This window comes from Ixodes scapularis, unplaced genomic scaffold (genome assembly GCF_016920785.2).
Source record: "Ixodes scapularis isolate PalLabHiFi unplaced genomic scaffold, ASM1692078v2 PGA_scaffold9__187_contigs__length_104089568, whole genome shotgun sequence".
Lineage (NCBI taxonomy): Eukaryota > Metazoa > Arthropoda > Arachnida > Ixodida > Ixodidae > Ixodes > Ixodes scapularis.
In genome coordinates, this window is record NW_024609884.1 from 79,638,119 (window position 1) to 79,782,297 (window position 144,179).

General features: G+C 48.8%; 1 protein-coding gene across 1 annotated transcript; it reads right to left on the reverse strand.

Annotated features, from left to right (window-relative positions):
- Positions 1-6,098: 6,098 nt before the first annotated feature.
- Positions 6,099-112,741, reverse strand: LOC8043609 (protein tincar). The gene is made up of 4 exons (XM_040223686.2): positions 112,652-112,741; positions 73,515-74,072; positions 8,682-9,973; positions 6,099-8,576 (listed from the first exon to the last, which is right to left on the reverse strand). The coding sequence occupies exons 2-4, from the start codon at positions 74,023-74,025 to the stop codon at positions 8,064-8,066; spliced, it is 2,316 nt and encodes a 771-aa protein (XP_040079620.1). The 5' UTR covers positions 74,026-74,072; positions 112,652-112,741; the 3' UTR covers positions 6,099-8,063.
- Positions 112,742-144,179: the final 31,438 nt, after the last annotated feature.

Consider the following 144,179-nt stretch of genomic DNA (forward strand, 5'->3'; position numbering starts at 1 on the left):
CGAGCACGGAGTGCAGCAATGTACACTCCCGCATGAGCAGTGTCTCTGAACCGCCCCGCTGCACACTGCCCATTCGCTGAATAACACCATTTAGCTGTGTAGTTTGCGTCCCTTGACGGCGCCTGCGAGTAGAAACCAGTAGGGACTTGCCGAGTGTTTTCAAGCCGTCCCATTGGGTGGCTTCGAAGGTCTGCAACAGACTTGAACGTCATCGGATACAAGTAACGAAATTACTTGTGATCCCTTACATTGATCAGTAATTTTGTAAGGGAATAATTACATATTTCAGAAAATAATTGTAAAGTAATTTCGTTACTTTTTTAACATAAGGGAATGGTTGTAATCCGTTACATTTTTGTTTTTATTTGCGGAGGGAAAAAATTGCGGCGGCTTAGCTCGGCTATGCCAGGATATACGTAGCTTGGTCTTATGCGCACATATTAGAATGTCACGAAACATTAGAAGTATTAGAATATTAGAATGTTACCAAACATCAAAAGAGCAATATTATTTGGATATTTGTAGATTTGTTTCTTAAAATAAACGATTTCTAATCAGGTTCTCTTTTTTTGGTTTGTGTTTTATGCACTCTGATGCTTAAGGAAGAGAAGGCGTTTCAAACCATAAAACTCTCAAAAAAGGCCCGATAAAAAAAAAAGGAAGATTGCGGTTGTTGGCATTAATTCATTAGAGGAAAACGCATAAAATGCTGCACCGAGTAAGACACACCTTTTAATAATAATAATAATAATAATAATAATAATAATAATAATAATAATAATAATAATAATAATAATAATAATAATAATAATATTTATTCACGAGAGAAGAATTACCAAGTTCAGCTTCGGACCTGGTCAAAGCCGGCAAGGGCTTGTGGGACCAGATCCACCAAGAGAAGAATCAAACGGCGAGCTCGCATATTGTCACACACTATGTAAAAATAAAAGAAGAGAAGAAAATTACACAAAAAATTGTCATTGTTCCCGCAGGACGAACGCAGTTAGCCGCTGGGCCAGCAGATCAGTCGGAGCACTAAATAAAAAAACGGCACTCATCGGCGCGCACACACACACACACAAGGCGAAGCAGAACGTCGGGACGAACAGACCAAGACTGTAGTTACAAATAGTGTAGGGCACTAAAACAAAAAAAGAGCACCAACGAAAAAAAAAAATCACTGGGCAAACTCGCAGAGGTCTTAGGGCCTCACGATGATGCAGATAAAACAACAATCTACTTCAGGACAAAATTGGGAAATGAAAAGGAAAATAATATCGCAAACAGAATAATCAACGTTTCACCGATATCATATGAAGCTCACAGTCACTGTCGCGATACGTCAGAATATGTTGTTTTTAGAGTTTTCTTTAATTTCTTGTTTGAGGTAATGGAAAATATTGAGTCTGGTAAATCATTGAACACTTTCGGCACATAAAAAGCGCGCGTACTTTCACCATATCGCGTTCTCACTCGTGGTATATCAAAACGAGAGGTAGTCCTTAGTTCCCGCGGCGAATCTGATGTGACCTTAAATTCGCTCTCCCAGAAGTGGCGCCAGATCACCGTTTGAAGAAAGAGGGAGTGGAATGAGGGCAGTTCAAGCGAACCAAACAAGTTAGCGTTTGACGAAAATGGTGTGTTATACGTGACGTTCTTGAGGATTGCGTTTAGAATTCGGTCAATTCTGGAATGCCAGAAGAGTGGACAATTAAAAAAAATTGTGATCCCGTACCTTAGTATACCGTAGGCCAGAGCGTGCACAACCCTTTTCCTGATGGAGAAAGGTAGGAATCTTTTTATGTTGTATAGCATACAAGACACTGACCTTAGCCGTTGACAAAGATGCGTCATATGAGTAGTCCAAGAAAGATCGCAATCAAAGTAAATGCCTAGGTATTTGATCGAACTCACATATTCTATAGGATCACACTGAGTACACAAGCAACCGGAGTTGTGGAGAAATAGCGGATAGGTCAACCTTATATTCTTTAAGGGATTGCAGAAACATATAAGCTTTGTTTTAGAGGCATTTACTCGAAGCTTGTTTACCGAAAACCAGTCCATGACGCTAATTACATCCAGTTGGAGCATGTCCACTGCACGCTGGTACACTAGATGGCGAGAAAGCAAAACAGTGTCATCAGCGTACTGAAACATTATTGAATTGGTAATGGATGATGAAATGTCGTTCACAAATATGTTAAATAACAGTGGTGACAAAATCGAACCCTGAGGGACTCCAGATCTTAGGAGGGCCTTTGCACTATGGACATTGCCTACCGCTACAACCTGTGTGCGATTTGTAAGAAAACATTTGAGCAGTGCGTGAAATGGGCCACGAAATCCCAATCTATACAGCTTGTCTAGGAGGATGTCATGGTCTACTGTATCAAACGCTTTAGCAACATCGATAAAGAGTGCACACACATACATGTTGTGTTCGAAAGAAGAGTGAAGGAAGTCTGAAAAGGTTTCTAGAAGATTGGTGGTACCACGACCAGCGACAAAACCGTATTGGTTTGGCGATATTACTGCGTGTTTCTCAAGAAAACTTGACATAACGACAAAAAGATGTTTCTCCAGAATCTGTGAAATACAAGACAGTATAGAGATAGGCCTATACGAGGAAATCTCGTTTCGTACACCACCCTTAAAAAGCGGAACTACCAGAGCTTGCTTTAATTCGTTGCAGACAATGCCAGAATCCAGAATGTTATTTATCAGAACGAGAAGTACGTCCTTTAACGAGTCATAATTCCGGCATAGGTCACCTACTGCAATGCCATCCACACCGGCCGACCGGAAACGTTTAAACCCAAAAAGATAAGAACGCAAGTCTGGCTCCGTTAAAGAAGGAAGAAATGCAGATTCCGTGATTGACGAGGCTGCGGGCAATCGATCCCCAGCACAGTGAGATGCGACAACGCCTGCGCCTGCGAAGGAGCGATTGAACTTGTTCACAGTAAGAGTGAGATCAGTGCCGAAATGTTTAATTAGACTATCGGCTACGTTCGTTTTCAGGCAGCCACGAAATTCATTGATAATGCATAATAATCGTTATTGGCTCAGAAGAGCCGTGGCGCCGCGGAAAGGTGACTGCCCGTACCATGGAGGCCCGCGGTGCCACGTCTAGGCATGATGATTATGAGATGATATGTACAAGGGGAGGGAGACAACGTGATCATTCCAAGAGTATATTTCGCAACTTTGAACAATGCGGTCCTAAAAAAGATAAAAAGCAAAATAAATCACGATACTAAATACACTTAAGCTTTCGATGAAACACGGATTAAAAAAAACTGTACTAATTCCTTTACTTACGGCTTCGTCCCCAATCGCTCACATACTAAGGGCTCAACAGGCACAATCGCTTTCGCTATTTGGCTGTTGAACGCTCTAAGCTTCATCTAAAGTCAGCGCCGAGATAAGCACCGAGTAAGCGGAAGATGGCCGTCTCAGCCGGAAATAATAATAATAATAAAAAAAAGTGTTTTAAATGTTACACATGCGCATCATACCTGCTAACTCGGCTTTCCGCTGTTAGCGCTGGATGCTTCCGGAGCCACGCGCTAGCTTGACCTTTTTCGCATTTCCCCCGACTGTACGTACACGCGTTGCATGTGCTGGCGTGTGCTGCAGCGACTAAATTAAAACCAGAATTTAAAATAAATTACAATTTGCACGTGCTTTCCCCATCGCCTTATTTTAGTCGTTTACTTGGAACTTTTCTTACAGATAGGGCGAGCATCACGGACAATGTGAACTACAAGAGTCCTCTCCCTTGTTTGGCGTTCTTGCCGGTTTCTTAAAAAAATACCTTTGACTCAAACTGCTTGATGAAACGCGAAGCTTAGATCCCATTGTTTTAACTCTATGAAAAATCCAGATATCAAAAAGGTGTGGGGATTGCAGACACAGAAAACGGCCGGATTAGGTGGTGGGGCTTGTGATGTCAACGGGGGTACATATATAAACGCAGCATGCTGCGTTTGTATATGTTCAGATGTTTTAGAGAAAAGAATATTAGGAAAGGAGCTTTTCATGGAACACAATTATTTAGTTCGTCGCCGATATCGACTGATACAACAATCGCAGGGGCTGGTGCAGACTTGTACACGTTACTGAAAAATAGTAAGGAATTACATTTACAATTACTCAAGGCTAAATTGTAATTTTTTACAATTACAATTACCCTCCCATAAAAGTAAGTGACCGTTACCCCCAAAAGTAATCCGTTACTTTCGTAGCGTTACTTTCAACATTATTGTACTCAATTAAGAAACAAGAGGAAGAGGGTTATTCAAGTTCTTATTGTTGGTACCTGTTCCATTTATTGGCCTTGAGTATTTCGAGCAACAGCTGGCTCTCGAAAGTCTCGTCAGACATTTTGCGTCATTTCTTACTGAAGATGTCGACTGCTACGCTCAACACACTTTGAACCGAGGCAGTGGATGGGAGTTCCATATTGTGCCTCACGAATATTTAATGCTCTGCATTGAGCTTTTTCAGCGAAGCAATGGAAGTACTATTTAGCTGGAAGATAGAGCAAGGCTTCATCTTTGCCTTATATTCGAGAGTTTTAGTAGAGTTGGTAAGAGTAACTTGATAATTAAATAATAAGTAAGGTTTGGCTCGGTATTCTTCTTTCTTTAATTATGAACAGGTCGAGCGTCGGTTGAGACGTTGGTGAATAAGAGTTTCCAATGTATTAATATAAGTAATCGAGAAAAAAAAAAACACCAGGACACTCATAACAACAACTAGTTAGAACGTCGGTTAAAACAAAGAAATGTAAACGCACGTTTGCTGTATGTACCTTTCTTGGAGCCGTTCAAAAACGCACGGAGCACGGGCCGACTGCAGTTTACTCCGGTGTTCTCCAGATAGACGTCCGCTGATGCCAAGGGCAGTGAAAGGTAGAATACTAAGTTAGACAAACTATGGACCCACTCACGAGTTTCACTCGCTCCTCCAGCCCAGAATATCAAGTCTACGTCAGCCACCATTATGTTTTATTCGTAAAAAATATCTGCTCGAGATAAGATGCGTCCTGCTGGGGTAAAGACAGGAAGAAGAAAAAAGGACGATTATTACCACTTTCGAAGTGCTCGCGAAAAGTTGACTCACAAAAAGGGTGACTGAGATGTAGATAACCTGGCTGGAGTTCACAAATAAAGTGGGCCAACCCTGGAAGTTGGACTAAGAAAAAGTAAGTAGCTCAGTTTAAAAGAGAAGCAAAGAAGGTGAAAGAAGCAGAAAAGAATAAATCATGTTAAAAGAAGATAAGTGTGCAGCAACGAACGAGGATGGTTGTGACAGTAACACCTTCACATATTATCATATCTCTTTTAGTGAATTTTAAGGTAGACGGAGCGTTGTCTCGTGTTGTGACATTATGAAAATGGTTGTAGTCACTATAACCGAGAAGGACATTGTTAAATCTTGTCTGTGCACTTCCCGTCTCGAGCTTCTCGGAGAGGCACACAATCAGTAGGTGTCCTCCTGTTCCCATCTTCAAATGCAAAAAAAAAAAACAAAAAAAAAAACAGACACTAAAAAAAGCGGATATACCTTGCCCCCCCCCCCCCCTTTTTTTTTTAGAAATGTTTATTTGAATTGTTTGACATTGTTGTTAGGGTGTAAAAAAAATAGATTCAGGGACCTGGTGTTGCAAAAAAAGACTTGGCGAAATTGGAGTGCCAAGCCTCCCTTTGCGCTGGTCAATTCGTATGACAGTTTCACTGCGCTCAAATTTATCAAAATAAAAACGATATTTTCTTTAGAAAAGGGGGGGGGGGGCTGGTCCTGAAAAAAATGTAACGGATTACAAGGAATCTGTTACGTAAGAAATGTAAGGGAATTACTTTAAAATTACTCTAGAAAATATGTAATTATTCCGTTACTAAATTCCCGATAAATGTAAGGGATTACAAGTAATTTCGTTACTTGTAACGGATGACGTAGAAGTCTGGGCTGGTGGTTGCCGAGAAGGTCACCTGATCATCTCGGTAACCACCAGCCCCTGCTATGACCACGCGCACTTGTCACTGACTACGGAACTTGAAAATAAGCGAAGACTCGAGTCCGTTCTTGGGGAGAGAGGTATCTTTATTGACGTAGTGTTTATTGTCATTATTCAGGGATCGACACAAAAATGACCACTCTGGAGCAAACTCCGGGGGGTGCAGGGTTCGTGCGATCCACGAGATCAACCGCTTGGAACACCCGGGACACGAAGACGTCGTCCCCGAGTGCGGGGCCGTCAGCGCCGGCGCAGAGGCCACCGCAAAAGTTCAGACACACGTAACAACAACAACGAACAAAGCAACAAACGAATAACCAAACCAACACAACAACAAAAAAGATATGACTCCTCTTCTGGGTTTCTCCTGTTTTGTTTCTCCAAACTTGAAACCGGGCGGCGCATTCCGCCAGCAATTTATGAACTCCAAGACCGCTCGTCTGGCGGATGCCATTTTTCGCGGTCCCACGTTTTCTTTCTTTCTTTTTTTGTTTTGTTTTTAGAGCAAGTCTTTGGTTTCAGCGGGAGCTGAAGGAAATGGGAATTTCGAATGGTTCCAGAGGCCCTGAACAGTCTCCAAAAAGCAGGGTTAAAATTTCAGCGTATCCAAGTGGAAGTGCGTACCGGAAGTTGCTACATTTCATCAGTATTGTGGGAAACCGCGGATGCGAGACGAAAACCAAACTTTGAAATTGTTGCATAAGCTTCGGATGGTTCTCTTTTACTCCAAAACAAAATATTGGGTCAGTGTTTGATGGATGGTTGGGTGTAGCAAAATTTAAAAGCGTCAGTGAGCCATTCGGTCGCTAGTGGTGGTGGTGGTTTTTCTCAAGTTACATGCGAAATACGTCTGTACGTGTTCTCGTGCGTCTCTGCAATAGTTGATGGAATCAAGCTTGGTGGATTTGACAACACGTCGCGGGAATGCATTTTAGTAAGGCAGAACATCGTGTTTGCCGACTTGGGATGTACACATTGCACTCTTTTGCATCGAGCTTTTGAGCTCGACGAGAAAACAAATAAATCGTAAATTTCGCGAAGAACAAAAAGGCACAAAAAGAATACTTCAAAGTGACTCCAATTAAAAACACGAGACAAGTTTGATTGCTTCGGTAGTTTAGCGCCCCCTGGCCGCATGGGGCTCTTCCCCAACACAAGGCAGTTCAACGTATGACGCGTTTATACATTCAAAATAAGTTATAATGACTGTACAAAACAAGGCGAACATGGTGCGGTGCGACGACTCCGAAGAGTGATCCCCAACGTAGATTTCAGAAAACATCAGTTCCAAAAGGGTTCTTCCGTCGAACGTATCGGAAACCGCCTTCGGTGATTAAAGAGGAAATGACAAAATACAGGAACGCTGGAGTTCTTGAGCATGCAGTAAGAACCATACTGCATACCAAAGGAGGTCTTTATGGAGGGAGAACGTACTTTTTTGTGGAAACCCGAAGAACGGTTCATAGTCCCTAAATAAATGTTTAGCACCGACGACCTGTTTTTGCCCCTAAGGAACCATTCTGCATATTGTTTGCTTTGCTCTTTGCGACAGACGTCATTCTTCCCAATGTACTCATTGCACAATCTTCTACTGTAATCACCTTAAATGGCACATTGTATTTTTTCTGAACACCATCAACAAATGACAAAAAGAATCCCTTTGTAACCGTCTCTTCCTCTTCCTAAAGTGTAGCTCACCACGTGGGGACGCTCAGGATTCCGGAACAAGTGGAACAGAAGTCCTGGTACTTGCGTGGGTCACGACAAGTATGTACAATCACTCGCGCGAAGGGATCACGATGGTTTACTACGCGTACAAAATGGAGCCACGCTTTGCGAATGCCGGGCTGCGTTCGCCCCGTTCCGATGGTGGAACGAGGGACGAGCCGCTCCCGGTCCCACAGGGACCGGGAGGGGGCGCAGAGCTTGCGGCCCGGCGTTGACTGAGTCCGGTACCAAGAGGAGGGGGGGATCACTGGCACGTCACGTATGGCACAAGGAGTGGTGTTCGAGCTATTCACAATCCCACGGCAACGCGTCAAGAAGCCGCTGCGTCCGAGTCTCCCGATGACGTGAGCGAATAGTTGGCCGAGTCCCTGCGGTGCGCATGCAGGAGCCCGGCGGCCGCCTTGTGGCGCACAAAGTCCGGCTGGTCCGTGAAGGACGTTAACCGAACGTTGGTCTTGCGGCCGAACGGGTCCGCGTCGCGGCGAATGACCAGCTCCGGCGGCGCCATGTTGCGCTGCAGGGAGAGGCTCTTCCAGGGTGTGGAAGAACCTTTGAGCGGTTCAACCAGCTGCTCGAGACTGGAGGCCCGCTTGATACTTTCGCTACACGCCGAGTGCACACCACTCGACTCGCTACTGGCACCTTTCTCCGGGCTCGTGGAGGTGTCGCTCACGCAGTCTGAGCGTGGTGTCAACGTTGTCGAGGGTGAGGTGGGCCCGCCATGGACCGTGGCGCGTACTTGCGTAGTGGCCACATCCACAAGCAGAAGCTCGTAGTCAGCCTCCGGCAGCAATGCGCTCGTGTCTCCCAGAGGGCACAGGCTCTGCGAAGGATGGCCGTTATTAGATGGCTGGTCAGTGTCACGAGGTTCGAAACGCCCATGAATGGGCGTATCTAATATCGAGCTAACTATAGTTTCAAAGCTCACCTTATAAAAGGGCTCCTCGTCGCCCTTCCGGCTCCCGCGTCGAAGTGTAGAAACCTCCCGTAGCGTGGCATAGTCCCCACCATCATCCGAGTGTGGGTCAGAAAGGACGTCTTCAAACTTGACCCCCGATACGTGCTGCTTTCTCAACTTGCTCAAAATCTTGGGAGACTTGCCGGATTTCTTGCTGGGGCTGCATCCCTTCTCCTCGAAGGTCACCTTATGCTTGGGGCCGGATGTCTTGCGCTGACCTCTCAGCCACGTGCTACGCTCACAGGTTCCATTCTGCGACGAGCTCGGTTCCTTGGCAGCAGATGGGAGCCGAGGCTTGAGCCAATATATGTCCTCGTCTTCTGAAGGGTGGGGAAGCTTGGACACCTGTGCGAATTTCGTGGCCAAGCTGATGATGGCCTTCTTAGAGGAGGCCTCTCGAACCTGGTAGGTGTGACCCTGGTCGATGACTAACAGAGGTACCTCCCCCGTGGTCTTGAGCAGAGGAGTATATGCGACGCCCTGAAGTTGCCTGACATCTCCTTGTGGTCCCTCAGGCGAGAAGTCCCAGTCGTGCTTGAGGGTGAGCCCGAGCCAGAGCGCGATCCACAGCAGGAGATGAGCCAGAATTCCCGCGACGACCGCCAGCACGGCACCATCCAGGCTACCGCAGTAGACCTTGGTAAGGTCATAAAGTAGTGGGCCTCCGGAAAGCACAAGCACGCTGAGCACGAAAAAGGCGTACAGGTGCGGTCCATGGCCCCAGAGACCTCTCGGAAAGGCTCCCTTCCAGGTGATATGGTTCTTCATGGCAGCGCGAGCCTTCCACTCTTGAAACTTGAGCAGACCATATGAATAAAGCACGGGGCCCGAGAGTGAAAGGGCCGTGCTGTACAGGGCGTACAAGAAGAGCGTCGAAGGTAGGCCCAGGAACAGCGGACCGAATCCCGGCAGTACCTCACGGACGCCCGCCACCTGGACCTTGTAGAGGACGGCAAGGCCCGTATAAATGAGCAGTCGTTGCGCCATGCACAGGCCCAGGTAAAGCGAGAAGAGCAGCGCGAAGCATTTGTTACTCTTCCAGAAGACGGCGGGGTAACGCAGCGAGTAGACGAGCAGAGCGAGTCCGTAGTTGAGGAACTCGGCCGACGTGGCGGCTTCGTCCAGGTGAGGTAGCGGCCGGGCCACCTCGCTCGCCTCACGGTCCCACAGCTCGGTTTCGTTGATGGTGCTCAGGAAGCTTAAAACCACCAGGCGCTCCCGGTGGGGTAGCAGCAGGTCCAGGTCCGTGCGCCAGGCATCGCCTGTAATAAACGACAAGACGTGGTTAGAGTCTCGCCCCGGTGATTCAATGTGTGCGGATCATGTTGAACGGATAAGCAGTTCTGAAAGCAAATCCGGTCGAAATAAACAATTGTGCAAGTTGCGTAGATCTGTGCGAAGGCTATAATAGCTTGTGCCGAGGAACCCCGTATGCACTTTGCGAAACCATAAAAACAACAGGGAGACAACATAGCCAAGCGACATCCCCGGCGCACCAGAAAAAAGGCAAATGGTAAACAGTAACTTTAGTATTTAATTAAACAGGAATGATCACCCAATAGCGGGCGCGTATCAGGGCTGGGCAGTATCGCGATGCAAATGTATCTCGATAGTATCGAAGGAAATTCTTTCGAGTATCTGTATTTCAATATCGAGGTACATTTGAAATGAGTATTTGTATCTCTGCTGCTCATCACCACAATATCACTGGTTTTGTGCAACACCCTAAAAGGCGTAGGCGCGAAGACCAAACTCGCGAAGTATTTCGTTTGTACGCATACTCGCACAAAGGAAGCAGTTCTGCCGCGCGCTCGCCGCTTCTCGCAAGACTACACATAACGCTCGAGATTGAGTATAGCGCCACTGGACAAACACCGAGCCGCATCTTCAAACAGTGCGCACGCCCACTATGCTACCTGAATTCAGGTGCACGGCTGACAAAAGGTTGTTGTCTCTTAAAGCGGTTCATTGGGACGTTCGGTTCATCTTCCGAGCTTCTAAAAAGCACCGAAAAGGACGATGACGAGACAGGTTGAAAGATATAATTGGATTCGTTTAACCTGTCTTGCCCTTGTCTGCTTTTTTTTTTTCGGCGCTTATTTTAATTTTTTTTTTTTGCCGGCCCATAATTAAGGCTGCATTTACATGAATGCGACAGTGGCACATCGAGTCGAGATATGATAGTTTTAATTGGTAGCAGATGGGTTGAAGAGCAAGAAGTAGGAAGGCAGGCTGCATGCGATTGGTCCCTACCCGATTCGATGGGCTACGATCGCATTCATGTAAACGTAGCCACTTAGCGCTTTCAGTGTATATGAGAGGGTCTCCTGCCAAGAAAAAGTCTTAACTCCCGCGAGCCACCGCTAAACACTTATCCAAAATGCAACCCACCGTAAAAAAAAAGAAAAGAAAAAAAAAAGATTTGACAATGTACGGCAACAGCGAAGCGTTCAAAGGGACGACGCGGGCGCAGGTCCATAGCTATATACCATAGCTATATACCATAGCTATGGTACTACAAACTGAAGTGGGGCACGTCGTACACGAACTAGAGCGCTCCCCGGCGCTGTCAAGCACAGCGGCCGGCCGTGCAGCCGACGAATACGGGTAATCGACAGCGCGCCTTTCCAAGTGAGCACCGCGGCACAAAGGCGTGCGCGGTCCCGCCCCCAACAGCCCCGCAATTCGCAAGGTGCGCTACTCGCGGGGAGCTCCTCGCTCGGCAATCGCCCGAAAGAAAGAGCGCCTGCTGTTGACACGGGGGCACACAGTGCCGCCACACGCACAAGCCTCGCATACACGACCGCTAGCGTTTCTCTCGCCCTTAGCGGAGTGCGCCGTGGAAGCTGAGCACTGCAGCCGGACCAACCACCGGCCTCAGCACGGGAATGCGATTCCCGTGGCCGTGCATCTCGGAAGTGCGCGAGTCGTGCATCTCGAGATTTGCGATTGCGTGGCCCGGACACGTAGCTTCCGTTCCAGTGCCATGGCTTAGTCCCGAACGGGGCCCACCCCGCACCTGAGCCAGGCTCTTTTTTTGGGCTCCCGTTTGGACCCGTGCCTCCGGTTCCATCGGCGAAATCGTCCTTCGCGCCTGCCTTTGTGTCATAACGGCAGGGGTACGCGGCGGCACGCGCGAGCGAGAACCGACGTCTGCGTCGATCGATGGGAGCGCGTGCAGTTCGGGGCCCGCTCTGGTGATGTATTAACCCGGCCTGCCAGAAGCATCACCGGCTGCATTTGCGAGTCGGGAATCGATCTTGGACAGTGACAGGGCCCCCCGCGAACCTCGCTTCTGCGACTGACGCCGCTTTTGTTTTAGGGGCTGCTGACACCCTCCGAAGCAGTGCGTTCTGACGGGTTGCCGATGGGACGACTGACGGCGCGCTGACAGCAGCGAGCTATGCAAGCTCGCACTGATGCAATGCTTGCGCGCCGCCCACCCCTGGAAATCTAAGAAGAACACAGGAAGCTTTGTTTGGAAACAATACTATGATGGGTAGAAAGGGAGGTGCGACGGTCACACGGGAGTGAGGGGTCACGCGATCCCGACCTATAAAGCGCAGCATAATCCGTGTGCGAAAAGCAGCCTCGCTAGTCCTGGGCTAGAAAAAAAGAAAACGCCCCCCCCCCCCCCCCCCCCCACAAAAAAAAAAAAAAGGAGGCAGGTTGAGCATTTTATTACACTCTGTAGGGGTATTAGGTACGTTTAGTACACTGTTACCGTGTTCCGCGTACCGCACTACCCGAGCCTTTGAAGGGCGTTTTTAAGCGCGTGCCCCGCGATCACGGTATCACTCCGGGCGCACGCTTAAAAACATGCATTAAAGGCTCCGGTATGCACGTTTCCATCGTTTACAAAAATCCCATTTCACGCGTGCTAAATCACAGTTCAGCCAGCGTTTGCTCGCAATTGCGGCCAGCCAGAAAGTGCGCGTGCATAACACAAAAACGAACGCGCCCTCATACGCTTTCATGGAAAGGTGTATATACTTTAATGCCACAAGCGTGAGAGCTCGAGGTCGATGCTTTGAAGCGTCCTTCCGCAGAATGAGCACTCGCGCTAAAAACGCTCGTCTCAAAGCCAGGAGCACGGGCTAACTCGCGCTTGTAGCTTTGGCTGCAGTCTCAGCTTAAGGGTGCGGTATGCGGAACACGGTAACGGTTCGCTAAAAGTCCGTATCGTTTAACTGTAAATGGAACCACGACCCTATAACTGCATTTAGCTCTCTTACGAAAAAACTGCTTATGAAACTGCTCGATCGAGACTCAAGTTAAAAATTGTGTTGTATGTATGTTATTTACACAGCCGGAAGTTAGACACTCCCAATGGGATTTTGGTGCCTCAGCTGTAGATAAGCAATTTAGCCAGTGCAGTACAACCACCAGCCTGGGATCTTTAACGTGCACCACGCAGTAGCGATACACGACCGCAGGCCGTTGCGATACTTATCCAGATCGAACGGGCAGGGGTGATAATTGAGCCCAGGATCCTTGAGCCCAGGATCCCTGGGTTCTGCAGTACGAGCTTTCGCTACACGTGCCATCGCTCCCCCTGGGACTCAAGTGAAAGCTACGTTACAACCGCGAGCTTGAATGGACGGATGTTACCAAGTGTTCGGCGCTCGCGCGTGACGCCGCCGTAACTTAAGTTCACAGAAGGCAGATGGCACTTCTCGAGACGCCTCCTGCCAACTCGTGCTCTGCACACGCAGTGCTTCACCGAGGTTTTCCCACGTGCAAAAAAGACTAAAGTTCACTCGATGCATTGCGGAAGCGGCGGCGTAACAAAACTGGCTCGGGATATCGGTCTATTCTGCTGGATTGTCGTTCGTAGATTTTTTTTTTTTTTTCATTCTTTTATTTTGTATTGGCGATTTCCGCCACTTGTTTTTGAACCTACTTTCAAGGTTTCGTCTTTAGACCGCCAGGCGCTGTGAAGATCTGATTCGCTCCAGAAGGCTGGCGAGCGAAACTGCCGCCACATTTTTCTGTTCGAGCCGCTAGGTGCCGTCATTTTCGGTGGAGTCGCCAATACGTATTGGTCTGTAAACCAACATCCAGCGCGCGAATTCTTCTTTTTTTTTTTTTTTTTTTTTTTTTCGAAGAGGAACTAACTTTTTCTGAGGACACTCTGATCAAGCCGTCACGTCGCTTATCTCGCAGAGCACGCAGGGCGCCCGTCATTGCGGCCGACGAAAAGAGCGAATGACGAGGTCCAGAAAACGATCCGGACCCAGAGGGCGTTCCGGGCGTCGGCATGACCAGCACACGTCGTGCTCAGTGTCCCAACGCGGGTCGGGTTTTTCGCCCCAAGCGTTCTCTGCTTCATTCTCTCATTAGGCTGCCTCCAAAGATTGTAATGACCGGACTTCAGCGTGTTGCGCGGGAAAGCGGACGCACGGACTTTCTTCGTCCAGACCGCTTAGACCGTAAAACAAGCAAAAAAAAAAAAAAAAAAAAAAACAACGCAAGAAAAGGAAGAGAAAGGAGAAGGCCTCGAGTGTTGGCGCGTATACGCTACATGGCGCGCACTGGAAAGTGCAGATAATTTCGCCTCGGTGCTTCTCTGCTTCCGGCACCAAGCAATCTGAGCTTATGGAGCGAGCCGCGCAAGTGGAGAAAAGAGCGCGGTGGCGAGCAGCAGCAAGACGGCCCTCGAGGCGGCCACTTGTGGGCCTAATGACCACCGAGGCCGAGGCGCGAGCACAGCGACGACGACGACGGCTCCGCTGATTGATGTAGTCATTTCTCGCGCGCCGGGTTAAATCAAGGGGTCGGCCGGAGCGGACCCCGCTGCGATGCCCGGATGGGCGGAGCTGCGCGTGCTCCGCCGGAGAATCGGACAGCGCTCGGGCGGACCTTCCCTTTGCTGCGCGGTGGCAGGCGTGTTTCGCGCGTCTGTCTGTGTGCGTTGGCGGACCGAACGATAAACATGGGTCTCCCTCCGTTCTTCCAAATTTCGGACCCATCATATCCCTTTTAATTCTATCCAAGCCAGCTGAATCTTTGTTTTTCGAAGGCTCGGAGCAAACTAACGGGAATAAACGTGACAACGGCCGCCAGCTCTCATTTTACAGCGGTAGCTGTTAGTAGAGCTCTGCACGAGGCCGGGCCAACCAGAAAGCCCGGGCCAGGTAGCACGGACCCGGATCAGGCTCGGGCCCGGAAGCACGTTGATGCTGAACGTTTTTATTCCATCGTGACTTCAGTTCATACCAGACTGCGCAGAATCTGTGACTTGTATATGCTCTATAATGCCTCAAATATTTTCTTCATATTTTGAACGAGTGCTATTAAAGAGACACTGACGCACCCCCCTCCCTCCCCCCCCCCTCCCCCCCCCCCCCTCCCCCCCTCCCCCCCCCCTCCCCCCAACATTTTAATTTTTTTTTTTTGCCAGGTATGGTGTCAGAAGACTACCCAATCAATATTTTGCTACAGTCATGCATATATTTTATAAACTAAAAATAAAAAAGAAAGAAAAACGCAACTGCTCGAAACTGAAGAAAAATTTGCACGGAGGCTCGGAGGAGAAATTTGCCGGATGTCACGTGGCTGTCGCTCCCCACCGAGTTTTTTTTCCCGTTCTCCGCTTCTCAGGCGCATGAAACAGACGACGACAACGAGGACGTTGCTTGAACCGTTTGTCGTGCGATTGTTTCGCAGTTATATCCCTTCTCCTCGCTGTTCTATACTTGAAGATTGATTGACCGGTACCACGAACGACAGTTCCGAAGTAGCGGTCCTACATCCGTTGCAACGTTAGCCCGTCGTACGCCGCCATCGCGTCGTCCTGCCCGCGGTACGTCTCCACATTGAGAATGATGGGTGCATCTAATTCCTGTGGTCTGTGCAACAATATTCTTTCGATCAACGTATCTGCGGCTTGTTGGAAGCCACAAAAAAATGGGGTACATAATCTTTTCTTTTTTAATATTGAAAGTGTGCCTTAGATGACCCACGACCTTGAATATATGTAATATGCATCAGTTTGAACGGCACGCGACCGTGGAAAAATGAGTGAGCGCGCCTGAAAACGGCCAATTCTCGACCGGCGGTTTTCGGGCGGCAAAAATACGAATTTCAAACCTCAAATAAATAAAAAAACAAAAAAAAAAAAAGAAAACATTGCGAATTAAATAAAAACATCGGCATGCATAAGTACCCTGCCCTGTCAGTGTCCTTTTAAGATTTCTATGTTGACATTAGCATTTTTATGTCGACACATAACGTCTTGACGGCGTCTTTCATGCCAATTAGGCTAAACTAGGGTTCTCCAAACGTTTTCGCTATGGGGCCGGAATTGGGACCTGTTCCAGTCTCGAGGGCCGGAAATTAGATAAGACAATAGAAACCAAGAAATACCAAATAAAAGAAGCCTAAATAAGCATTTAAATGCGTCAAGTTAAACTAGAGCAAAAAAAAAAAAAAAGAAATGCAAGGCGGACAAACGCATAGACTTTACTTTTAAGTGCAATACTTTTACTTTTACGACATTGCAAAATAATTGTGAACCCGAGAACTCACAAGACATAAATCAAAGCGCATATGAAATATGGAATATTCACGCAGGGCAGAAGACTTATGAAAATTGTAGATCAGATTAGATTACTATGCACGATATACACGAGAACGCAAATGAATTTTTTCATAGTTACGCACACATGAAACAGGGTAGTACAAATAGCAATTCTAGGGATGATAATGCACAATAAATAATATGGCAAGAGAACCGACGTTTTGATGTTGTTTTCTAGACATGTGCGAATGCTGGATTTGGAGTCCGAAGCGAAAAGTGATTTTGGCCGAATATATTTGAATGGAAAATTGAATAGTTCCTCCGAGCTTTTCACTACTGCACCAAGCTTTTCACTACAGTATTATGCCTAAACGAAAACCCATTTGAACTTGTAAAGGTTATTTCCAAGGTTCCACTCGTCCACATCTGAGCTAATTTTAATCTAGCTATATTTATGGACTGTGACCTCAGAAAGTCCGTTAACTGCATGGGAATGGCAAGTAAATGATGCATTGAACAAAAAAAAAAAAAAACTTAAAGCTATAGAGATACTCGGCTGTACCTAATTAAGTCGATTTATAAATCTTCTTGCTATATGCTAATATCCTTTATTAAATCTAGAATTTGAGAAAAGAATTACAATCATGAATGATGAACGTAGGTTGTCAGGACATGCCTGCCTAACATATACTCTTGCAAAATAGTCACAGTTCAATTTTGAAAATTTTACTGTAGTGAAGAGTTCAACATTAAAAAAGGTTGATTCTTTTTACATACACCCCGCGCGCGCGTGCACCATCCCACTTTGAAAGTCGGCTTTCCTCTTAAAGGGGCTGTGCAACGACATTGGGTAGAAATATTTTGTTACTTTACACCAGCTTCCTGGCACTACACTCCGTTTCACCTTATGTTGTACCGCAGGGAATGCTAGAAGCACGAGCTCATAGCGTTGGCAGCTGCCCTTGGTGCACGGGAGCTTGTGCCGCCGAGATGTGCCCTAGAGCAAGGAGCTCGCGCTTGTAGCCTTTCCTGCGGTACAACACAAGGTGAAACAGAGTATAGTGGAACCCAAGAATACTCGAACGAAACACCACTGACCAAGAAGCGTCTTCGTCGCGGTGGAATTCAAAGGATGAAAGCGGAGCTTTTCTTTCAGCCTCTCCTTCCAAAGCCGACTTTCGCTCCTTCGCGAAATTTGATGACGCAGCTGTGGGGACAATGGCAACAGTACGATCCCCGGGAATGCGTCATCGAGCTTTGCGGTGATGATATTCAAATGCTGCTTACACAGTGGACGGAAAGACTGCGTACGCATTCGATCTGGGCTCGTGACAATCGATGCCTCGACATGCATTGGGGTAGTGACCCGTGTCCAATCGCTGCAACGACGACAATAGCCGAGCCATAACAATGTCTGGAACTCAGCGCGTGTCCCGTGCTTTGCCAGCCCCATCGCGTGGCTATGATCAACACTGGCGGCATATAACTGGCTCCAGATCACGTGGCCGCTTGTTGTGGCTGCGAGTTGAGGGGGTGAAGTGTGCTCGTTTTTCTCCAATTTTTTTCTGGGACTTCTATTGCGTGGCATGAAAAACGAACGCGTGTTTTACAAGTCATTAACGTCAGGGGATCCGTTCTAAGCGGTATTTGCGCAAAGTACAAAAATTGTTGCATCGCCCCTTTAAGAGCGTGACCGCCATAATTGTACTTTTCTAAATGTTGATCGCGGCGGGTTAGCCCCGTTGAGCGCACTTCTTACCGATCACCGGTGCACTACAGAGAAGCAACACCCACGAAAGCGAGCTCCGTGGGTGTTGCTTCTTCGCAGTGTGCCGGTGCTCGGTAAGAAGCGCGCTCAACGGGGAGAACCCACAGTGGCCAACACTTCAAAAAAAAAGTGAAAAAAAAAAAAAAAAAACTTATTTTTAGTTAAGTATTTTATAGCGTATTAGTCGAAACTACTATTCGAAAATTTGGATGTTCGCGCAACACCCTGCAGTTGGCTTTCATTCCTTCTGATAACTTCGTTTACGCCTTCGGTGCGTGTCGCGGCGCCGATTTTTTTACGAGCGCTTATTTTTTTGCATTGATAGCAGGGGCCTGCGGGCCGGCCGTCACTGGAAAGATCGCGGCAATCCGCGGAATGGGGTTTGGAGACCCCCGGGCTAAACGAATCAAATGCACCAGCACTTCCCTAGGGCAGCTTTGAATTTAAGAGACGAGGCACGCCATGGCCTCTCACCGGGCCGAGCTTGGGCCGGGCCTGATTATGTAGGCATCCCATCGGGCCGAGTTCGGGGTCGGGTAAGACAAACGATAAGCGGTAGGCCCGTGCAGTGCTCTAGCTGTTAGTGTCCCTTCCTGGCAAAAAATGCTCCTGTATAGGAACGCAAAACCTCATTCTACAGCAGAGGCACTGCTCTCCCTCTCTTCGTCGTTCCTCACACACGGCACGGCTCTCTGTCACTCCCCCCTCCCTTCCCCCCTGTAGGCCGCCGCAGGTCTAACACCTCCTGGATAAGAAAGCCTACGTGCTTTCCTGCTTCACTAACGAAGACCACCGTACGCCAGAGATTGGACACGAAACCGGCGTCAGCGTTTGGAGAGGAATCGTGTTCTCATTGATTGGGATTGGACACGAGATCCAACCGAACGCTGACGCCGTAGTCGAGTCCAAAGGTTGCCGCCGTCGCTCATAGATGGCGGTAGCTGTCCGGAGTTTTGTGTCGACATTTGTTTGCCCGCGGACACAATACTGGGGAAATTAGCCCTTAACAGCTCGATAGGGTGGATGCTTGGGCTGGTTGGTAATTCATGCTTGGATTACAGCTCTGCTGCAAACAAAGACAGTCGCGGCACCCAGCTTTTGATAGCACTGTCCGCAACTATCGCACAGTACAGCATGCAGGCGCCGCCAAAAGAGCAAACAGACAGGCATTGGAACCGAAAACCGCCAAAGGAAACGGGCAAACACACTAGGGCGATCGAAAGTCCCCGCATACGAAACCCAATACCCGTCTCGCGAAGAAGGGGGCTGTTCACTTTTCGAAATACGCGCCCGGGACACCGTATCCGTCCATCGCGAGACCAGTGTGCGCGGTGCAAGATCGATGGCGACGCATCCCACCGTACAGCCCGAGTGCGTCTGCTCGCGATCTGAAAGCGCCGAGTTTCGACGCAGCGTCGCCGCTACGTAAGACGAGACGGCTGCCACGCCGCCTCTATCGCACGCGAGCGAGCGCAAGGCCTCGCCAGAGTTCCTTTCTTTAGGCCCTCCACTTCGGCGTGTCCGATAATGAAACTGAGAAGATTCCCGAGATTGCAACTGCACGCTGCAACGTTTTCCTCCGAATCCAAGGACCATACAAGCTAGCCGATCTGGTTTTTATTTTTCTCTTTTCTTCATTGTCGTTGTTGCCCGGTGTTCAGTTAAAAAGGGGCAAGACCGCGAGAGAAACGAAATTATACTTGGATTTCTATTTTCGAAGGCTGCCCGTCGAAGAGGAATGGGATTCAGGTCTCTCGTGGTGCCCAAACAGTGTTGTACACGTTCCTCCAAAACAGGAATGAAAGCTCGTTCATCGTTCCTTCTCAAGCATGGAACGCGCTCCCGTTCCAAGTTTGAGTGGTGCGAAAGGAACGCGTTCCCGTTACGTTTCTAAGATGAAACGTGTCGTTACATGCGCGTATTTTAGAAAAATAACGTGCTGGACAATTCGTAGATAAAACAAAAGCGAGCAAGTGAAAATGTGCACGTCGAACTACATGTCGAGTCGCCACGATCACGTTTGTTCCAATTATTCGTTTTCGACTATATTCGCACACCTCCTGATTCTATGGAGTCACAAAACTCCGGAGAGCATCTAGAAACCAATCTATAGACGCTTAGCCATTTGATCAGTTAGAATGAGTCAGTATAAACTATGATACCATGCAATAAAAAGCTCATGACGCTTTCACCGATCGCCGCCTTTTCGTCGTTATGTTTGTACTAAGTCTGCTTTGTATAAGATCTTGAACCACGCTTAAACTAATCGCGAGTCCCTTTCGAAAGGTCGCGTTCCGTCGTTCGTCTACCTGAAAATACCGTATCACGATGAAACTGACTCGATTGTACCCAGGGTTTCACCAACACCCGGTGAGCTCGAAAGAATGCCGTTGCGCTGAATATTACGCCAGCCGCTGATGGCCAGAATGGGTCACGGATTAGGCACGAGCATGCCGCGGTGGGACATCGCGTTCTCACCAATTGAACGTGCGTTCCAGCCGAACGTTGACGCAGTACTAGTGTCCAATATTCCAGTATGTGCCCCATGCAGTACCTCAGTATAGGGACGTAGAAGAAGCAGCCTTCCTCTCTGGGTGCTGTTGGATTTGCCCAGGATTTTGAATCTTAGGTAAGAGGGGTGTTAAACTTTATTTCCTTCGGTGTTGGGTCATTATGCGTGTGTCGGTGGCAATCAGTTCATCAAACGACGTCTAATCGACAGATCGTTTCATCGACACGCGATGTTTCATGAACAGTGTTTCATCGACAAACCGTTTTATTGACAGCTTAAGTTAGCTTCTTTTTTTTTTTTTTTTTTTTTTTTTTTTTTTTACTGTAATAAGCTGCATCACACTGTCGCCGCAAAGCGCCATGTACGGGTTGGCCAAATGGGTTAACGTTTTTCTAATGAACCGCCGCAGGCTGTCACCGCGAAGGACACAGGCGTGAGGAGGAGGGGAGGGGGAGGGGGGGGGTTAATTTGCGCACCCCCATGATACGCGCGTGACGAAACGTCCCTACAGCATGCAGTACGCGTAACGAATGTTGATGAAACATTCGTGTCGACGAAACGTGTGTCCATGAAATGTCTCTCCATGAAATTTGTCCACGAAACGTAATTCCACGAAACTAATTGCGACGAAACGATAGGGACCCGTTTTCGCTTCGGTAGTTCGATACCGGTGCACAGTCCGCACGCCGTGCATAGTCCGCACGCTTTGCCTAATCCGAACGTAAAAAATTGTCATACGCAGCACACCTTGACAAATGCCTGTTGCATTAGCTCACAAAGAAGCTTGTATCATACGTAAATCAACATTAATATACTCTGTTATTCATAAAATTCTTCGTGTCTTATCACAATGAACGATCGAGATAAAACGAATCTTTGTAGAACCCCCCCCCCCCCCCCCCCCCCCCTTGTACATAGTCCGCAGCGGGTAAAGTATCAACTTTTAAACATGTATAGCCCGCAGACTTTAGTCCGGAAATTACGATACTTTGCATAAGAAATTCTGGTGGAGGGTTTTCAGACTCAACCTGGGCAAGGGGGAGGTATAGAATATGGAACGCCATAAGACAACTTGAGAAATCGATGAAGGGGATATTGTGCAATGGGGGATTTGCATAATTCACTATTGGGAAGCATATCGATTAAATCATTCTGACTCCAATTGAGCGCCGCTTGAGCATCGATCATGTCGACACAGCTCGGCCTCGGTATCTCGAGGAATTTAATTCGCACACCCCCGAACCGTGACTTCTGAAAATGGTCCAATAGCGCGCTTGCAAGTCCCGCAGTGTTGTTGGTCCACGATTTTATGCGGTTGCAATATATTTACAGATATTTCGTTTACATAGCGAGCAAACTTCCGTCAAAGGTCCTCTCTGTGCGGGTCTAGTCAACTTGTCGAAAACCAACCCGTCGAAGGGCAACTCGTCGAAGGGCAATTCGTCGAATATGCCAATTCGTAATAAGCAGCTTGTCGAAGGGCAGTTTCTCAAAGAGGCCTCTTCGTCGCCACTTTTCTATACATGTGTTTAGCTTTCATATTCTAACACAAACACATATTAGTACTCTGTCATTTTGCGCACAAAGCATCGTTGATTTTTAGTTTTGCGTACGCTGTAAATTGCGGGCTGTGAGCTGCGTTCCGTATCCTTGCCTCAAAATGACGGCAAGAGCTCCCGTATCTGTCTACTAGCAACATAATAATGACAAAAACGCTAGGTTAAAACTCTATGTAATGTTGATTTTGCTAGAATATGTTTTTTTCTATGCAGAACACATAACATTTCGAATTAAAAACACAAAACGCTTACTAAATTTGGTACGTAATGTTTTATGCGATGAATCGAACGCTCTATTATAGCGACAGACTCAATCAGAAAGTACGGCGATGAATGCGTAAGCGTGCCTTCAAATGATCTGGCAAATAAAAAGAGGCAGTTCTTGCGAGCAGCGGCGGGGTACGGGATAGGTTGAGGGGCGCGATAGCGCAGAACATATATTCCCGTGTTTTAACGCGATAGCGTTAAGAAGCTCGTGTCGCAGAAAGGCCGGTGTCGGCGTCGGTGGCGTTTTACCAGGAACATCCTGATTGGCCGATAGGGTCATGACGTCACAACCACATAACCTCGCGAGGGAATTTCAAACTACCCACAACGCTCACGTGAAACGTGTCGTCACGCGTGGAAAGAAAGTGATGAAAAACATGCCATGTAATTCGAATTAAAGGTCGCCGCATGTCTTAAATGATTGAACTTTATAAAATAATTCATTCGCCTTGAAGAGAATTTTGAAGAATTTTAGACGGGATTCGAACTCACGACCCTTCGGTTCGCAGAGACTTCTTTTCTTTATTGGCTAGGCCACGCAGAGACGCTAGCACGGCTTGGGAGCGAGCGGGAGTTGATATGTTTAGGTATTAGCGTCCTCCAATTTTTTTCCGAGGATCAAACAGATGAAGTTAGCGCATTGTATTATCTTGTTCTTCCCTCTTGTCCGTGTCCATAAGCGCGATCATGTTTTCGAAGATTCAGCACCAACTCGCTCAACAGTTAGTATTGATTCTTTTAGCTGAACTACCAAATCGTCCAGAAATCAGCCCACATTTTGATGACAAAAAACGAATATTGGTGAACACTTACGCACCTTGTAAGGTGAAACACAGCGACAGCTGATGTGTGACGTCGGAGCCGTTAAGGTGCCATTTCGGAGCAGATGGACTGAGTAGGGAGTTTTCGTAAACCGCTTTCCTCCGTCTGCTAAGCTATCTACAGCGAAGGTACCGCTACTGCGCCTGCGCGCCGCTAGCCCTGACTGAAGAAACCCGGATCTCGTAGCGGGTTGCGGATTGCGTTGCGGGACGCTAGAAACGATCTACAAAACCTCTCTAATGAACGCTATAAAGGTGCTAGCGCGCACCATAGAGTTCACATAGGCGTTTCGTATTAAACCGAGTGACACACCGGACGAAAATTCCATAGTGTTTTGGAAACATTGAGGGTGTATTAAGTAGAGAGCATTTCGTGAACCCGTTAAACAATTTTATTGGACACAAAACCAGGATTGCCTTCCGGTAAATGGAGAACACTTCGAAAATCGCGTGCCTAAGTTTAAAATCCAGGGAACGACGAAACTATATGTGTAGGCATGAACCGTTCCCTGTCGTTGGTGTGGCTGCCTGAACGTTTTATGCAATGTTATTGGACACAAACTTACACCGCCTTGTGGTCACTGAAGAACACTTCCGAAATCGCGTTCTCTAGTTTCAAGCATGTAGCTCCACGTAATTTCACGCCCGTGGTTTCGCCGGCTTAACGCCCACCTATACCCGTTTTTACCTCAAGAAAAACGCGAGTTTTGCGCATTTTTCATACGCGGCGCGAAGTAGTTCTTCGAGATTTGGTTGTCGGAGGAAAAAGCGATGCTTTGGGCGTTTGTAATGTGTACGCCTCGATAAGATAACATATATCTGATCTAAAATGCACTCACTTATATCTTAATTATCCACATAAAGGGGGAAATCAGTAATCCTCCGCGAGGAGCCGGACTTTCTTTACTACGGTTCTTGAGGTGGAAACAGGTACTTTAGCTTTATTTGTCTTATAGCCCGAGAACCTTCCAGGCATAATTGGCGAAAGCACTTTGTTTTTACCGCTTACATTATCGGCAGTCTCATGTTTATGTTTCTACGTGCCGTCATGGTGTAACATGACGACGTATTGTCACGTGACGTCACGACATCACGCGGCTCACGGTATCACCTGACGTCATTAAGTCGCCTGGCGTCACTGTGCGACGTGACTTGACACGACAATGGCACGTCATGGTGCCAGCTGACGCCAGGTAACAGGTGACGTGATTCGCAGCGTGAGTGGTGTCGAGCGGCGTGACATCAATATGGAATCGTTTGGCGGAGTGTCGAAAATGGCCCGCGTCGATATGGAGCGCGGTCGACGGCGCGAAATCCGCGAAATGTCCCAATAACTAATATCGCAGTGAAAAAAAAAAAAAAATGGCAAAAAAAATTTAAAGCGAAGGACGACAAGGAAACAAACATTTTCCTTCGAACTCTCTTACGTCGATTCGACGAACTGCCATTCGACAGGTTGCCCCCTTGGGCGAGTTTCCCTTTCTGCAAACTGGCATATGGCGAGTTGGCGTATTCGACATTGAAATTCGCCTTTGACGAATAGGCCCTCGACGAATTGACTTTCGACGAGTTGTCCAGATCCCACTCTATGCTCCAGTTTCGAGCTAAATTCCCACTTTCACAAGAAACAGAACGTATCCATTGAGCTGTAACTATTTATAGATTTTTAAATGAGGTAATCGTACGCAGTTTCATGGAGCGTTACAGTAGAGTACTTGAAAACGACATTCAAAATCTTGCTATACAAAGATTGGTGCTAAGAGGTCGAGAGGCTTTCACAAGTTCTGGCGATTAAAGAGAACCATTTTTTTTTTTCCCTGGCTATTCTTGCACGAAGAACCGTTTAGCTCCTGCTAGAATGCCTCCTGCTTTCCTCACGATCTCTCTTTTTCTCTAAAGGACACATAAACCAAAAAACAAAACTGAATGCACCCGTACGCCAGGGTGAGGTCATCGCTATAAGCAAGCGCAATTTCATCTGCACAATTCTAAAAAAAAAAAAAAAAAAAAAAGGAAAGAAAAGAAAATTTATCTGGAAAAATTTGTGCGGTATGGTCGAGCACATCTTTTGTGCAACGCGCCCTTATGCAATGAGATCACCTTTGGGATCAATTAAAACGAGTTCCTCTGATCTCCGTAATGAAGAACGTGGTTAAGTTACTTTCGCCGAGAAAAAAGAAAAAGAAATACAGTAGGATTTTCTCGCACTACCTCCTCCTCGGCTCTAGCTCACTCGGGTGGGAAAAAAAAGAAAAAGAAAGAAAACAAAAATAAGAAAAGTTACCCAATGGAAGGAATATAAAGCGGAGGCAGTTGCTCGTCGTTGACGCTTCTTCCCGTTGTTGCCCTCAACGCCGTTATTGTGCGGCATCTCACCATCCAGATGTGAGGGCGCGTCGAGCTCGAGGAGGCTTCTGTAGGCGGGGTGCTCTCCGCGCCCGTAAATCACCACGAGGCAGCACGGGCTTAAAGGCTTCCTTCGCAGGCACGCGTCGGGCTTTGCATCGCCGCCCGGAATGTCGCGGGGGTGGCGACGATTCGCGGTGTCTTCCTTCCTTCCCTCGACGATGTTCGCGCTGCGCCCGCAAGAAAACAACAGCGCGGCCATAAGGCGAGCAGCGCTCCCTTTTTCTCTTCCGCCGTTGTTCTTCGAGGCAGAAACACGGACGCGACAATAAGAACCTTGTCTCTTGGTTCGTTTATTTGCACGGCATTCTGAACAAAAGAAAACAAGCACAACGCGGGTAAAGGGGAGGAAGTCGCGGCGCTGAACTGGTGCCGTACATATACATACAAGCTCTCTACGTCTACGCGTGCGAACGAATTGCTGTACTAGCGGCGCCAGTTTCGTTTTCAGCGATATTGGCGACTTTTTGGAGAGTTCGAGCCCCGCCACGGTCATTTCGAATCGTGGCCTCTCAGCGAAATGCCATTCGGGAGAGTGGGCAGTTTGCCATCAAGACTCCGAGCGTTTTCTGCACTCGGGATACGCTGCTTCGCGCCTATTCACTGACTCAAAGTTTTCGCATTAAAAAAAAAAAAAAAAAAAAAAAAAAAAAAAAAAAAAAAAAACTGCAGCGGGGTCATTACAATTACGGTCGCCTAACCTCGAGAAGAAACCGAAAAGAAAAAAAAAAGAAAAAGAAATGGACCTTGGCTTCCAAAGAGTGCGCAATATCACCGAAAATGCAGGCTATTGCCGAAAATAAATGAATAAATAAACAAAAGAGATACCGGGCTTCCTGGTCGTTCGCATTGGAATTCATCGGAAAACACCTCTCACCCGCTTTTCTCATTATTGCGATAGTTGTCAAAATAGTAAGAGTGCTCACTTAAAACACACACACACACGCACACACACACACACACAACAGCGATATTTTTTTTTTTCATTCTTGATGGGTTCAGACTCGAGAGCGACAATCCCTAGCGCGTAGAGGATGGGGCTCGGGCGCCGGGTTCTCCGGGAGGGTTCACGACCCGGGGACGACCCTAGCGGGGAGCTTCTTTTCTGGCCGAGTGACGGGACCCCGGGGAATCCTCCGGCGGACCGCGTGCGCAGCCGGAATGCCGTAAATTGCCTCTCGGTGCGCCGGGAGCGGGCCCAGGGCCTGCGGAGTGTGAAAACGCCGCAATACTCCTCCACCAACTCTTGCTTCTTTCTTGCTTTCTTTCTTTCTCACGTGCACGAGCAGCAGGCAGGAGAGCAGCCGACTGGAAAACGTCTTTTCTTCTTCTTCTTCTTTTTTTTTTTGTTGCTCTTTTTATGCCGGAAATACCTTAAGACCTTCAGTGTACACCAGTCGCAGACTGTACCGCCGCTGGCACTTTCATTGCCTCGGAAGCTGAGATGCGTTCGTTAAGGCAAATGCCCAAAAACAATTCCGCCCCCCCCCCCCCCCCCCCCACACACACACACACGCAAAAAAAAAAAAAAAAGAAAGGTTATGTTTACGCTAGATATACGCATTTGAACGGAATGTTTCCTATTTCTGCGCGGTGCAACTTCAGAATGGAAGGGGTCGCGTGACGCACCCAGAAAACGAAAGGAAAGTGAAGGGATCTTAGAATAGCATGAAAAATTGGCCAAGTCCTCCTCTCAGCTTTGTTCCGTATGTAAGAGGCGGAAATAGAAACCCAGCGTGACACCAAACCGGATAGAGCGTGCGCAGATTATTTACCAAGTATAGCGAAACCTTTTCGTGTGATCCCATGATCTTCCGCAAGCAGTTCAGTGGCACAAAATATTAAAATGTAGCTTTGAGCAAACCTGCACTGTCCGAGCATGTAGATAATTTTTGATTAGAGGCACGAGGGATTGATTTCTGCAATTTGTCTCCCACGCTTGAGCATACCACGCGAATGTCCCCAGAGAGTACGACGTACCGCGAAATTACACACCATTTCTATAATTTAAAGAGTAGTTTAACTGCGCAAAAAAATAATAATAATAAACGTGCGCGAGTAGGTTGCCTCTAGAACGCTAGAGGTTGCACAAGGGAAGGCTTCATTGCAGCCTAAATTTCATCCGTTTGCTCTCAATCGCGAATTACAAAAGAAAAAAAAAAATCTGCAAGAGGCGAGTACCGCTATACCCCGTCCATTTCCTATGCTTTGAACAACGTAAGAACCTGCACGTGCATTAGTATTCATCGCCTTCTGTTGTTTATGTCTACTTCCGAAGCTGCTCCTTTCAGCCTCCTATTTCACTTTTCAACAAATGGGTGTAAATAACATAATAAAAGCCTTGCAAAAAAAAAAAAAAAGAAGAGACATTGTTGACGCGAGTGACTTTTTGCCGTTTGCTTCCAGGCGAGCAACGAAAGCAGGCAGCACCGAATCGGCTTGTGTATCTCTCTGCCTACGGCTGCTGCCGAGTATCCGTTAGCCGTGCCTCGCACAAGAAGAAAGAGTCGACCGTGATAAGAAGGACAGCAGGGGATACTATCGACTTCCGGGCCATTCTGATGGGCGTCTACATTGACCGAAAAAAGCCCCTTCCGAAGACCGCGAGGACGATCGCGGACCAGAGCCGTATTTTGGCGCCCTCGTCAGCGAGACCATCCCCACGCCTTTCCGGGGGCATCGATTGGGCAACGACAACAGGAAGACAGACGCTGGCGAAAAAGCCATCGGCCACTAAAAAGAACGAAGAGAGAAACACCCTCCCTCCTCTTACCCCGGCTCATCGTCTGCTCCGTAGACTGGGCACAACACCAAACATCCGGCTGGCGCGCAAACACGTTTGAAAATTACGTTATTTCAGCAATATCAGGCCGCAAAGTCGCTGATATAGATGTGCAAGTTATCGTACATTGTTATATTCGATAAAGATACTAACAAAGCACCATCCTGCACTCACCTGCGTCGCAAGTAAAAAAAGAAAAGTGAATACAACCCTGCAAACAGTGTGGTCGGTCTCTGGTATCCGGCAAAAAGTGAATGAGGTTCGTGCAAGGTAGTGTTCGCACTGATTTATGACTTTAGCAAAACTATTTGTGGGATGTCTAAATTAACAAAAATAAAATAAAACGTACTAATTATAAAACAACAACCGTGTGATGTTTTTCTAAGGAGCAACGAATCCATACAAAATTCATTACCTGGAGGCCTTGGAAATGAACACATTAGAAGGCTTATATTGTTGCAGATATTTGTAGTGGTCCATTTGTTACCAAAATAACTTTTTGTTATGTTTACGCGTAGGTGGTGCTTGGAAAGCGACTAAGGTGTGTGCAATTATTTCAATGCACCATACAAAATTCAATGATGCGGGTGCCGTGGTTTGTGCAAAAGTCGTTTTTCTTATTCATAAGAAATGAAAAAAAAACAAAAAAACAGGTAACTTCGATGTGAAGACGCTAACTCCATCACAATTGACTGGGAGCACGTAAGAAGAACCGCCGGAATAAGAACATTTTGACGTTGGCATGGCGCTTCACAAACACTAAGCGAGTAATTTTTTTTTTTCGAGACTCAGTATTGTACAACCAAGATAATGTTTTCTGCTGACGCATTTGACGCAGCGGTTGAGGGTACTGGTGGACGTAATAGCTATCGAAGCAACCGAACGAAGATACGCAACATCGATGATTTACTGAAATAAATCAACAGAGCAAAGCAGACTTGGAGTATCCATAAACGTTCTAGAAACGCGAACCGCTTCCTAGCGGTAGCAGCGAGCGAGCGTGAGTTGTTCGGTGCAGTCAACGCGCCCATGCCTATGCCCCGAGGAGAGCAAGCGCAAGCAGCCACCTTCTTCCGGACCATTGCCTCGCTGCCACCGCTCAATGTTGGCTCCGGTTGATAGTTGGCCCTCTCTTCAGGCAATCGCGCAGCTTTTTCATCGGGCCCCCAAGTTTCGCGACCGCTTCCCTGCAGTCGCTCCGTCTCCCTTGCCGGGCAAGAGTACGGCGGACACTGCCAACTCCCGCGCAGCCAATCCGTCAACGATAGCGCGTAGTACTAGACGTAAGAAGAGCGGGTACAGCGATACACGGAGCGCATTGTCACGTGGTCTGCTCGCCCAGACGTTCGACTGGCCCCTAGCCCTTGTCGTGGTCCAAGTTGCGCCGCAAAAGGAGCTATGTGGCCGCTCTGGATGTGTCACGCCGGAATCGAATGCTGCTGCTTCGGGAGACGAGGGAGCGAGGCCACGAAGAGAGGACAGTCGCCGGACTCGTCTTGCTGGGGCTTTTAGGAAGGGCCGTCTGTTGCGTCAAGATGCCCTGGAGCTTCATCTGGACGCCCATTCATTTGCCCGGCGTTTCTCAAAGAGAGGCCGGAAACGAAGTGGCGGGCTCCTCCCGGGTCCGTCCTTTCGAGTCCGTTTCTCGGCTCGCTTCGCCAGTTCCCGACGAAGCAGCATTCAGAGACTCTGGGGAGGTCAGATCGTCGGCGCGGGGCCCCGCTCGTTCCCCAAAAGACGGGCTGCCACGCCGAAGCCCCGCCAGGAATGTACGGACTTCCTCCGAGTAATCAAAGTTGTCTCGGCGCGCAGGGAGGGTTATCCGGCGCACTATCCGGAAAGGATGATGAAAATGTGCGCGCGCCTTTCGTGGTTTTCTTTAGCGAATCGGTTTGGCTTTCGCGTAAAATGGCGTACGCGTCTTGTTTTCCGTGATGGAAGCAAAGAGCCAGACTCCGCGATACGTAAGAAGGAAGCACGGAGAATGAACGAGGCGGCTAAGAAAAACGCACGGACCCCCCAAAACACATGCCCGAGCTGGAACACTGAACGTGATCTTCCTTTGCGCAGAAGCAGCCATTTTTTCCACATCGTTATGTGTTTAGGAATTTCATTAAGAGGCTCAGCGTCGCCAACTCCCTTTTCCGGATGAAGCCCGCGTTCTACCAATTTTGGAAGCTCCCTTGTAGCCATCTCCTCTCCGCATTTTTTTATTTATTTTTTTTTTTGGGGGGGGGGGGGGGGGGGGAGGGGAAGGGGGGGGTGATGGGGGAAGAGTTTAGCGAAGCCCGTTGTTCAGAGATCCGCCGCCGAGACGTGCGAAGGCTACCGTCGCCGCCAAGTTGCGAAAGGACGGCATGCTCATTATTTATTCCAGTCTCGCGCCTTCGGGAATCCCGCGAGGTGCTGAAAGCTAACGACTGATCCCGGCGTCCCGTGGCCCGTGCGGACGAATCGAGCAGTGTGGGGCAGCGCGGGAAAATGGGGGGTCCCCTCTTTAAAATGCGGACAGCGTCGCGCTCCGCCGTCAAATCGTTCCTTCGGAATCGGGAACGGCGCGGCGGGGAGACTCGGACTCCGGCGGCGGCAAGTGTTTGGAGCGGCGGTATCGGCCTGCGGTTTCCCGTGCCGCCGCGGCTCTTGACAACTGCTGACGGAAAGCGGTCCCTGGTTCTAGCGTTGCAATGCCTCGCTCGGTGACGGCGGCTTGCACGAAGCCGCGACGGGAGACAGCTGTTCCTGGGCACCACCTCCAGCAAGGGAGGGACCGCAATTCAACTTCCTAGAGTTGAGAGCGAGATCGTGCCCGAGGAGATCTTGAGGTGGTTTCACTCATTGGAGGAGGTCGACTGTCAACTTTCCGCCTCACACGCAAATAAATAATGCTTGCTCAGTTCACTTTTTAGTTGCTGAGCCTCGTTTGAGTCGACTGACAGCTCAAAGCGCGTGTGCCTCCCTGTCGTAAAGCAAGGAAGTCCAAAGACGCTTTTCATGAAAACACGTTCCAGGTGGAAAGTGCTTTGTAGTCGAGTAACTATAGAGTTCATACACGTTTTTATGCAAACGTGGCAATATTTTTCAAAGCGCTCGTTGTATGCAATCGCGAAATACTTTTCGCCACAGAGCGGATGCAATGCTCGTTGGAGTGGTCGCTCTCAAAGTTATAGTTTTGACAGCCGTCCGGCAGATGAGGCTGGGAGAGGCACCGTCATGATATGATAAACCACCACCGAGCCGACGGGAGGGAGCCCCATAAGAGACGTCGTTTTTCCACGCTGTTGCCGGGGCCACGGCCCCGCGCCAGCCCAGCCGTGGCACCGAGACCAGACAAAGTGCACGGACAAGGAGAGGGGGAAGGCTGTTGAATTCGCGGGCGGGGTTCGGGCTGCGGTCGGGGAGCAGGCGTGGCTGCCCGTTAGCCGACCGGGGTCACTTGCCAGCCTGGAGGGTTCGATCCCCGCGCGCAAAGGAAGCACCCCGCGGCTTCAATTTTCTTGCGGGCTCCAGACACAGGAGCAGCCCTCCCCAAGGAACCCCACGCCGGGCCGCCTCGATCGATGCCCTTCCTCCCCCTCAAGAAAAAGAATCACGTGACGGCCATTTCATCCCAGCACGTGGCTAGCTGCGCGGCGCGTGAGTCAGCCGCCTTTATTGTGCTACTTCCTCGTGTACACATAAGTTATACGAGCGCCCGGGAAGAACAAGCGCCGGCCGCGGGAGGAGCGGTGCGGGGGGAAGCAGACCGGGGTTTCAGCCGATGGGCTCGTGCCTTCGACGGCCCCGCGAATCGATAGTCGTATCTTAAGTCGGACTCCTTCCTGCACCGCGGCCTTCTGCACTGCCGCGCCAGGAAATGAAGCGCCAGATGCGCCCGCTGCCTGCGTCGACTAAACTATAGCTGAGAGATGCACTGATCTGCCATCGGGTTCGGCTTCCCAGCGGCACATCGACAACGGCCACTTTGAGCACGCCTGCGCGGCTGCAGCATAGCACCGCAGCTCCACGACTAGCGACTGTGTCGGGGAGGACAACAACTTGTCGGGTCCCAGTGAGAAGTCGTGGGCTTCGAGCGGGACGCGCTATATAGTCATGCTGAGGCATCGACTGTTGACACCAGACTGACAGCTCTTGGCTTCCATGTGTCGCAGTAGTCGTTTCTACACTCAAGACCTTTCTTCGGTTACCACGCCATTAGGTCGGAAGGAATGAAAGCTAAGGTTCTGCCATGATCAAAAACCTCCTTCAAAAGGAATTGTTTACGCATAAAAATCTTCAGAAAACAAGTTTAAAAAATAAAAACTGATTACCAGTCCTTTATAGAGAAAGTCTGATCCTCCAGCAAAACGCTTTTTTATATCATTTCTTGCCGATCAAAGAACACTATTGCCACTGTCATCACTTTTGCACATCGCAGAGCATACGTGCATGCACATGGCACGCAATATGACTTGCTAATATATTTGTCAAACCGTAATATATATATATATATATATATATATATATATATATATATATATATATATATATATATGCTATTGTTTTTGTAGGTAAAACATAAACGATGCACGCTTTTTTTCATCGATTCATTTCAAGGTGCACGACCCTTGCGACATGATAGACCAATGTCGACAAGCCAACGAGTTTTTCGGTAGTGTTGAGCAGAACGGGGACTGTCACCAGATCTTCCAAGTGTGCGTGTCTCAGTGTCGGCTATCAACGCCATCAAATCGTCGGCTCTATCTCATCGCCACGTCTTCCTTACTTCGATCTCCTTTGAACTCCAGCACATGGTAGATTGGATAGCAGAAACGTCCAGGCGAACCTCTCTTTTTCCACTGGCAATCCCCGGTTGGAGGGAGCAGGGCCAAAATGACTTTTAAGAACGTCTTCGTCCGAAAGCGCGTGCGCCACCGACGTCCGCCGGGTTCTTGGCGTGAGTGGAGTGGTGGTTCGAAGCAGGTCGCATCCGGCCGGCGCAAACAAGGAGCCCGTGGCGTGTGCCCCTGGTCACGCGACGGCATCGATTGCCCGCGCTTTGTCCCAGCTTCACAGTCGCCTCGGGACACGGGGAGGAAACACTTTCTCGGGAGGAACGACCGCTCGCGGAACCTCGTTAAAAATGCAGGTCTTCCGGCCTTTCCCCCCCGTGCGCCCGCTTTGTAGTCTCCTGGCCAGCGGTCGGTTCGGTCCCGGGTCCACACTCACCGCGAGCTGAGCCCCGAGACGCGCATCCGCGGCTCGCGGCCACCGGGCCGGAGAGGAAGAACCGGGTAGGGATCGCTGCTTCGGAGCACCGTGCTTCGGAGGTGGCCGTCTCCTTTGTTGTGCGTGCTAATGGGTGCCCGGCGAAACGACGTCGCGAGACCCGGTTCCCTGCTCTTACGTAATCATGGGAATCGCGCGGTTTTATGGGCCCCCGTGTCGGCGTCGTGGGACGACCGGAACGAAAACAAAAGACAAGGAAGTTTAACCTGCGAAGTTCGTCCCGGCTGGTCTCTGCATATAGGATGAAGGGGCGTCTCTCGTCACTCACAGGATGAAAACGGCGTCTTTTTCGAACTCCTCCAGTACGTGCGCGTTGCCTTCCGCCGTGCTAGAGGCGGAGCAACTGCTCCCTGCTATCCTTCCACTGACTATAAGAGACACATCACGTGCGCTTCCGCGGGAAAGATTTGCGACGCAGTGACGGGGCCCTAGAATTAAATAATTAAACTAAATAGACCGATCTCACCAGCAAGTTTCGTTATGTCACCGCTGTCGCCGTGCATAGTAGGGGGAATTGTAGACTTCCTGCACGCGCGACAACGCCGCTGCTGGTCTGCGCGAGCAGAGCACGAGACGGCACGGGCTGCCTTGTGAATGGGCGCCTGCCCACTGGACTAGTCATGACGGCGTCACGCATGCATGGAACGCTTATTGAGAACACTGGACTCCATATCTGAGGTGATTAGAGCGTGCTTATATTACTAGGCTGCTAAAACCGGTCATCTTGAAGGTGCAGAATGCACGTTGCAAAGAACTATGGAAGCCCGCTGTCAGCACGTGATTCAGCAGCTAAGCACACAGCTATGGCCACCAGTGAATCCTCCCTATTAAACGTGCCGATATTTGCTTCGATCAGTTATGAGGCGAAATAGGTGTCTGTTACGGATTGGAAGTTCCGGTCATTCAGCGAACGCAGATTGCCAATATACGATTAGAGTACTTTCGGTTAACACACCACAGTGCTATAGTCCTTCTGGATTAAATAAATGACAGCCAGTGTTTAGTAGAAAAGGCATTTTTCTTTCATTGATATCGCCAAGGTACGTCTCAATGCTAAGGTCTTTATAGATACCGAGTCACAGCTAACTTAGCGAAAACCTCTCACGAACACTGCATAAAGTCGCGCGCAATCTCAGTGACATTTCACATCGCCCCACGGTAAGGCATATGTATACACCCTCGATTACAAGTTTAGAACATAACCGACAGGCGTATCGTATTCCCAACCATAACGATGGGAATACACCTTTGTTTCTATTGTTCAGCGACCTCTTGGCGATGGGTGGATGGATGGATGAATAGATACGGCCGAACCCTTTAAATCGGGCAGCGGCTAGCGCCACCTAGCGGCGCAAGCTGTCGCCCAGCCAAATTGACGGCACCTAGAGGCTAATACAGAAGGCTGTGGCGGCAGGTTCGCTCGCCAGCCTTCTGGAGCGAATCAGATATTCGCAGCCCTTTACGGTCTAACGACAAAGCCGTGAAAGAAGGTTCGAAAACACGTAAGGAAAGTCGCCAATAGCAGCAACGAACTGCCGCGCCCCAACCCTCTCTCCGCGCACCGACGTCGCAAAAACAACAGCGGCAGCAGCAGCAGCAGAAACGGTGTTGGAAGAATCAGTCGGCGCGTGCTGAGGCTCCCGATTGTTCGTCCCTCGAACCGCGACCTTAAGGAAGGGGCGGCACGCGACTCACGCTCGCAGAAGGTGGGCTGAGCTCTCCCTCAAAAGCGGACGCGGAGGAGTCCGTTGCCCTGGCAACACTTCCGCTCCTGAGATGCACGCGGCGCACGCAAGTCAGCATGCAAACGACACGGGACACCACCACCGCACGCGGGGCTCATCCCGATGCAGAAAAGACTTGGCTGCGCGTCCCCCACCGTCAAGCAATCAATACGAGGGAGCTCCTGCGCTCTCCCGTGCGTCGGAGGGCCCAGCCGCCGCCGAGACAATGGGAAGCTCCCCACGAAAGCGGCGTTCCTTTATCGTCGCCCTTAGGAAGCGCTCGGCGAGGGTCCTTGGCGAAGTCAAGGCTCGTTCCCGAGGGCACGCTCGAACAAAGCTCGAGAAGCAAGACATAACGGGGAAAGCGAACAGGTGGCTCTCCAGGGGCGTTGTCGATTTATTATTCCGTCTAACGAGAATACGGTTTGCGGCTTACTTGGGGTCGCTCGACGCGCTGTTTCCTTGCTCTGTATCATTACGTTGAATTTCGGGACCATTGATTTTGTATACTTGAGCGTCGCTCCCACCTCCGGGCTCCATCACAAAAAAAAAAAAAAAAAGTTACGCGGGATTGTAAAAAAAAAAAGTAATCATTTTATTGCGGTGATGTATGGTGCTGTGCGTTTTGAAAGTGGGAAGAACACCAATTGAGGTGGCAAAAATAACGATTAAATTTCAACTCAGTGAGTGTCGGCATGAAAGAAGCAATTCGCGCGTCATTTTACGCCGGTGAAGATCGTGGAAATATTTCTGTTTAGAGACTAGTAACGATTCGCGTCGAGCTTGAAAGAAGACACCTGGCAAGCTGAGCTCTCGACCCTCCAAATAAAGGTCATGTCATTTTCGGGGTCATTTTTGTTACACTCACCGCGTAAATCGTATGAAAGGAGTAAACTAGGGTAGAACTACGGTTTTTAGAACGATTAGGACGCAGCCGCGTGAGCAGAGCTTTAAAGTAGCGGCACAAACGACTGCGTCTCACCGTAACAAAAACGTTCCATGCTGGGATTGAGAAAAAAAAAATCCTTTATCCTTAACGGCTGCTCCTAACCTTTGAAAAGAGGCAATTTACTCAGTGTGATGAGTCACGAATGCAGGGTCGTGGTAGCGTTAAGAAATTCATCACGCGAACCGCAGTGAACCGTTAACAATCCTGCCATTGCTCTTTTTAAAATCTGTCGTTGAGCTCGTCGGAGCGAAGAAGAGGTTCATCAACACTGAAAGGACTTTGAATGTAGCAGCGCACACAAATGCGGCATTTGTGTGCGCTGCGGCAGTTCGCGCTACGCCTTGTCAAATCGAAGGCCGCAATCGGCACGGGGGCCTGCCTGGCTTTCCCGCACAGCAGCTGTGTTGTATAAAAAGCGCACTCAACGAAGCCAAGCAACTTGCTCCTACCGGCTCCGAAGAATGCGAATACGTTCGCGGTTCCGCAGCGGAAACACAAGCACACGGAGCGAAAATTAGGTAGCATAAAATTTATGTTTTAAGATTCGCCTACGTTTATCAAAAGGACGCGGCAATGTCGTTATTAGACTATGTTTTGTGAAAGAGACAAACGAGGTAATTTTCGCCTCGAGTTCGAAGCGCATTGCCAACATCTTGGAAGACTGCATACCGAGGTCCATCCGACACACATAAGAGTAACCATCTCAGAATTTGGTTGACCCTGTTCTACTTCCACCCGTACGAACGTCGCAAGCCTCCAAAAACAGTTTAATAAAAAAAAGACTTTCTTTTTTTCTTTTTTAGTGGACGATTGTGCAGCGTTTAGCGTAATTATATCTTAGTTACCAGTTTTGTTACAAAAAGAGGAAGCAGAACTAAGATGAGCGGTTCAAAAACCTACCGCGAAAAGCTTGGAAAGACACTTAAGACCGATAACCTGTAAGAATGCGAAAGCATTCCTACACGCAGTGCCTTTCTACAAGCAGCGCGCCATCTCTTCCTTTTCCACACGGCGCTCCGGCGGTGACATCAAGCTCCTCCTCCTCCCCTCCCCTCCCTTCCCTCCCCCTCCCCCCTCCCCCCTCCCCCTCCCTCCCTCCCTCCCTCCCTCCCTCCCTCCCTCCCTCCTCCTCCTCCCCCCCCCCCCCCCCCCCCCCCCTGTGAAGGCGCGGCGGGGAGCTCCACGGCTTCCGTGACGATGCATCTGCGTTGCTGTGCTTTTCTTTGTGTTTTATTTCTGAGGCGCGTCCGCTCTGACCTTGAGCGAAGCCGGCTTCCACGACGAAGCATCTGATATGACGCGTCGCAGCCAATGGGAATCTAAGGCTCGTTTTGCTGCTACACTCTAAAAAAAGTGTGTGCGTCTACTTTCACGCACATCACTCGGAGAGCCAATCACCGCAGCTTACGGAGGCAGCTCAGCGAATGAAGATGCCGAAACGTATATTTTTAAACCAAAAAACGCAGTCTGAGTTGTGACATTAAGCAATGCAAGCGTGACGTTTTGGATTGCTTAATGTCACAACTCAGACTGCGTTTTTTGATCTCAATATATGTTTCGGCATCGTCATTCGCTGAGCTGCCTCAGTAAGTCGCGGTGATTGGCTCTCCGAGTGTTGTGCTGGAAAGCAGACGCACGGGCTTTTTTTAGACTGTACAGACGACGCCGGCTTCGCTTGGTGGGACCAGTTAATGCTTTCGCATTAAAAATATTATAACTGCTTCGAAGGGCAACTGAAAAAAAAAAGATAAAGCTGGAAATAATGACGCCAATAATTCGCAGATGGGAATCATGACGTCCCGTGAGCACGAAAAAAAAAATAAGAAAGAAACTACAATTAAGATTTGGAGAAACAATTGAAACAGTACTATCTACATTCACTCAGTAGCTAATGAGTAGGTGGTCCCGCGGAAGCAGCAGAAATGGTCCCTTTATATATATAGTTTCAATTTAACAAAGACAAGAAAATTATCTCGACTTCTGATTTCCATGATTTTCTACTTAAAGACCGACGTACACTTCGCGCTTTCCACTTTTGCCCACCTCCTCCTTTTCTGTAACCTCTCCACTGTTTTACCTTGCCCCAACTTGACTCCCCTTGCAGGTTAGAAGAGGGGGAGCGCTCAAAGGATAATCTCGCTTGCGAGAAACCGAGGTTGCACGTCTGCCTTTAAGGTTGGTTCACACACTTGCGTGGGTCCGACCGGGTCCGACTGCAGCGGCTTGCGACGTGCGGGTTGCTATGACGACTGCTGCATCGCCTCCATCAAAATGGGGTTAAAAACGGGTATGTTCGAGCCGACGCAGCAGTTGCACTAGCAACCCGTACGTCGAGAGCCGCTGCAGTTGCACTCGGTCGAACTCGACGCAAGTGTGTGAATCGCCCTTTACTCACAAGACAGCCGGTTCACCGAAAAAAAGTTTTGTCGCGCGGCCTTCTGAACACATGTGCCAAAGTAAGCCCGCCTTAGCGTCTTGCTTCCCTCAAATTTCCCTGAGATTTGCGATACTTCGGTCGAGCAAGCTACCAATTAGTGCCCGACCCTTCCGGGCTGCGCCGATCTCTCCGGGAGGCTCGCTTTTGGCCCCGTCGGAGGACAGCCTGGATCGTCTTTCTGCGCCGTCACCCCGAGAGGAAGGACGCGGCGAGGCGGCAATTTCGGGCTGCCGTCACACAGCCGAGAGACGAAGCCCGGAGGCCGAGCTCGGCCGGGTATTGATTGCCGCCCCGACCCCCGCGAGCGAGCGCGCGCTCATTGAGTATAGTGGGGCCTTCTTTTTGTCTCCACGAGAGCGCTGGGCATGCCACCGGGGCTCCGGCACGCCAAGCTCCCAATTACGGAGAACCTGGTCGCGTGCCTGATGGCATGAACATCGCGCAGCCTCGCGACGTCTTGCGCTGCGCCCCGACATGCGGCGCTTCGTGTTACCGGCTGAGAAATGGGCGGCGATATTGCGCGGCGCCGTCGGGCCGCCAGCGACGTGATCCCGCGTTTGCTTATTGAATCCCGTCCCTTCATTAATTCCTGGCCTCTCCGCGCGTCCCTCCTCCGGTGCTGAGCGCGCTCGCCCCACACGCTCGCCTCGCATCGCGCACTTGTTCTTAGTCGCGCTGCGCGACTGCAAGCGGCGCGCGGGATCGGACGGGACGGAAGCCGCATCATCGTTTTCCTCGCAGTCGTGTTTGGGTTCCGGCGACCCGCGGGGCCGCGCACTCGTTGTAATTAGAGCGCACGCGCATTAGCGGAGAGCGCGCGCCGCGGGTCCGCAAATATGGGCGCGCGTGAGGGCTCGCCTGATTACCTCGTGGCAAACGTCGCCGGCAGCTTTCCCTCGCCTGCCCACCGCAACTAGGCGGATTTCGTACTCGCGTAATGTCCGCCTCGCTCGCAGTCTTCCTCAGAATTCCTTCCCCAAATTGCCGGCAGTGGCGAGCAATCCAGAAGCACGCGCGAGCGAGAAGTTTTCCCACCGGGCACCCCCAAACTTCCTTTGGTTTCGACTCTGTTTTCATCTTTGGATAGTTATCTATTGCCAGACGGCTCGCAGTGCGAGAAACGCTGGGTCCTCATTCTCCCCGCAGAAACGGGAGCTCACGGTCCGAGGAGTAATCTAGGCTCCCTCCCGGGGAGCCGAAGCCCGAGGGAGGTTCCTTCCTACGCCGAGCACAGCAGCTGTGCTCGGGGCTTCGGTCGAGTGAAGGCTCGCGAGAAAGCGGCTCGCCTGTACAGACCATGCCCGTAGCCGGGGGCCGAGGCGGTACTCCGCGCACTGTTCCGGACAACGCTATCCTCCTGGATTCGGCCGTTTGCTCGCTGTCCCGGGGGCTTCTTGCCGGACCCGACATTCGAGGCCGGCTAACGGTCTCCTCCAGGCGGTCTGAACGACTCCTTGGACACATCGAGCAGCCCCGCTGCACTGCCTGCGCATAAGTCCGTATCCTACCTTCGGCGATCAGGCAGCTCTGGCGGAGGCTCTATAAACGGGTGTGGGTGGGAGAACATCTCGCGTGCGACCTCTACGTATACTCCAACACTCAAACGTGTTTTCTAGTCATGTCGTGAATTTATAACCTCAGAACTTTCGACATTCTCGTTGTGTAAGCATTTCCAACTTCTGCCTACGGAAAATCCTAGAAAGCTAAATTCAGGAACAATGATGATCTGAGGGGCGTCCAGTAAATATCCGGAGTGATTTTATTTCTAGTCAACTAGGACAGCTTAATTAAAATTACCTGTAATTTTTCTCGACTTAGTCCCCTGCTACTGCAATCGGACAAAAAAGTCCGCTCTTGCCACTTTTTGGTCAAACTTCAGTTGTTTTGGCACCCATCGAGTGGAAACTGTACAAAAACTGAAGTGATCTCTGATTATACTGTCCCATAACTTTTACATATGCCAGTAGCGATCGCGACTTTTCGTACACAAACGTGCCGCCCATTCAAAATCACGTGTGCGACACAGTGTATGGCTTCACTTGTATACTATAGCACTTTTCGTCCGGTCTTCACCGAGGTTATCCTCGACAGATTCATGACATCAACAATATAATTAACACCATTTAAACACTAATGAACGTGCAACAGTCGGTTCTCCAAATACACGTTACAGCTGACGATGAATTTTAGCGAGCTTTGAACCTTCCTTCGCAAGAAATTTCATGTCCACACGCTGTTCCCGGAAGGGAGTCAACAGGTTCGACGCCTTCTCGAATAACACAGGGTGGGAAAACAGTTTATCCTCGCAAGTTCCACCACCAAATGGCAGGCATATACAGTTCATTTTGCAATACTTACTAAACCCAATTACGTTTGTTTTGTGTATTTGGGCCTTATCGGGGGAAATGTCGGGTATTTACTTTATATCTACAGGGTGTTTTACAAACGCTAACTAAATCACTCCTCAAAAAAAAAAAAATAAAAAAAGATTGAGCAAGTAGTGGTTACTGCCAAAGGGGTTAGAAGAAAAATTAATTAACCTAATTATACAGAGCGTTATTAATATTCCTAAATCGATGCTTTGGTATAAACCAATAAAACGTCTTGTTTTTTTTTACGGGTGCGTATTTTTTGTTGGTGCGATTTTTCCACCGTTCCGTGAAAAACCCTGTATATCTCAGTATACATAGCAGAAAGTAAATAAAGTTCAGGTCACCATTCCCCCTCCCCCCTCTTATCTCTCTCATTGCCCTCACTCTGTCCCCTCATCTAACGTTAGGTCTTTGCCTAACATTAATTTCAGTCAGCTGTTTTGATATCGCGGGTGTCGGCCCTTGGCTTCCCCTTGAGCGGAGAAATAACCATCAGCTCATCAATGAAGGAATCTTCGCATTCCTCCGAATGGCGGCAGAAGTGAGTCCGCTCCGACGACCGGGTCCGCTGGGATCGAAGCCCGCGTTGGTGGAGCAGCTGCCAATAATTGCGGACTCATTTGGAAGGAGCACTCGAAGCGCCGTTAATCTCCGCCCTGAATATTTTCTTTCTGAGACGTCAAGCGCATCCGCACCCGCAGCCTTCGTCCCATTATCGCCGCTCTACGGCAGAGCACCCGTGGAGAGGAGGACAACTTGAGCGCCCTTACTGTGGGGACGGCTCCAAAGACGCTTCTCACCGACTGGTGAATTTCGGCTCCAACGCATATATATATATATATATATATTGGGCATGGTGGCTTAGGAGCCAAGGGGCCGAAGGCATATATATATAACGAACTCGCGGTACGAAACAACGAAGAGCGGAAGTTTAGCCGTTTCGCCGAGAGACTGTTAAACTTCCGCCGTTTGTTGTCTCTCACCGTGACTTTTTTACTTCGTTATATATATATATATATATAACTTTGAGCAGATCCCGTTATTACGGTTTAAGAAGGGATTTGTAACCTCGTGAAAATAGACAGGTTGCACAACAGAAGAACGATCCGTGGATTGACGTTTCTGTGTAGGATCGTCAATGGTACAATTGATTTACCAGCGCTACTACGTCACGTCTCCTTGCGCGTTCCTCGTAGGGTCTAGCAGACTTTACTTCTTTTGTTTTAACCTTCTGATTTATTTCATTCAGTACCCATGACACGCCTTTAATTGACGTATAACTACAGATTTGTGGGACCGTTAGCCTAGATATTTTGATGAAGAGCGTATGTTGAGAAAATTTGTTGCTACCATTGTTTCATCCTAACTTTCCAATTTGTTTTTATCGTATCCGAAGAATTTGACTACTGTCTGACATTGATAAGTGCAGCACTGAGGATGCGTCAAGCTGTCTGTGGGTCACTCAAAATAAATAAATAAATAAATGAGCTTTATATACGCAAAAAGAAGTATAAATATATGACACCTTTTGTCTTATCCGTGCAGCATGTATAAAGTTGGCCAGATGTTTCGCAATCTTTACGTGGAGCAGGCTCGCTTGAAGCCAGGACGAGTGAAACCCAATTTATCCTGGTTACAAGCGTTTTGCTTTTTAGTCGACGCCGCACAATAGGATATTTGCTCCACGGAGCGAATATGCGGCAAACAACCGACGAACTTCGCTTAGCGGCCTATCATCCGCTTTGCGTGCGACCTGAACAGTCACTGTAGTGGCGCAGAGCGAAGGCTGCCGGTCGGTTCAAATTCGTCGCTTGACCGAAGCATATTCGTTCCACCAAGGCGACTCTAAGATGGCGATTGTTGGGAACACGGAGGACACCGATCGAGCAGATTTCTACGAAAGATGGCTCGCTTTATCGCCGCTTTCTCGCCCATGCCTCCCAGGCTGGGCCCGATCCCGCCGATCTCCGCAGCTTCACGTATCGATGTTTCCTGCGTTCCCTTTCGTTTCGACATGCATGCACGAATCTTGGTTCCAAGCAGCGCATCTTTGGGGCTCTTTTCTTCCGCTTATTTCGTCGGCGCCCGAGGTGAAAAGCAGCCCCCGTCTGCTGATTCGGGACAAAAGAGCGGAAAGGATTCGTATCGGCGTATTTTCCCGGTCCCGGCTCATTTCCTCGGGAAAACGGGCGGAGACCGAATGCACGCATCGACGCATGCATGATGGGCTACTTCCCTGGGACGAATACATATCCAGGAGGAGGAGACTCGTGAGTGCCAAGGATGACACGATGACGGATATCGTCTGGCCCAGACCAAAACAGCGCCGCCGCTCGATCCTGTGTCGGCGCCCGGGAGTGTCAGCCACAACATAAACACGGACAAGGGGGCATGCCGCATCCCGCATGGCAATAGAGCGTTTTTTTCTTCTGCCGTTCCCGGTGGCACTTGTAATCCGCCGCGCGAGTATATATATATATATATATATATATATATATATATATATATAGCGTGTTTCAACAATGACTGAGGATGATTTTTAATAAAAGGGCGCTTTAATACGAACTATTTCTTCCGGGCAGGAAACGCTATCGGCCGCGGCGGTCGTCAGGTCACGAGTGCAACCTGGCGTCCGCTGCGAGTGTCGGTTGGCTCCGAAGCATCCGCTGCGGTCGATTTTTAAGGGGAAACAAGGTATAGCTTTGGCAGTGTGTTTCGGAGACAAGACAATGTTTGCGCAGTCGACACACAAATTATGTGCCCGGTTCATCCGTGCACGACCCCTCGCTCTTTGTTCCCGCACTGCTGGGAACGACCTGCCAAGTGGCTCTTTTTGCCGAGAGAAACGAAAGTTCTCAGGGCGGCCACAGTGAATGGTAGTGAGCCTGCTGGAACTGACAGGCGTCTATGGTAGGTGCTGGCTAAAGAGCGGGAGCGGCGCCAACCCAGAGTAACGCCAAAGCATTGCTCGCGTGCACTGGGCCGCTCCTCCAGCAACGAACTCAGGCAACTCAGCTGCATCACTGTTTCTATATATCCAGTGGCGAGGCGGCAGGCCGTAGCGAAGCGGCAGTGATATAACTCCCGTGATATGTGGAACATCAGCGCGAAGCAACATATATTTTTCCATGTCACTACTAATTTTGCCACGATAATGCGGAAAAAAATATTTTAAAATTAATTTCAGGTTTTTTTATTTGTTATTTTTTTCATTCCCCATTAAAAGTGACGGAGATCCCCTAAAGTGCATGGCAGTTTCGTATGCCAAAGTTCACTCGAAAATTTCCCGAGACAAATAAAATTCGCCGCATGGAGCAGCATTGGACTGAACACAGGCGGCTTCTCTAAGGAGCAGCCCCTAAACGGCGAACTGCTCGAAAGAAGGGGACATGGTGGCGAAAGACAGAGCCCGTGTTTTGTTTAGTCTGGACTCGACGCGCCACGTGAGAAGCGAATACGAGACGCGCTCGCTTCCTGTGTCAACGGTCTGCGCGAGGCCGATTGTTGCCATGGGAACGCCGCCAGGCCCGGACCTCCCAACGAGCGTCTAAGATGTTTGCTCGTACGGGAAGGGACTTGTCCCCGGGTCATGTCCGCCTTGTTTGCCCCGGGATCAAGCCGCCCCCGAGTCAGGTTCGGAGTTTCGACGCTTGGCCGCGACGAAGAGCCCGAGTTCAGGAGTACCGCACTCCCCGAGGGCTGCATACACTCCGCCCCCAAAAAAGATTCCTCTGTTTACGTAGTTCCCTCTCCTCACGCTCAACCTATCCACCGCAACCGCAGCTAACCGCGTCTTCCAGGGATCGCGAACATTAAGCGCGTCATTATACGGACTCGGTCGCTGGGACCCGTCCTTGGGGCTCGTGAGAGCGAGCCCGATCGCACCGAAAAGGCAGCCCGGCTGTCTATTTGGCCTTGACTCTTTGTTAAAACAATGCCCCCCCCCCTCCTCCTTTTTTTAGCATCCACGCACACACACGCACACGCACACACACTCACACACGGGCTTTTTGTCTCAACAAAAGTGAATCTCCGTCTCCGAGAAGCGAGTCAACGAGACGCCTTCGCGAGAAGCGCGCTCCGCCGCGCAACTCGTAAGCAAAGTGGCGAAGCCCTTCCTGAACGTCCGGTGGAGGGGCAGGCAGGAGGACGCGCTTGAACGCGGCGGCCGACGGGGCGGACGACACGCATCGTGGGTTAAGAAGAGTCTCTTAAGGACCTCATTGTGCTTTCCGAAGAAGCCGCAAGTATTGTGTTACGGTCACTATTAAGGGCCTCTTCTGAGAGCGAGCTTTCATGCCTGGCGGGCGCCTGCGCGGCGCCGTTATGCACGCCATGGCAACACTCGCACCCCTCGACGGAGGGGGCGACCTGGGCTCGGGGATTCCCCTCCAACCTGTCTCTCGTGAATGTCGGCCGGCCACTAGCCGAGATAAAAGGAGGCGTCGTCAAGTGGCCGCTCTCTCTTCCGCCGTCTGCCCCGTCTGAACGTAGACCGCCGGCCGGGTTGACGCGAACGAAAGACCGCTCCGTTTTGGGGGAGGCGGCGCTCGTTAGGGCCATCTCCTAGCAGAAGGCAAAGACGACCAAGAAGGCGACCGCGGACTGAATCTCTTCGCGACTTTGTTTCGATGGCGATCGAGGTATTCATACAGAATGCTCTCGAGAGCAGGAAAGGAGTGTGGTCGCTCCGTTCAAAAAAGGCAAAATTACCGTTAACTTTTTTTTATATAAATATATATCTTACAGGTGAAGTGACAGGCTCGCTCCGCGAAAGCTCTCTTTGACGCGCGACACGCGCGTCGGCGCGTACATTTTGGATAGTCTGATGGTGCTTTCTGATTAGATGGAAAATAATCAAGCTCTCTTTGATCCCTTTAAAACCTCTTTAAGGAGGCTATGAACTTAAAGGGGTCATGAAACGATTTTCCTACTTCTTCCTCCTTAGCTTTAATCCTCAACTCAAATGCGAATTGTGAAATCACGTCGTCGTGACATTAGAGAGTTTTAGTAGATCGTGTTTTCAGGCCACGATAATCGTAGCGGGAGCTCGAGCTGCCACTTCGATGCGTGCTCTGAAGCGCGCGCTCGTGGCGGTAGCGGGCCTTTGAAAACGATCTACTAAAACTCCCTATTCCTTCGGCACCGGTGCGATGACTCCTAGCTTCCGCCGTGCTTTTTATGCACACCATAGAACTTGTCATTCCCCAGTGACAATAAGTTCCGTCAGGGCACTCATTGGCCACGAACGCGAATCCAAATATTCGTCGACGGATTGATTGTTCACGAGCGCATACGTCCGAGTGACGCAGTTCTGGTGTCCAATGAGTGAGCTGGGCTCTGCTGACGTCAGTTTGGCGCCGGTGACGCGCTTTTGGAACCGCGGATGTATCATAGTGAAAAGGCGGCGAGCTTTCGAAGAAAAAGAGGTACGAAATAGCCGGCTATATTTTCAAATGTTCTTACCGAAAAGCTGGCTTTTGACTTTCTAGCCTCTTTCCTTTAGCCAACTAAACGATATGCGATTAGTAAAGTCCCAATTTAAAATCATTCATCCCAACCCAAAATTCGTTTCATGGCCCCTTTAATTTAGATTTTGAGGTTGCAAATGAATATTTGTTGGCCGTAGTTTTCTAGAGCTTTGGTGTTGCGTACGCGTCCGAGACGGGATTTACGACATCAGGAACCGAATAACTGAGCCTAATAATTGTTGTACCGGGGGTGACGCCGCCCTTAAATATTTCTAATCGAATGGATGGAAGCTGGCTCGGTGACATCCAGGCTGTGAAAGCGAAGAAAAAAAGAAGCTTGGATAAAATTTGGCCGAGTTCACAGGTACACTACGCGACGCTGTCAGTGCGAACACAACATCTGAAGGGTATTGCGCCGGGCGTCATATGCTAAGGTTAGTGCCCCAACCAAATGAGTGCCTGCCTTCCGCCACGTGAGGAGTTGATTGACAGCCCTTCAATTCCCCGAAAAAAAAAAAAAAAAAAAAAAAAAAAAAAACGAGGGACGCTCGAAGAATTACTTGACAGAGATACAAAAAATGGGATGGCGCAAACGTTTTTTTTCTTTTGCACTTCGGTTCATGGAAGCGTCTGTAACAAAAAAATCGCGACTTTCAAACGTTTCGCTAAAACCTACCTCGTCGACTCTTTTACTACTGTCTCACGTGCATTTCAAATGGCATGAATGCCGAAGTCCGTATTTGGGGGTTCTCGTACCAATAGTTTCGCCCGAGAAACAACAAGAAGTTTTAGAGAAGCGGAATAAAACACTGTCGATAGACCAAGTGACCGGTACCACGAATCGGGAGCTCGGACTGAAAGAAAAACATTTCCCTTCTCAGAGAGAGCTTGAAGTCAAATTTGTGGAACTAACCATATTTTGTGTCGTTCTGCTAGAATGGAAGTGCTAAATGTGACGGCGGCGTCCCCACTGTGACTGAACAGTTCGTCTGCTAAAGGAGCAGACGATTTTCGTGGCAATCATGGCGCCCGAACTTTTTGACGATTAGTTCGAATTGGCTTTGTTCGGCGAGAAAAACTTTGAAAAAGTCCTTTTATTTCGATTGGCTACCCCAAAAAGAAGGAGATTGTTGGCGGCGAGAGTAAGGACGTTCGACTCCACGTCGATGGATGAAGTGGATGTGCTACACCAACTTCGCCGACGTAGCTCATCATCGCTCCGCGTGGCAAATCCCGGACGCCCTAACCACTAACGTCAGATTAATGTCAAATATTTTATTTTTAAAACGTGTTTGTGTGTGTGTGTGTGTGTGCGTGTGGGCGGTACAGCGTTAAGTTTATAATGAGGTGGCACACTGGATGACATAGCACAGAAATAGTAAAAAGAAAGAATATGTTGTCTTGAGCATTTTTGAAATATTATGCCTAAAGGGGAACGCAAACGATTAATTAATCGATTACAGGGTATCGAATACTACTTTTAATCGACGCCCAGCCCTAGCAATAACGGCTATCGGTGTAAGAGCGTTCTATGTACCAAACAGGGTATCTTAATTGGTGCGAAATTTATACTGAGTTGTTGAACAACGACGCTCGGGCGTCGCCCTACCTTCGGGGAAACAGTGCCACCTGGGAAATAAAAATCGCCACTCCTCGATTCTTTCGCGGGCGCTGATTGCCAGGTATACCTGAGTTTCGTGACGCAGCGATTCCTCGTCTTCGGAAAGTTGTGTTCGGACGCAGTCTGGTAGCGCATCGATTGGCGCGCGACTGCTGCCAATCGAACAAGTGGAGCGGCAGCCATAACGGCGCCGGAGGCCCTTTCTTTCGAGCTATTCATTCTGCTTTTCCGGCCCGGATAAATTACCACGGGGAGCAGAGTCGGCTTCTTGGCGAGCGATCGATGAATCGACTCCCGAGGCCTACATCGATTGATTGCTCGGGTTGCCTTTCGAGTCCCGACGCCCCGTGTGAAGCCCGGCTGCTTCAAACACGGACGGATACACCGGGAAGAAAGGCGGCAAACAAAAACCACGCAAAGAGAGAGCGACACGTTTGTACTCCTGGACAGCGGAGAGTAAACGTTACATCGATTAATCTTGATTTTCTTGGCGCCCCCCCCCCTTTTTTTTTCCGATTTCCTTGTATTCTTCCGGCCACTTTTCGTTTTAACAGCGCGCAATTAATTACGAGCGGCGTCATACACTCCGGACACCGTTTCCCTCGCGGGAATAAAAAAAAACAACAACAAAAAAACCTGGAGGATGGGGCAGGTGGCGCTGACTGGAAAGCACGCAGACACACCCAACGCACGTTCGGAGCAGGTTTGCCTTGTACATAACATGTCTTCAGACAGCTATCGGATGACGCATCATACAAGGAAGGCTTCAGACGGTGTGTCTGCAGATAGTCTTTGGCGTTATGCCTTGAGGCCGCGGCTGTAGCATTTGCGGTCGCTGGTCGTCTAGTCTATATCCGACGTGACCAGGAACAAACTACGGGTCAGCCGAGTTGGAGCGTGGCTTGCCTCAAACCGACTCACGTGAAAGAAAGTCGAGTCCGCAGAGCGGGGATAATTCTCTCGCTCGAGGGGGTTCCCAATCGGCCGTCGCACTCGATGCCGCTTCCCGGGCACCTCATTTTTTTTTCTCTCGCCCTCGGGGCCAGCGCTAATGACGGGAATCAATTTCCGCGCGGACGTTTGCGACGTATCCACACTTTATTGGAGCTGCGGGGCGTGCCGTGACGTCACCATGAGAAGGCTCGGGACGTGGTATTGCCCCCGCCAGGAAGAGGTTGCGAACGGTTTTACCCATCGCGCTTCTCGTTTGGTACACGTCCCGCCATTCGAGGCGGACAATTTCCGTCGGACGATGCGCTGTCCAGCGTTCCTGATTTATTTGAATCCGCGCGCCTTGCAGGAGGCGGGGTGCACCGAACGGATTCGGGGGTTCCGAGTTAAAGTACAGGATGCCAGGTGCGTACAAAATTGCGCACGGATTCGCTGAGGGGAGGACGACAAGGACACGCGGATCCACGAAGGAAGATGCGCATGAGCCACGAACTTAACCGGTTGAGGAACCGGTTAAGTTTGTGCCCATGTCTATGCCATTTCGTAGACATGGGTATGAAGACAACGCTACGGAATGCGTTCTAAAGTCACTGGCAACCTAAAAAAAGCGGGCGTGATTAGTTCATCTTGCTGATCGCTCCACAGCCAATGGGGTTGCGGCATTCGCCGATAAGAAGGTCTAAGAACCAATCAGGGAAGAACATAAGAAGCCACGCTCCCTAGTTCTTAAGCTGTCAGTAATGCCGCCCCCCCCCCCCCCCTTCTCTCTATCTCTCTTTGTCTTGTTATGGTGGTGTCCACCTTGATTCGGTGTTTCACCACGTGCTCCCAGAGACAATCTACCTACTCCACGTTGTTTTAATTCTAGCCTTGCCTGAACGTCCAGTTTTATGCACAAAACTGCATTTGCAAAAGTCCGGCCTGGGAACTATAACTCCTTTTCCAGATCTCCCCCACCACCTCATACCAGTTATAATTCCACAGTGCTCTATTTTTTGTTACAGCTGCATTTCTGTTGCCCTTACCAGTTACAAATTTTGCATGTTCATTGAGGTATCCTAAACCCTCGTTAATCCATCCTCCTAGATACTTGTATTTATCGACTCCCTCAACCTCTAATCCTTGAATCTTCAGCTCTGCGATTCCGTCATCACTGAACACCATGACCGCTGATTTGTCACTACTGAATTCTGAGCCTAACATGTGGCCCTCTGCGTCATATACATTCATGAAGGACTGAAGCTCTACGTCCATATCGGCCATTAGCACTATATCATCACCATACATCAGACCTGCTAATGACTGTCTGATCTTTTGACCTTGCCTGTAGTATGAAAGGTCAAACCCAAGATTGCTTTTTTTCAACTTTTCCTCAATCCTTGGCTCTTGGATATGCAACATGAACAACAATGGCGACTAAAGCGCGAAACACGTGCACGACGAAACCGTTCGATCCGACGTCCGACCAGGCAATACGACGGTCGGACGCGGCTTGTTTGGCCTTGTCGCAACGTCGTAAAGGCGTTGCGGCATGCGACCGACTGTCCAGAGGTGGTTGCGGTGGTCGGATGGCCGCAGTCAATGACGACGCGGGTAGCAGGAACGCCATGAGGACGTCACGTTTTGGGGAGCGGGCTATTCAGGAGGCAAGGATCCGGTTGCGAGTCCCTCTTCCTTTTCTTGGTATTTCCGGGGAGAGGAAAGCCCGCGCACAGCTTTATTCAGCGCTCAAAATGGGAGTTGGAACGCGTGCCTGTACCTTCCACTGCATTGCCAAGAAAAGCAGAAGAGCGATCGTAGGAAGTCAGGCAACACGCACTGATCACGGAACTGGGCGGAGCCGATCGCAGCGATCGGACGTCGGATCGGACGTCGGATCGGACGGTTTCGACGTACACGAGTTTCCCGCTTTAAAGCATCCCTATCTACAACCTCGTTTTATCTCTATTGGCTTTGTTCTCTTTCCTTCCCATGTTATTAGTACCATGTTGTCTTTGTAGATATCCCTTAAAAAATTCAATATTCAGTGGCCCACATCTAAGCTCCTCATTATGTTCCACAAATTCCCTTGAATTACATTGTCATAAGCCCCCTTTGTATCTAAGAATGCTAACCAGAGGGGTCTACTTTCCCTTCAAAGTAGACTACTTTGGTTAGCATTCTTAGATATAAAGGGGGCTTATGACAATGTAATTGGAGGTGATTTGTGGAACGTAATGAGGAGCTTGGATGTGGACGCAACCCAATACACCTCTTGCAAAACCAAAGCGATCATAGCGGCGTATCTCCGCGCAATGCATCTTGGGAACTCATTGCCCACTAAGTTTCAGTTTCGACTGGCCAATCTTACTCCACGACATCGTGTCAAGACCAAATACAGTGCTCGCATTTTCAAATATGCGACTTTCCTTAAATTGACAAGCCTGTGTTTTGAATCGCGTATATTTATTGGTAACACAACCCAAGCAAGGGGATTTTCGAGCAGCATTACTCGGCGGATATGCCTCACTATTGAAGCGACCGCCTTTTATTAAACACGGAATCTCAGAATTTTTCGTGGATAACTAACCATCAAGTTTGCGAAAGGTCGGCTTTGAGGAAAGTATGCGGTGCGGCATGGTTGTTTGATCAGAGCACGCCGCATCACTGAAACATGCAGGTAAAGCCAAAATATAGCACACATTTTATTTGCTCCTCCTTGGTCTAGCGGCTCGGTTTGTTTGTATACCCTTGAGTGATTCCTTCCTTTCGCGCGGCGCGTTCTTATTTCCCCACTTCTCTTTTTTTTTTTTTTTCGAACGCGGGCTAAAATAAACGAGACGACACAGGCAAATAGAAAGCCAAACAGGAACCGGGATGGCCTCGGAAATAATCAACTACGGGACTCCTCGAGTTGGCGAAAACAAACGAATAAAGATATATAAATATTCGAGCAAATGGAGACTCTTATATGTTTGGGATATTTGTCTTTATTCGTTATTTTAAACTAAGGAAGAAGAAAAACAAGGCAACGCGGTTTCATTTTATTTTGCGCGCTTCCTGTTTTGTGTTTTGTTTAGAAAAGGAAACAGTTCGCCGCCTGCGCCGGTCGGCGAAGATATTGCGCTCGAGATAGAGCCGCTTTTCACCATTGGCTGCTCGTGTTCTTTTCCTTCTTTTTCTTTCGCGCTCGAGAGCATATTTGCCTTGGCCTTTCTCGAGGCGACTCCTAAAATTGAATTTAGTTCCGAGATGATTATGTAAAGGTGCGCACAACGATAAATTTAATTCACCCGGAACTGTTCCGAACTTCCTCAGAAATGAGAATAGTTCTTGTATAGAAGAAGCGCATGAGGCTGTTCCTCGTTCGCTTGCTCGCTCGCCGGCTGCCTTCATAGCTATCCTTTTCTTCGCCTTCACATGTCGACCTCGTCGCCACACTAGATCCCGCCCATCGTCCAGGAGGCGTACATTTCATATATTTAATTTGTTTTATCTCAATGGCATTTAGTGATGGGAGGAAAGCAAGAACGCGGCCTGTCTCACTCACTTTGGGAGTCGTGACGCCATGAAAGACGTCTCGTGCGCATAACTGTATTAGCAGTCCTGGGAAAGTGCCGTACACAAAAAAAGAAACAAAAAAAAAAAAGAATCTGTCATTAGTTGCGCACTTAAAATTCAATTCAGCGGCAGAGAAGGCAATAAGAGCGAGCTCTTTTCTTTAGAGCGCGCCTTGGCTGCACGGACGAATCGCACAGCGTACGAGTTAGGGATTCCAAATGCGACTAGTTCCAGCAAGCGCTTTGTACGTCGGACCCTGGAGCCACCAGTCGGATAGCAAACGAAGCCTTCTGGGACGCGTGAGCGCGCGCACACACGTGTCTCTTGCGCAAATACAAGGGCATTGTCCTCCCTCCCCTCCTTTCCCCAGTTATACCCACCGGGTCAGATATGGGCGCAAATATCGGCCGTTCATGACACTTTCCCTAATCTACATTTCGACTGGCGTGAGAGCGAAATCCCCGGTTCGCCGGTCACGAGTTCACAGCGGGCGCACGTCGCGCGAGTCACGCATGAAGAGCAACCGACTTTCAACGAACGCGCGGCTTACGAAACGGGCTCGGGACTCGACCGCTTCGGACTGCGTCGGGCAGGGCACGACGCGCTGTTGCTACGCGAAACAGTCTCTACCGTGGCAGAACGAGTGCCGCCTCTACGCTGTAGACAACAGCGTAATTTCGGACGGGAATCCTCACTCTCCGCGCGGATCATTTCACTGAGTCCTCCCCAGATGTTTAGTATCCAAGATTTAACCGCATGCGCGAACCTTCTTCGTCATAATGAGAATCACACTCAACGCCACCGTTCATCGCACGCAAGTACAGATGATAGCCGCACACAGTAGTAACTGTAATACCGCACTGGCCGCACATCGTAAAAAATACACTGTCTGCAGCAGTGATGAGAGAATTCGCTGCGGACACGCGTCAAGCTCTGTTCGAAACATGGTTTCCTCGTACATGATTGAAACATGTCTGTAGACAGTGTTTTGTACGACCAATCGTGTGATTGTCATGCACGGGAGACCCCAGACAGTGTCAGCAGACTGTCTTTCGGATTACGTATGACACGGAGGCTTTAGACTCGCCATCGAACTTTACCGCATACGGATCGCACAGTCGCAAAAAGCGTCCATTTGCGAAACGTTGGAGACGGGATCGAAAGCACTGATCTCTATTGTAGCAGGATGGATCGCGGATCGAGGCTCGTCTTGCTGTGGTGTTGCGGCACCACCGGCAGCCATCGCTTGACACCACCTAATGCATGAGACTCTATAGGAAAAACGGGGAAAACTGCGATTTGTTACCTTAGTAGGCATGACGATGAAACTCTTATCGTGTTTTCCGGGAATGACACTTAATATTCTGGGCGCAAATATGAAAAGCGTTAGAATACCTTTTTTTTTTTTTTAATGAATGTGCGGTTAAGGATCGAGGGTTGCGACTTTGTAGGACGTAAACTGTGATGCGGTTCAATGAGACAAGGGTTGCCGAGAGTCAATGTGGAGTCGTTCGTGATCTCGAAGTCACCGCGGAGCTTAGCAGACGATAAGTTAAAAGGCATTTATTGTGGACATTCGCAACGTTTCGAACGCTTGTACAGAGTACTTCTGGTGCAAGCATTTGCTTTGAACTGGAGCGAGGGCTACTCTGACGAATTAAAACTTGGAGCGTGCCATTCATTTGTTGTATACGTGTCATTTATTTAGCATCTGAAGCAAACTTGCCAGCTCAGCCATGGGTGCTCTGGTACTTTCGAGTTTTTTTTTAGTTAGAGCGATTTACAAATACCCATTCATTTTCAAATAGTTCTTCGCCTTTTTTTTTTTTCTAAAAACGGAACCACGAGTGAGTACTGATTGTACATATATAGCAAGCGTTTAACGAAACCATAGCGGTTTACGTGCAGTAAGAACTCTCGTGTTCCAAAAACAACGGGAGCGAGTTTCGCATGTTCCGAACTTCGCGCGATCTTCGATTGACCCTTTCCACATATGTGATGCAGGCTTCTAGCCTTGACTCAAAGAGGTCTTCGACGGCCACATTTGTACTGAGTGCATCAAATATGAGACCCGGTCTGCAGGACGAGGGCATGTCGGCCTTGGCTCGTGCCTGCGGCACCTGTTTCTTTTTTGAGCGAACTGGGCACGACTTTAGTGTGGTGGCGGAGTTTCTTCAGCCTCAAGTCTGACCCAAGTGGGATACGAGATGCGATATGGACCGGTTTTGACACAGGGAATGTTGTCCTGTGCATAGATGAACATCACAAGAGCATGGCCAAATGTCATTGTTGTATATCTGCATGTACTGCGATAAGTGCTTTTCTTTCTTTACGGGCGTTTTCTTGTCTGTACATCTGTCTCGTTCATAAATGATCAACGCTGGCCTCCAGTCCAAAAGAAGCGCACCTCTCACGCTGCAGATTTTCTGCAGCAGCGCTCCGCTCAGGAAGGAAGGCCTTGACGAGGGCGATACTTGCCCCGATGGTGCTGAGCAACGTCCTATATGAGTCTACCCCGAAGGAACGTAGTCTTGGCCGATTCATCGCTCACCAAGCGCGCGTACGTGAAACCTCAAAGCAAGCGGCAGCCCTTCTCTACGCTCCCAAAGTTCAACGGTGCGAAACTAACAAGAAACGCTCAGCTAAAACCACATCAAAGGAACGAACGCAGTTCTCGGAAAATTTTCTCCGCGTCGCCACGCGCGGAAATTGGCCCGCCGCGTCGGCAAGAAATTTATATTCGTGGATCGAAAATGACAGCCTGTGGGCGGTGACAGAGTCAAGCGGTCCTTATCCTCACAGCAGGGCACGTCTCGGCACCGGTGCTTCGGAGGGCAGCGGAGTTTTGAGAAACATGGACCTATCTCGGCTGACGGCTAGAAAAACTTTGGCGAGCTCTAACATCTTTATGCTTTACCAGAAGCAATGAGCGTCTGAGCGCGAAGGTGCTCGCGGAGGTGTGCAATATTGGCACGGTCGGCGAGCCTCGCAAAAGGGGCGTTGACGGATATGATGGCAGGTTCAACCGTCCGGCCATCTTATTTGGTTACACAAGGATGGACAGCAGCGTGATCGCATATATTCCCAGTTTTTCCGCATATGGTACGCAAGACATCTTCAAATGCACGAGGGTCCCCTGAAGCGGCCGGTGCGTCGTTCATGGACCATTCAGACCGAAAGGAAATTCCGCGGCCAGTCGGTGTTGTTCGCACTGACGCACCAAACAAACCGAGACAGAACAAATATAAGACATGAAGCGGAAATTGTTTGCGGATGAAACAACTCTCTCCGGAAAGGCGCGCGCAACTCCGCGAGAAACGTGATCTATACGCCCGCGGGCAGGCGCGAATCCATTATTTCGAGGAATGGAAACCGTGTTTCTGCGACTCCGTGGGGTATAAACCCTGCGGGAGCGAGGACCGCCGACGACCGCACCAACGAAGCAACCGACCAAACCGCGGCACCGCGGTTTTGCGGTTGCCGAAAAAAAAAGAAAGACAAACCGGCAACGTGGATCTCGAGCCGCGGTTCGTTCGAAACTCGGGTCAAAACGAGGCCAGTTCCTCCTCCCCCTCGAAAGAACCAAACGGATGGCCAGCAAAGCGCGGGGAACAAGAGAACCAGCTGATGGGTTTCTTTAAACTGCGGCCGAGGGTTGAACGCCCTCGGCCACTGCGGGGCAGGCCGTTCAGTGCCGTCCGAGGCCCGCGTGTTGTTCCTATAGAAACGGCACAGGGCCGGTTGCCTGTCGCTCGCGGTGTTTGCTCTGCGGCTTTCGTTGATTGCTCGCGTGACGTGCTGCTTGCCCGCTGTCCGGAGAGCCAACCCGGGCCTGATTGAGGCCTCTGTTATTGGGCTCCGCGAACAGCGGGCTTCGGAAAACGATCGATCAGTGGCCGCTGCAGCCGCTCGGGAAGGCTCGTGAAAGGCGGCTCGCCGAGGTATCTATAATCGGCCGAGAATTAAGGGCTTCCGCTTTGCCTTCGGCAAGACGCGTCCTCCGGCGACTCGCGATCAAAAGCGGTATTCTTCGCAACTATAGATTGTCACCGACAGCTTCAAAAACGCAGGGCGCTGCTTCCTGTTTCCTCATTCGTTATTCGGCGTTCTTCTCGACCGGAGGCTGAACTCCGTGGAGCGAATATGCGGCGAACAAGCGACGAATTTCGGTCGGTGACTCGTTCGCTTTGCGCCACTGTTCTAACGCCAGGCGCAGAGCAAATGCTGCCTGGAGAAATTCGTCGCTTTTCTTTTTTCCCTCCATGGAGCCCTGCTGCCTTGAGCTCCATGGAGCCATGATCCTCCATGGAGCCAGAAAGGTGACGAACTCCGCCCGGCGGCGCTTGCTCTACTCGTGGGGTGAAGACAGTGGCTGCTGCGCCGCGCGGAGAACAAACCCGCCGCCAGGTCTCCATTGGTACACACTATACTCCGTTCACCCTTAAGCTGAGACTAGAAGCTTCGCCTTCAACAGGGGATTCCTGCCCTTGCTAGGATGAGTGTGAACGCGAAGGGACGCGCAGCTAAAGCACTGGGAAGGCAGCAAGTTCGCACTGAAGGCGGAGCCTCTAGTCTCAGTTTAACGGTGTATACACGCGAACCATGGCCTCCGAGATTTTCGCGCGCAGAGCTCTCCTTCGACCGTTACATTTGCCAGAAAAAACTCACATAAAAAAATTAATAAAAAGAAACTTGCGGCGTTTTTGTTGCGTGGTCGCGCAAGGTTCAAAGCCACAGCCGCAAATCATCATCATCATCCTCATTATCTGGGTTGCTTGACTAGCTGCTCAGGTAGTAAAAATGTGTTGATGTTTCTCTTCTCCCCCAGTCCCAGGTTAATTCAACATGGTTAGTAAAAATGTGCTTACTTCTCACCAGAACACGCCTAACTTTTCCAATCAGGTTGAAATCCGACTGTTGCTCTCTTAAAACCGCGAAAAACGTAGATTAACTGATGGAAGCCTGTTTATTTTCAGAGAAACTATGCGCCCAATCATTACTGAGTAGGAGATTTTTGGTCTCGTCATTCGTTTAAAACTTGAAATTACATTTGTTTTTCATCGTTTTCGTTCTGTCCTTTTTCGCGTTTCTCTCAAGTGTCCCTCAAACGTCGTCTCGCCAGGACCTTGCTATCGGCCGGGCTTCGACGGCTTCGGCCCTGCTGCCGCAGTAGAACTTTCCGCGACAACCTCGTCCACTATTTAGCTACTGATGATCAGGGTCTGATTGCCACAGGCCGCATCTTAGCAATCAAAGGCTGGGTGAAACAAAGCACTGCCAGAGCAAGCGCATAAGCTGAGCAGCACTTTAGTCGCGCCTCAAGATCGATTCATACAGTTGCGTGAGTCCGACCGAGTGTGGTTGCAACGGCTTGCGACGTTACTCCTTTTACGGGTTGCTATGGCAACGGGACCGCTTACAACCGCCCCGTAGCCATAGCAACCCGTAAAAGAAGGAACGTCGCAAGCCGTTGCAGCCGCACTCGGTCGGACTCACCCAAGTGTGTGAACCAGCCTTCAGCCTTCGCAGTGCTAACGAAAATACAACCTCCCTACCGGGTGCACACGTGTAACGGGATTTTCCGCTGATATCCGGAAGTTACCAAGTTTTTGAGCTGGTCACGTAGAGGGGGCCTAAATTAGTCAGATGTATTTATTTCATTAAAAGACGCCCCAATTTTCGTTTAATCAATTATGAGCATCAATGCGACACTTCACGCAAAATTTCGCAAGTATACATGGCTGGTCGTGTCGTGATGTCCCATCGGGCCTAGTAACGACACAGTCGCGGACGTTGACTTATTCCCGGTTTTGATCGACGCGGTTGATGGTGCGCACAAAGATCATCGTCGAAGAACAGAGCTTCCTTCAATACCATAAATCTTGTCTTTCTCAGACCGAGGTTGTTTTACTGAGCCAGCGCTCGAGAGCTGTCGTGCTCTCTTTGCATGATGTTACGTCAGAGCTTCCGCTGTTTCCAACGAAAACGCCGTGTGTTTTGCGGGTGCAACTTGAGCAGTTGATCTCTGTTTAAAATTGAATTACTTGTGTGGCGGAGGATTAAAAATTCGGATATTGTGCGGATTATATTCTTAAAAGCAACACGATACAATTCAATTGTTTTCTGAAAGACAAAATTTTACCGGACAATCCCTTTGACCTTTGAGATGCTGATGCCGGCTCTTTCTGCTGGGCAAAGGAGCGTTTGGAAGGGCCGAAGAGCTTTGCGTGCCAAGAATGTCGGAGTCCATGCACGTCGGAACGCGCTTGTGTCTCTCAAAGTTTGAGACTGTACGGTGTTTTCATCGACGTCATTTGGTCCACCATTTTGTTGGCATGAGCAGTCTGGCGCGTGCAGAAGGTGAACATTCGGAAGATTCACATCACACCCTCAAATCGGTAGTGCGCAAGAGTTTGGTGGGGACCGAGGAAGCTGCTGGAATCTTGGTTTATCCAGAACGACAAACGCGGAAGTGATTCATCGCTGGTAAACAAGAACCGTGGCCCCCTGCCGGAGGTGTGCGCAAACTTTATGCCTAAATAGCCGAACTTTTTGTGCGACTCTCACTCGCTCTGTGCTCTACTGAAGATGCCTCCCGCATGGGAGGCGAAACGTTTAATTAAATTGTTATTTTTGTTATGTCAAGCCGTTTTCGTTATTACACTTATGTCTTCGCCCGGCTTCTGGAGTATTTTTGCAAGAGTTTACAAGTTTCATCACGCTGACATCTAAGAACAAACTGGCGGATTGACGCCTCACCATGGACCGCAGGGGCAAGCAGTCGAAACGAATCCAATGTCGTGTGAGTGTCACGGGACCTTAGGCAAGGGCTCAACCACGTGCGTAAGCACGTGCAACGTCCACAGCGCCGGACTGGCAGCTTGTGTATAGACACTTTAAGCGCGAAACACATGTACGACGAAACCGTCCGATCCGACGTGCGGACTGCCGCAATGACCTTGGGGGGAGAGGGTTTTCGTAGCATCGGAGAGCGTTGAAAACCCTCGCCTCCGACCGTCGTATTGCGCGGTCGGACGTCGGATCGGACGGTTTCGTCGTACATCTGTTTCGCGCTTTACAGCAGCTGTGCATGGGCGCCGCCATAACTGACCTTCAGTTTTTGTTCCCTCTTATTCCGTTCGCTTCACTTCATCATTACCACAGCAGGACAGGTTATTGCCATTTCAGATGCTACTGTGTTCTTGTGCCCAGCATAGGCCCTTGTGAAGACCCGTCAACGCCCGCTTCAGTGGCTCGGCATCTCGGTAAGACAAGAGAAGGGCGGCTATGGCGGCTCAATCTGGCGCGTGTGCAAAGCGTCTATACCATTATCATCCGCTGCTATCCATCGTAAGGTGAGACGGAGTATTCACCGCGAGACCCAGATTGTATTTAATAGAAGCACACTCTTGCTTATCCATGGTTCTCCTTGAGGCACGTGGATCGATTCCCCCTGTCCACAATGCGGGTTGAGACAAAGCATCCATGGTACGGGCAAGAGTACAGAGCACGAGCTCTAAGCCGTTGATTGCAGTGCGCAAGCGGCTGCATTGGAGTTTCTCATGGCTTCGGCCTCGCGTGCGTAGCATACGCAGCCCCCGTGATCTGGCCAATCTGATCTGGCCCACCTCCGGGCGCCGCCATCTTAACGTCACGTGATCAATGTGGCAAACAGGCACTATGGCGGCAACCGCGGGGGGGGGGGGGGGGGGGGGGGGGTGCCATTCTTGGCCGCTGGTTTACCGCTTTAAGTTTACTCAAGCTCGTTGGTCCGTACCTGCGTACTCGGCTATCAATAGAAAAAAATAAAAGAAAATCACCCACATGTTTGCTTTCGTACGGACTTGTGCCTATCTCAACTACAGAAAATACTGAATTTAAAATACGTTCGATAATACTTTGGTACCTTGCAAATATATTTGACCGAGAATATTATGTACTGTTTCTTAATTATATTTTCACTAATACAGAATTTTTAACTTTCGAGAAATTCATCGCTAGAGTATTTTACGGGATTCTAAACTTAAAGCGGAAACGACCGAACACAGAACAGGACACAAGCCACGACCAAAGATGCGGTCGCAAAATGTCCCCCCCCCCCTCCCCTAAAAAAAGAAAATGATAATTATATATATATATATATACAGTGGCGGAACGCGGATAATTAGATTATCATCGCGTCCCGCAACTGCTAGCTTTGTGCCTGCTTCACGAGTGGTAACTTTGCTGCGCCCCCGAGTTTCCGACGAGCTTCAAGTCGTTCTAAAAAGGGTTGATTTAGTGGTTTTCGATGACGCTCTCTAAGATTCTAATTGCAACCATATGTCTATTTTCACTAATTAAAACATTAATTAACCAATTTTATATAATTAGCTGACTTATCGCAAAGAATAGCCACCCACATAAGTCTCCCTAGCCGTATAACTCACCTGCACAAACCGCGTATGTGTAACTTTCACGGCTATCTTTAAACAAATCTGTAATGCTTAAAAAAACACACAAGAAAAAATCCGGTATATATAATAAGAAGAAAACACAAGTTTTGCACAATATTTTTATATATATATATATATATATTTGATTCCGTTTACGGATTTACGAATGCGGAAGTATCTTCGAAAGTAATTGAATTTCATTTCTAGGTATATGTACTCATTTTGCGGTGAAAAAAACTTGAATAGTGGTCTAAATACTTTCTGTAGCATGAATTTAGTTCGTTATCTGAATTGTTCCTTGCCGAATGTCTTGTCCGAAACTGCTTTAGCGACTATACGCCCAATTCTACTCGAAACAAATATGGAAATCGCAACTCGAGTTATCGCGCAGTTGTTTTTCTCGAGTCGGCGGGAGAGAAATGAGGCAAATGAAAAGTAGTTTCAGAGGGACGCGGTGCCTTCTCGGATTCGTCCACCGATTTGCCTCATCGCTGGCTCTAACACGCAAGCGGGAGCGCGACGGCAGGTCTCGGGTACCTCCCCACCATCAGCCAGGAGTTGGAACCGGAGAGCGCGGTGGAGGGGGCTACGAGAGCTGTCTGTCTGTTGTTCACATTGAAGTTGAACCACGGAGGAGAAAAACGGGCTAGGTGCACCCGAAGCGAGGTTCGACACCCACCTGACAGAACCCGCTCGTCGGGGTTCTCCGCGGCGCAGCCACTCCCTCTTCGCTCGCATAGACAGCGGGGCTTCGGCCGCACGTCGGGACGGATGACTCAGAGCGACGGAGCCCCCGGGGCTCTAATCCGGGGGCTCCGGGATGGGGGATTACCCACTTCTTTGTAATCTTTTCCCGCCACGCGGAACCCCGCCGGTTTCTCGAGTTGCGACCCGCGAAACGCGGAAGCGGAGCCAAAATTGGCGCACATCACAACAAGTGGTATAGCTGCTCATCGATTCTTGGCAGATTTTTTTTTTCTTTTTATTTTTTGTTCCAGCTCCGCTTCCGCGGTGAGCCCACTCGTAGCTGATTTATATTGAATGAAGGCGCGCTCCGTAGGCTTCCCCGGTTCGCGTTTTCTCCGCGTTGCTCGGCGTCTCCTTTGTTGCGAAGGTAGCGGCAGCAACGTGGCGGTGGTGTCGTCTCCGAACGATTTCGGACCGAGAGGGGAAGACGGGGGAGCTTAATTATTTCGCTGTGCGGCATCTCGGGCCCTTAAATAATTGATGGGCTCGAGGCAGGCCTTACTCCCAGGCCGCGCCGCTCCTTCGGAAGCTTGTTAGGCGTCTGAAGGACCCTGGGAATCCCGTTATCGGATCTCGAAGGGCGGGTTCGCCGGCGCATCGTTCCGCCAGTGTCAGCGGGTCACACACTCACGGCCCACCGGGCAAGCGCCTGGGGGCGGCTGCTTTTCGATTCTCGTGGGTGGGCATGTTTTGACGTGCTTCTAGCCGGCGTCTCTGAAGTTCCTCGAGCAGATTTCGACGAGCGTGTTGACGTACTTATTAAGCGAATGAAAGCAAAACACAAAGAAGGAAGACGACGACGGACATGCATAGAAACCCATTTTTGCGTTTTGCTTTCATTTCCTGAAGTACGAACCCCGAAATTTGGGGGCGGGAGATAAAGGAATCTGCTAGGCTCGTGACACGTGGAACGAAGGGGTCTCTAGGCGTTCATAAATTCATAGCTAGATGAATGAATGGAGAGATAGATATGACTGCGCCCCTTGAATCGAGCGGCGGCTTGCGCCACCTAGAAGTTCATTATTCGCTTTTTGAGCCATCCATCAAAATTCTGAAGCAAACGTCCTAAAAGGTGGCGACATACTTAAGTTTTTCATAATGAGATGGTCTACAAAGTCCGCTGATAAACTTTCTACGAAGTCTCAACGGACAGCGCCAAAACCAAATAAGGTCATTAATAATGACTATTCTGCCATGCCTGCTGGTTTCGATGTGAATGGGATTTGTACCGTGGTGCATTCGTGCAATTACTACTGCATGGTGTACGATTCGCACTGAAGTCAACTCCCCTACACAACAGAGGTATACTTCAGAGGCCGTATTTGAATGCGGAGGACCTTCCCACTGTTTCAGGGTCCTACAACACGGGGGACTTCGGCTCGTTGCCACGAGACGTGAGGGACAAAGCTGCACGGATTATTTAGCCTCCACAGGGAGTGACACAGCAGGGCAGCATATCCGGGACGTTACCCCGGTGGTCACCACCGGCTGTGTTCTCTCGAAACACCGCAGGAGGTCCTTCTTGGCCTTCTGGTGGCACTCTCGGGCTTTTCTTAATCGTCACCAAAGAAACGGCCGAACAGGCCGAACAGGCCGGGGGAAGGGTTCCGACACCGGTCTTGACGATTCTCGCAATTAGGCTCCAGATGGGTCTCATTGTTCACAGCGTTGAAAAGCGGCTCCCAGAAGCGGCGACGGTGGTCGGTCGACGCGGTCCTCTGTCCGCTACGGGAGGTCGTCGTTGCCCCGGACGTTTCTCGGGGGCCGAAGGGCGCACTCCCGGAGAAGGCGTCAGCCGCGAGCCCTTTCTCGAGAGCTCCTGACAGTTTGATTTATGGGGCCTGCTGGCAAACGCCCGAGCGATGTCCGAAGGGGCCTGCCGCTGCTGGAGCGCCAGATGGCATGCAGCGGGCCTGCTTGCCCTTAGATTGGCGCGGCCCACGCGATCGATATTTGCATGTCCCGAAGAATGGCCCGAGATGTCTGTGCACCTCGAGCTCTCGAGCTTCTTTTTCTCTGTGCGTTCTCTTTCTCTCTCTCCACTGATTGCGAGCTGTGTGTATGCCGGCATTCCCCCGCCACTTCCTCTCTTCAACCTCGCAGGGGGCTAGAGCTCGGAATCGGGGTTTCCGGGGTGTTCAAATCCGTCTTTGATACGGCCGCAGCCGGAACCGTTTCAATGCCATCTTCCTTTTATTTCTTTTTAATATTTTTTTGTTGTTACAGGGTTTCTTCATTTTTTTTTCTTTCTTTTGTTTTACTTTTTAGCGTTGCTTGCTAAGCTTGCTCGTTTTCGCGGCTAACGGTATAGCGCTGCTCGCATCAAGAGGTGCGGGAGCGATGATCGTTTCGTCGTCCATTCCGTCGCGGGCTCCCAGAAATGGGCGGACGACGAGCAGCAGTTCACGTGATCTGTTTTGATGAGTGGCGGAAAGAACATCGCCTAGGGCCCACGGTTCAATTTGAAACTAGGCTCACCGAACTGGATACTGTTACTATCTCTTGATTTTTTACTCGGTGATCCTAAATAACCGCAAGTCCTGAATCGGTAGTTCCACAGTTGCATCGGCAGCGGTGTTTTCAAACTATACTGAAGGCAGCCGCTTGAAGATCTCTGCTGAGCAAGATCCCAACAAAGCGAAAAGCAATGCTAGCCTTCAGAAATCACCAGTCAAATATCTGGCCCTTCCGGTCATCAAGTAAGTCATGGAAGGGAGGTGGCAAGTTAATGTCGTTCCGAGAAATAAGACTGGGCCGCGAGAGTAAACCAAGACGCATTGGCGGCGACGTTACCACGAGGACGAGCGCCGGGGACGGCGGCGGTGACGCGATGGCTGGCGGATACTGGCGGTAAACAAAATGTTTGCTGGCAAAAACAAACCGCGAACACCGCGGCAAGCACTAAAATCATCCGGGCGTAGAAGCGTATAGAAGCAAAGCACACCGTAGGGTCGTAAGCAAGCAAATCTCCGAGAACGGCGTCGTCTCCGAGGTGGCTTCCGTGTACGCCGGAAACACTGGCGGCTGATAATTCAAGCCTCGAGCCTCGAACCTAACCTAACCTCTACCACCCCCCCCCCCCCCCCGGCCACACACACACACACACACATAGTTTGTCACAAAAGAAACCCGCTGCTGCGGCGTGTGTTCTCTAGTGAATACGCCATAGTTTTACTACGGTAAGAAAGAACTAAACAGTTTCGGCGTGCCCCTTTGACGCATGCATTTGTAATTCCCTTCCCGCATAGAGAAACCACGAAACACAACAGCACAATCAACAAAACGCAATAGATGTTGTATGCTGCCCTTTGGCCCGCTGACTATGCGTACGCTGTACACTTCACGCCCGATTTAGCCAGATCAGTCCCTAGGTTTACGTCTGACGCAGTCTGTCGCTAAACGTGCAAATGTTTCTTTCTCCGCCATAAAATTGTTCTTTTTCCCCTGTTGTATCTGTTTCGGATAATAGAAAAGATAGACCCCGAACGACATTATATTCTTAAAACGTCGGCACACGGGAGCATCCCTCCGGGTGCTGCCTTTTGCACGATCAGGACTTTCGCGCCCTGAAGAAAACAGAACGTGCTTTGACGTTCCATCAGATCCGCGCCGTGCCAATGGCGTAGGCTTACGTGTTTCCTCAGCTAACAATTCCAACAATACAAAACGAGGTAAGGTTTAAAAAAAAAAAATGAGCATCCTGCAAGCCTCGGAGTGGCAGTCGACGTCTCCCCAAAAGAATGAAGCCACGATCACACTGCTCATAGGTCATGCAAAAGACAGTGTGCAGAGACTGTCTGAGGTCTTTCTTGTACACCACTGTTCCTACAAACACTGTCTACAGACATGTTCCAAGCATGTATGAAGCAAACATGATTCGAAGATGCTTGAGGCGTGCCCTCAGGTGTCATCATGCATGCCTGCAGCCAACACCGTGTCCTTTGTACGATGTAGGAAGGGTGTGAGTGCGGCTTGGAGGTTGGTGCACACATTTGTGTGTGGGTGTGCACCTCGAGTGCTTTGTGCCCACTTGCAACCGCACATTCGCACACTGGCGCCATCTATAGGGTAACAATGGAACCCTTCGGACCTGCGTAGAATTAGACTAAAGGTTTCGCAATATTTGCCATATCAAATCTACGCGCTATGAGAAAGGTCGCGTATAGCGTTGTCAGATTTAGATGGACCGCACGCTGAAAGAATGATACGTAAAAAAACAAAGCGAGAATACATACGCACATCGCCCATGTTCCGGGGGCTACCTGCTAGATGGCGCCAGCGTCTTCATGGGCAAGCGGAATAAATGTACTCGATCACACTCAAAGGCGAATGTACGAGCCAGCCGCGTTAGCGTCTCAACTACGAAGGTGTTCATCTGTTCTCTCGTTTTCTTGGTTCGCGACTGCACAGCCGACGCGCGTATTGCGCTTGGCCAGCGCGGCGGCGCGTGCCAGCCGGTGAAGGAGTCCAGAAGGCCCACGCCCACCGCGCACGGTCAAGCAGGCCGAGAGCGTCCAAAGAGCGCCGCGCTCGCGGAAGGAGTCGCGCACCCGGCGTGGCAATTACGGCCGCGGCGCGCGAGGGCCCTCGTGCTTTATCTTTATGGCTCCCCCCCGCGTTATCGGCCTCGTGTAAACGCCGGGTTCGGGTAATGGGCCGCTGTTAAAATCGCGCGTCCACCCCGTCGTGCGGCCGGGCGCGCGCTTGGGCCCGGGGAGCGGCCGGGCGAGCGATTGCTGCCGCCGGGAATACGGCGCACTGTTTCGGGGCATCCGCCGCTCGCTGCAAACGCGGCGCACGGCGTCGCGTTTTTACGGTAATGTCCGCCCCTAACTTTCTCCCCGGACTTTTACTGGTCTTTACGTCGTCGGGAGAGGGTAATTAAATGGGAGACGGAGGAACGAGTCGCCCACGTCGAGCGTCTTTCGCGGAACGACGCTAATAGAAGAACGAGAGACGTTATACTATATGCACCACCACGGGGTAGCGAGTGTTTCAGAGTTTGGCTGGTTTTTGGCGTTGCAATGAGCGTTGATGCACGCTGAAACTCGGCTTTCCAAGTCCCGCTGCCGCGCTGACGTACGGGCTGACTCCTGCGCGATAGCGATTAGGAAAGACTATTAGTGCCAAGATGTTTCGGTGGCGCCCTCTTAGGGTTCCCATCCGTGACGTCACGAGCTGTGATCCCCGCTAGTTATTATCAGTTGCGATGAAAAGTTACGTGGCGTGTGTAAAAACCACGGTGGAACCTGGGAGTATTTGTGTTCCTAAACCAAAACCGCCGAAGTGAACAGTCTGACAATGCTCGTATGACCGTCGTTTGGCCAATGGTGGAAACCCGACCACAGCCACGCTTTCGGTCGGACACGTCGTCAGTTGACCGTTGCAACAGAGACCTTCAGGCAGACCCCATCTTCAGAGTTCGTGCGTAGGGCGCGTGTTTTGCTCGCTTTCGGAAGCCACGAACCCGCGCGTGCTGGGCTGTGGAGATCGCACGCTACAGGCTGTGGATTTGTAAACTCTCGAAAGGTGTAAAGAGTCCCAACATTCCAAGTCTAGCCATTTCAGCCAGTTACAGCGTGTCCACCCTCCCCCCCCCCCCCCCCCCCCTTTGCTTTACTTAGATCCACGTGACCAAGTAAGTACATATGTATACAGGCTATTTGAATTTAATTCAAACAGATTTATTGAAGAAAAAAAAAGTCGTGAAAGGTACATTAATGTGCAGTCTGCGCAGGTCAGTTTAACGGCCGGGAGGACATAATAAAGGGGGATAATCGTCACGATAAGTAGGATAATTAATAGTCTTGTGCGAATAGTGGATTTTGAGTTCGAAGCGAATAGTAGTTTTGACCGAATATTTTCGACTCGAATATCGAATAGTTTTTCCACGCCTTTCACTGCCTTAGCATAATACTTAGACAAAAAACCCAGGTAAACTTGTGAAGGTTGCTCCACTTGTTCATTTATAAGCCAAGTTTAATCTATCTATATTCATGAACTGTGACCTCAGAAGGTCTGATGTCTTGGGATGTAAAAGACGGGTTTGACATGAAAGGTATCCTATAGAAATGGCCAACTTTACCCAATTGAGTGAATTTACAAATCTTAATTATTCTTTCTTTAATTTCGAGTGAAAAAAAGAATGAATTGCGCACGATGAACGCAGGCTGTAAGGGCATTTCTGCCTAACATATACTCTTGCAAAACCGTCAGTTTAATCTTGAAACTTTCACTACAGTGTAGATACTGGAAAACCCTCAGTGTTCGCGAGCCCTTAATTTTTGCGAATTGAAAAATTCGCGAAATTTAAAGGCACGCGAAAATTTACGTCTTAAAGAGTTCCAATGCAGGACTGGAATTTGCTAAATTTAGTGGCCGCGACTATGTCCTCTGTGACCGATTCGCGAAAAATAGGGGCCGCAAAAATAAAGGGTTTTACAGTATTCATATTCACAAAGTTTCCATTTGTTTTCAAATACAGCCGACACACGTGCACCATCCCTCTTTGAATGTATGGCTTTCTTCCAAGCACGCAATTGCGATGTTCATACTTTTCCAAGTGTTTATCGCGGCGCGTGAGCCCCGATGAGTGCGCTTCTTACCGAGCACCAATGTAATGCGGAGAAGCAATACCCGCTGAGCTCGCTTCCGCGGGTATTGCTTCTCCGCAGTGCACCAGTGCTCGGTAAGAAGCGCACTCAACGGGGCTAACCCGCCATAATCAACACTTGGAAAAACGCGAATAGTGTAGTTCTTCTCGAAGCGAATATCGAATAGGGTATAATTTGAAACTATTCTTCGAAATTTCGAATATTCGCACAACCCTAATAATTAACTAAAATTTCTGAATTGACTTTTAATTTGTGAAAATAAACGTATGATTCCAATTCTAGATTGCTTGAGCATCATCGAAAACCACTGAATCAGTCAATTTTAGAAAACTTCGAAACACGCGTATAAAAAGCGGGGGGGGGGGGGGGGGGGGGGAAGGGGGGGGGGGGGGTCCGCTAATGTTTCCCCTCCTACAAACGGCGCAGCGCTGGCGGTCTCCAAAGGCGGATGATAATCTTTTCAAGCGCGTTTCCGCAGCGCCAGCGTTGCACCTGTTGCACGAGTGGCGACTTTAGCGCACTCCCTTCCGCGCTTCTCACGTACTTAAAATCCTTCACAAATGGACTAGATTAGTGGTTTAAATGACGTTCAGCAAGTAATTAATTGGAACCATACGTTTATTTTCCCTAATTAAAAAAAGTTCATTCACAAATTGTACTTCATTATCCGACTTATCACGAGGATTAGCCCCCTATATAATGTTTTCCTGGTCGTAGAGCTCCCCTGCACAAACTGCGCAGTAGTGTTCCTTTCGCGGCTTTTCAAAATGGAATATGTTCGAATTCAAATCTTACACACTGCATAATAAAATGAAACATCAGCCAAAGATTCAGAGTGAAAACGGCCATGAAGGCAAGCGCGGTCTGTCTCACAGAGTAAGGGGAGAGTGAATTGGTTTTCTGTAGCGAAGGCGCGATTAGCTAATGCCGAGACAGCCTCGAGTATTCTTGAGCACGGAAAAGTCACACCGAGACACAGCGCCCACTTTTTGACTCCAAAACGCCATATCCAACGGTGCCTCGTCGATTTGCTCTCCTTTCCGCGAGTCCCAACGATCGCGCGTAATTTGCGACCAACAGGAAGCACGGGTTTTCTTTATTAAAAGGTTCGTCTGGCGCGTTCTGCGGGGTCCCCCCCCCCCCCCCCCCCCCCTATAGACCTCTCCATAAAATAACCCTTTTTTTTTTGGGGGGGGGGGGGGGGGGGGGACATTAAAAAAAAAAACTTCTCTTTTGGAGAAAAAAAAAAAAAAGGATTCCAGTATTTACAAATTCTCAGCCCAGCGTGCGATTTCCTCAGCCCAGCACGCGCATGGTCGTCGCTTCGAAAAGCGAGCAAATCACGCGCCATACGCACGAACGCTAAAAATGGAACCGGCCAGGAGTCCTTTTTTGGAAAGGTCTATACTCCCTTTTATACTTAAAGGACTCGTGCGGTGGTATCTGAAAGTTACAAAGTTTTTGCGCTGGTCCCGTAGAGAAGGCCTAAATTAGTCAGATGGGATATCTATATAATTAAAGGACGCCTCAATTTTCGTTAAATCAATTATGGACATCGATACGAAACTTGACGCCGAATTTCGCAAGTGTGCATGGCTGATCGTGTCGTGATTTCACGCGGGCGTTGACTTATTCCCGGTTTTGTTCAACGTGGTTGATGGTGCACAAAAAGATGATTGTAGGAAAATTTTGCTTACCTCAATACCGTAAATCTTCTCTTGAAGGTATTTTACTGAGACAGCAGTCAAGAGCTGTCGTGGCTCTCTTTGCATAATGTTACGTCAGAGCTTCCGCTGTTGCTAATGAAAACGCTGTGTGTTTTCCAGGTGCAATCTGAGGAGTTGGGCTCTGTTTTAAATTGAATTACGTGTTCGGCGGAAGATTACAAATTTGAATATCATGCGGATGATATTACTAAAAAAAAGCAATCACAATATAATTTAATTGTTTTGTGAAAGACAAATTTTTACCGGATAATTCCTTTCATATACGACGCTGTCAAAGCTACTGGCGCGAGCGCGTGGCTTTATCTATGGTTTCGTTTGTGCGAGAACGCGTGCCATCAGTCAACGAGATCAAGCCTCATGCTCGCACCAACTGCTTTGACAACCAGCGCCGAATATTCCCCCCGCGCTTAGAGCGTAAACTAAATTTGTGACACAGCGTCGACCAATCAGGAGGCCGCGACGTCACAATATTGGAAACGACATTCAAAGCGTGAAATAGAAGCGTTCAATCTCGGCCTCTCTGCTCCAGCTCACAAATGTCTGCAGTGAAGACAAAGGCACAGGCGCGTGAGCATAGCTCGGCAAAACGCTTTTGTTTGTACGAGAACTCGTGCATAGGAGGCACTTTCCAAAGTCACGCACTCGTGCCCATGCCTTTGTCTGCACTGCTAATGTTGGCTTGTTAGAACAGCGTCCTGAGACTGGCTAAAAGAAAACAGTGCAAAGGGTGGGGCGCGCAAGCGTCTGGAGACGCGGAGTCCCGCTCGGCTCGTGCGCTGGCTTTGGCAGTGCTTTCTTTCCCCGTCTCAGCTGAGAGGCTGTTTCTAGCAAGTCGGCCCTGGTTTGGAGCGCACGTTCGTTTATTCTACACTTGAATATTGGCGTAAGGAAAACCTCACACGCACAAAGCTTTCAGTCACCGAGAGCTAAACATTTTCACTCCAGCGACGCTAAAACGGATCAAATTAGTCGGGTCACATCTTTAGAGCACAGGACCACCGCTAGGGGCTGTTTCGCGGCCTGTGGTTGGCCCCGAGATGCTCGCCTATTCAAACCAATGTATGGCCAAACTCTCTCAATAAACGGCTCTGCCTCAATATGAGTGGTGCACGTGCTACCGACGCAATTACGTTTTAATTTTCATAGTGCATAGAAGCTTGATATTGCACGTGCTTGCACCAGAAGAGGAAGTTGAAGTATCCTCACTCTGGGTCGTGCAAAAATTCCACCAGGCGGCGATACCCGAACTTCTCACCGTTAAAGTTTTTTTTTTTTCTTTCAGGAAACAATTAAATTATATTGGCATTGCTTTTAGGAATATAATCCGCACAATATCCAAATTTTTAATCCTCTGTCACTGAAGTGATTCAAATTTAAACAGAGCCCAACTGCCCAGATTGCACGCGCAAAACACACGGCGTTTTCGTTGCAAACAGCGGAAGCTCTGACGTAACATCGTGCAAAACGAGCACGACAGCTTTTGAATGCTGTCTCAGTAAAACAACCTCGTTCTGAGAAAGACAAGATTTACGGTATTGAAGGAAGCTCAGTTCTTCGACGATTATCTTTGTACGTACCGTCAACCATGTTGATCAAAGTCGGGAATAAGTCAACGCCCGCGACTCTGAAGTTACCATGCCTGATGGGACATCACGACACGACCAGCCATGGATACTTGCGAAATTTGGCGTCAAGTTTCGCATTAATACTCATAACTGATTTAAAAAAAAAATTGGGGCGTCTTTTAATGAAATAATTCTCAGATCGGACTATATTTAGGCCATCTCTGCGTGACCAGCGCAAAAGCTTAGTAACTTCCGAATATCACCGGACAATCCCTTTGAGTATGAAACGGAGTATATACTATATACACAGCACCATTGTACAGCCCAGTGTGCAGCTTTGCCCCCCTACACGCGCGTGTTTGGTGCCTCGGAACGGCGAGCGAAGCACGCACCACAGGCACACACTCTCAAGATGGCACATGCCAGAAGCTCTTTAGTGGAAGCGTTTTTATTGAGCAGGGTTATCACAAAATCGAACATTAACCCTTCAGTAAGGAGTGCGCATCTCGTGCACGCGTGCCGCCGAACCCCTCCACGAGAAGGCGGGACGGGAAGTCCCAATAGCGACACGGAGACACGGACGCCCGTGCGACGACGGACGGCGGAACGGACTGGCCGACATGATGGAGCGGCGCCTCCGAGAGCTCTTCATTTCGTGATCAGTGTGCGTGGCCAGCGCGCACGCGTGCGGCGCGCGCTTCGGGACCCTCAGCAGTCTGTCGCTCGCGGCAACGCGCAGTGGAACCGAGTTTGCGCGTCACCACGAGCGGCAAGCGGGCTGAGCGCCGAATTCCTCGCGAGACAATTTAACAACGGTGGCAGGCTCCCAGGAACTGTCCGTTCAAGCTGTCAGAATATATGATTTACTATGAGCACGTGCTCGATTCAACGAAGATCTTGGGGCCGGAGCGAAAGGCATGGCCGCATTTCTGACGGCTGGAGATTGCATTTCCCTCAGGAATGTACGGCGTTGCTTACTACACGTTCTATTGATTCTCACAAAGGGTTCGCGCCGACTGCTGGCTATAATCACTGACAAGGTGTGAACGGCAGAAGGAACAGGTAAAAAGGGGCGGGCAACCGGAAGCGAAGGACACCGGATGGAGGTCTCTGTCCTCGTGTCCCTCGCTGCGGCTTTCTTAACATGCAAATGTCGGTGGGTGGCTGGAACGCTCTGTCGCGTTCTCAGGGAGCATCCGAATCGGGGACCTATGCGCAGCACTCATAACGCTTCCTTTTCCGACTATTTCTTTGTCTACTCACAGGAGGCTCCAATGAGCTTTAATGTGGCATAAAGTGTGCGTTAGAACAACCGTAATACCACCAAGAACAATCATATCTACGACCTAAACAACAACTCCTCGAAATAAAACGAAATCAAATCTTTAAAATAAAACGATTTTTTTTTTCAGTAATGTAGCGTCCTCGCGCATGAAATAAGTTAAACGTAAACAAGAAAAAGAAAGTCAACTATTCTTGGACATGTGCAAAACTCTAAAGAAACCATTTGTAAAATAATAAAGCTACACGTTACTGAGAAAATAAACACAGGGACGGACACGACGACACACCTTTCGTGTGCGTCCCTGTGTCGATGTGCCGTCGTTCCTGTCCCTGTGTTTATTCCCTGAGTAGCGTGTAATTGCACCAACGTGCTCCCCTTCTAAACTTACTAATGCTAGTCTGGAACCTCGGACCGAGGCTCTATACGTGCCACGCCCGTGTTCGCGCCTCGCGGTGGCACTCACTTTTCCGCAGGAAGCCGTGCCGGATGAGCCTGCCCTGGACGAGCATGCGAGGCAGGAGCAGGCAGAAGGCGGACCAGACGTGCAGCGTGGGCGCCGTGGGACCTCCGTGCCTCCAGAGGGCCTTGAGCCAGGAGCGCCAGCGACTGCGCTGCCGACGCCGGTCCGGCAGGTTCTCGTAGACGGCGTCGGGTCCGCCGTGCACGCCCAGCGGCCACAGCAGTCTCCCGCCGTCGTTGGCCAGGTTGCCCACCTGCAGCATCGCCGAGGCCACGAAGAAGGGCAGCAGCACCACGGCGGCTCCGATGCAGCCCACGTAGGCGTTCAGCTCCAGGTAGGGCTGGTCTCGGGGCGGCCACGGAAGCGCCATGTAGCGCGTGAACCGCTGCACGCTGCCGGCCACAATGTAGATGCTCAGGGCCAGCGCCGCCGTGCAGTACCATACGCAGCAGAGGGAGTTGAGTCGGGGCTCCCGGCACACGGAGAAGCCGCGCCGCGCGCCAGAGGACATCATGGTCGGCTCGCTGGTTGGGGTCCCGGGGCGGCCTCTTACATCGCTTCCTGAAAGAGGGAGGGGGAGGTGTGCATTGCAGCGCTCGAAACGCCGGAGAGCGATAGACTTGCGAGTCGCGACGCGGTCACGCGCATGTGTGTTTTGCGAGTCCACCGCCCAAAAGTGACCGAGTCCGTTAAGGTGGTGGGTGCACTGAATTGTATAGTTTGCTCATGTACAAGACACACTCGCATCTCGAGGGGCGGTTTGGGGGTCGTCCCGTCCCGTCCCGTCCCGTCCCGTCCCGCCCCTCCCCTCCCCCCCCCCCCCTCCCCCCAAGGTGCTCAACGGGCGGGAGGACCATGCGGCACGCATTCACGCAGCAAATACACACCACCCAGACCCTTGGTTGACCGAAGAGTGTGTGTGTGCGAATATCGTTGGAAAACGTGATCTGTGCCGGGATATACGAGGCTTCAGGATTAGTCTTCCAGCGCAGATGAGAGGTCTGGCTAAAGGACGACTCTGGGCTTGGTCGGTCGCCAGGTTGCCAGCACCGACGGCAGAGACTAGCTCTCCTACTCTGACAGGAATTGCTGCAGCACGTGGATTGGCGCTCCCAAGGCCCTCTAAGCCCCGCTATTGAAAGCATGCAAGGTTCCCGCTGATTGGTTCGTTCTTGAGCCTTTGGCCTACTCGCAGTCAGCAAGGCTCCTCTAGTATACGGGCCATGCACAGTCTCCGATCTAGAAGGACACGCCGAGGCTGATTTGCGGCTTCGCGGCGCGGCCCTCCAATCCCGAGGTGTGTATACACACTCCGATCGCCAGCAGGCCCGATCCTCCCGGCAGCCGCCTCCTCACCTCCCCCTTCGTAAATCGATCGTGTGGCGGCGGTTTCTCGGCTCCGTCCTCCCTCCGTAATTGCGTTACAGCCGCGTTTCCCTTATTATTAATTAAAGCGCCGCCGAGAGAGATCGGCCGGCGGTGCGCGGCGAGGCTCGCGTGCGTGCAGCCGCGCTCCGCCGGAAAGCTCGCCCAGCAGGGCGATGCTCGTGATTTGTCTCTCCCGTCTCCTCCAGTCGGAAGTCGAGCGGAACGTGCGACCGAAAGAAAGGGACGGCGCGTGGATCTGGCTTTGTCCGCTGCGCGCGTAGGAAACGGAGGCCGCTGTCTCTGGTAACACTCCAAGCGGAAGTTTGGACGCGCTGACGCGTCTTCAGTATTCGCGTCTTCAACTCGTTGCTCGCCCCCTCGCGGCGGAAACGGGAAGCGCTCTATGGGTCTCCCGGTTCTCCTGCTCAGCGGACACGGCAGTCATTTCCGAATGCAAACAACACTCTCCTCTGCCCAATGTAGCGCTGGAGCCGGTATGGGATTCCACATTAAAGGGACACCCACACCCCCCAAGAAAATTGCTTCATTTTTTGCCAGGCGATTTGATATGGGGCCAGAAGACTACTCAATCAATCTTTCGCTACAGCGTCACGTATATTTTTAATGAAGTCAAGAAACGCGACTGACTGCAACCGCAAGTGAGCTGGGAAGGAAGAAGAAATGTAGAGGACGAGAGTTGCCGGAAGTCACGTGCCTACGCCCGACTGCGTTTTTTTTTTTTGTTTTTTTTCTTCGTTTTTTTTTTTTTTTTTGGTTGTGTGAAGCAGACGAAAAACGCGAACGTGGCGAAAAAGGCAAGAGTCAAGCACTACGTTTTTTCACGTTTGCGCGTTTTTTAGGCTCTTATCAACTTGTGTTAGTAAGACGAGCGATGTCTTCAGCCAGGAGAAGGGGCGACGACTCGGCGTCGTCTTCGTGCGAATCAGCTTGGCGGACGGGCGTGTCGTACGGAGTAAATCCTAATTGTCTTGATCGGTAAAAGATTTTTCTTTCGAAACTAGACAGATTCGCTAGTACCGTGAGCAACAGTTCTGAAGCATAGTCTCACGCCCGTCGTCCGCCGCCATCGCTTATGCCCGAGTCCCACTAGAGCGACAAACAGAAACAAACGACGGCGACAAGCCTCAAACACATGCAGCATGCTCGCGATGGTACCTTTGGCAGGCGTTTAATCGGTCGGTGCTCGTGAAGTAAGCACGAGTGATTGCAAGCCTGTCAAAGATACCGTCGCGTGCATGATGCTCGCGTTTGAGCATAGCCTCCATTATTCTACAAAGCCTCTCAAATCGCGAAAGACTCTGGTTTGAAGCTTGTCGCCGGTGTTTGCTTCTGTTTGTCGCTCTAGTGGGACTCTGACATTAGTCCGCTTCGTTCAGCCGTCCAGCCCACGCACGACTCCCGCGATACGACGATATTTTGAGAACTACGCAGAGAATGCAAAGTGCTCCCGGTTCTCTGTGCAACTTTTATGTATTTTTTTCAATCAACGTATTTTCAGGTTTTTAGAAACCACAAAAAATGAGTATCATATTTTTTTTTGCTATATTTAATATTGAGCGTGAGCCTTCGATGACCCACGACACTGATTATATTTAGTGTGTGCGTCTAGACCATAGAGAACGGCACGTGACCACAAAGAAGAGAGTGAGCGCGATTCGAACCGGCCAGTTCTCGATCGGCGGTTTTCGGGCTAAAAGAAAACGAATTTCGAGCCGCAAATTCTGTTTTGGGTAGCATGGGCTCTCATATATATATATATCATGTACAAGTGAAAACCTTGGAGAGCATAAATACCCTGTCAGTGTCATTTTAAGGCCCATAAGCATATTCGCGTTTGAACGCGTTTAGTGCGTACGTCCTTGCGACCAGAAGTGGTTGCTTGCGGTACGACGCGCGCCGTCGCGCAACGCATCGCAACGGTAGGCGCAAGCGCTCTCCGCAACGCTACGCGTCTGCTTGCCACTACGGAACGCATCGCGTTCGAACGCGAATGGGCGTATGGGCCTTCACTGTTTCACAAGTTTTCCAACGTCAGCGAAACGGGCAGCACTGAACAGACGCAGAAGAGGCCCCGAGGCGTTCCTTCGAACTGGAAAGGCTCAAATTAGCAAAACGATGGGGCGTAAAAATTACAGAAAAAAAAAAAGTTGTAAAAAATTATGTAATTAAAAAAAAAAAAAGGTAAAAGGAAATGGAATCCATTTTTAGTTCGTTGGAACATTTGGTCTGGAAAGATTGGCGGCAAATTTGGAACTTTTGCTGGTTGTTAAATGTTGCGACTTCGACAATCTTTACCCACGATTTGACAATGCTTTACCAACAATTAATTTCAGTTTATATTTATTTGTTATACTAGTTAAAATGTTTTAATTGATCTTAGAATTTACTTTAATAATAATAATAATAATAATAATAATAATAATAATAATAATAATAATAATAATAATAATAATAATAATAATAATAATAATAATGTTTTATTTTTCTTGAGCGCCCACAAACAGCTGTAATGCCTTTTGTGTGGTGCACTGTCATTCCGTGTTCACAGCAACACCTTTTAAAATATAAGCATGCACAAAATTACACAGACATTTGTAAGAACAGAAATACAATTTTGCTGAACAAATATAACCTTACACTAACTCCTGGTTGAATAAAATAAACTTTATAACTTGGTAATTAAACATGTTGATATTGGCACCAGGATAAATTGCCAACTTCGGATTGCCATAGCTGTTCGCGTTTGAAATAAGATTATAAGCAACAAATTATATTAGAAATGGAAAAACTAGGTATTACAACATGTTAATTGTACTATTATTACAGATCACGGTAATGTCGATAGATGCCCGCAAAGGAGCAGGTAACTCACTTTGCGGGCTCTAAGCATCCCAGAAATCCATGAATCATAACGATGCGCGGCCCATTTTCCTAATTAAACAGCAATCAAAGATCGAACACACCGAGCTCATCTCCGGCGATGGGAGGAGCATTGTTCCGGCAGTCAGGACAACATGTGACCAATGAAAATACGACATTTCGTTGAGATATCAAACGCTCTTATTACAAACATTGTATGATTTTAGAGATGACAGAAGCAAAGTAAGAGTAGTCGGAAATCTTTTAACTTATAGCGCAGAGGGAAAATAAAAAAAAAAACAGCGCCCTATGTTTCTTTTTTTTTTTGGGGGGGGGGGGGGGGCGGGGGAGGGGGGGGGGATTTTCTGTGGGAGTGATGCGCTCGCTGGGCTGAGTCGTTTCGAGGTATCACTCCGCGGTTCTACCGGTCGGAGGCGCGAGGATCCTTCGCTTGCTATTGGCTGACAGTGGTCCTGGTTCCGGAACATGCTCCTCCCATCGCCGGAGATAACCTCGCTGGGTTCCGATCTTGGATTGCTTTTTTTAATTGGGAAATCGGCTGAGCATCGTCATGATTGAGGGATTTCTAGGATGATTAGTGCCAGCAGTTTGAGTTGCCGCCATATATAGGCGACCTCAGAAACCTCCTCAGGGCACCTGTAAGGGGAAACGTACGTATGCTACACACACACACACACATATATGGAAAAATATTTTTTTTTGTCTATGAGAAAGTGGGAAGAGAACGAGGGAAATCAATACCAATGGTGTGGTTGCAATGACAGCGTAATAACGATACGGCATTTCGGTGTTCAGCGCTTCCGGGGTCCGATTGCCGCTGCACCGCTTGGTAAGGTCTCCCTAATTATGAATAAGTACGGTTAATTATGACGAAGCACGCTGCTATATATATATCATAGAGCATACATTGACTGCTATGGACCATGTATACTCTATGTTGCCTTGGAATGCGTGTAACGGCTCTTCATTACACTCGAGCGTCATGCTTTCCCCATGAACTCCAGCCCATAAGCACATTCTGTGTTGAAACACGAGCGCGACAAGTAATTTTCATCTGCAATGCGGTCCCAATCAACTCGTCACACTTTGGCTGCGTTTACATGGATACGACAGGGGCGCACCGAATCGGGTTAGCGTATCGAATTGTCCCATGTAAACGTCTCGATTCGCCAGCCAAGCGCATCGAACTGAGTCCGATTCGATCCGTTTGAAGAGGTTGGTTGGCGATTTTCAAGCCCAATAGAAACCTCCATGTAAACTCTAACGAATCGAATCGGGTGTCTGAAGGTCAGGGGAAGGGGGAGAAGTAGGAAGGGCAGAAAGGCTAAGATGACCTTCAAACTTTACTCCCCTCCCCCTCTCAGTTTTGTGCCACCGTCCAAACTACGTAGTCACCGACGGACTCCACAAATCCCCCCCCTCCCCCCCCCCCCCCCCCCCAACAGGTCACGTCGGGTGCGGTGTAATCATTCGACGCGAGCTGTCGCCACCGGTCGATTCGAATCCATGTAAACGCAGTGGTTAAAGTGAATTCAATGCGCTAACTCAATTCGATGCGCTACGGTCGCATCCATGTAAACGTAGCTTTTGAAAAACCACCCTCCCCCTCTCTGTCCCAATGTATGATTTCAGGTTGCAGAAACGCTCTGCATTCCATGCACTTTGTGGGAGTGAACGGCTACAGTGTTTGATCTTCGGAACCGTGTTTCCTTCTCCCGGGTGTCGCAGCTTGCGAGGGTTCCCAGCGGAGCCCAAATGGTTAATGGTGCGGGCGCCCAGTCCAGACGCCACGGATACAGGCCTGGGCCGCGTTCGTGCGCAACCGACCGTTTTGCGAGTTGCTTCATCGGCCTCGTCTCGAGGCCATTAGGGCAAACCAATGGAGAGCTTCGATAAGCTGCCATCGAAGCCCAGCGTGGACAGTAACTCTGCATTTGATGGCCAATCCATTCATGGAGTCCTGCCGCGGCGACGAGGAGTGCGAATGCTGCGGGGAATTGGTGAATCGCATGCACTCACCCTCGCGTATTACGAATCAGCAGGCGCCGCCCTCATGAGTAGCAGACGCCGATAAGCCGAGGAGATCGGCAATTGGTGTGTATACACCTTTTCCACGAAGGGTGTAGTTATCTTGAATGTCGTCACTTCTGGTATGCGTGAAAACATCGTTTTGATCTCTCCATGCCGCTGGAGGGTGTTCACAAAAGATACAAGAATGTCACACATTCTTGTTTTGTCTCACCTATAATTTTTTTGCATATTCCAGGTTGAAATGTTTTATTATATTTTCGTCCCGCATACCAGATACGAAACCCCCGTGACTGAGAACGAAGAGAAACAAAAACCTATATACCTTGTGTTTCAGCAGACTTCTATAAAGCTCCCTAAGACTAGGGTAGTTGAAAAAAAAAAAGGAAACACTTTTCGGGAACTAATTGCCAGCAACGGCGGACGCCCAGAATAGAAAGAAGCGTACTAATTAGAAAACTAATTATCCAAAATTTAATAGTAGACTTTTAATTATTTAAAATTAACACATATCTCTCTCTAAGGAAATTTATACAGCCAGCGAAAATCGGTTTCTCAACATATCACGCTGCAATTTACTACAGAGGTGCCAGCAGGTGATGGAAGTTTGAAGTGAAAAAAATCAAGGAATGAACTTACCTCGGTCAGCAAGAAAACGAATAACAAAAACCTGTCCTGGGCAGTCTACGCCGCCACTTCACAGACGATGCACGCGTAGAGAGGAGTGCTGCCAACAGATGGCGCAAGCCGCATCGGGGGAGCGCCGGCCGATTCGGGTTCTAATGCGAGGTCGTCTGCTATCAACGCGTATCAGTCAGCGCTCCCTCGACACAGCGTGCGCCATCTGTCGGCAGCACTTCTCTCTACCTGTGCATCGTCCGCGAAGTGGCGGTGTAAATCGCCCAAAACAGGAGTTTTTGTTTGTCTCTCTTTTGAACAAGGTAAGTTAATTCCTTGATTTTTTCGCTGTAAGCTTTCACCACCTGCAGGTACCTCTGTAGTAAATTGCAACGCGATGCGTTGAGAAACCGATTCTCGCGGGCCGTCTAAAGTGCCTTAGAAGCGGTAGTTTACATGCTGTAATTAGAAACTTGCTGAGCGTCATCGCAAACCGTTCTATCAGTCAATTTTAGGCGATGCGAAAAATCGAATGATAAGAACATCATCCGCGTCTTGGCATCACCGGCTTGCTCCTCTGCACGTCCGGACATGCGGTTTCAAGTGCGGTAAAAATGAAAATCGCCGGCACCTCTTTCTCATTTTTGTGTATCAATGTTGCGGTGGCGCGTTGTGACTAACGTCTTTACCGGTAACGCCTCTATCGCGCGTAATGGCTTTATCGGTAACCTAGTAACGTAAGTGTGACGATTTTAAAAACAGTAACGGGTAACGTAATTACGTTAGCTACGTCATCTTCCCAAGACTTAAAGTTTTATGTTTTTAGGCGTTTGTAGGCAAACTTAAACCTATACCCGTTTTGACCTTTAAAAAAAAAACTTTTTTTTTTTTTGGCGCATGTTTGTATGCGGCGCGAAGTAGTTCTTACAAGATTTGATTGACGGAGGAAAAAGCGATGCTTTTGGCATTTGAAACGTGTAAGTCTTGATAAGATAACATATATCTAACCTAAAATTCCCCTACATATAACTTAATTATTCACAGAAAGGAGTAAATAAGTAACGCTCCGCAAGAAGCCGGACTTTTTTTTTTACTAGGGTTCTTGAGGTGAAAACGAGTATAGTACCGTGGATCATCTCACGTCATTGAACGAGAAACGAACGCAGGTGTGCGTCTGGAAACAAAAACAAAAATACTGAAATTTGTAACTGCGCTCTGTGAGTGAAAAATGTACAACGGAAATGTACAATGTATAATACAAACTCAGAGTAGAGACGCATCGTTATATTCACTGTATTTTTTATTCTATCACTAGCCCTTTGCACAATGCTGAGCCGATATGTTCTCGTTCACTGCGCGACACGCGCGCACACATCAGTGGTTTGTTTTCGTATCTCGCTCAGATAGGGTATCAAAATACTCAGGGTTTTACCACCTAGCTAAGTTGGGTTCCAGGGTGAAAACATTTCAAAACAAATTAGTTGTTGTTTATACAGCGGGACATATATGTGATGTGATATGATATGATATGATACATCTGTTTTTGCTCAGGAGAGCCGCCTTTAGTCTACAGAACATGGTGACATTGTTTAGTTTGCCAGAACATGGCGATATTGTTACCCACTGTAAATGAGAAATTTAGCCAGTGCAGTACGACTGCTAGCCCGGGGTCTTTAACGGGCATCACGCAGTAATGGCACACGACCGCACGCCGGTACGATGTTCATGCAGATCGAAACGGGCAGGGGTGGGCATTGAACCCAGGATCCCTGGGTTCTGCAGCGCGAGCCTTCACTCCACGTGCTCCGAGCTGGTGTGCGCTATACTTCGTTTCACCTTAGCATGGACTAACTGCGAAGGCCGTGCAGGCGCGAGTGGATAGCCTTGACTGACTTGACAGGAGCACTCGCTGCATGAACGCTCGTGCAGCCGCCGAGGCTTCATACAAAGCAACTAGCTCGCGCTTTCAGCATGCGCGGCGAACATTAGTTCATGATAAGGTGAGACGAAGATAGCCCACTCGGCCACTGATTCCCAACGCATTTAAACACACCAATATTTTTGGAGGCAGCATTGCTGCTGCGAGAAAAAGACAAAACAAAAACAAAAAAAAAAACCTGCGGTTGATTGTTTGTGTTGAGTCGCGCTCTGCACTTCTATTAATCGTGTCGATTGCGCTCAAACCTTTTCGAATCTGCCATGAGTTTTTGTGGGTTTTCTTTTCTTTTCTTTTTTTAATGGCACCAACAATTTATGTTTTCTGAAGCCGTGAAAACAAACTACACCCTGTATAAGAGGAAAACAACAAAGAGTATATTGAATGACAGCCTCATTTTGTTTGTCCCTGCGCATTTTCTCTTTTTATATTTTTGATACTGAACGCAGCCGATGCTGAGATCGCCGGTAAAAGCTAAGAGGGAAGAAAGCGCTCACTGGGGAAAGAAAAAAAGAAGAGTACCTAAGGATGACGCGCGTGTAATCTAAATACTAAAACGCCGTAGTGACGTTCTTATCTAGCTAACTCATTTAAAAAAAAAAAAAAAAACATTATTCGTGTGGGTACATGTCTTAACGACCATTCAAAGTTACGATCTGCGAAAGCGCACCGCGGTCCAACGCCCGTCCTAATCGAAGCTGGCGGGGTTTGAATCCGGGAACAGTTTCTTAAATTAACATATATCTGAAAAGAGAAGAATCGATTCATTTTCCACCGCGGCTTCAAAGCGGTCACAGAACCGTCCATAGCGATTCATGGAAGCGATCGAACGAAGTCGAACCCACGGCAGCCGCATCGGTACAAATCCCATTTCGCGGCGACCCTTTGCCGTGCATGCCGGACTTCCTCCTTACTGTGACCCGCTTTCGAACAAGTTCGTCCGCGCAGGTGTCCGCCGAAGTCGCTACGCCTTCACAAGACAGCAGAAAAGGAAGATTTTTTTTTTTTTTTTTTACCCTACGAGTAAATTTGCATACGGTAATTGAGTGACCGCCCCGCTAGGTCGCCTTTGCGGAGAATCGGCGGCCGTGGAAGTGTAATGCGGACCCTGGGAGCCTGAGCAATACGTCGGTACAGCCACGGAGGTCCAGTTCGTAGCGGCGACGACGACATCGCCGGGATAATTAGCCGCCACGTCCCCGACGCGTCGTTCAGCGCCATTGCCAGGCTTCGATGCACGCTGTCACTGACAATCTACGGCCGAAGAGGAAGAAATGAAGGACTTGGAAAACGTCACCGAGGGGAGAAAAAAAATAAAAGGAAGTCCACGAAATGCCTCTTTTTTTTTTTTTTTTTTTCCTTCGCTAGCAGTGCAGGGGTTATCGCGTTTCGTTGTGCTTGTTTTTTGGTTCCTGTTTTTATTTTATTTATTTTTTCACCGAAAGGAGGTCTCTCTCGTCCAGTGCGCTAACCGAATGACGGCGGCGCGTTTGTTAGCGATGCAAATTAAGTTTCGCACTCGCGCAAACGAGCGTAGAGGCGAGTCCACACTAGACGCGTACGGCAGAGGACGTGGAAAGCATTCGCCCTGTTTCCTTCGTGCTGGGATTTGGAAGGATTTGCGTATACGCTCTCTTCCGCTTTGTCTTTTGTTTTTCATGACGCTTTTGTCCCTTGTGACCTCGACGACCTCCGAATTTCCCTTTTCACATTTGCAGTTAGTAATCTGGCGGTTCTTGGGAGGAGTCGTTTCCAGTGGGGCCTTTCCGAGTTGTGAAAAAAAATTGAAACGAGTTTAGGAAGGCACTAGATTTGCACAGTTATTTCTGGTCTGATATACAATTATTTTCTTTTCTCTCTCTCTCTCTCTCTGTTGTGTTGGGAAGGAGACATAAGCGTCTACGGCAAATAAAAGAAAATATGAAAAAGTTAGAAAACGCTCTCAAGTGACCGTGTGCATGTATGTTAGAGTCACCGTGGTTTGAGTTCTTTAAGTTCGGATGCCACTTGATAAAATGTCACTCTTCTTTTTTCACACACACTCTCTCTCTCTGTTGTGTTGTGAAGGAAGCGTAAGCATCAACGGCAAATAAAATAAAACATGAAAGAGTTAGAAAAAGCTCCCAAGTGAGCGTGTGCATGTATGAGTCACCGAGGTTTGAGTTAACTTTTAAGTTCGGATGCCATTTCATAAAATGTCACTCACAAGCACATACCTTTCTCAAGTTGGGAATGAGCAGACCCGCCATATCCAACACCCCTTAATGAAAGCATTTTTTTTTTTCTTGCTAAGAGATGACGCGTTTATTCCTTCCCTTGACACCGGGAGATGAAAAGCCTAAAACTTCGCGTCGACACAATTTTTTTCCCCTATATTTTAAGACGCGAAAACGCGTTCTCGTTTCTTCCGCCTTTTTTATTTTATTTTGTACTATTTGTATTTTTGAGGTATACGCCAGGTGCTTTCATTAATAACAGGAAATGGATTGCACCCCGGCGTAGGCTATGCTTTTAATGAAAGCACTCTAGAGTACTCCATTACTCGAAAAGTTTTATGAGGTCCAACCTTTCATATCACACGTACCACATACGATTTTATTTTACTTTGTTTTCTTGCAGTACTTACGTTCCTGGCGCATTTTGACCTATTGCTCTTGCGCCATAAAACTCTAATAAATCAATACACTTTTTTTTTCTGATATCTCTTTGCCATGTCCGGGGGCACTTTAAAAACAGTTTTTTCCAAAGTATTCTAAGCTTTGTTTTTTATTTCCTCGGCGTTTAGCTTGTTTGCCTTTAGAAGCCTCTTCCCTTCACCGGAACATGCCCGGGGTAGGAGACTCCCAGGCGAGTGGTCGTGGGAAAAGACTTCGCTACCTCGCCACCAAACAAAAACAATCGCTCCAGAAGAGAGCAAACCAGCTAAAGATACAGAACAACAACGACACAACAGACCGGGCTCCGAAAGTTTGGGGAGCATTTTGTGCCGTGACTTCCGGTCACCCCCCCCCCCTTTCCACTTCCGGTGCACCATTTTCGCCAACTGTCTTCGGGGGAGGTGGGGAGGCTGTTTCCATACCTACTGGGATTTGACGGAGGGAGTGCGCAAACGGTCAAACCTAACCTCGATCGTGGTAGAAATGAAGACGCTGCTGTTATACATGTTCGCAACTACGTCCACTGGGCGCCACCGTCCGATTCCAATGTCTTGAGAAGGCGTCGTAATCGGATTATGGCGCGGCCTGCAGCGCACCTACGCGCACCCCAGCTAGCAAGATGGCGGCGCCCGGAGGCGGCACTTGCAAACGTGGATATGAAACCTTACAATAATCATCACCTGCGCACCGCCGTCTTTGACCATACTCCGTTTCACCAACACCTCCTAGATAAGACGTTGAAGATGCTGTACTTCCGTTGGCATAGTGCAAGACGGCACAAACATACGACCGCCTTTTTGTAGCGTGAGCTACACTGGCCAAGGTTGAGCAGTTTCGCGTGGCTCCCAGAAAGCCGTGCTGCGCATGCGCAAGGAGCAATTACGTCACACAGCGTACAGCTGGCGCGCCGGAGCCGCCGCCGCCACCGCGCGCGCCTCGCCGGTTCGCGCATTCCAGAGGAGTGACGTCATAGCCGCAGCAGACACACTGGCCCCGGCGCGTGCCGAGCTGTGCGCCTCCGTTGCGCCGTAGCCAAGTCTGACGCTGCACCGGAGCCGCTTGATAGCGCCTCTCATTTTCTTTCTTTCGCTACACGAACCCTTTTATACGTAGGTGTGCGACGTAAGCACGTTGGACACAAACAACTATCACCGCGCGACGCAAAAAAAAAAAAAAGAATTTACATTATCGCGCGACATAGCATCACCAAAATTTCCACTCAAGCACGACGAAATATCATCGTAATTTCGCACCAACTCACGTTGTCCGTTCGCATCACGCGTCGCGTGATCGTCTGCGCAATTCTTTTTCTCTTGTTTTTACAGTTTGCGATTAAAACTATACCGTGTATCATCCCGACGTGTAAACCAGCGAAGGTAACGGCGTGATGTCCCTGCTTTCCTACATGTGGTAACAACAATGTTTGGAAATAAAGTGCAGCCTTTTTTTTCTCTTTTTTTTACCTATTTTATAGCGATCACTTAAATGATAATGTGTTTCGGTGATTGATTTGCTTTGTTATAGCGCTCAGTCAAGACTGTCAAAACTGCATTTGTGGCTGTGTGTGTTTTTTTTAACGAGAGAACTAAAGCCCCAGCCGCGCGCCAGAAGGTTCTGGCGTGCGGCCGGCAGAAGAGATGAGTAAGGTGGTGGGTACATTTCTTGCCTTTAATTCATTCCAGATACCAAAATAGCGTTCCCACTCGGCTGTCTTTGCGGCGCTTGATTTTGTTATTTAGCCAAGAGTTCCAGAGTTCCAGGAGAAGCAGACGACACGTCGGCGACAGCCCATCGTTGCGCTTTTTTGCCGGTGGAGGCGCTGACTATCGCCCGAATACGGAGCCTCCTAGACATGCGCTCTGGGGCTATGCGTCGGCTGCGGTTGGACTTGCGAAACGGAGTGCAGTCAAATGCAGTGGGCTGTTGGACGCTTGCTGAGAATGCGCACTAGCTCTCTTCAGTGGCATGTCAGGCGCCGGGCATGCGTCCACACAGCCCGTGACTCGGCATTTTTCGCCCGTTTATAAGCGCTGTAAAAAAATGCACTGGGAAGGTTGACAAAAAAAAAAAAAAAAAGCATTAGACGTTCAGTTTTTGGACTGCTTGAGGGTCCCTCGGTTTTACAGGGCGAGGTTTTGCTTCGTCGTCCTTTCGTAAAACTACACGTAGAAGGATGTTGGTACCAGAGCTGGACAAAGATACTCGACAAACTTATTAGGACAAGCTACTAAATAACTCCTTCATCAAGTATTTAGAGTACTACTCAAGTTACTTTCCTTGCAAAGTATCTTGAGTAGAGTACAAATACTTAGGAATGCAATTCGATTACTTTCGAAGTCACTTCCGCATTGCGTAATTTGTTTCGACTTCAGTGACACTCGGAATTCTTTACATTCAACCAACAAATGTAAGATATTTTTCAGACAAATGAGCAAAAAGCTTTTTCTACGAGTCACATCGCTAAAAATTCCATCTTCTGGTGTGTGTGTGTGTGTGTGTGTGTGTGTGTGTGTGTGTGTGTGTGTGTGTGTGTGTGTGTGTGTGTGTGTGCGTGAGTGTGTGTGTGTGTGTGTGTGCGTGTGTGTGCGCGTTTAATTTGCACATTGGACGACATATTTACTACGCCCCGTGCACTCTAAGAAAAAATAAACTCGTGCATCTACTTTCCCGCACAACAATCTGAGAGCCAATCATCGCAACTTAGAGTCAGCTCAGCGAATGACGATGCCGAAACATGTGTTTCGACAAAAAAAAAAAACGCAGACCGAGTTGTGACTACTTAAACACGAGGAATATACATAGAAAGGGAAATATACCCACGACAAATGGTTTCAAAATATTGAAAAATGTATTTGAGATAATGAGTACAAGAAGATACCAAGAAATGTAATTAAAATAGAGTAGCAAATACTCTCAATCAAATGGAATTGAAAGATACCAAATTACTACCAAAAGTAATTGAAATACAGTATCTTGAGCAAAATATTTGAGATAGGCACAAGTCTGGCTGGTACGCCTCGCCGCCCTTCCCCCCCCTCCCCCAACGCTACCCTCCCCCCTCCCCCCCTTTTCCCCCGCAGGGAAGGAGGGTGCAAACGGGACCAGAGGGGTTTGTGCACACAATCAACAAGTGGTTGTCAACCCCTAAGAATATTGGCTCCCCACTGATGGATAAATCGAAATCTGTCTAATAAGAACGAAGCTCCTTTCTTTAACTGAATGGGAACCGTACTCTCGATCCTTACATATCGGAAGCATGCTTCATCGTGCCTGGCATTAGTTCCCTTTTTTTTTTTTTTTTCGGTCACGATGCACAGAGAATCATTGCGGGTGAAAAGGCTATACGGGCAGTCATCGAAACAAAGTGCAGAGAGACAAGTGCCAACGAAAGGTCACTGGACCGAACGATGAATCGCCGCTGCCTCTAACATTCCGGCAGAAGTGGCGCGGGTTGCAGGTGGCGGGGCTTTGAGCCGCTGAGGCCCGCACCGACGGCCGTCCAGTGCTGCGAGTCCGCGGAACCCGAGTCCGCGGGCGAAGCCGAGCCCCGGCTGCCGGCTCCCATTAGGCGACCGCCAATCTGCGTCTCGGAGATTGGACGGGGTTAATGGGCTCTGAGGGGCTTAGCCACGGGTCTCCGGCGCAAAGCCCGAAGCTATAATGAGGGCCCGGGGCACGGCTCGGGCCCGCCCGTCGAAGACGCCCCGCTCTATCGCTCGCACCATACACTCTGCCTGTATACACTGCGGGTCAGACGACAGCCCCCCGTCCTCCCGAGTTCCCGGCTGGGAGAAGCGGTGCACGCGCATTTGACAATCGTAATGCGGCGGCGGTCGTTAGGGTGAGCTTCGCCCGCTTTCGAAGAGGCCATCCGCCACGGACCTCTCGTGCGGAGACCATTCGATGCGAAAGATTCTGTTGAGAGGCCCGCCAGCGAAGCACCCCCCTGAGAGATCACTTTTAACTGACCGGTGGAACGGTTTGCCTCATTAAGCGTACGCGGATATGAGATCCCTTATATAATATACCTATACCGGGTGCTAATTTATACTCGAAACAGATTTTAAACAAAAGTGTCTTTACCGGTATTCGTGAATGCCGTCTTCACTATATGTTTCTTGAGCTTGGTGGACATTCGAAGAGCGAACAATCGTCACAGACTGATGAGTAATTAAATAAAATTCGTTAATTAACGTTTAATTATTAAAAATATACACATCATAATTATTAGAAATTTACACTGTCATTTAAAACCACTAAACCAATAATTTTTGAGAAAGACTTTGAGCGCGTGAGAAGCGCAGTAGTGCGCTAAAGTTCCCACTCAAGCAGCAGGAGCGAAGGCGCCCGCGCGATTTTTCCGTCTTTTATCATAGCCCCGGCCTTGTACATGCTGCCACGAGTGTTAACTTTAGTGCAGTACTACGCTTCTTACGCGCTGCTGATTGCTGATAAGTGCTGCTTTAGTGGTTTTCTATGACGCTCAGCAAGTTTCTAGTTGGAACCGTATGTCTATTTTCAGCAATTCAAAAGTTAATTAACAAATTATACTTTAATACTGACAAGAGTGGGACGGTTCTTCGCCGCTCGAACGTCCGCCGAGATCAAGAAACATATAGTGAAAACGGCGCATTCACGTAGCAGTAAAGACGCCTTTTTTTAAAAAAAAAAATATGTTTCGAATAAAAAATATCACCTTGTATATGCAGTATACATACTATATATGCAGATGCCTGGTTCTATAGCGTCTTCATGTTTAGCATATGTTTATGAACGAAGCTACGCGGACCGTAAGTTGGTCTGCTTCTTGCACAAGGGTTGCGATGATATCAGAATGCTGAGCTCTTATTGGCCGATTGGAAAGAAGAAAATAGTGGTAGACCTGGAGGCATCGAGCATTGAGGTCTACCCACTATCCTTTCAATCAAAGCCAATCAGAACTCGGCATCGCTCTGACGTCACGGCAATCTCTGCCAGACCATTTCGTCTTCACATAGTCAAGGAGAGCTTTAACAAACGCAGTGTGTGGCTTGTTCCCGCTTCGTGATTCGTTCTCCGGTGTTACGGGTTACGAAGCCGTCATAAAATGCCCTATTACGCCCTGCGATTCTCAGGCTGTGAGTATAACTATATTAATGACATAGAGTGGTCAACACTACGTAGAACAACCAAAGCCTGCGCACTACAACTTTGACGTAACCACCGTGAGATCGAGCGAAGACAGCGATTGGATCCGAGTGCTGCGTCAGTGCTGGGCTGGGCCTCGGGTCCAATGAACGCGTCGAAAGACCCTCGGCATGGGAGCGCCGGTCGACTGGGCTGACGTTCCACGGAGGAAGAGTGGGGCGTTCGGCGACCTTCATTATTCTTGATGCTGTTGGACTGGTACATTTCGAAAGAGCGCTGCGAGATTCCGCAAGCCCGAGCGCGACCTGACGCTTGGTTTTTGTTTTGTATTAGGGGGATTTCGTAGACCGCGTTTCCCCCTCCGCTAAGCCATCCGCAACGAAGAAGTTGCTACTGCGCCTGCGCGCCGATAGCCTTGACTGTAGAGTTTCGGATATTGTAGCGGGTTGCGGAGGGCGTTGCGGAATGGCGAAAACGGTCTACAAAAACTCCCTGTTATCCGTCCCCCGCTTCGTTGCGAGGCCTTTCCCTGCCTATACAGAATGACGCGGTTGATACCCATGTGCCATTTGTTTGCGCGCACTGATGTCTCTTCCTAATTCCTACACTGTTAAGCTTCTTTGCTTTCCTCCTTTTCGTACCCCCCCCCCCTTCCCCCCTAACCCTTCGTTCAGAGTTCGGTGTTGTTCCAAATCAGAACGGCGTTCCCTTGCCTCTACACCCGAGCGCACCACCCACGGGCGCGGATTACCTCGAGGCAGAGGAGCTTGCAGTAAACCAAGTATGCACATACATGAGTTCACAATTTTCACATGTCCCTCGTGCCGGTTCGGGTATACGAACGAGCGTATGACCCGGGTGTGTCTCTGTACTGCGTCATGTGCGTTAAAAACTCCGAGCTAGCAGTTGCGCGCTGTTATGGCGTCCAAGTGAAGTCGCGGCGCCCAGCCTTGTCCCATCATTGTCAAGCGCGAGACACATATGGACGGCAGAATCGTCCGATCCGACGTCCGACCCGACAGTCCAAATGCCGCTCCGAATCGCCGTACGCGACAGTTTGAGACACACGCTTCCGACCTTGCATGCGACACGACGATCCGTTCGGCTCCGCCCAGGAGATCCAAGCACTTCAGCGGATGTCCGCGTTCACAGATCTCTGGTCCCAGATTGACGGTTTAGCTCACACGAGCGAAGTTAGAAGCTCATTCTCGTTAGCGCGTGCATTCTCTGCCGAGGCCATCTATTTCGAAAGGGTCAGCGGGATCCACGCGTCCGGCTTCCCGTCGCCTGTCCCGTTTTCTTGTTCGTCCCGCCAGACCCAGTACGTCATCATGACGTTCGCGCTAGCTGTCCTGTCATTGGCTGGACGCATCCGACAATCCGTCCGCCGTGCGAAACTATCTGGCGCGTTGGACGCACGTCGGATCGCCGATCCGACGCCTGAAACGACCAAATTTTTCGGATCAGGCAGTCGCACTGCCGGATCGGACGTCGGATCGGATTGATTTTTCGCGCATGTGTCTCGCGCTTTAAGCGCGAAACACATGCACGACGAAACCGTCCGATCCGACGTCCGACCGCGCAATACGACGGTCGGAGGTGAGGGTTTTCAACGCTCTCCGATGCTACGAAAACCCTCTCCCTTCAAGGCCATTCCGACAGTCCGCACGTCGGATCGGAAGGTTTTCGTCGTACATGTGTTTCGCGCTTTAGCGTGGCAAAGCCGCTGGTATCCGACGAGTCGGTGCAGTCGCGACCGGCTCAGTGATTACTTTGGAGGTGAGGCGCAGTGACAAAAGTATAGAGGAGGCTATGGTCTATTGCATAGCGCAAAGTTCAGAACGAACGACGGCTCTCGCGAAGGACCGTGTTTTTCGTTGCCTCTCGGGGGACAGGGAGAGTTTTCGTGGGAGGCGCTTCCCAAAGAGGGAAACAATCGTACGCTCCCTGATGCTGCGCGGGTGGCCTCGTTTCCTGGAGCTTATCAGACGCTGGCACAAAAACACACACACAAAAAAAAAAAAGGAACGTCCGGAGTCTGCCACGGTTCCCCAGTTTCCGATCCGAGAGCTAGCGTTGTTCTCCAGTCAATCCTGCGGTGACCTCTACCTGGGATCCGGGAAAAATGTTCCCGGACAAAATGGCCCCGGACAAAATGGTCCCGGTCAAAATGGCTCCGGACAAAATGATCTCAAGCGCAAACCCGGGGACAGAGCGGTCCCAGGTGAATTTTGCAACTTCTTCCAATTTCTGTTTTGCATTAAATACAAATAATCGACCAACGTCTTTGGACGTTGGTCGATTATTTGTACTTAATGCAAAACAGAAAATCAAATGTGTTACTGAATACCTAGATATGTGAAACGTCTCAAGTTTACAAATTCAATTTAAAACACACTGCATGGTCAGGAGCTGAGTCAAGAGAAGAGAAAAGCATAATATAGAAATAATATACAAGATATATGAAATAGCGTATTATAGTATATGATTTTTTAGTACGCGAAAAAAGAAAGTTCCATGTCCCGTCATCTGAAATATGAAGCATGTGAATGGTTGTCTGATTCATTATGTACATGCGCTTTCTTGCTGCACAGTTGCGTTAATTCGAAATTAAAGACAATACTTTTGCAAGTGCAGCCGAGGCTCAGATGATAGGAGAGCGCTCGGAAAGCAATATGTGCTGACGTTCGTCGACCTTTTTGTATCTGTTATCACCGGCTAGTTTAATCAAGTACAGACATGTGCTTTGCGACCTTGCGCTTTTAGTCCACGCGTATATATATGTGTAGCGACTTCTAGGCTCCAGCCCTGTGGTACAAGGCTCTGACTTATTCGAATAGGCGCCATAGGGCCGAGTAAGTGATAATAACAATTTAATGAACTCTTGGGCTCGTTTAGTACTTGTTCCTTAAAATACATTGCGAAAAGCTTAAATGCTTCAACATATACATTACAAGTGTGTTCAATACAGCTTCAAAGTAACTGTTCACTTGAACCATGAAAGAGTGCACAAAGTGTCAAAAAAGCACTTGGGACCACTTAGCCCTGCATGGTTTACATTTGGGACAATTCCGACCGGGACCATTTTGTCCGGGGCCATTTTGTTCGGGGCTATTTTGTTCAGAACCCTTTTGTCCTGGACCATTTCGTCCTATACCCCTTCGGATCTTACTCGGTGACGCATTGCCGCTCCTCGCCAGCCTGACGTCAGCATCTCGAGAGTTCCGGCACAAGGCGCATCGTAACAGTGCAGGTTTTCATGTGTCGAGGCGGATCGGCTTCCCGCTTTGCGCGAACCCATCCATGGGTGCAACAGAAAGCAAACCACGGAGCCCCGAGTCAACTCCGTCGGCCGCGAAGCCCCCTTCTGCAAACCGCAGGCCCAGTTTTCCGACACCGCGTTACGGCGCAGCAGCCAGGAGGATGACATCGCGTGAAAGGATGGACGGTGCGCGCATCCTTTTAATTGCGTTCACCCCGCGCGCGCCTGCTGACGGCGTTGTCTCGCTCGGCGGGGTATGTACATAGCGGCACCTTCCGCCGCCTCAGCGTGTAAAGGGAGCCCCGGGCCTCGAGGCAGGGTCGTGTCAGGAGCAGCAGGCGCCGCGGACCCCGAGTCGCCACGCCGCTCCTTTGTTCGGAGGCCGCAGGCGGAGGGGAGGAAGGGCTGCGCCGCTCGCACAGCGCGCGGCCCACCTAGCTGTGTGCGGTTTGGTCGGAGCGTATGACGCTGTGTGCGTGTTCCCACTCTGCCCGCAGCAAAGCGTCGTTGAACGGCACCCCGCTGCGCCCTCGGGTAATTAAAGTCGCGTTCCGGCTCGTCTCCGAAGCCCATGTATATTATGTACTATAGTGTGTGCACCATGGGGCGAGCTTTGCCAACTGGAAGAGGTTTTTGGGCGGCCGCTCTGCGCTGCCAGCGCCATGTGCTTCTGGAATGAGCACTCAGCGAGGCGAGAGGGTGAGTTCCACGTAGAAGACCGGGTTCTAGCTGCCTCACCGGGGATGCACAGTGTTCGGGGAACTGCTGGCGGCTGCCCTTCTTGATGTCTCTGTTACAGCTAACAGAGGTAGTCACAGTGCGTGCATAATGTTCCTGGAAGGAAAGGTCCACCTCAGCTCTGAGCACCTAGAGCACAGATCCCAGGGATCTTTCCTGGGTTCGATCCCAGCCCATCTCAATCTTGACGTGCGTCGTACCGGCAGGCGGCGGTCGTGTAATCACCACTGCCTGATGCCCGTTAAAGATCTCCGGCTCGCAGTCGTTCTGCGCTGGCTAAGTCGTCCATCCATCGCGGAAACACCAAACGCCATCTCAAGACAAACTTTCCGCTTGCTAATCATTCATACAACCAATTTGACTCCTGAGAACCGTCCCTTAAGAATGCTGAAGCAGCTCCGCTTCCAACACGCGCTTCTTGCCTTCCGCTGTGCTTTGGCTGCGCGTGCGCACAAGACGCGGAAGTGTTATCGAAGGCAGGAAGCTCGCGCTGGAGAAGGAGCTTCTACTGCACTCTTAGCCAATCGCTGATGCAGCTGTTTATAACAGAATGGAATTTAAGGAATGCTGCAACTGTGACACGATACGCTAAAAACGAACGTGATGCCAAATATCACGCAAATCAGGTTTACTAATAGGAATTTCGATGCTGCAGTAGCAAAAACAACAACAACGATAGCTGAAAAAAAAAAAAAAAAGACAGTTTTTGTCTACTTATTACATTTTACGTACACCCCCCCCCCCCCCCCCAAAAAAAAAAAAATAAATAACATCTGCAAAACAGTATTTAAAAAAAAAAAACGATTAGAACGCAGCCATTTTGGTTTCTCTCAAAAGATGATGAATTTTAAATTTGTGAAACGGGATAGAGACACGTACCGTACTTCGCGGAAGGTGGAGTAGAAGATAGTGCGATTAGGCTTTACAAAGTCTGCGGATGCACGCAATTTACTTTAATTACGTGGCAACCAAGGCCCGGCCGCAACAACGGTATGTTTGAAATGAAACATTTCGAACGGAATCGATTGCGAGGGACCAAAGGGAACGGGCGACGGCGAACACTCTACGAGCCGCACTCGCTTCAAAAGGCAGCCGGTCGCTTCGGCGCTGCGAACGTCCCAGTCAACTGCCCGCTACTTTTCATTGCCATCGTAACCCCCCGAACCCATCACGAAAAGGGAGCTTCTCTGAGCGCCGCCGCGCGATATCTTCGCATGCCTATTGTAGAGAGCTGGACCCATCGCCGAGAGGAATGGTCGTTTCTGCATTCCATCCAGAGCTCTCCGTCCAACGTATACTCCACAGCAAACATGCACAAACACGCGCAGCAAACATGCACAAACACACGCACACCGTGCGCCGAGGGGCCGAGGGGCAGGAGGGGGCGAAGAAAAACGCAGCGCCGGAGGAAAGACAGGAGGCGTGGATTTCTCCGGGAGAACCCGCGAAGAGCAGCGCTCGCCCAGGCCGGAAGTGGCGGGGCGTTTCCCTGCCCGCGCTCTTCCGCAAACCCCGACTCCTCTCAAAACATCATGCCGCGGCACGCACAGACGAAAGGACCGCGGCTTTCACGCCCCAAGAAAGGAAGGAAAAAAAAAAAAAAAGGGCCGATGTAGATAGACACACGTCTTTAGTTGCGGATCGATAGGCGTTCTCGTCACGGGGGCGACCCGAGTCCGCCGGCCGACCCGGGGGCGATGCCCTCAACTCGTAACCTGTGTTTCCGAGCCGTTTACATAACAACAAGGCGTCCTCGTGGTGCGCGGCGTCCCTCAGCGCGTAGCTCGCCGCTCGGAATCGATTGAAGTCGATGGCGTTCGGTTACGGGAAAAAAAAAAAAAAAGATAAAAAACACCGGCACGCCTTGTTCTCCCGAGGGAGGTTCCCTCGCGCCGATCGCCATCTCGCTTTCTATAAAGAGCGGCCGTCGATGTAACGGCCGCAAACTAATTGGCGCCCGTTTTGTTAATTAGGGCGCTAATGGCGCCTGTCAGGGCGGCCGTTCGGGAGGGTCCGCTGCCCGCCTTCCTGCCGGTCGGGAGTCCAGAGGGCCCGAGGAGGCCGCCCCGAGTTTCCAAGGCATGCAGCGCGAGGGGGGCCCCCCTAAAGAGGGGTTTTCGGGGTTGTCGGTTGCCACCACGCGGGGTGACAAGGAACTTTTACAGTGGCGACAGAAGAAAGAAAAAAAGAAGAAAACTCCGCTCTTCGAAATCACAGAGCACGCCAACAGGAAATCAGTGCGATCTGCGAAAGTATAACCTATAAATACCCCCCCCCCCCCTTCTTTTTCTACGAGGAAAATGAAAATAGTTTTAATATAACACGGAGGTTTGCGATGTGAGACGTATATGATACGTTCTGTTCATTACGTCAGCCGATCTATGCTCATTTTACGAGTCTAACGAGGCCTGCGCATTTTAATAAACACGGAGTTCAAGGAATCATGTTCGACCTGCACCACAACAGGGTGTACTGGCGGGAGGGTTTTGTTTTTTTAGAACACAGCTGTTCCTTAGTGGAATTGTCGGCCACGATCTCTATTATTTTTTGTTCAGTCATTATTTTTTTTCTTATTTTCAGTATCGTAGCGATGCAGCATCGTATGGAATAGATTACGCGTCCGCACGGTACGCGCCCGACGGAACGTAAAAGGTAACGAAAGATAACGGCGGTACACACACCTGGCCGAACGGTTACAGTACGCCTTATCCGTGTACCAGCACGGAACAAAAATTACTTTCGGGCGGATATGCTACTCTGAAACGAGATGGAGTACACAGAATGGCGACTCGAACTTCCCTTAAGCCACGCAAGTTTCTCTCCAATAAAATAAACGGAAAAAAAAAAATTAAAAGGAAACGAAGCGCACGAGGCAGATCCACTTCCGCAAAGCATACACGAATCTAAAAAAAACGGCTCGAAAAAAAAGCAAAACTTAACAGGGAGAGGCAGCTCAGTGATTCCCGGGGTTCGTCGAGCCCAATAATTGTGGCGCGCTTAATTTGAGAACGCCAGGCGGTGTTTGCTCGGAGGATTAGGCGAGGCCTGCTCGCGGTCCCCGCAACCCCGTGCGCCGCACCGGCGAATCTGTCAGTCTCGGGGTAGGGTAGGGGGAGTCCTTCTCCCGTCGCGTCACCGCTTCATTTGGGAAACATCCTTTCGCTCAGAAAATATGAACATAGAAATAAAAAGAAGCCTCGTCCCCTTTTCCAGCGTCGATTCGCCCGGTGGCCGAGAGAGACCTCAGCCGCGAGCTTCCCCAGCGCTTGTCTTCCGACCGTATTGCCGCTGATTGGTTGCTTCTCGCAACTCGGGAATTTCCAAGGGGCTTTCACCCTCCCACGGACGAGAAACCCAAAAGGGCCGTACCGATCGGCGGCAGAGTTGCCCGACCCTCAAAAATACTCAGAAAATACACAGGTGCACCAACCTGAGTGTGCAAACACAGACACCCGCACACACGCGAAACATTAAGGAACGGATTATCCGCTCCCTTTCTCCCCACGCGACGTTAGTGGCGCCGAGAGACGTCTAGCGTCCCGCCTTAATCCCTAGCATATTCCCGGGTTCTAACGGACGCGGTCTTGGTCCGGCTAAGAGCGTCGCTTCTTCCCATCCCGGCTCCCTCGCTCTCCGATCCGTCGGCGCTTCTTTTGAAGCGAGCTCTCCATCCTCCAGGTAACGGGGCATTCGGCCACTCCCCGGGATGAAATGTTTGCTCCGCGGAGAGAGCTTCCTGCGCGGCTTTTCCGATTTGCCGGCAGGCGCTTCGAGATCGGGGAGAATGCTATCGGATATATATTTCCGACCAGAATCCTTCTCTTTACCATCGCGGCCCGTCCGTGCTGGAGCCCGCGCGGAAAGTTTTATACACCGCTGCGGGGGAGGATTGGAAATTCGAGTAAATCTGATTACCCCTTCCGCGGAAGCGCCTGCCATCGTCGTTTCGACGCTTGGCGGGGCATGTTCTTTGGCAGATCGCCAAGCCGTCTGCTTACCATCGCGGTGTTTAACGCCCTCCGTCGAATTTCGAATGCCCCGCGCACATTTCGGGATTTCCAAAGCGCGCTTCCCCCGAGCTTGGGTCCACAGCGCCAGATCGGCGCATATCAGAAAGCAAGTTAAGCGCGGCCGCCAAACGCGAAAGCGGCGCGTTATCCAGTATGTTTCGCTCACTTGTCCATGTTTTGTTCGTGCATTCTCTGGATATACGCCCGGCTTCAGAAGTTGAAGCCTTTGCTGGTGCGGACACCTTCAGGAACCCGGGTGACGCTTGTGCCGCGCGCGTTCTTGCCCAGCACCTACAGACTAACACGCGGCTCGGACGTCACGCCTCTGCGGTGGCGTTGTTGTCGTCATGGCGCATGTGCAGAAGGTTCACCTAAAGCGAATGTGGTTTCTGGGCTCGCGCAGTGCCCACACCCGGTGTGGGCAAACGCGGGCGTGTTTGGAAACAGTGTGTCCGTCTATACTTTGAACATTTCGTGTGTCCGGCTTATTTTTGTTCCACCGTGGTCGTCAAAAACAAACGAGCTTCTTGTCGTTGTTCCTACGTGCTTGGTGGAAGCCATGTTCCGTTTACAATAGTGACCAAGTCACAGTAACGTGCACGTTATTTATTGCCGTGATTGCGCTTATGCTCTCGCAGCGGAATAGCTGCCAAAATTATATGAGCATGCGCTGGCTTGAAACTGTCGCTTTACTGCATTTCTCGTAGGAGATAAAACGAACGAAATCGGTCCAGTGTACAGCCTCGAGCCAGTGACTCTCAGACTCATTCGCGAGAAACAAAAGCGAAACTTGATCGCATATTTTCGAATGTACATTTCATCTTAAGACAAATACGAATATCGTCGAGCCCTGAAGCTTACCACGGATGTGTTCTTGAGTGGTGAGTATATAATACTGGAACTTCACGCGAGAGAGTTAATAAAACCAATAAAGCTGTGCACGCTGCGTAACCTAGCGCACTCCTACTTCGAACTTTCTATCTTATTTTCTTTTTGTCTCCTCTACTCCGAAGCTTTTTTTTTTTTCTTCGAACAGCTTTGAATAAGTTTCGTACGCTTGGCTGCCTCTCAATTTTTTTTTTTTTTATTACCCCGAGGATAGGCTGCACCCCGGGGCATTCAGGCACAGCCGGCCATGAAATAGCCCATCTTGCTGCCAAAGCCACAGCAGCCAAGGCCTCCTCGCGCCCAGCCCGGACTAGGAGGCTCCTTGTCACGAAGGGGCTCCCCCTCCCTTTACTCCGACAGGTTGCATACCCGGGCCAGAGCCAAGACCTCCAGATGACCAGGCCGTAGTGCTACGTCACCGATTTGAGGCCATCGCGTGAAAGAGATTAGGTGCTGCGTCAGTGTTCGGCTGGGAGTGTGAGAACACGAGTCCCAGAAATCCGATATTGCCGCCAACAAAAAAGATCCCCAGAAGAAAAAAGAGACCATCTGCCAATAGTGCGACACGGGCCAACGGGCCACCTCCCGCTACATCGTCCAAGATTTCCTGGCCCTGACCCAGAAGATGCAAGAAGCACCCTCCGGACTCGCATATAAACTCAAGCCCGCAAATTACATAGACTGGATTAGAAGACGATAGCGGAGCCGTCTTGAACTCGCTCCCGGTCCACGGCCGGGAGTCGAAAACGAGGCAACCCCCTCTGACGACTCCACCTCCCTTCCCTCCCTACTCATGTCCGACAGGTTTACGTAGAAGCAGAAGTGCAGAACCACCCGGCAGACATCCCTATATATCTTTCCCTTTTGTAATTTATCCATCATTTACTTAATATGAGCGCGATAAATGCATCCTTTCAAAAACAGCGACGTGGTAAGAGATGGAGAACTGGAACAGCCCATTGACAAATCGCGTCGCTTGTTTCACTCAGAAGTAGCACTTGAAAACACCCGGTACTCGAGTGCGTACAAGAACGCGAATCGGTGGACAGGGAAAACACTTCCCCGAGACGCCTATCGTCGCCGCGCCATTATCGACGCCACGAATGCCAGGACACGGATTTTGGGCGAGGGGGACCATCGGGAACAGGCGTTCCTTGGAGAAGAACCGCCATGCTCGTCGACGCTCACCGGCCATCAGCCCTAAACGGAGCCGTGCTCGGATATCTGCCGGGCGGCCACGGGAAACCCCCGCCAAGAACAACCTACCGCCCCCGTGCTATCGAGTCCTCGCTTTTTTTTATTTTTTTATTGTTCACTGTCTCGTTGAACTAGACGTTTTACAGCGTGCTGTTATAGGTAGTGACGGACCGATTCTGCTGAACTTCAGATTCGGCAAAGTTCGGCAACATGACGGAACTTTGATTTGAAGAAGAGGTATAGGCAAACATTCGGCGAAAATTCGGCAAACGTCTGCGCACGCGCAAGAACGCAATGGGGCCATGGATTGCTAATGGATGCCGTGCGGTTGCGCGGTTACCATCGTACAGTGTAGTACTACCAGAAGTTACCGCAAAGTGCGGTGTAAGCAACATGGTAACTGAGTTTGTCAGCCTTCGTGAGTGTCGTTCTCTTCAATATTTTCTGCCTCAACAGGAGAATATTGACCAGGAATTGACGCAGTTCACTGCGCAAGTGGCAAATGATGCAGTACATTGTGGATATGATTTTCATTTTATCTTTCCAGTGATGCAACGAGGTAGTTGCAACATTGACTGACAAGTACTTTAAAGCGCTTTTCGTAATTATAGCAATCCTGTTTTCGGCTCACAACTATAGTTTGTGCCAAAACCAATAAATATTGCATTGAAATCAGCGTTACTTCGCGTTTTTCATCTATCCACAAAAAACTAAGCACAGAACTATCATGCCCGATGTTGCACATCCGATATTCCTAACTCTTCTCATCTTCCTAAACATGCGTGTGTGTCCTAAAATCAGAAACCGGCAGTTTCAAAGTTAAAAACGAGACGTTACGAATATGGGACATACACTTTCATGCAAAACTGGCGTCAAGTAACTCAAATAAAATTAAAAAAAAAAAAACCTGCATATTTACATTAAAGGGGCGATGCAGCGATTTTTGTATTTTGCGCAAATACCGCTTAGAACGGATTCCTGGCGTTAATGACCTGTGAAATACCCGTTCGTTCTTCAACACACGCAGTCGAAGTAGCAGGAAAAAATAAAGAAAACGAGCAGAGTTCACCCCCTCAACTCGCAGCCAGAACAAGCGGCCACGTGATCTGGAGCCGATTATATGCCGCCAATGTTGATCATAGCCATGCGCTGGGTTGGCAAGGCACAGGACACGCGCTGAGTTCCAGACATTGCGATGGTTCGGCTTTTGTCGTCATTGCAGCGATTGGACACAGGACACTACCCGAATGCTTCTCGAGCTACCGATTATCACGAGCCCAAATCGAGTGCCCACGCAATGTTCGGGTCCAATCTATGAGTCGGATTCAAATATCGTCACTGGGCGGTACTGCTACCGCCGAGCTACGTCTTCAGGTTTTGCGAAGGAGAGATTGAATGAAAACGCTCGGTTTTGCCCCCGAAATTACAGCGCAACAAAGGAGTTTCTTGGCCAGTGGCGTTGCGTGCGAGTATCCTTGAGTCCCACTAGTGCCTGCAAGCTCGTGTAGAGTGAAAAACATTCCAGTTGCATATCGTTGCACCGCCCCTTTAATATTGTTATCCCTTCTGGTGGAGGCTCAGCGACTGTTGCATTCATTTTCGCTCACGAAACGGTGATTCGCAGAGAAAGTAAGAAGGCAGTGGTACCGGTGTTACCACCTTTATTTTAACAATGCACACACTTGCAGGCTTGTGCTGATGAGGCCTCAAAACCGAAACTCGCGTTTCGTGACTGTAAACCTCGTTGCCACACCACTTCCGCTAAATATGACTGTAAAATTGCCAGTAAACACACAAAAATTACACCGATACAATTATCTTGTACAAATATCACCTTATTTAGTAATAACTGTAAATATCCATTAAAAAAATTAAAAATGTTTTTGCTCGATAAAAGGAAATATAAACTTTTAAGTTTGCCAACAATGTATTCTTGCCGAATCGTTGCAAAATCCTTAGAAAAGTTGGGCAAAACTTCATGTTTGCCGAATCCGAAGATTCGGCAACTAATTTTCGATTCGGCAAAAGTTCGGCTCATCCCTAGTTATAGGCTGTTCCCACCAGTGGAATGGACGTTCATTGCGTAGGGCGTCCGTCGCGAGATTGCCAAAGTGTTTGAAAAGGATCGCATGCAGCTCTCAGGAATCGTACTGGGACCGCCGCGTATGATGTGGGCGCGTTACCTCAGAGCTATTCCACAGCGTTGGCAATCCGCTTTATATTATACGGGTTTTGTGGAACAAACGTGACTATGAGTCTCAAATAGTGCCCGCTAGATGGCCACAGTCGCTGTGACGTCGCGACATATAATTCTACGTCGTTCTTAATCCCTTCCATATTTAATCGAAGTTAATTGCTGAAATTAAAAAGCTTCGGCTAGCTGACGCAAGGTGCCACCCGATTAAACGGCTTCAGCCGTATCTATCCATCCAACCAGCCCCTAAAAGAAGGGCCTGCACTTGACGTCATCGTTAGTGGATCCCAGCCCCAAGCGGCAAGTGCGCTGAAACTCGACGCGTGTATACAGCGCAACGCAGCAGTGCGTCTTGGCGTCGCCCTCGTTGTGACACGCTGAAAGACGCGCTGGCCGCGATGCTGACGCGTCTCGCCCTCCGTCGCAGGGAGAACTGTAAAGCCTGGTTCAGACGGTTGCGTTTGACTGCGTTGCGGCTGCGAGAAACCAGGACATCCCTGCTGCTTCTATCGCGTGCCAAGACGATTCCTTGATTTGGATTCCACGCTTCATACGAACCACAGATGTGCCGGTGACTCGCTTTCGGTTCTCGACGCAAAGCAGTCAAATGCACTCAAACGCAAGCGTCTGAACCGGCCTTAAAGGGGCGGTGCAACGATATTCGTTTTGAGCGTTTTTCTTTTTGTATGAGCTTACTGGCTCTAGTGGGACCCAAGTACACTCGCACGCAACGCCACTGACCAAGAAACCTCTTTGTTGCGATGTAATTTCAAGGAGAAAAGCGAGCGTTTTCTTTCAATCTATCCTTCGCAAATTTTGATGACGTACCCTGGTGGTAGCAGCATCCTCCAGGGACGATATTTGAATGCGGCTCATAGATTGGACCCGAGCATTGCGTGAACACTCGATTTGGGCTCGTGATGATTGATAGCTCGAGAAGCATTCGGGTAGTGGCCCGTGTCCAATCACGGCGATAACGACAATAGCCGAGGCATTCAATGTCTGGAAATCAGCGCGTGTCCTGTGGCTTGCCAACCCCAGCGCGTGGCTACGATTAACATTGGCGGCATATCATCGGCTCCCCCCTTGTTCTGGCTGCGAGTTGAGGAGGTGAACGCTGCTCGTTTTTCTTTAATTTTTTCTGCGACTGATACTGCGCGTGGTTAAAAACGATCGCGTGTTGCATAGTTCATTGGCGTCAGGGATTCGTCCTGAGCGGTATTTGCGTAAAGTACAAAAATCATTGCATCGCCGCGAGAACGAAGCCCACCGAGCCAACGCGAGACTGCTCATTTTTTAGCGCTGTTTTCTCAGCTGCCTTGGCCACCAGTAAGCCCAGCCAATTCAGACTGAGGACCGCGCCACGTGACCTTGTTTGTGCTCCGTCGTGTATCACTTTCGCCCGATTCCGGTCACGTGACATGTACTCGCGGCGCTGTATTTTCTGGGGATGTCCCGGCGGCAGCAGGGGTCCGCGACGAGTTCAAGAAACTCCGGCGATTTATGGCGTTGCGCGGGATCTTGCACGTCGCTGTAGCGATTACCCGCACATAATCTGCCTTCAGGGGATAGCACGACGATGTTTTTGAGGCTCGTAGGAGCATCGTAAAACTCGCGGGCGGCGTTCAATAATTGCGCGAAAACGGTTTCTACTAACGATCCCTAAACAACAATTCCGTACGCCAAGTGTCCGAAGGTCGAAGAGGGTATAGTTGGTTACGAAGGCGCCATTTTTGCATGTAGGTTCATTGGAAATTAGCTAAGGGACGGAATGTATGAAAAATAACATTAAAGGGTGGTCTAAGGATATACTAATCTCGGTTAGCTTTAATATCTCTATACTGCCGACGGTATTTTTATATCTAGAATGGCCTATTTTTTACACATACTTGTTGTGTCCACGCGAAAATTCGTACATGAACGACCGTGCTGCGAGCTAAAACGGGATGCAAGGGCTTAGTTGGGCTCGCACTGGAAAATTGTCCCTGCCAATCCCATTGATATGGCCCACTCGAAACAAACGCCGAAGCCTCGCTCCAACACCTCCTTTCGCACACTACAACGCGGGACACCAGCTGAGGGAACGACGCACCATACGGGGTCACGGGCATCGGAGAGGAACAGCGACCTCGTGGCCCCAATCAAATAAGCGCACAGAGTGGCAAAACGGAAAGACGCCATCTCCGTCCCATTAGCGCCAGAGTGGGCGCAGATGACGCTATCAGAGATGCTCTAACATCGGCAACGGCCGAAGCACTACGCTCCGGGGAAGTCCAGGTGCGTTCCGCGTGTCGAGGCGCCTCCCTTCCGAAATAGCAGCCGCTTCTGGCGACGCCGTGCAGCCCCCTCCTGGCGAGCGAAAAGACCCCCGACGAAATCCCGCTTCCCCCGCGGGGCCCGGCGACCAAATCCATTCGAGGCCTCCCGATGATGATGGCGAGGAGCCAGAAGGCCAGCGCCCGCCGGAGTCAGGCCGCCGGCCAGCAGGGACGATTTCTCGAGGCGTCCCTCGCCCGCCGCCCGGTTGTTATGATTCTTTGCGGTCCAGGCGGCCGGGATTTTGTCCGCTTATCGCGGCGGCGTTTTCCGGGCGCCCATCTGGCGTCTCGACGGCGGAGGAAGAAGAGGGGTCTTCGAAGGCGGACCGGTGGGCGCGCTCGCGGTGCACACGCCTCGGCCCAGGGGCTCGCTCGGCGGGGATCCCCGGGGGTACGAGGGACAAAGGAGACCGGAAGGAAACAGCCCTGCTTCGGGCTCCTCGGGACGCCCGCAGGGGATGGCCACGAGATCCGCCGCCTTGCTCGAGTTCCGGTGCACGGAGAAGAACCTTACATATTGCCTGCCTCCCCCCCACCCCCCCCCCCCCTTTTTTTTTTCTTTTCTTTTTCTTTTCGTATTTCATGGCGCGGATTGGCCGCTGGAGCAGGTGGGCGAGATTGGAAAGCGGAGAACACGCATGCACGCTGAGGTGTACAGCTAGATATAAACGAACCACGCCTTCTTTTGTTTGTTTCCTGTCGACGCATATTCGGAGATTCCCAGCTTGCACGCGGAGACGGTTTCCGAGCACTGGCTTCTTGGAATTGCTTGGTCATTGAAAGTCAATGACAAGTTCTTTCGCGCTTTCGTTTATTTTTATTTTGTGTTTATATTTATCCCCTAGGGGTGGTGACATGCTTCAAAGTATCAAATGTGGTCGGCTGACGACCATGAAAGTCAGTGGCGTAGGCAAAAAAAAAAATTTGGGGGGGGGGGGGGGGGGGGGGGGGGAGGGCGCTTTTCTCCTGGCTACGTTACTGAGTGGAGTAGCCCGTAGGAGGGAACAGTGTGTTTGTCTCATAGCTTTTAGTCACGAACATGGCGTGAAAATTTTAATGCTCTCATCAAAAGACCCTTCATCTAAATAATAGTTGAATGTAATGAAGATGAGTGGTGCGAATCTTTAAATGGCGGACCAAAAAACACAACTGCGATTCAGGATCAGAGTGTGCTCTTTACGAACGGAACGTGAACGAAACAAATCAAAATAACTTTAGGGACTGACGACATCACCACTCGTCATCATAACTTCCCCCCTAAGGCTCTGCAAAGCATAAAAACTAATTTTTTTTTTTTTATTTTTTATTTAAAGTTTTCTATCAAAGATGAGCGGTCCCTTCCACCGTAGCGAGTCAAATCCGAAAATTCAGATGATAAACCGATTGAGACTGATGAAAATCGTACACTGTTTCACGAAAGGCGTTTGAGTAAAGACATTCTGAGGAGAGCGTGAGCGGTATACGCTTAGCGAGAGCATTGCGGCACTGCATCAATCTCTCTCAGTTCAGTTTCAAAAGGGCAATCAATCGTGCGGCCGCACGCCGAGAACGTGGCTCAGATCACTCTCCAATAGATATCCGCCGAATTCGATAAGCTCTTTCGGCAGAAACAACCTTGCAAATCAAAAATATTTCCAAATAGATCTGTAAATCGGCCTACAAAATCCTAAAGAGAACTGTTTATGTATTTGTATCTCTATTACAGTATGTCAGATACTGTAAACGGAGAAATGCGTTATTGCAAAAAAAAAAAAAAAGTCTATGCCAAGGGGACAGCGTTGGGGATATATACAAGTAATTTAAAGTAGGAAAGAGACGATGAGCCGAGAAAAATTTATAACTGTGAAATTGGCAGAGTGGAGCAGATGCTTTTCTATTAGAAAACTGCGTCTGGAGATTTTTCTTTGGTGGCGTATTAGTGCTCTACTGTTGCTAAAAAATAAAAAAAACTACGGGTCATCATTCTCGAATTGAGTGAAATTAGTTTTGTATTAATATAATAAAATACAAATTAGTGACTGACCATGAACGACAAGTGGCTGCCTTAGAAATAGGATAGGATTGGTATACTGTTCATGAAACATATGTTTAACCAGGTTCAAATTATGGTTGAAAATTTACTCTTCAATTGTTTTCAAGTTATTCTGACAAGTGCGGAAGACGCGGATAGCATTACGAATAGCATACGTCCGACAAAAAAATGAATAAAACAAGTCAAGAAGGCTGTCGGGAAAATTGGAGACACGGTTAAGCTGATGCTCTCAAGGTGTCTGTCACGCCGTCACTTAGACTAAAACATAGTATATTTACATAGAGTGATTGAATATGTATCGGTTTGAGCGCCAAACCCTGCCTACGTCCTCTTGGAAGTGTTGCCCCAGACTCTATAGATATGACAACCTTCCGCTAATCAATGTCAACCTTTAACAGGACGGCGGCGCAGGAGATACACATTCTCTCTCGTCCAGAAAGCAAGGCACGTATGTAGCGCGAAGTACCGGAGTTTACACACTGCGCACCCGGGTATAACCAAAGAGTTATAGTAGTAGGTCGTTCGGATACCTTCCATAACGATAGCCGATAACGATACGATGCATGCGAGGAGGCGTTGATGGAGTACCGTCAACGCCTTACTTAGCATTACACAGCTACTCCAATTCAAGCTTTCAATTCATACCTACAATAACATAAAACGGGACCTGTCCACACTCCTCGACCCATTCCTTCCTAATAGTACGCAATGCAATCTTTGTCATGGCAGATTGGTCAAGAACAAACTATGGAACACATCAATTGGCATGCTTAATATTTGATTTCCTAAACAAACTTCCAGCCGTTTCAGAAATTATGCACGACTGTGGCTCAAAGTATAGAGCTAAAAAAAAAAAAAAATTAAAAAGTGCTTTCTTTTGACGAGTGTCTCATTCTGTGTCCGTTGTCCTGTCGCGCTTTTTAATCATTATGCTTTCGTTTACTATGTCCCATGGAATAATTCTTTTTTTAACGTGCCTTTAATTGGTCTTGATTGCTAGAATGTACCCCATGCTTCATTTTTGTATAGGTGATCCCGCACAATTGTTTTCAGTGACCATTTTACATGATATGTGTTTGCATTTTTGTTACGGATCGTTTTTTACTGTTTTTTTTTTTTTGCGTTTCCTCTTGTCCCTTGAGTCAGGAAAATCAAATCTGTTTTTTGCCGTGCTACCCTAAATCATGTGCCTAAATAAAAAAAAAACAAAAAAAAACGGGTATTGTTATTGTAGTTATCAAAACCATGTACTAAAACTTCCTAATGTCCGCTAAAGAAAGGTCGGACAATAGTGGCAACGGTTATACAAACAGGCTACCGTTTTTTGCTTAACGAAGAAATACGAAAAAAAAAAAACACTAACACCCTGCTTATTCACATCTTCCATTGAAATCTAACTGCTGCGGGAAAAATTCCTACACAGCGGCGGGCAGTGACGCAGAGAGAGAAGTTTTAGGAAGGAATGTGTCGAGCGTATTTCAAGTTGCGCTCCGATTCCAGACACACACCAACGACTGCTCGCGGTCAAACTGTGACTGTACAAAAACGGTCTGTTCAACGAAAACACAGCCGAGCGCATGTGGGGGAAAAAAGCGAATATAGGTTGCGGAAAAAGAGGGTAGTAGATCTCGACTGCAACTGTACAAGCTGTGTTCCTCAACTCGAAAGGGACGAAACTACAGCTTTTTGCGATTTCAATTTTCTCTCTCGCTCTTCCGTCACAGTACAGCTTGAAACGCACACATACGCGCGCGCGCGATAATCCCCCCGCTTTGCGTGAAACGTCCACCGATACACGCTCAGTGCGTGTCCTAGTTGCACCCGCCATAATCGTGGCGCCAGTCATTGGGGCTCCCTGCACGCAGGGGACGATATTAAAACCACGCAAACTCCATAGCAGAGACGTCAGTCTTAGGTACAACTACCGTAGTCGAGAAGAGCTGCATGGGTCCGATTTTGGGTCACATCGAGAGCGACATCTAATTCACCTCTTGCGGAGCGAGCGAAGAACGCGGTTCGTTTAGCACAATTCGCAGACGTAAATAAAACAAGAGAACACCGTGCGTCTTCGGCTACCAGAGCGGAAGAAAAGTCGACAGTGTGCTACGAAGCGAGCAGCGCGGTGAAGTGAGATCGGACGCGGGCTGAAATTGCGATCGTCTGCTATTCCACGTTGGAAGCAATTGACAACCCGCGACTCTGTTACAAAGCTCAAGTTCTGCTGCCGTACAGAAGCTGACATCGAGCGATGGATGAAGGAGTATACAAGGAGAAGCAAATAAGAGGCCGCGAGACCTCTCTCTCGCTACCTGTACGTTGGTGGGACTTTCTCACCAAACTACTGCCCGATTTGGAACTCGCGAACGACTCAAAAATGATCAATGGTTGATTACGCGCAGGCTGCGGCGCCACATTCAAACAGCAGCCGAAAACACATCGCTTCCATTGATGTACGTGTGCAATCAATGAAGGCGCATTCACACCGGCGATGCGATCTAATCGCGCGATAACTTTCATCGCAAAAGCGACCATCACGGACAAAAAACGACGCGATTTGAGCAGTCGCTTGCTCTCCCGACCTTTTGCGATGCGATCTAGTCGCGGAGAGGCTGAGCCAATCAACGGCGTTTGAAGCGAGAGTTTTCGAAAAGCGACTCGCCAACGAAGGCGCTGGACTCGCTCATCGCGCACTCCAGTGTGACCATCTATTTTTATTTTTTATTTTTTTTTTTTTTGCGATGCGATTTAGTCGCATCGCGCGACTGCTTGCATAGCCGGTGTGAATGCGACGACTTGGAGGAATGAACGCTTTGTCCGGTTCCAAGAGGACTTCTGCAGAGGTACTGATTGCAGACGCGTGCAGTCATGCAGACCATTTACGTTGACGAAAATAATCCCTGGAGAAAGGGAACAAGGGGGACAGAGGACAAACACAAATCTCCAAACACAGCTAGGTGACTGGTGCGCGACCGAAAAAATCCGCCTGGTCCGGGTATCGAACCCGGGACCTCTCCATTACAGGTGGAGCGCTCTACCAATTGAGCTAACCAGGGGTTAGACATCAGTAGAGCAAACGGGTTTTATCAGCCGCCACCAGTCTAACACCAACAAGGGTGAAGCTTGAAATTTAAGGTTATGACTATAATGCAATTAAATGCAAAGGTGCAAGCGAGCTGGACAAGAGTGACGAAAATAATCCCTGGAGAAAGGGAACAAGGGGGACAGAGGACAAACACAAATCTCCAAACACAGCTAGGTGACTGGTGCGCGACCGAAAAAATCCGCCTGGTCCGGGTATCGAACCCGGGACCTCTCCATTACAGGTGGAGCGCTCTACCAATTGAGCTAACCAGGGGTTAGACATCAGTAGAGCAAACGGGTTTTATCAGCCGCCACCAGTCTAACACCAACAAGGGTGAAGCTTGAAATTTAAGGTTATGACTATAATGCAATTAAATGCAAAGGTGCAAGCGAGCTGGACAAGAATGACGAAAATAATCCCTGGAGAAAGGGAACAAGGGGGACAGAGGACGCGCACCAGTCACCTAGCAGTCACCTAGCTGTGTTTGGAGATTTGTGTTTGTCCTCTGTCCCCCTTGTTCCCTTTCTCCAGGGATTATTTTCGTCATTCTTGTCCAGCTCGCTTGCACCTTTGCATTTCATTGCATTATAGTCATTTACGTTGTCGTAGTTGCTGTTTTAGTAGTGATATTGTAAATCGGAAAAGAGATCGCCCGCCGCCCGCGGGAATCGAACCATGGGTCGGCTGCGTGCGAAGCGGAGACGCTACCACTGAGCTTTGCCACAGCGTTGATCACCCGTTCAACGCTTTGAGTCTTTTGTACAATACAATGCCCACTGCACGCGCTCTCTAAATATAACACTAGCCGATTAAAAAAAAAAAAAAAAAAGATGCTGTCGTAGCAGCGTTAATGCCAAGAGCTCGTGCCGGGAACAGAACTTTTGTTCCGAACGCTTTTGTTCGCGCACCCCACAGTGCGTGAACGCGACGCCGATGCCCAACGACTCCGCCGTGACGGTGTCGCAGGAGTCGCTGGGACTCTACTTTGCATTAACTCAAGACTGCTCAATTTGTTTCGCTCCTCTTTCGCCATTTAGAGTGAACTTGACACGCGCGTTTTCGCTTTTTTTTTTTTGTGTGTGTGTGTGTGTGTTTTTTCTCGGCGTTCTGTCTGCGATTTTCGCGTTGATTGAGGGGCGTCTGGGCGGCGGCACGGCGGCCTGGACGCACGCAGCGCGCCAAGAGCGTATTGCCCGGACCCTGCTCCCCGAAAGTTCCCGTTTCCAGCTCCGCGTCGGATTAGCGACCCGGAATGGAAGAAGACGCATCGCGGATGTCCCGTTGCTATTTCCGAACCGCCTTCCGCTCGAACACGCATCCCCGAGAGGCACGTCAGCACGGGCGTCAGACGCGCCGGGACTCGGATGAACACGGGAGGCCGGACTTGAACGACAGGGACCTACGACTACCAACTACCCTCACTTGTTTTCATGAACGGGAAAATGGATTAATTAGACGAGACTTTCTTAGGCTGAAGCTCCCGCGGGCTAAAGGGTTTCAGACAGCCAAATGACAGGAATCAGGCGGAGTAACCGGGTACTATTTTGACTTTTTTTTTTTTTCCAACCGTTCCTTGAGACGTTCGTGGAGGAATCGAGGGTGTCTTTTGAATACATTTATAATCATGATCGCCGCTCGTAACTGTTTGCATTTAAGCAGTCATCGGATTTCTATTAGAAAAATTTTTCCCCAAGCTATCACTACCATGCTCGATGAAGTGGCAGATTAATGAATCATAAGCAAAAGAAAGAAAATAGAAACATAACGGCTCAGATAGCAGTTAATAATCGACACCTGTGGAGAGGCGGTGATTCACTATCCGCACAGGCAGAAAAAAAAAAAAAAAAACATGTCTCGACAACATTGAAAAAAAAAAAAAAGTACAGCAGCCATGACGTTTAATCATAAATTAATGTATGTAACGTTACACTTCAACGAATATACGTGTCTCGAAACTGAGTAATTTAACAGCATGCTTTCTGACAGCAAGCAGTAAACAAACGCTACTTTATTTTTCATCCCCAAGCAACCCGTGTGCACGAGAGCAACCAAAGACGGCGGTTCCAAGCAAAGAAAGAAAAAAAAAAAATCTAAATACGATTGACGGGGCGTCAACATAACGCGACAAGGTCAGCCGAGGCGTCGACACCAGTTTGTCAACTTTTCCCGAAGGGAGCATAATTCCGCGATACATCTTGCCAGAAGGCTGACCACAAGGAGCGACATTCCCCTCCGACAACCGAATGCATTTCGGAGGGCGATCGGCCGATCGCTACATTCATCGCCCCAAAGTTGGGCGCCAAAAACGAAAAGCCCCAGAAAACGCGACGCGTTGTGTACCGGCGTGTGGGTTCGGCGCCCGTTTCGGCGCACAGCTGATTCCACGCTTTACAAAAAGCAGCCGCTCGGCGTGCGAGAATCATGACTTCGCCACAAAGCACGCGCCGAACGCATCAAGTACGAGACTGCAGAATAAACGGGAGAACTCAGAAAAAATCATAGAATATAGGTGAGTAAACTCAAATTTAAAAGAAGAAAAAAAAAGGGGGGGGGGGGGGGGGGCGGGGGGCAAAGCAGAGTCAGACGTGATCCCGTGTTAGTGCAGGGCGCGTGTGTAGCGTCTCCACGTCGCGCGGGTTCACATTTGGCTCATCCACATTTCACCCGAGCCGGGTCCCAAAACTACGTGCACTTCTCTCGCTAGAATATGAAACGGTGCACTTCCAATGGTGACGACGCAGCAGCGCTCCCCCCGACGCAACGCAACAGCCGCAGGCAGCTTACCTCGACAGGCAGATCTCGGAGATGGAGCGGCTCGACGAACTCCCGGACCGACACGCGCGCTCCCGCCAGCATGCGTACGAGCGACTGACGGAGACTGCTGCTGCCGGCGCGTGAGGCACGTGACCAAGCGTCTGGGCGACAGCCGCTCCGCCCTGGCGGACGGAGCCCCACGGGCAAGCGCGCGTGCCGTGATGCGGCTCCGTGGACGTTACGAGGAGGGTACAGCCTCTTCCTTTCCGCGCGGTTTGTACGCGCGGCGGCTGTTGCCGCTCCTCCTCTAGAACGCGTTGCGCGCATTACTTCAAACGCGTAACGAAAGCGAACCTGCGTTCCTTCGCTCACTCCCCCGTTGCGAGTGTCGCGGGTTCTAAGTTACGACTCCCAAAATGACGCTACGCCAGACTCTGACCTCAGAGATCCAGAGGAAACAGCAGAATTTGTACGCAAACTTAGAACTTTATTGCGTTACGGGTCGTTTTATTCTAAATTCATACACGCTACAAAACAAAAAATAGTTAAATTTGAGAAAAATAAATGTGGGGCGCGCGTGCTTGGGCGCGCACGCTTACATTAAATGCAAGCGTGACGTTTCGCATTAAGCGATGCAAAACGTCACGCTTGCATTTAATGTCACAACTCAGACTGCGTTTTTTGGTCTAAACATATGTTTCGACCTCGTCATTCGCTGAGCTGCCTCCGTAAGTTGCTGTGATTGGCTCCCGGAGTGTTGTGCGGGAAAGTAGACGCACGTGCTCTGTTTAAAGTGGGTAAATAATTACACTCTATGACATGCCTGCGCTTCGACCTACCCGCGAAAAACTCGAAGAGCCAATCTCTGCGATCTACAAAATCAGCTCAGCGAATGGTGAGACGCAAAATCCGTTTAGATCTCAAAATGAAGCCTGCGCTGAGGCATTGTGCCATTAAAAGCGTCCGGCTTACATTGCGGAATGCCACAGCGCAAACTTAATTTCGAGGTCTAAACGGATGTTCCGCCTCATCATTCGCTGAGCTGATTTCGTAGATCGCAGAGATTGGCTCTTCGAGTGTTTTGCGGGTAAGTAGACGCGCAGGCATTTCTTAGAGTGTAAGGAAATTTACTTTGTAAAATGTGTAAATATTTCCTTACAAAATTACTGATAAATATAACGGATTACAGGTAATTTCGTTACTTGTAACGGATTACGTACAAGACTGAATCTGATAACCTTTGGAAGTACTAAAATTACTTGTAACCAATACTACCCCCCCCCCCCCCCCCCCCTCCTTCCTTATGGCGTCCTTTTATGGCACAAGTTTCCTACGAAAGAATCTTGGAACCAAGTCTCTGAGAGGAGGATGGTTTACCGAAATTGAGGGATTAAGAAGATAAGTATTTTATAGTTTGGTGATTCTAATCCAATGATATACCTTACAAAAGACCCCTTTTTCAAACCGGCAGAAGAACCTGCGGTTTCGGAAATCTCAAGTAATCGGAGACATAACGCTTCCTTCTTCAAATAACGGCCAATAACTTTCCTTCTGAAGTAATCGAGTCATCGAATTGAATACTTTTCAGCCAAGATTCATTGTAATCAATTGCTTTTACCGAGTAACGTATATAAAAATGGCCGTAGGTGATTTGAGTTCCCCGTTCGTGTCCCGGCCACCCCCCTGCTAAGTGTAACAGTCTCTGAAAACAACGCGCGCTCCAGGAGACGCCAAGTTGCGTTAAGTTGCTTTCGTTGAGGTGGTCGGACCGGAGAGCGAATATCCAAAACAAAATTTTCCCGTCAATGTTTTTTTTTTTTTTTTTCGTAGATAAATTGATATACCGAGCTCGAAATTAAAGAGCCCCTCCATCCAAGTGTTTTTCTTTTTCTTTTTTCTTTTTTTTTTTGAAAATCAAGATTCTGCCTTAGACAAAACAAACGGGACCATTGTAGAACTGTACCCCAGCGCGCACTCTAAAAAAAAAAAAAAAAAAAAAAAAGCTTTCAGCTTTTTCACTTCGGTGAAGAAGGAAAACCAGCGAAGCTGTAAGCTCGTCCCGTGTGTTTCTTCTTCGTCCTCGTCTGTTTTGCGCGCTGTTTCCTACGATGAATTCCCACCAACTCGCCCAACTATCCATTCTTCTGTGATCATGATGATGAACTTGCAGCTCTTCCCTTTGTATCGGGCGGGTGCGAAGTTTGTTGTAGGTGTCACAGTGAATTTTGGTTAGTGTCATCTGTGATGGATTTTTCTCCACCAATCTTCTAAGCGTCTCTTAGTCCGTTAAATAGCAATCCGCGAGACCACGTTGACGCTGGCGCGACCACTATAGAGTTTGCTCCGGTAGGTGGATGCTGGTTTTCTTGCGTTGTCATAAAGCCCAGTGCCGTCGCTAGAAGTCGCGCCGTCCCAAGAAGTGGGGCCAACTCTCCTGCAGAGGTTGGCAGTATGCCCTTGCACTCGAGTATGAGGTGCTCTATTGTTTCCTAATTCGCCTGACACACTTGGCATAGAGTGGACGTTACGGTAGTGTCGAACCGTTGCCTGTAGACAAGCTTTCGAAGAGCACCCACACGTGCCTCGAACATCAGACAGCTTCCGAAGCTGTTATCTTATAGCTGCGTCTCTACATGTGGTATTTGCTGTTCTTCGGAGGCGTACGTTGTCAGCGTTGACTTAGTTTGTGTTGCTGCACGTCACTGGACGGTCTCCTGCTCCCGTACCCTCTTTCGCATTTCGGACTCTCATTCTTTCCCCGTGGTCACCTCCACCGGTGCTCTTAAAAAGCCGAACTTTTTCTCCAGTTGGTAAAGACGCTTTTGCCACCGGGTCCGCACGGAAGATAGGTGGGTGTACACGAACGACCTCTTCGCCCAGCGGCAGCGGTACATGTGCCGAAGTCTCCCGTCGTACCCAACCTTACTGGTTGCCTCCCGTGCCTCGAGCGATGACCAGCAGAGTTCACCTTGCACCGCCTCGTAAGCCACCGTCCCATGGCAGCCCAGTGCCTGGCGCCCCACCTCTCGCTGTCTGCGCTCCAAGGCGGTTCTCACTTTACCCGCACACCACTGCAGTGGAAACGACAAACCGGGCACTACCAGGGCCTTTCACAACTCCCGGCTCACCATGAAGGATGCGGAGGATGCTGCTCCCCGCATAGCGGCAGTCGAAGGTCGGTGTGATGCTCTTTCAGATAGTCCACCTCGTTTGAGAGGGTACCTCTCAGGTACCTGTACATGTTAAGAACCGGTATGTCGTCCACACCCAACTTAAGGCTTTCGATCCTCATTTCCTCCATGCCGGCGAACTGTACCGCTATGGACTTCGTAGTGTTGTACTGAAGACCGAGCACTGCAGCCTCATCAGCGCATATATCGAGTGGTTGCTGCCTAATTTTCACATAACCAGCTGTGGGCACAATGTCGTCTGCGACATTGTGCCCAATCCTGATCGGATCAACCGCTCCTCCATGGGTGCAACGTACATATACGACATATACAGGAGCGGTGAGAGCGGACAACCCTGCCGCAGTCCCCGCGCCGTTGCCTCATCTGAAGTGGACTTTCCAATGTGTGTTTTTAGTGTATAGCCGACGAATGAGTTCGGTCCACTGAGGCGGCATATCAAGCTGCTCCAATCTTGTTAAGAGCTGGTCATGTGGGACGTTATCATACGTCTTTGCCAAGTCCAGCGAACAGCCAATTAATCGTCTCTCCTCTTTGCGGGACACCTGGATACACTGGGTGAGGGTGTACACGTTGTCTTAATTCAAGACGCCTGCCACGACGAAATCCTCCTTGAAGCTCGGTGTGGATTTCCTTTCCTTCTGCCCAAGTTGTCAGGCGTTCTTTCACTGTGGTCGCGAAAACCATGCACACGGTGCTGATGACTGTAAGTGGCCTGTAGTTCCGCAGCAACCGGTTATCCACTCCTTTCTTCGGAACAAGGACTACCTTCCCTTGTCGCCAGTGTCGGGGGACATCTGCTTCACCGGTAAGGACATCTGTGAATATCTCAGCCAGCTGGTCTTTGACATCTTTCCCGAGTGTTTTGAGTATACGTGCGGGGATTCCATCCAAGCCTTGTGCCGTGCTGCTGTTGATGTGGTTCAACGCTCGAACAACTATGACAAGACCGATCTTATTGTCGGTACTTGCGAGATCACATTCCGAGTGATATTGTGGGGTGGTATTTTGGTGGAGTTCCGTTCCTCGTGGCGCAAACACCGCAATGAGATGTTCCGTCAGGTTAGAAATGGTCCAGAGCCATCACCTCTAAGCCAGTGCACTCGTCAACGATAGTTGTGGTTTGATCACTTCCGTCCAGGGTTCCAAGGTACCTCCAGAACTTTCTGGGCGCATCTCTCCCGCTTGAGCGAATGTCCCTCATCGTGTCTACATCAGCAGCAGCTATCTTCTGCTGCATCAGCTCTTTTGTGATGCGTTTCTGTTCGTGCTAAAGCCTCAACTTTTCAACTAGCTCGTGGCTTGACCCTGTTTGAAGTGCGCGGCGATGCTGCCTAATGATAGCTGGAATGGTTGCCGCCATCTATGAGCGACGGCGGCAACCATTCCAGACTGGTAGTCTGGTTGCCGCCGTCGCTCATAGATGGCGGTAGCTGTCCAGAGTTTTGTGTAGTTTTGTGTCGACATTTGTTTGGTACCGGACACGAAACTGGGGAAACCAGACCTTAACACTTCCGCTGTAAAGAGGTGTACGTTCACTTTCCTGTAGAAAAGGGATTCAGCCAGTCGCGGCGAACAATGGAAGGATCCCAACGAATCACAGAGCTCGGAATACGATTAGATCAAGGAAATGCGATGCGCGTAGGAAAAGGGGCAAGTGAAACATATATGCTCGTTGTCCCAAAGTGAACTCGCAAACTTTTTCTGGAGTGTACTTCTCCACTGAAGCAGGCCTCACAAAATATTTTATAGAACGGGCATTTGGAAATACCCCATGCAGAAACTTTTTGTGAGATCACAGGTCGTTGCGAGCCTTTTCGCGCACTTTGTTCCTCCTCGTTCGTGCCATTGCAAGAAGTTTTTTCTTTACCCTCGTAGCTTGCGGTGGAGGGGGAAAAAAACGCAAGAAACGTGACGTTACCGTGAACCACTGACGTCACGACTTGTTGTCGGTAAGTCAGGAAAATGTGATTCGCGGAATTCAAAGCTTACGCAGATGATTCTGATATAAACTTTCAATTGGTGTAATAAGAACTTTGATGAAATACTGCGATTTTGCAAACTTGCTCACGATATCAAAACGGCACTCATTGCAAGTTTCTTCGGAGTACGTCCCTTCAGCACAGAGAAGACATGGGAGCGAACATTCAGGGGCTACACAAGACAGCGTTTCTCTATATATGCTGATTACCGAGCGTGCAAACTTCAATCGTAGGTTGTGCACTTCGCATTTACGGAGGTGCCTATTGTCGCGAAGTTGTGCTCGGACGCGTGTTTAGTCTAGCTTTACTTTATGTTTTCGGTCACTCGTCTCCACGGCATGGCTCAGGATTTCTGCCGGAGTCGGGAGGTCCCAGATGGGGGAGAAAGTGAACGCTGTAACCTTACACTTGTTATGATAGAGCTCCGCGTCGGAGGTGTTTCGTCCTGTGTAGGTCTGCTTTTAGGATATCCACTTCGGAGGTGGTTTTGCTCCGTATATAACTTCTTTGTCTTTGAATGTGCTTTGCCTTTTTTTTTTTTTTTTTGCTGGTCTTGTGAATTTTGTCCGAAATGTGTTTTGTCTTCTGTATGAGCTTGTTATTGCCGTGTTCATGTTTGCTTTAGGCTCCGAGCCTTGTTACTGGTGCTAAGAAAACGTTTTTGGAATTGGTTGCCAAAGTGGCCCCACGGATGCCGCAGCCACCAGATGCCGGTAAAGGTCTTCGCCCCTGGATACCAAGACTTGAACATCACCCTGCCTCTGGAGACCAACCTGCACGTCCAACCTCCTTCGGCTGTGGAGTCTTCCGACCATCAACTTGCAAACTTGGGACCCCTTACGGCTGTGGAGGAGTGTGACTCACCTGCTTTTGTGTGGATCCTTGTTTGTCGAGTTCAGCTGTGGTCTGGGCACCCGCTGAAGGAGACGTCGAGGAGGGCCGCAGGCAAAGTCGCCAGAGGTTGGGAGAAGTACCCCCAAGAGTTTAATCTCAAATTATATCATGTGGAAAGGAATGTAAAATAGTAATTTGTCTATATTTCGTAAATAAAAAAGCTGTTTCTTAATATCAGTTTCTTCATTAACGGTTAAGAGCCTATTTTCTTCGTAACAACATCCCCGAAAAAAAAAAAAAAAAAAAGATTGTCCGTGTTTTTACACGTAGTAGGATCGAAGAACACCGCCGTCACATTTGGGAGAACTAGAATTCGTAGGTTTGTTAAATTCCATTCTATCGAAGGAACGTTAATTTTTCATTTAGTTAGATATATCAATATCTAGCTATACTCGCGAGGCATACAAAAACAAAGGAAAGAAAATGAGTAAATCTAAGTTATGGCCGATTCTGGCATTCTTTCTATCTTGCCTCACGTATTTTCTATTCCTTTCAGCTCTATTCTAAAACAATGATGCTAGCACATTTTTTTTAATAGTAAATACAGAAAACAAAATCTTAACGGTAACGTGCGTCACTTCTGAAGCTGTGTACTTTGTGCAGCACTTCATTGGTTTTGTACGCGTAAGTGAACCCCCGATCGATTTTTGTTTTTCTCCTAAAAACCTCATCCCAAAGTGAAAAAAAAAGAGAAATGTTGCAAGGTTTACATTATATTTTCTACCCTGCTCGGGTGACTCCTAAAGTTCGCTCTTCCTCCGTCTCCCAACCCATCGTACCCAGAGCCGCTGCAGCCGCTGCAGAGCTGGAGATCCCACTAAAAGCGAAACTTCGTTCGCCAAAACATTCGGAAGCGACCGAATTTAGCGACTCCATCGGCAAATGACCGACAGCGCGGCGCTGACGCGACGTTCTGTGAATTCTTTCGGGCCAGTAATTCGCACGCGGTGCTGGCAGCACGGCGGTCGCCTCGAGCGAAGGAAAACTTTATTAGAAGTGCCTGGCCCTCGCGAGGCGAGAGAGATTTCCGCTTCGCTTAGGCAGGAACCGTACGCGAGGGCGAAAATAAATAAATAAAGGGAACGGTGGGTTGATGACGGGAGGTGTTGGGAAGGGGCGTAGAGAGGAGGGACCGGGGGTGGGCGGGAGGAGGAGGAGGGGGCCGAGTTCTCGGTCCTTCGGCTGCCACAGTCTGATCGGTCGTGATGCGATTTGACTGCGATCGAATGTCGAGAGCCAGGAACGACTGGACCTGCGCAACGGGGGAAGAGGTGCAATTGGTTCGCCGAGCGGGAAAAAGCTTTCCTCGCTTACTTCATTAAATTTGGGCCCTGCCACCGGACGGCGCAGGCTCGAGGGAGCTGGGGGAGCTTCTATTACTGCCGCAAAGAGAGTGTAGAAAGAGAGAGAGAAAAAAAAATAAAGAGGGCAAAAAAAAAAAAAAGATGAGGCCATTTTCTGCTTGCCACGGTCGACACCGGGAAAGACAGGAATGTAGCCGGTGGCCATACAGCTGGAGCGTCGATGGAGCATAGTGCTTGGTATGGCTCGCGCAAACCGACACACTTTTTGCTTTTGTTTTTTGTCTAAGAGACAAAGAGCATCGGATCGCGGGTCCTGTCGGCCGTTCCACGATGTATGGGAATCGATAGATGAACAAAGGCCTTGATCAAGCAGTCCTGTGCAGAGTTTTCGAAGGGCACTCTGAACAACGGCTGAACAACGACGACGTCAACACATTTTAATGACTCACGAAGAGGATTTGGTTACAATTATAGAATTGTCGGATTGCGACTTTAAGCAATTGCACAACTGTTGGATTGCGACTTTCGTGTCCGTCATCATCATCATCATTATTATGACTTAATTTCCGAGCCCAGAAACGACCAATGGTCTGTGTTGGGGTCCAACGTAACATACACGTAAAACACGCTCAACTGAACATAATTAAATGCATATAGAAAATCTCAAACTCACAAGTAAGCACAAAATGCAGTGCTAAGAAAGAAAAAGGGTCTCATACAACTACCTCTTAAAATCGGCATAATAGTAAAAAAATAGCGAAGGTTCATGCCTGAAGTTCTTTACAATTCTTGTTATTGGTGATGTAATATTTATTGGTTGTGACAGAAAAAAAAAATGAAAGCCGTTTACAAGTCCCTCTAACGTCGAATTAGAGCGCAGCTCTTGATGAGAAGGAGGGTAAGGTACGGAAAGGGGGCTATGCCCCTCCTCCTTTTCTGCTCGCCCCCATTTAGGAAAAAATTTCCCCGCTAAATTTAGCGGAAAAAATTTCCGCTAAATTTAGCGGGGAAAGCTTCCGCTAAATTTAGCGGGGAAATTTACCCATCATGCACCCCCGCGGTTACGCCGACGGCGACGCCGACGCCGCTGAAGCCGGAAACGGGCGCCTAAGAGCTGCGCTCTAAAATAATTGCATACCCATTCAAAAAAGCTGTGGCGACCTCCCGCTATCAACTCCCGCCAAAAGAGTTGACTACACTTCGTTTCAGCTTGACCTCAGACGCAGCCGACGCTACGAGCTGATGGGACCCACCAGACAGCGTCCAAATCTCACCATCGTGGTGTTCGCCGCGTTTCTGTGCCTGTTCTATCGTTGTCGAACCATTCGTAAAGAAAAAAAAAAAAGTCCCAGCGACTCGCGCTTTTGACGCAGCTGTAGTCAGACTGCTCGGTGTACGCCTTTCAAAAGACGCTGTGTTCGCCGCAGACATGATGACATGTGCGGACATGCCTCAAGCACTTTCGAAGCATGTCGGCTTCGTACATGCTTCGAACATGACGACAGTTTTCGCCTGACCAACGGGACCGCCGCACAAGGAAGGCCTCAAGCCTGATTCACGCGATTTTGCTTTCGATTTCGCTAATGCGACAAGCTTGATTCACATGGTGCGATTTTTCTCGCGATTTCACAGCTGCGGCCTTGAACCTCGTAGCCTCCACCACGCATCTTTTTTTTTTTTTGTCGCACAAGCGACGTCGCATTTGCGAAATCGAAAGCGAAATCGCACCATGTCAATCAGGCTTGCGCCTGCAAACTTCCCTTTGTATGATGCCTGAGTGAGCACGGCTCAAGTCTGCCGCCGATGCTGAAGCGCGAGAGAGTCTTCCTACGATTCATTGGAATCCTTAGATAAACAAGAGCACGTCTGTACCCTTTGGAATGACTGAGAGTGGCGAAAACGACCAGGATTCAGATGTGGTTGTTCTCAAGGCTGTTATAATTTGACTCGAAAGCCGGCAAGGTTCAATAACTCGAGGAAATGTGAGTAGAATCCGCGGTGTGCAATTTAAGTAACACTTAATAACCGGGCTCCGCTGTTTTGGGACAGTTCGCGCGGTACCCCTCTAGGGCGTTTTCACATTAGTTCATGCGCCATCTTGAACTAACGACGACGTTGCTGCGGAAAAAAACAATAAAACTTTATAACCTTTACAAAAAAAAAAAAAAAAAAAAAAAAAACAGCTTAGCACGCGCATGTTTGTCTCTTCGGGATTTGTTCAAAGCGTCTACGCACGACCGATGAAAATGGCACGGAACTTGTCTGGAATGATCTATAGCTGCGCGAAGCTACGAAACTATTGAGCGCCCCAGTGAAAGTGTAGGCGAGGGTGGGAAATAAAAATCAGGATGATATAAATAGTGATTTAAATCCCGCTAGTTTTACTGGGATAGTATAAGCGAACCCTTCTCGCCAACATATTTGGGAAAATATAGATAATTTACCGCTTTTATATAATTTGAGACTTTCCAAGTAAATTTATTTTTAATGAAATAAAATATTTTTTTTTCTTTCCACGAGATTTTCAGTGATTTGGCGATTAGAAAAAAATCCAGCCACCAAGTAAATAAATCATAATTGCTTATATAAAGCGATTCAAATAGCATAAATTCATTTACATAAAATAAATTGAGCTTAAATCAAATAAATTGGAGTTACTATATTTGTTTAAATCGTGATTTTTCCGCCCTGGTGCGAACAAGCTATTCTCTTTATTTATTGTTACTTGCGGTGATTTTCTCCTTTTCACGCAGCAAGTGAAGACAAAGTTTCCACGCTATATCTCGCAGTCAGAGAAGACTGGGGCACGACCTCTTAGTTTTAGAGGCCTCAGCAACCGTAGCGGCGTCTGTGGTTCAAGTAAGGGTAAGGACAGGCCTGACTTGTGAAAGCACATGAAACTTCTACGCGAAGTCAAGTTGTTAGATGAAATGCATTTTCATGTTATTTTTGTATGTGTGGACTGTAAGGGACCAGTGCCACGTCAGGCTTTTTTAGCCTTTTGCACTCGCCCTTCTTTCGGGCTCTGCCCGAAGGAAAACAAAAAGAAAGAAAGTTCGGAAAACTAGCAAACGCACATGCTTGACTGCAAGTACCATAAATGTAGCAGTGACCAGAACGACAAGCGGTCACAGCAGCCGACCTGGGGCCCTAATCTAGACACTTGGCAAAAAAGACGGCGAGAAATACGGCGGCCGTGATTGGCCGACACCGCGTCCTTGACCCAGGGCCCCGGCCAATCAGAGCCGCCGGATTTCTCGACGTCTTTTTCATCTAATGTCCAGATTAGGGCCCCAGTATGTAGTATACTGCTCGTGTCAACGACAACATTGACAGAGTGAAAGAAATCTGGTACCCACTTCCTTTCAGAGAGTACGAGACCAGGTAAAGTTTCACTTCTACTCCGTTTCACCTTACGATGGACCGCAGTGGACGCTACGAGCCATCAGAGCCAATCCAGCGCTGCGAACATGTCACGTGACCACGTGACTGCGTCCCTTCTGGAGGTCACGTGACACCCACAAGGCGTTGGAATGGCATCGACGGGCTCGTGGCGTCCTCTTCGGTCCATCGTGAGGTGAAACGGGGCATAGCAGATTTGGCCTTTTCGGAATCGGCGCCGGAAAGATGCTCCGAGAGACTGCAGCAGGATGGTGAAAGTGTTTCGAGTCCTCCCTTGGCGCGTCGTGTCGGAAACGTTGTTGCCGGCCAGCCGAGCGCCTCCGGAGGGAGACATGCGGGGACGTGCCTAGCCTTGGTCGGCCAATAATCCCTCGGTGACCGCCGGCGAACTGGCGAGGGTCCCAAGGGTCCCGCAGCAGGTGCGCGGGCACGGTCGGTGGGATCGACAGGTCCGTGCATGACCCAGACGCTGGGAGGGTCCGGGGAGCGGAGGAGCAGCTGCGGGAAACGCGTGCTCCGGGAGATTCACTTTGACGACCACGATGGGGCCGCGCCACGAAGACACCTCACGATGGAGGGTTGATTCGTGCGCGAACAAACCGCCAGCGTCAGACGAGGGCGGCTCCTCGGAGAAGAAGATTACGCTCGGCGTCGGCAGCTTCTCTTCGTCGAAAGGCGCGTGACGCCGAGAACGGTCGCGGCGTAATGCGCCGCTACCAGCCACACGCTTCGTCGGTCACGTCCGAATAATTCTAAATAGGATTCGGGCAAACGGAGGACAAACTCGTACACCCGGGATGCTTCAGTTCTCTCCCTCTTTCTTTGTCTAAGGTTGTGCCAACCTTAACTCAAGATTTGAGACTGATATTTGCGGTCTCGATGTACCGAACCCTTAACATCCAAGCTTAAGCATCGGGTTGGATTGGAGACTGTCTCAACTCACGCTTAAAACGATAGAAAGAAAGAAAAAAGCACGCTGAAAAGGTGAATGAAGGCTAAGTTCCTTCCTACACTAGCCTTGCCGGGTCCATATCACAAGAGCGAATGACATTTTAGCGAACGGCGACATTTGAGCGAATGGTCGTTTTAGCGGATAACGGGGGCGCGCGTTAACCCATCCGTCGCGCTGCGCTTTACGCCGCTTCGCGGCGACAGTCTGCGGCAACTCATTGCAAAAATATGAACTCACTTGGCCCACCCGAAAACGCCGCTTCGCGGCGTCCGACTATTCGCTAAAGTGTCGTTCGATGAAACGTGGGCGTTCGCTAAAACGTCATTCGATCAAGTGAGTGCCTCCCAGCCTTGCCATACTACGTTTTTAAGAGGTGCCTCAAATGAGGTTTTAACTAATGGTTCGAGCAATGGGCTTCTGGCGTTCGGGTGTATTATACGTAACAAGCTACGCCCTGGGTTTTTTAAGTTTTCACTGACCATGGAAAACAATAATAGAGAACGACTGCACGAGAGGAGCCTCAATTTAGTTACATCGGATATCATTAATACTCTGTGTACCCTAAAATAAAGCGATTTTTTTGTGAATGCAGCTTTTTTAGAGTATACGTTTTCCCTAAAAAAGAATAAATTAACAACGTTTTTTTTTGTTTTTTTTCTATTGTGAGAGCAGGTTGTTTTTCACTGAGCGTGACTCTGACTGTCTGATTCACCCTTAATTTTGAGACTGATGTGCAAGTAGGCCATCCTCATTTCTGACAGACGCTGAACTGTTTTGTGAGCGCAGCAAAAAACTTGCTAGCATGTAAAAGGAGGGTAATTACAGTACGCGTTCGCAGCGCTCGTCGAAAATTGGCCTTACGATGGTAACAAAAAAGATATACCGATGCAACATTTGTATTCTCACGTTCAGAAATGCTTTGTGCTCTTGGTCTTATTAGTGGTTTTGCCAAAAATAACAAAATAAGTTACTTTTTGTGAAACTAACGGCTCAACACATATACTAATTTTTTTTTCTTAATCTGTTTTTGCCAGAAAAATATATTTTGTTGTGAAACAGGGAAGATTTGGTACGCAATGCAAATAAAATCATTCGAGTTGTTAGACAGACTATATGAATATTTTCAACTCACAGTTCCTTCTGATGGGGTAATGTTTCACCTCAATCCACCAGAAAGGTCGAACCGGACGAAGTTTGGTGCCTCTTTAAGCTGACTTTTAAAACATAATGCATCTTGTTATATCTATTTCGACTCTCTTTCAAGTACACGATGAAATAATGAAAGGCACCCAATGTCGTTCTTTGTTTTTTCGAGTAAGCAAAGTTACGATTGAAAAATATCGATAGAAAAACGATAAGTTAAACGATATAAGTATAGGTTTCCCTTTTTATTATCATCTCAAAATTACTAGAGAACTACGTGCGCGTCTACTTCCCCACAAAGCACGCGGAGCGTGCGTGAATAATTAACGCTGCCTCAACTGGCCAGGAAAATAACGAGACAGGTAAACATCAAATGAAAAGATTAAAAAAAAAATCGGCTTGTTTTAAAAAAAAAAGGATTTCTCCCCTTGCACGTCACGTTTTCCAGTCGAACCTTTAATTTTTAGACCTCGACATTGATTGGATGCATAATGTGGGTCCTAATGACTCGTCCTTTGCATGCTGTACGGAGAAGTAGTCACGCAGTGATATTTCAGAGCGCAAGAATAGGCAGACATGGTCACGCAACATTACCTATCTGCTGTTCCACTTTCTTTTTTCTTTTTTATTTATTTTTACAGTTTTGTGGAAATGTTTTGTCAACAGGGACGTCCCAGCTAAGGGCGACATCGAGTATGCAAAGGCGATATGCGGCGCTTTCCTAGTGCCGAGCGACCTTCACTAGATTCGCGTCGTCAGCGCGACGCATATTTATCGTGCAGTCCTACCCCCGCAGGGGGTCCACGGAACCAACGTAGAAGACGAAAGAGGTAAATTAGGGGGCACTAATTCCCACATCTCGGGGAGTCGCAAACACACAGAAAAATGCCTCAAAAAGGTGAACGAGGCGCAGGGTAGTGCGGAACGGCGAAGCGTGAAAAGTTGCCTCGCCTTGTCTTCATTTCTTTTTTTTTTTTTTCTTTTTTTGTTTTTGTATATTTTGCTTCAGTCCCAGCTCGCTTCCCCTTCTGGGGAAAAGCTCAAACTCTCATCGCGCGCTACAGCACCGCTCTCCTTTTCGCTTCGCTGACACGTTTCATAATCCCGTGTCTTTGGCTTGAGAGGCTTTTTTGAGTGAGTGCCGCCGAAACTAAAGCCGAAAGCAAAGCGGACGTAAATGAGAGTTGGGATATGGGCTGACCTTTCTACATAGCACAAATCTATAATGCCGCGCAATAGAAAAAGAAGAAAAAAAAAAAAAAGAAAGAAAGAAAGAAAAAAGAAAGAAAGTAAGAAAGAAAGAAAGAAGGAAAGCGAGAAAGAGAGGCAGTAGTTGAGATTTGCAGAGAGACAAGCTCAGTGACTAGGCGCTCAAATAAAAGAGCCCGCGCTGGAGTACAAAATGTGTGCGCTCAGAGCTAGAAATTCCGAGCGCCAATTAATTTGATTGGTGCATCGATATTTCCTAGTATTCTGCTGTAATTCAAAGTGATCGGCTTTAGTCCTGTTCTGCGCAAAAGTGGCGAATTTTTCTATAAAACGGTTGAACAATAGTCCGAGAAACCGGGTGACGGTTCCTACATTTCTCCGAACATTGTTCAATTATTTTGCAGCAGTACTACACGGCGCCGGCTGTGTAATAACTGATGCAATAAGTCGTCGAACTTTCTTAGTGAGACAACACTGAGAGCTTTGTTCAAGAAGAACGCGAATACGTAGCTAAACGGAGTTTTCCTTTCCGTTTCCTCGACACATCGTTTTGTCGACACAGCGACATTTCATCGGCAGTTCGTTTCATCGAAAGGCTCCCGCGTTCCTTTCATGGACACATATTGCAGCATTTCGTTCGGGAAGCCCGGCATCGAGATGATAGAATAGTTTGACGAACTCTTGGCGGTTCTGACGGGGCTTGGTGCAAGCTCGGGCCTGAGATGATATTTCATTTTTCCAGGAGCAGAGCGGAGCAAAGCGAGATGTGCTCGTCTGGTCGAAGTTCGGAAAACTAGGGCTCGCGCATTCGCTTTTTTATCTTTTGGAGACTTATGGCTCCGCTATAGTTCCGGTATCGAACGAAATGCAGCCGTTAATTTATTCCAGTTTACTTTAAAAAAAAATAACAAAAAAAACCCCCGCAAAAACACACTTTTTTCTGACGAAACGTCGCAGGAGCGTGTGTACACGAGACGTCAGTGTCGACGAAACGTGTTTCAATGAAACCATACGGACCCGCCAGTGATTCCGACCAATACATGGAATTTAGAAAATGTCAACACTGTTCGGCAGAATACGTAATCCAGACCGCTATGAAATGTTTGCCATCAGTGGGTCTCTCTGCTCTTTAGAAGACTGAATGCTCGTGCCTCCCGAACAAAATGCTCGAGGTAACTTGTTTAGGAGAGTAATAATTCCACAGGCATATAAAAAGCCTTCAAGTCGAAGGTCTTTATAATATTGACGAATCATCGGATATTGAGGAACACGCGCGGAGAGTAGAATCGCGCGGAGATCCGCTGAGTGTGTAATGGCGTTCGTTTAGAACAGGGATCTCCGACCTTTTTGGTGAAGGGGCCGGATTAGACTTCTGTTGCATTCTCGAGGGCCTGGTAGATAAAGACGAATTAGAAACGAGGAAAAACGAAATGAATAAACCCAGGAAAGAATTTAAAACCAGAAAGGAATGTTAGAGTAAGCATTAAGAAAAGAAGACCTAAGTTCGATTAATAGATATATTTCAATTCAAAATTTAAAATGTATCTAATAATGATGTTGCGCAACAACTGCGACTACGAAAACTCGCCAAGGATAAATCAAAGGGAATGGAAACTTCGGCACATTCGCGCGGTGCAAAACACGAATGAGAACGATAAAACTAATGCTGACGCATGCAGTGTACATACGAACGCAAGGGAATTTTAACATATGTACAGAAACATGAAGCCGGGGACTAAGAATGATATGATAATGGTGATGACAATGTTCGGTCATGACGAGAGAACCCCGTTATAATGCAGTTTCTCTCGTTCTTTTTTGTATCTTCTTTTGCGCATTTGGAGCGCGTTGCAGCGCTGTTTTTAAGGCGAATTCCTCAGCTGGTTTTGGAGCGCACCGGGATCAGTAGACCAGATCCGAGATGGAGCACACGATACGAACTGAGTCGCTCCGCCTCCAGACCCCCGTGGAACATGACCACTCCTCCGGGATCGGCGGATGCCTTCCCGGGAATCCCCTTCCCCCTGCCCCGGATTTCGAAGCGCATGTTTTCGCAATCGCGGCGCTAACAACACGCGTTCAACGCGCGAGCGAAGGTAATGTAATCGTGATGTGAAAGATGCGAGTCTATAAGCGATGTGCATCAGCGTAGCCCACTTGCCCCTTCACCGGAATAACCGTGAACGGTCTCGATTTTCGGCCTCTTCTGCGGAGGCCCGAAAAGGCAGTCGAACTCATGTTGGATGCATACAAGCAATCCTCGTCGTCGCTGCTACTCGAGCCACTGCTACACGAGCTGCTGCTGCTGAAGGAGCTCCTTGAGCAACTTGACGACGAACTGTCATCAAGCAGCAGCAGCAGTAAAGCGGGCGGCACTTCGCGAGCGGCCATTGCGAATGGGCCTTTTCCGCAAATGTTGGGCGCCATCGGGAAGCAGGAGAAACGTTTTTTGTGGCCTACTTGCTTCCGGTTCTGCCCTTTCCAAGCTATGTTGACTGTCTGAACGCGGTCGGTAAAGGGATTCAGCGTTTGATTTTCCTCTATCCAACGCGATCGAGTTGTTTAAGTTTGTTCTCAATGAATGCGTTGACTACGAACGACTTCGTCCGTTTTGCCGTATGAATGGACGACGGACTTCGCCGTGGCACCCGTCGTGACAGACGACACGATTGAAGCTAGCTCTCTTCAATCAATGAGAAAGTACGAAGGATTACATTAAAATAAGTCTTATGTTATATGCAGTATAACATAAGACCGGCAGTAAATTTAGAAAAAAATTTATACCAAGGCTAGTGTCACAGAAGTAGTGGCATCCTGTAATTTATTTTTATTACGTTACTTAAATATAACGCGTTTTCGTTTCCGTACACATATTTCTCCTTGTAGCCTGTATATTTCTCCGTCGCTGGTTCGGTTGCTGCAAAGGCACGTGTACGTGCGCGTTGCTTTGTTCTGTTAGTTTCTTCCTAGTTAGCTCAACCTCTCGCGGTTCGCGAGCGGGGGTGTACGTGATTCATGTTTTGTGTCTCTCTTACTTTTTCCAACCTCAAAGTCACCCTCACTGCGCCCAAAGTCTTAAGCTCCATTTGTGTATTGGTAAACTTTTCTCGCCTGCAAGGTCACCCTTAGCAGGACAGAAGTTGTTGACGTAGGGGCCTCCTGTTTTAGCTATGTCTTACTTTTTCTAACTTCAACATGGCGGCCATGCAGTGTCAAAGTGCCGTGTCTACGTGGTCCTCCCTTTTTGTATGAACTACTTTGTGCGCTTTTGGTTTTGTGCTGCTTCGACTCCGACCCCGTGCGTGAACAAGCGTCCGCGAGTGCCTCGGCCGTGAGCGCCCGACGCCGTTAAAAAGAGGGCGACTGGACCCCAGGACCAGTCCGCTCTTCGGGGGGAAAGCCGCCGCCGCGTACTCCCGGGAACCCGAGCCGCCGCACCGCATCTCCGAGACCGACCACCCGCTGCCCCGGAAGGACCGCCGCTTCGAGGGCCGCTCTACGTGTGTCGTCTCTGTGGATGGACTGCCGCCGTGCTCCCCGGTCAACTGTATGTTGCTTCAATTTTGAACATTCCTTTCGACCGTCGCTAATTGGACTCTTACTTTCGTCTTGATCTTTGTACACGCGTACTTAACTGGATGTGTAACGTACTTCTCTGTGCTTAACTCGACACGTTTGTCGCTCGTAGCATCACTGTCTTGTAAAATGTACGTTCTGTTACTTTAAATTCCCTTTCTATGTTCGTTTCGAGCCTATAAACACTGTTTTGTTGTTGTTACCTTATAACACGCCTCCGACTCATTCTCTGCGTTTGCTTACCGGCTACGCCGGGCATCGAACGACCACCCCCTTATTGTCATGTCTCGGTGATGACCTTCCGTCGTCGCCGGGCTCGTGACAGCTAGTTTCCCCAGGATCGTGTCCGGTACCAAACAAATGTTGACACAACTCTCTGGTTGCCGCCGTCCCTCATACACGGCGGTAGCTGTCCAGAGTGTTGTGTTTGCCGGTTGTCTGCTTACCGCCGTCGCTCATAGATCGTGGCAACCAGACAACTGGTTGCTGCCGTCGCTCATAGGTGGCGGCCAGGCACGTAGCCAGGGGGGGGGGGGAGGCATGGGGCCCGCCCCCCCCCCCCCCCCCCCAAATCTTCCATTTTGCTGGAACTTCCTCTCCCCCTTCCTCTACAGCATTTTGTCGTAGGCGGCGCCCCCCGCCCCCGAACCAACATCCCTATCCCAGCATTCCTGGATTCCTGGACACGGTCTCCTTGCGCCCTCTCTTGGCTGTTCTCAGCAAAACGCAGTAAAATGATAATTTCAGCCAAACAACTGCAGAAATCCTTACGTTCCCCGGGATATATATAAAAAGCAATAATACACTCTTATTTAATGCCTACTTGAGCCTCAGGATTGCATACTTTTTATTCCTGGGCCCGATGTAATATTGTTGCATTGGGTCCTATGGGCCACTTTGACAAAATTTCGAATTTTGTCAAAGTAGTCACAGAAATGAAAAATCGTAAAGTTCCCGAGGAATATAATAGCTGCCGACTCATAGTACACGCCGCAGTTAAAATTTAGGTATTTTATTTAATACTTTTTATTCCTCGAAACTTTCAAATTCAGCCCGCTTTTTGCCCCAGTAAAGTTAGCACTCATCCGTGCACCAAGGAGCTTGCGGGCAAGCTACCTTTACACAAGCTTATCGAAAAAAAAAAAGAAGATTTGTACGTAGCGTTTGTGACAGCATATTGACTAAGGATGTGGCGGTCATAATATGACTGACTATATAATAATTAGATGTTTACAATCAAAATTTGTGTCCTGGATTTGAAATATAAGCAATTATTATGTAGGGTCAGAAACACTTGCATTGTTTATATTTTCCTTTGAATTTGCCTGTGTACGTGAAGTTTTAGCTCGGTTACAGACACAAACTGAACAAAATTATTTCAGGCACGTATAACTAGAAATAACTGGAAACATAACTAGAACGGCGCGCCGGTGGCCGTTCGATGGTGTCTTTTTTATGTATCTTATATTATTTTTACATATACGCGTATAAATAAAGAACACAACGACGACGACTTTGAGAGGATGACACACCCGGCGACGACGGTGCCTCAATCTGATCCCTGGTTCTTCGGAAGCGGCAGCTTCTACTTTGACTGGGCTACCTCCTTGGAGCCTGATGCTTCGACCCCAGTGAGCAACAGCGCCATCATGTTCCTGGGGCTCCTTCATGCACCGATCGAACGGCGTGCCAGATCCCCATGGCTCGCTGCTGAACCCCCAACCCACCTCCACGAAATCTAGACTTCTGCGAATCGGACTGCCATCCTCCCCAAAACCAACAATCCATGTCGTCGTCATCATGCATGTATATACTCATCACATTATCATGTTCACTAGACGCGGCACCGGGGGCCTCCATGGTACGGGCTGCTGCCTTTCCGCGGTGCCGCAGCTCTCCAGAGCAAAATAAATAAAGAGCAAAGTAAGACTAAAGGTTACTCTGAGCTGTCGATGAAATGTTGCGCAATGAACTGATTGCCACCCCTCCAGGAGCAGGCTGAGCGTGCATAGATTTGATCAGTGCATTCGGTGCCAAATCAAAAATACGTTTAGGTATAGAAAGTAAAGAAAAAGCAGTCTGCGATTTGAAATTGAGCATGATGTTTTACGTACATACGTCATTGTCAGTGTCTCAGCGCAGACCGTTTTTCTAGGTCTAAAGATATTTCCAGCTGCATCACTCCCCAAGCGCTTTCGTAGGTTGCAACGCCCTTTCCCAAGCGCTTTTGCGGGGAAATGGGGCGGTCCAGATTTCTTAAAGAGCCCCCAAAAAGACAAAAAAAATTTTTTTTTTAACAGTCTGGTTGGGACACCTGTCCCAAAAAATAAATTCTACGCGAAAAAAAAAATTTTTTTTTGGAGAATATTGACGGCGCGAGACTTGATTTTGTTGGTAGTCACCTCCTCCACTTGTTTTCTCTCTCGGCATTTCGGGCGCGTGGAAGCAACACCTCCTAGAAGACAAGGCCATAGCGCTCTGAGAGGTTACGTCACAATGGCGGAGGAAGGAAGTCCATGGCGCAACTACGTGAGAATACGCTATCGACGTGAACAAAAAATGTTCCTTGACAAGCGGCGCGGTGGTGTTCGTTCATGCGCGTTTATCCGACATTAATATACGTTTTAAAGGCGCAGTCTTGTACAATTTATTATATATATAATATAAACGTAATATACAACACGCTACCAAGGTTGAGAGTACCAAATTTATATTTATGAGTATCCCCGTAACCGCGGGACTACGTGCAGTTCCGCAGCACCCCACACTTTTCGAAAGGACCGGCTGCGATGCTGCCGATGCCACATGGCTCCGATTCTGGTAAATTTACGTTGTCTGACTGCTGCTGACTGTCTGAAAAGGAATGCTGAGACATCTCAGAAGGGAAGGAAACCGAAAAGAAATCCAGTCGTTGTCGCAGGGAGCGCACACCAGCAAGAGATGGGTCGACAACGTTAAGCCTTTCGTCGCCGCTGCTCTCGTGTGTGGTACTTTTAAGACTTGTTTCCCGTCGTATTTCTGTCATCACCGTAGTCTCGGGTAGTTTTTTTGTGTTCGCTTGATACTACGGCATTTACGTGGATTCGTGTAACAAGTCCTGCTACGGTTTGAGTGACATGTGGGACAACTAGCCAACGAAGACTCTGGTCGATTAATCGATATAGACTTCTCTTTCGACAGAGAGAGGCTTCTTGGAGTTCGTGTTCAAATGTGTTCGTCACGGATATTGTGGGACGTATGGATACGATCGACAGGTGAGAAACAACTTATTTACGGGCTTTCTTGGTCATGTAGGACGCAAGTAAAATGCTGCAAGCGTTTTTTTTAATCGCATGATAGATTACAATTTCGTTCTTTATCGTTATTCATGTGCAGTTGCGTCGACATTTGTAAATATGCGCGGTAATCTAGTTTTCACCGGAAGGTGAAAAACAAGTGTGTGTGATTATTGAAAGTGCGTTGTTTGTGGTTCTGTGTGTATTTATACTAAGGTTATTGTATTGCCTTTACCGCGTTTATACTAGAATCTTAACTATTAAGGTAATAGTATTATTATACAAAAAATAAGTTATGTTTTGTTCTAAGACAGCTCGAGCCCATAGGGAGAGGTAAATTAGTAGACTAAGTGGTACGTTTAGTACCCCTGCCACAGGGAAACGTTAATATATCTCCATTCAGTTATATAGGATTTAATCAGCTCGCGGTCTTGAGTGATTATACGAGCGCCGCAAGCGGATTTGTCGACCCCATAATGTCATTCGATCGAAATTACATTAATTTTGCCATGTGGCCGGGGTATGATGCAAGAATTCAGTGACTGCACGCGATAACGTCGCTTACATGATCGTGAGAAACACTTGTCTTGCCTTGTCCGCGTTTACTACGTCTACCTGATTTTTAACTGTTCTCTTTTGCTGTTTCCAAATCACTGCGTGTCTCGCCATTTTGTCGAAGTATTTCTGTATAAAAAATTCATTCCTACGACAATAATTGCATGACTCAGTGTTTTCGACTTAAAACAATCACATTTTTCTATAGACGTCTTATACGCATACCTCGTGCCATTTCGTACCGATTATTTAGCGGTGTAGTATTTTGCTCGTGTAATAAAATGTTTTCTATACCCGTTTCTATGTGCAGCTTTCATTTTAGCTAATATGACACGCGTATGTGGCTAAAAACGCGTTACGACGGTCGATCCACGCGCGTTGCCTTCGCTTCGACGCGCGCCCCCGATGGCCTTCCTTTGCGACGTCACGAGAAGAGCGCTATGGCCTTGTCTTCTAGGAGGTGTTGGTGGAAGGAAGGTGGATCGGCTTGGCCATCACGTTGAGGTGGAAAGAGTGAAAGACCACCTCGTTGAGGTGGAAAGAGGGAATGACCATTCCGTGACGTCATGAACTTTGCGCGCAGAATTCCAAATAAATCTCGCGCCGTCAATATTACTCTAAAATATTTTTTTTTCGCGTAAAATTTATTTTCCTGACACGCGTGTCCCAACCAAACTGTATAGAAAAAAAAAAGTTTTTTTTTTTAGGAGTTTTTTAAGAGTGCACCAGCCTCACAGATACGAATTGTTCCACTATCATTAGAAGTACACTCAATGCCCTGAACGAAAAAAAAAAAAAATAATCAGTGGTCTTTCTTTGATCAGCCCAGTGAGGGTCGAATGCCAAAGGTCCCTTTAATGGTAACCCAGGCTTAGCGGTAAAAGGGATAAACGCCTTTTTACCACTGACAAAATAAAAAAAAAAAAAGAAATCCTGGGAGTTTATTTGTTTGCAGATCATGAAAGTCGCCAATCACTACGAACGTCGGAAGGATCCCAGTAGCGAAGGTCAAAGTTCCGAGTACAATTAAACCGGAAGAATACGATGGGCGCAGAGACAGTTAGCAAATGAAACGTCAGGCTTGGTGACCCAACGCACATTGAAGTTTTCCGGTCTATGGTCTTTTCCAGCGCTTATCACCCGGGCGAAAAATGCTGAGTCACTGAGCTGTGGACGCATGCGCAGGGTCCAATATACCGCACGGCAGAGCAACAGCGCATGCTCAGAAGGCGTTCCAGAGCCCAGCAGACAAAGATGGCAGCGCGCAGAAGGGGATTTTGGCAAAGGCCTACCTATGCTATAAGCTCCGTCATTCGCTAGGAATCTTCTGGTATCCGGAATGATTGGTTAACTACTTGCGGAGCCTGCAGGAAAATGAACGTACAAACATTTTCTGTGTGCACGGTGCTATTGGAGCACCACATTGATCTTCCTTAGCCTTACAGGCTAAGGAAGATCAATGGTTGGTGCTGGAATGCGACGCTCGCGAGGCAGGATACATCCACGCTTTTCTGGGAATGTATGCAGATTTAACTTTTGAGCGGTGACCGAACGTTCCGCGATGCGTATTCTACCGCTGATACCAACGCTGTAAATGTTTTGCGGAGAACCCACGTATTTCAGTATGATCTTTATAAAATAGAAATCCTGACAGAGAACAAAACGATCAGTCAGCAATGAGGTCGGTTCATACCAATGCCTTCCGACTGGGTAGATTAATCGGAACTTACTTACGCTTACGCATTTTTCCTGCCTCGCGAGCTTAAATGGGGTGTCGAAATTAAAAATGGCGTCTACTACGTAAAACAGCGCTATGTACAGAGCGCGACACTGTTAGCGCGAACAAGCGATCGCCGGTTTTTCCAGTTTTTCTCTTTGAAACCAAGGGATGTCATCCAAGTTGTTATTGCTACGGAAAGAGCTCATTGAGTTCTATAATGTAAGTGATGAAATTTCGTGCTCGCTAGTACAATTTAGAAGTAAAATGCGAAAATACGCTGATGCCGTGTTCGCGCTAACAGTGTCGCGATGTGTACACTACGGCGGCTAACCCCCCCCAGGTTTTTCAAAACTAGCAATTAAACTACAACAACAAGAGCAGTCATCCTTTCGGAAGACGAAGATACGAATAATAATAAAAAATCACACGAGCTATGAACTCGTTGCGCACCGCGCAAGAGGCCGCGGAAGCACTTCGTCCTGAATATATAAGCATGTGCGTGCTCTTGTAGCGACATACGGACGAGCTCATTGAAATACAAAAGCCCGCGTAAAACCTGCCGAAAAATAAGAAGGACAAAAAAAAAAAATTAGGGCGCGGAAAATCGAAATTTTCATCCGAGCATTCCGCGGAGGCAGCAGGCACCGTCCATTCCTATACGACTGCCAGCGCAGTTGGGATATGTACGTACCTGCAGGACCAAGGAACAGTCGGCCTTGCCTCACGTGACGCGCTCTCCGCGCGCACATAAGGGAAGAGTGAAGTCACGTGTCGCACGGCCCGCTGTTCATTGGTCGCATGCGCGCATCGCACCCGCCGCGCTGTCAGTTTTTGCGGCGGTTATGCAACGCAAAGCGCCGCGCCTTCTCTCGCTCTTGCGGCAAGCGCTGTCGGACGAACGGGCAGCGGGCGTCATTTTTGTCGCGGCGGCTTTTTGTCGACGCTGGCAGAAGTTTGCGGAAGAGGCGAAATCCAACTATGCGACTCGAGCGAACGAGCCGCTCGTCCCGGCTTTATTTTGGTGCTTTCTGCTGCCCGCAGAAGCCTCTCATTACCGGCAGCATTCCGGCGTCGTCCGGCACCACTGCGGTCGGCCGCGAGGAAAAGTCGACGTGCCGACCATCGTTTCCGAATTATGCGGCCTCCGGCGTCATTTGCATATTTCCGGTGTCGTGGCGCGAGAGGTTCCTTCTCTCGCTTCCCACCCCTTCTCCCCGGTCGCGTTACACGAAGACTACCACCTCCTCCAGATCTTCTCGTTGAGCATTTGCCCGGCGGAAAGAGAGACGGGAGAGAAAAAAAGACACCCCAGAGGAATTAAAAACCGCGCAGGGTGTCGACTTGCGAGTCGCCCGCTGGCTTCCACCGGTCGCGACTGTCTTCTCCTCCCCGAACTCGTCCTCGCGTCTCCGCTTTTGTCTTTTTGTCTTGGCCATGTCAGCGCGTCCGCGACCCGGACTGCTTTCAGACGACGGGGCGTGCTCCGACTTCCAAGTTAGGCTTGGACCGCTGGCTGCTCCGCTGCGATAAAGAAGAGCCCGCCCGCCTTCTCTTTCTTCTGCTTCTCCATCCGGGCTCGGTTTCATTTAGTTTTTTCAGACTGCTCGGGTCCATTGCGGCACCGTGGAAACTGCACCCTGGCGTTGGAGCACGACAGAAAAATCTCTCGCCCCCACATACGAACGCACACACTGCAGGCCCCGCTAGAAGAGCTGCGCATGTTTGGTGGTCGTCAGCGGTCATCGCCCAATTAGCAAATTTGCCGCGTAAAGGGGACTGTGCTGGAGAAGAAAGAGGAACTCTGTTTCGGGATCAGGGGTGGCAATCAGGGCCATCCGGAATGTTTTTTCTCTTCTTTTTTTGGGGGCGATGCGTGCCAGAACTCACAATGGAATGGCCGGTCGTAGGATCATGTCCTGCCGCAGCCGTCGGTGTTCTCCGACTCACTTCTCACATCACAGGCGGTGACTGAAAGTTATTCGCGTCGTGTTTCTGTGTTATTTCTTTATTTGGGTAATTTCTAGTCAGTATTTTCGCTTTCTTCGTATCCGGTGATATTACATCCGCGTTTTCTTTCCCTTTTTTTGTTTTTTTGTTTCTACTGTTGGAATTGTTGTTTTATTGGTGACTCGAAGCGTGTAAAATATTTTAAATTTAGAATATTTCCAAAGCATACGAATAAATCTCCTGTTTTACGCTAAATTATGGCCAGTGAATTATCAGTTATGATTGTTATACCGTGAAGCAGCAAATGATTTGTGCGAACGACAACTAATCGTGGCATAACAAAATATTAGATCAAGCTCTAGCACTCCAACACTTTCAAAAAAAAAAAAAAAAACAATAATAAAAAAAAAAAAAAAAACAAGCATATCTGTGTTTTCCAATGCCGCCGAAGGTTACCGCTCCAAAATGTTGTGTTGGAGTAAAAATATTTACTAAATGCCGGCTAACTTCATTACACGGTGGTTCGGAATCAGCCAGCCGCTTTTTCAGAGAGACGGACACGAAGCGAACCTTTTCAACTCTCAAGAAGAACTGTTTATTTCAGAACAACGTTACGGGGAAGAAAGACGCGCGAGAAGGAAAGAGAGGGTACACGGTGTCGAGTGACCACGGACCCCTGTGTAAACAGCGCCAGCTGCGCCTCGGAGGGGGGGGGGGGGGGGGGGCTTTTGGTGGCGTCGAGAGTGCGTGCTGTGAAGGACGCCTAAATTCCTAAAGGTGAGCAGTCAGCGCGTTACAGAACTGAAGGACGCTGTAGAACTTGTTGAAGTTTCTTGCTCACGAACTAAGTTCACCTCGAGCCTAAAACTTGAAAGGGTAACCTGAAACTCAATGAGTGAAAGTGGATTCCGTGTGATAACATCCAACGCGTCAAAGCATCCACCGAGTGAAAACATGAACCTTTTTTGACGCGTTGGACGTTCTGACTCGGATGGATGTTCTGATTTGTTCGATATTTTGACGCGTTGGATCTTCTTGCTCGGATGGACGTTCTTTTTCACTGCGTCTGCTTAAACTTTGAGTTGTTGCTAAATTTGCTCAGATTAGTACCCGAGTCCCCTCCGCAGGCTCACTGAAGCAATTGTTAAGGCAGATGCCCAGCTACGGGCACGCACAGGCTTGAAGGTGACCTCAAGGGCTTGAAGGGGGAAACGAGCTCTTTCAAACATTTCAAGAAAACCTCTGCAAGAGGAGGGAGTACTCAGGCGAGCTAGTTGAGAAATGACATGCTATCTAAACCTTGACCTTCTAAAATTGACCAAAAATCTAATTTCAAACTTCAAGTACTCACCCCTTCTATGTAGTAGGTGAGCACAAATACGGCAGTGAGAATAAACTTGCAAATTAAAGACCCGCAAAAATATTGAAAAAAGCTCCCCCGTTCGCCAAAAAAAAAAAAAGGAACTGGACACCTCCAACCCTCTGCAAGCCACTACTTTTAGGAGCATACGCTCTGCATGTTTTGCCGTGCTGAAAGCTCAGCGTACTTGGATGTATTTTATTTATTTGCAGAAATAACTTGCAACGCCAAAGCATTACTGGAGGTACAACCTAGTTATATATAAAAAAAAAAAAAACTTGTTTGTGAAACATGATCAGATGATACATCAGGTGCAAGCATGCAAGCAACTTAAAAATAGAAATCACATCCTGAAAGTGATTTCCGCAAGTCCTGCCCACAATAGCGCTTAGAAGAGTAACGTGGTCGTTTCAATCATGTTGTAGTGACCAGCCGGAGAGGAAGAAGAGGATTGTCACGGGGACACGAGCTCGAGGCGCCGCATCGACTGAAGATGGTCTTGAACCACGGCATATAAGCTCTCGTAAATATTGTAAATTCAACCGCGATGTAGAGGAAACGTCCTCTACATATTGGTGACCAGAGACCAAAAGACTCCCGACTCAATCAGCTACGCTGCTTCAGGGTTTTGTGATGAGCTGAGCAACAGCTTTCAATCAACACCATGAGCCTTGGTAACGGTAACGTCCCAACAGGGACCCCACTAACCCTGGGGGCGACGACGACATCAGTCAAGTACCCGGACGTCTGTTCATCAGACTCTGAACTATTTTTTTGACGGCGGAGTCGATATTCAGAAAACACAAACTTATATAGTCCCATACGAAGTGTCATTATGTTGTCTCGGCTCTTACGCAAGCAACGGCGGTAGTGCTGAGAGGTATGATGCGGTCCCCTCCTGTTTAACAGCCATACGAGAAGCTTCGAGAGGAGGTGATTCGACGCACCATCGAGTCAGAGTCACGCCGACTTCAAAATCCGTTGACCTCCGAGGAGTTGGGCAATTATACAATACAATACAGTACAATAAACTTTATTTTTCTAGAAAAACTGGAGGGGTCCCCAGACAAAAAGCTGCTAAAAGCAGCTTGACTGGGTCTCGGTCCCCCTTATACGCATACATGGCAGCAGCTCGTACAACAAACATAAAAAACACTTTACCAGGGTGATAAGAAAAATAAAACAAGGTCACATAACACTGGAGTAGCAGAAGAACAAAATTAGCTATGAATAGTTAAAACAGTAGGTACGTAAGTCTTTTTTGCCAATTGTGTAGATGTTTATGTTGTTCGTGGAACATTTATTTAACACGTACGGTACTTTGTAATGCAATGATTGGAGGTTGTAATTTGTGCGGCACCGAGGAAGGAGCCAAGTGTCGACACGGCGTGTGTTTAGATTACTTTCACGTTTCTCAAGTTCAGAAATAAAATACAAAAAATCTATGAGTGTTGGCGATGAGAAACGAAGGGTACAGAGTAAACGATAATTATATACGCGTTCTACGGGAACTATTTGATATCTAGAAAATAATGGTTCTGTATGGTCTGTATATAAGACACCCGCGATATAATGTAAAACTTTTTTTTGCAATAATAGTATATTTTGAAGGTTTGTCTTAGTTGTTGTAGCCCATACAAGATTACAGTAATTTAAATTGGACTCAAATAGTGCGTAGTAAAGTTTTAACTTAATACTGATTGGTAGAACATGACGACAGCGGGCAATAATGCCAACAACTCTGGAAAGTTTAGCAATTAGATAGTTAACATGGCAGTCCCACATCCCATACTCGGAAAAAAGTACTCCTAAAATTTTATGTTGGCTAACTAATTCAATTTGTGAATCACCAAGTTTGATTTCATTTTTAACCAGAGCTGGTTTATTAATAGATCTAAATAAATGGCTTTAGATTTTTGGGTGTTTACTTTAAGGCCATTAACTTTGGACCACATGTCAAATTTACTTAAGATATTATTCGCTTTGCATATCAGAACATCAGCATTAGTAGCAGAAACAAAGGTGCTCGTATCATCAGCATAAATGACAAACTGAGCTTGGTGATCGATGTTAACAATATCATTTATGTATACATTAAATAGAAGAGGCCCAAGTATGCTTCCTTGCGGCACACCAACAATAATATTATGAAAGGAAGAGTAATGACCGTCAATTACCACGCACTGTTTCCTATATTGTAGATATGTAAGTAAAGCAAGGGGTACTCCGCGGACACCATAGTTGCCAAGTTTAGCAAGAAGAATATGGTGATTAAGAACATCGAACGCTTTACTGAAGTCTATAAATACACCTAACGTAAAAAGCCTTTTTTCAATATTTTGCAATATAATTTCTTTTTGAAGTAATAAAGCGGCTTCAGTGGATTTACCTTGTCGGAAACCAAATTGACAGTCCGATAGTATAGAATGTTTTGTAAAAAGGAATTTCGACGTGCGAGTATAATTTTTTCAAGTGCCTTAGAGAAGATAGGTAATACTGATATAGGCCTGTAATTATTCGGGACGTTCTTATCGCCTCCTTTATGTATAGCAGAAACTTTTGCCAACTTCATGTTTGCTGGAAATTGGCCAGATGATAATGCCAAATTATATATGTGTGCTAAGCATGGGGCGATTATATCTATTACATATTTAGCGGGCTTTATTTGTAATTGATCAACGTCACTACTTTTGCTGTTTTTTAGTCCTAAGAATATATTACATATCTCAATTTCGTCAGTAGGATTTAGAAAAAAAGTATCGTTATTATGCCTTACATATGAAAGGGCAGTAGGATTAAAAGTAGTGGGTTGTTCAACCGAAAAGTGAGTGTTAAAGCATTCCGCCAGACTTTCATCGGACATAACTTGACCGTCTATTTCTAATTCACCGATAGAGGGGGACACCTTTGTTCGATTTATGACTTCATTTATTATTTTCCAAACCACATCGGGGCGCTCTCTAGTGACATTATGGAACATTTGCTTATAGTATGAAGATTTTGCTTTTCTAAGTTCAGAAGTTAGATTATTCCTTAATTTCTTAAAAGATGCGAGCCTGTTTGGGTCTCTCGTTTTTAGGAAAGCCGTGTATAGGCGGTCTTTTTTATGCATCATTTTAATGTGTACGGCGGACTCGGTGGGTTTAATGTATAAACCCACCGAGTCCCTTCGACGAATGGAACAACCCTTTGGAGACAAAACCACCACCATGGATACACCTATCCTGAGGGAGCTTTTCTTCCAACGCCTCCCGGGAAAGTACGCATGATATTGAGCACGTCAACGGCAGATTCGATTGACACACTAGCTCGCATGGTAGACCAGATCAAGGATGTCGGTGGTCATGGCTTTTCTGCACTGCAGCAGGACTCACCATCACCACGCCCACCGTAGCGACCGAGGTAAGCGCTCAACTCATTCAGATATTGGACCTCAAAAGCCGCGTGGAGGCTAGAGTTGACCAACTTAGTCAAGAGCTCTGCAGACTGAAGGTACGACCGTTGCAGTCTCCGGAGGTTCAAGAAAATTCGCGTCGACACAACAAGAGTTTACCCAATGAGTACCCCAAATCCAAAATATGCTGGTTTCATCGCCCCTATGTGCGATACGAAAGGCAATGTCGCCCACCGTGTACCTACTCGGGAAACGGGATGGGCTACCGTTGAAGGCCGCCAGAGTCGAGAGCCCAACGTCAGGCCGACTCTTTTACGTCACTGAACGCCACACGAAGGTTCGTTTTCAGATTGACCATCGCTGGGGCTGAAGTCAGCGTTGTGCCTTCTACGATGGAGGACCGTCGTCAACGCTAGGAATCTCCGCCACTCCAAGCTGTAGGTGGATCTTCGATCAAGGCATACGGAGAGAGGCCATTGACACTCGACATCGGGCTCCACAGAACGTTCCGCTGGAGTTTCATCATCGCGGACGTCCGCCAAGTCGCATACTTTCGACGGTGGTTCGCGCTTTCCGTAGACTTGCGGAGGAACATGCTTCTGTACGGTGAGACTCAACTCGGTGTTTAAGTTAAGCTATTGAATATGCCACCTCTCAGTCCTACCCTCCAACACCATGGAAGGTCATCGTTGACGAGTTTCCAGCTGTGTTCCGCCCGTCGGCGCCCGACTAGAGCGTTCGAGCCCAATATCACTCATCACATCGAGAGTAAGGGTCCACCCGGTGTTTGCAAGACCTAAACTCTCGGCATCCGATCGTCTTCAAATAGCCAAAAACGAGTTTGATCACCTGCTTGAACTCGGCTATGTGTGACCATCTTCCAGCTCGTGGTCCTCACCGCTTCACATGGTGCCCAAGAAGACAAGGAACTGGCGACCCAGTGGACATTCCCGGGCATTGAACAAGGCTACAGTCCCCGATCATTATTCAATATCTTATCTCCAGGACCTCTGCGGCATCGTAGAGGGTGCTACTATTTTCAGCAAAGTAGGTCTTTATATACCAGCGGTCTCAAACTCATTCGCATGGGCCAGATAGGTCGAGGGCCAAGTGGGAAGGGGGTGGGGGCGGCAATATCTTGTTATTTTGGGGACAAAAAGAAAATAAACAAACAAGCAGCAGTGGAATGTCGCTTACTAAGCAGCCGACTGTCCGAACGACACCCTAGTGATTTTCTAGGGGAACCTTGTGCTTTCTGTGTTTTGTAAGCTCACCGTTTTGTGATCATTAGATTTAATTTGCATATACGACTACTTTGAACCCAACCTGATGTTAGAAATCTTAAAACACCAACGTACTAGGAATTTTAAGTAGAACGAAGCAAGCGCAAATTCTTCGCCCTGTCGCACAATGGCTCAACAGGCATAAACAATATCCCTTTACAACAGTTTTTGCTTTCCTGAGGCTTTTTTTTTAGCTGCTATGTTGAAAAATACCTGTATCTTAAAGGTTTTTTTCTGGCGGTCAGAAGTCCGAGCTCACAGCTTCATGTTTGGCAATTGGTCCTGCTGAGCGAGAGTTCGTGCAGCCGAGGTTCCTCCTTGAGCAAAGAGCTTGCACTCGTAGACTAGTAGTGGTATTGCCATTACGATCGATT

Coding starts and splice junctions, on each gene's coding strand:
- LOC8043609 (XM_040223686.2), bottom strand. CDS start 74,025: ATGATGTCCTCTGGCGCGCGGCGCGGCTTCTCCGTGTGCCGGGAGCCC. Junction 9,974..73,514: donor GCACGGCTTCCTGCGGAAAA/GTGAGTGCCACC, acceptor CGTTTATTACAG/GCGATGCCTGGCGCACGGAC. Junction 8,577..8,681: donor ACGAGGAGCCCTTTTATAAG/GTGAGCTTTGAA, acceptor CATCCTTCGCAG/AGCCTGTGCCCTCTGGGAGA.